This window comes from Pelodiscus sinensis, chromosome 9 (assembly GCF_049634645.1).
Source record: "Pelodiscus sinensis isolate JC-2024 chromosome 9, ASM4963464v1, whole genome shotgun sequence".
NCBI classification, from domain to species: Eukaryota; Metazoa; Chordata; order Testudines; family Trionychidae; genus Pelodiscus; species Pelodiscus sinensis.
Genome location: NC_134719.1, coordinates 38,429,539 through 38,573,717, shown reverse-complemented (window position 1 = coordinate 38,573,717; position 144,179 = coordinate 38,429,539). Strand labels below are relative to the sequence as shown.

Below are 144,179 nucleotides of genomic sequence, written 5' to 3'. Positions count from 1 at the left end.
TTGATGTTTGCTTATTAAGTAAACAAATGAGAATATAATTTAAAAGTAGTTGATATGAATACTAAAATATGCCCTCATTATTTTGCTGTTTTTGTATTGTAATAAATCTTCAGTATATTTATTGCAGATTTATTACAGTATTCTATAGACCATAAAACTCCACCATTTCAGTTCTTTCACCTTCATGCAAACACTTTCTCAACAGAGTTTCAAAAATAATTGACAGTCCAGGAGAAAATAAAATATCAATGGATGAAAAAGATAATTGAATCAGTTCTGTATCTTAATTTATTATGAAATCTCTCCTATCACTTGGTACAAGATACAGAGTATGCCCACAACTGTGAATGCTGCATTTTGTATTGTTGTTGTTTTATTTATTAGTGTGAGATGGGGAGCAAGATCTGTTGGTTAAAACAATGGACTAGCAATTAGGACTGAGTTTAAGGTTTTATCTACACTACATTCTTTCTTGGGTATAACTACATTGCTTAGGGAGGCTATGTGTACACTACAGAGTTTCTGTGGAACAAACAGCCATTTTTCCACAAAAACGCGGAACGTCCACATCTCAGGCATGTTTTTGCACCAAAAAATCAAAAGACAAGAGGGGTTTTTCTGGTGTAGGAATTCCTCTTTCTACGAGGAATAACTCCTTTTTGCACAAGAGCTCTTGCACAAAAAGGTGTCTGTGGATGGAGAACACTTTTTTTGTGCAAAAAGAGGCAATAAAAAAAGCACAGGTTTCCTAGCGGCCATTTTGTAAATAGCAATCAAAGATTTCTTTCGAGAGAGAGTCCATGCAGTCTGGATGCTCTCTTTTACAAAAGCGCATTGCTTTTTCAATGAGCTTTTGCAGCGTGGATGCACTCTTACACAAGACGTTTTTGTGGAAGATCTCTTCCACAAAAAGCTTCTTGTGCAAGAAACCTGCAGTCTAGACGTAGCCTTGGAGTGTGAAAAATCCACACCCTTGCATGACAGTTATCCTGTCAGGGCATGCACAGAAAAAAAAGACACTTTTGGAAGACACTTTGTGTCCCCTGTGGCCTGTGGAGCTGGCTCTCTCTGCTTGGAGGAGTTCTGTGTCCTGGCCCCACTGCTTGTGGGGAATTTGTGCCTCTTCTTATCGCCTTTGTGCACATCTCTGCACTCTGTGTAGACAGAGCTATGTTGGTAGGAGAGGTCCTTCCACTGACATGACAACTCCTCCTCCTCCAGAGATGGTAGCTAAGTTGACAGGAGAACTGTCTTCCATTGTCTTAGAGCATCTTCACCAAATGTGGTACAACAGCATAACTGCATTGATGCAGCTGCACCAACTTACTTTGTAGTATAGACCTGCCTCTAGTCTCAGCTGTATCAGGGCTTTCTTTGGGACATTGGGAACTTTGTCCTCTCTGTACCTCAGTTGTCTTACCTGTAATAAATAAATTAATAATAATGTTACTTTATATAGTCTTCTTGGACTGAGCTGTCGATCGACAGATCTCATCTTCTATGACGCCTTTGGTGAGCAACTAAACCAATCCTTGATCGGCAGAGCCGATTACAGATGTCATATAAAAAGCCACCAATTACAAGTGCTGTATGTTCTTTTCAGATCCTCCACTTTTCCTGCAATACCTGGATACGTTGACTCTCAAAGCAATTAAGAGCCTGTACAATGGTTTGTCACCAGGACAATCTGTCCCAAACTAGAATTTCCAGATCATTGGGAGATATGCTGCATGACTTCATATTGGCCTTTAAAGCGCTTATATTGACCACCAATAGAGCGCTTTTCATGAGCAAGCTGGCCATAGAAGACCATCTTTGGTATCTGTGTATCATCCATCCTCATAACATGACCAATTCAACAAAAATGTTCATAGTTATTGCTTCCATGCCCATGACACCACATAGCTTAAGAACCTCTGTATTAGGAATTTTGTCCCACCAGTTCACATGGGCAATCTTCCTTAGACAACGCATATGGAACTGATCGAGCTTCAAAACATGGCAACGATATATTTTTACCTCATGCTGGGATATTACAGCATTGAGGCGCATCCTCAGAGGGGCAGATTGAGGAAGGTCTCCGTGGAGTGATCCCGAAGGGTTGTGCCAAATAATACGGAATAAGGTGCTGTGAACCAACAGTACCTAGGAGAAGGGAAACTCTGATTCCAAACTGGGGCAGTCTGAGCTCTCTAAGCCTTTTTAGGTGCATCAGTCTAGGAGAAGGTAACTTGGATCTCAAACCTACACTCTCTCCCTCCAGTGCACATGTTGCAGTTTCTGTGCCTGTGTATGATGGTTGGAGTGAGAAGAGAGAGTGGGGCTGGAACTCACAAGCCTGCCTCATTAATCTATCAATCAATCTATCTATCTATCTATCTATCTAAAGGGGAATTGTGAGAGAATTAATGTCCATAATGTGCTTGTGATCCTTGGATAAAGTGTTCTTTAGAATGAGGAGAAAAATATTGCAGTAATTTTAAAATAAATGGAGATGTTGGAGAATGCATGCTAGAGTAATCTGAAAACAAAGACTCTTTCATTATCATTGGGTGAAAAAATACAAGGACAGAATGAATAGCCTTCAAATATGCATAGTCCAATGAGTGAAAAGAGCAGGGTTTTTTTTAACAATAACGTGAGCAAGTCTGACATCTTTCATGTCATATAGGTGAAAAGACATTGTAAAAACTATTGACAGGGATGCTTTGAGTGCATGTGCAGCAGTAGACTAATAAACAAACAGTGATTATGTCCCTTGCTGGTATGCCTGTGAAAGGTTTGTATTTCCTACTTAGCTGATGTGATGCACTGTAAAACAAGGTGCCTTAAATGTGGATGGGGAAAGAAGGTTTTCAGCTATCACAATACAGTTGCTGACTTTTAAAAGTCATCCAAAAGACCCAACACTAGCAACACAGCTGGTAATCATGAGATTGGTGCCTCCAGAGTTGCTAGAAGAATGCTCTGGCACCAAGTCATTTTGTGTGTGTACATATTTAAATAATTGTGACAAAAACATTGTAGCCGTGTGGATATGCAGCTAAGACATGGTAAGACAACCATTCCATGCAATCAGTTGTTGTCATGCACATTTTTATGTTTAGAACTTCATTCAGTAAAACACATGCCTAAATTTAAGTCAATCATAAACAATGAAGAAAATATTTCATAGTTTTTACTGTAAGGTGTTCATATACATTTTATATATGAGCAAAAGGCTACTGATTAAAAAATCATTAATAGCTAATGTTTTTTATAACTGTTTCATTTATATGTTTCACTTTCAACAAGCCACTAGCCTAAAGAACCTAGCTTCTGTGAACCATTCTTGTTAGAATATGCAAGTAACAAAATCTACTGGCTAATAAATGTGATATAGAAGATAAAGATGAGGAGGGAAATAAGAATGATACGAACAAACAGTGATTGTCCATGGGCTAAGAAATGAAAGAAAGAAAGAATGAATGCAGTGAGGAGATACTGTTAGGAGATGACGTTAATGATGAAAATGATTTTCTGGATAACGAAGAGGAATTATTTGGATATAAAGTGACACATGGAAACAATATACTCATGGGAAAAAATGGAACAACAAAGTTATAGCAACAAACCCTTCAGAAGATTTGAAGCCACTAAGCTGCACAACAGCTAACCTTTGTAACTCTAGGATCTTCATTTCAATACTGTTGTCCTCTTTCCCTTTGCTTTCATTCATTTCTCTTGCTTTTTTGCCTCTTGTTCTAAATTCTCATTAATATTTTAACTCTATTTTAGGACCAGCGTAACTAACTTCAATGGCTAGCATCTTGAATTATAGCCATAGAATAGCCAAATTCATCAGTCAACTTAACCATGCGCCAGACTTTATGAGATTAGTCTGAGTCAAGTCAAGCATTTTGCTGAATCAAGGCAGGTTGGCAGCTGACATCAAGCAGTATGCTCCAATGTTCAGTCCAGAAGATGGTTTTACTTTGTTTACCTGAGCATCGACAGGCATAGCCACTTGCAGGTCCCAGTATCTGCAGTACACCATTGCCAGACAATGGGAGCAGTGGGAAGCTATTCAGTACTGGTGAGGACACGTCTGGAATATTGCATCTGGTGTTGGGGCCCCTACCACAGACAGGATGTGGACAAACTGGAGAGAGTCCAGTGGAGGGCAATGAATATGTGTTGGGAGCTAGGGCACACATGACTTAAGAGGAGAGGCTGAGGAAACTGGGTTTTAGTCTGAGGAGGAAAAACAAGTGGGGATTCGATAGCAGCCTTCAACTCAGTGAAAGGGTATTCCAAAAAAGATGGAGAGAGGCTATTCTCAGTGGTGAGAGATGACAGAATGAGAAGCAATGGTCTCAAGTTACGGGGGGAAGGTCTAGGCTGGATATTAAGAAAAGCTATTTCACCAGGAGGGTGGTGAAGCACTGGAATGGGTTACCCAGGGAGGTTTTTAAAGCCAGGCTTGACAAAGTTCTGTCTAGAATGATTTAATTGAGGTTGGTCCTGCTTTGAGCAAGGGGCTGGATTAGATGACGTCAGTTTAATCTTATGATTCTGTGTGTGAAAGAATTGTCAGGTCCTCATACTTTGCCCACTGAAGTTGGTGTAAAGGTTTTCATTAACATCAGTGGCTACTCTAAAAGCTTGTTTACCTAGGATGTGCCTACACAGCACCCTAAACTCAAAATAAGATATGCAATTTGCATATTTCAATTCTACTTCGAAATAGCTTACTTTGAAATTTGGTGCATCTACACAGCGCCAAGTTTCATAATAATGCCCTATTTCAAGACATCTCTTAACTCTTGTGGAACATTATTTTGAAATAATGGGTGGCTTGTTAAGACACAGGGTAGCTATTTTGGGATACCACTTGTATCCTGAAATAGCTGCAGTGTAGACTTACCCTTGCAGGCTCTGATCCACCTAATACACTAAAATTAGAAGTATAGCTCTGGAACATAAACAGGGGGATAAGCTAACTGCCTTGAGCATCTGCCTATGTTCTTGGACGGGATTATTCATGGGGCACCTAGCCTCTCCCAATTCCTGCACTGCTGCAGCTACACTTCTGTTTACTGCAGCTGCACTTCTGGCTGAAGATCATACCCCCAGCTCCTTAATGAACAAAAATAATATGTAAGATAAGATCTTACAAGAGACTGAATGCCCTCAGCACCTAGTGATCCTTGCGACATTACATAACCATGGTTCATCTTTAGGCTAAGATGATGGGTATTTGTGTAGTTCGACTAATGTATGGGACATTAATCATCTGTATATTGCAAAGGAAATAATAAACTTCAGCTGTTAATCCTGCCCATTTTCAATTTATTGAGATGGTGCTAAGGCACAGCATTTCCATGAAATTGGCAACCCTTAAGTGCATAATACAACATGCACATCAACACCTTCTAGCCCATCCTATGGACCAGAAAATGCCCTGTGCTTTATTATTCCTTTCAATATGTTGCTTACAACTACACATTGCTACGTCTAGACTGGCATGATTTTCCGCAAATGCTTTTAACGGAAAAGTTTTCCATTAAAAGCATTTGCGGAAAAGAGCGGCTAGATTGGCACGGACACTTTTCCGCAAAAGCACTTTTTGCGGAAAAGCGTCCGTGCCAATCTAGACGCGCTTTTGCACAAAAAAGCCCCGATCGCCATTTTCGTGATTGGGGCTTTTTTTGCACAAAACAAATCTGAGCTGTCTACACTGGCCCTTTTGCGCAAAAGGACTTTTGCCTGAACGGGAGCAGCATAGCATTTCCGCAAGAAGCACTGATTTCAGACAGTAGGAAGTCAGTGTTCTTGCGGAAATTCAAGCGGCCAGTGTAGACAGCTTAGGCCAGTCTAGATGCAGCCATTTAGTTTAGCACTGTTCATGGATGCAAAACCAATAATCCCCCTAGGTGTCTTCAAACCAGCTACAGCATTGTCTTCCTTTTGCATTAGTTTATTGGTTTTACTTGCATTATGAATTAATTTTTCTATTTTACTTGGTTTGCTTGTTTTCTTTTTAGAGAACACTGCTACTTCTCAGTAACTCAGATTATAGCATGACTGATCAGACTGGCCTAGATCCAGTCTTTATTTTCCTCACCAAGAGTGGGTCACCAAAGTAGAGCACATTAGGCAGCAGTCTCAAGGGGGGGCAATGTTTTTGGGTTGCTCACAGTGCTACGTCACTTTGAGTTAATTTATCAGAAGGAATTGGGGACAGCAGCAAGAGACCTGTCTCAAAGCCGGATATTCAGCCTTAATTTACAAGAACAGTCAAGGGGCTGCCTTTTAAACTAATGATCTGAGTTTCCTGACACCACTACAACAATCTGTATTGTGTAACAAAGCTCAGAGGAAACCTGATTTTAGAATTCAGTTTTCACCTTTGCTTTAAGGAGATATCAGAATTATCACAAATTGTCATTTCAAGCTCTTGTATGAGGGATCAGTGTCACTTTGACAAATATATTTCCTTCCAAACTGAAGAATGAAAGAATGCAATGTTAAAACTTTTTTTCATCTAGTTCAGAAAGTCTTTGCTCTAGAGATGAATAGACAGTTTTGGCTTCAGCAAGTGTTGAAAGTGCTCAGTATTTTGCAGAGCAGAGTCCATATGGGTCACGGTGAAAAGATCAGTCAGAATATTCACCTGATGAATTTTGCTCATATACTGCTCTTAGAATCTCAGACAGTGTATTACCTAGATGTATTTAGCCCTCAATAATTGGCAACTATTATTTTTTTGTTACTTGTTCTAACATTGTAGATCGATGGCACACATTTCAATTAGTATTTGCCATTTCAGAGGTCTGTTGGTGATTGACCAAAAAAATCGTCTTGTTTCTCTTCCATGCTTGGATAAATGGGCAAACACTTCCAAAATGAATATTTGCATATGCAAATCAAAATGTGGGTATCTGTAAAAACTATTGCAGTTAAATCAATAAGAAATAGTGTGACAGTCAATAAAAATGTTTTAGAAGGCAAGGAAATAATGCTGGCTTGTATGAATTATGACAGGCATTACTGATTCATTTTGTATGAACTAGAATAATTAAACAGCAGATGCAGAAAGACTTTTTCTAGTCCATTATGGAAATCCATCCAAGAGTTAACACTACTAAAGGGGCATCCACTTGAGAAGATCTAAGCCACAATGACAGCATTCAAGATATGTTTAATAATAACAAATAATGTTGATTTTGAAGTGGAGAGAGAAATATGGGCCAGGTTTCTAAAAATCCATAAATACGCCTAGATTGTGAAACTTAGGAACAGGGCTAAGAAAATATAATACAATAGGGAAAACAATGCTCAGAAAGCTGCTTCCATCATTTTACTTTTATGATGTATGAAGTTAATATGTTCAAACTATTAGGGAGTCATTGGATGTATTCTAACAATTTTAGTATAATATCAGTGAAACTACTTTTGGTTACATTGATAAATGAAATTTAATTTGGCCGCTTGTCATATGATTTTCTACTGTGCACACAGAATTTATTTGCAAGATGACATCATGCCTAGGATAAAGCATTGGAGATACATATTTATAATTCCTGTTTATTATGGTAGTTCCTAAGTCCCATCCAAAAGTGGGGACCAATGGTGCTAGTCACTGTATAAACACAAAGTATTAGATGGTTCCTGCCCCAAGAAACTTCTAATATACACAGACTGGACCAACACAGAGTGTAGTCAAAGGGTAGAACACACAAACTGAAGTCTGATAGTAGCAAACATTACCTTACTTACATGATATTTTTTCAGATGGGGGAGATATTACTAAGAAGAAGGTGAACTAAATGGAAAAGGAAAGAAAGGAAGAAGTGTCAGCTTCTGAGGGAGGAGAAGAGAGAGACTTGGAATAAACAGCTAATGAGCATGTAGTGATACAAGTGTGTTATACACAAGATCACTTGAACCAGGATTTCTTATGTACATCTTCCTACTGACACCTGCTGTAAGCTTATTCTTGACTATCTAAAAGAGGTATCAAGTGCAGTAAACCATCAGAAATGAGAACTTTTTGGTGTAGTGTCTTGGATAGACAAACTGAAAAGTTCAAAAGATGTCTGTTAATGTTTTTTTTTACCAGTTGGAAACGTAGCCTGGTTAAAGTGATGGAACTAGAGGGGCAGAATTTTTCAATGCAAGCTCTGCATAAAACCAAGAAGAAATTCCATCAGAGGTAACAGAAAACAAGTGGCTTCCAGAGAGGAAATCTTGTGGAAAGATGAGAAGGTGACAAATTCTCTTCTTTGGCAGTTATAATTGAATAAAGTGTATATTTTCCTGTGCCACCCACAGGAAACTTGAAAGAAACTAATTTCAGTGCAAAATCATGAATTTCCAACAGCTGATGAAACAAACAAGCAGAGTATATGGAAAAGCCATTAAGAGCTGTACATAGTGGCTGTGTCTACACTGGGCCACTTATTCCGGAAAATCAGCCGCTTTTCCGGAATAAGCTGCGAGCTGTCTACACTGGCCCTTGAATTTCCGGAAAAGCAACGATGCTCTACTGTACAAAATCAGCCGCTATTCTGGAAAAACTATTCTGCTCCCGCTCGGGCATAAGTCCTTATTCCGGAACACTGTTCCGGAAAAGGGCCAGTGTAGACAGCCCAGTAGTCTTTTCCGGAAAAAAGCCCCGATCGCAAAAATGGCGATCGGGACTCTTTTCCGGAAAAGCGCGTCTACATTGGCCACGGACGCTTTTCTGGAAAAAGGGCTTTTCCGGAAAAGCAGCCTGCCAATGTAGATGCTCCTTTTCCAGAAAAACTGAAAACGGAATAGTATTCCGTTTTAAGCATTTCCGGAAATTCATGCCAGTGTAGACACAGCCAGTGTGTTTTGTTAACAATTGCAAGAAAACTGGGATTTGAAAATGTGCTTAAGTGACTCAGAAGTTCAGATCCTATGACTCTCAAGGAGTCTAAGTAACTTCTTTGCTTTTGAAAATCTCATCAAGTTTTCTTGGGGTCATATCATTTCCTCTGGTTTGAAGAGTGTGACATGAATGGCAATAGCAAGATATCTGCTACAGTGACTACAATTCTGGGCTCTGCCAGGGTGAGAATTTGAGATGCAATGGCATCATCCAGTTTTTCTTTCAGCCCCATAGTATTTATAAAGAAAGGATTCTAAGTGGTTAGGCATCTACAAATTTAGGATGGGGGAGCACTGGCATTTGGAGAGAGTTGTGGGGAAAATTCTGCATGACCACAAGTTGTGAAAGTATCTCAGGAGTTAATTATAGCATACTGATCATTAACTCCAGCATAGTCCATTCCACACTGGCATAGGCATACTGCATGGATATAGGTAGGATACAACAAAAGATCAGCAAATGCTAATCTGTGAATAAGGAATCTTAGCATTTTCTTTTAAAACAGAAAGTCTACACCTTCCCTTCTTCTTCTTTGCCCTTAGCGCCTATGGGAGCATAGGCCATCAACAATTTCTTTCCAAGCCTCTCTGTCTTGTGCCACCTTTTCTAATTCTCTCCAGCTTTTGCCTGTTTTCCTCACATTCACATCCAGGTCTCGTCTCCAACTATTTTTTGGCCTTCCTCTTCCCCTTTTTCCCAGAGGGTTCTAGGATAGGGATTGTCTGGTAATGCTAGATGGTGGCTTCCTCAGTGTATGACCAATCCATCGCCACCTTCTTCTCAATGTCTCTTGCTCTACTGGGCATTGCCCTGCTCTTTCCCATAAGCAAATGTTTGTAACCTTGTCAGACCACTTCAGGCCAATGATCTTATGCAAACATTTATTAATAAAAGTTTGCAATCTTTTGATGTTTGTCCTTGTTGTTTGCCATGATTCTGAGCCATATAGACGTACTGATTTTACATTTGAGCTGAAGATCTTTATTTTGGTGTGTAGCTTGATCTCTGTTGAATTCCATATGTTCCTCAAAATAATAAAAGAACCTCTTGCCTTCTGTATCCTGGTCTTAATATCATCATCAGTCCCTCCCACTTTATTTACAATACTACTTAAATAGGTGAAGGTATCAACTTCCTCCAGTGCCTTTCCTCTCAGGACAATTGGGCTGCTGTTATTTGCTGCATTCACTTTCATGATCTTGGTCTTCCTCTCGTGGATCTTCAATCTCTTACCTTGGTGTAATTAACACTTCAGATTTTAGCTTCTCATACACTGGTTATGGTAACTGATAAACCTAGGCCAAGTAAAGATGACAGGTTTAAGTAAAGAAAACGAGAACCTATCCATGAAAGATTAATCTAAGGAAGAGTTAGAGGAATCAAACCACCATGAATAGGATTGATGGTGCACTTTTATTTTAGCAGCATTTGTTTATTATTAACACAGTCTTTGGATTCTTAAATCTCAAATTTTAAGGTACTAAGATAATGGTTATAATTTTTCCTGTACAAGTCAGGATCAAGGGGAAGGAATTACGAATTGCTACTATTGAGACTGACCCATATTGGATATATGTATATTAAAATGCTACATATGTAATGGCCCCCCATTTTCCCTACTCTTCATATGCTGCATGTCTTCTCATGCCCCAATCCTGAAATTCTTTAGCTCACAACTCACATTTGTATACACTTCTATACATTTTGTGTATATAGAAACCTTTCCTGTGTTTTTTTTAAACTACTTAAGTAGGTACTCTCAGTTCCCTAGCTACCCTTCAAACTAGCTAGTCTATGCTGGCTGATTTCTTTCAGGCACTGCAGCAGAAGTGGAATTTGAAAAGGGATTTAAATGAGGTGGGGAAGCACTCTTGTGGAAGCTGATAAATACCTTGACTCAGTGTCCAATGCAAATAGTTTTATTTTTCCCTGCTCTTCAAACTTCGATGGGTTTTTTTCCTAGTGAAGCTAACTTTAAATCTTGCACTGATGACTAGAAAGGAAAGCAGACTGTGAGTTAGCATTCTCTGGAGGACAGATTTTATTGAATCCCTTCTGCTTTAAACTTTAGACACCTGCATGTCTATTTCTGTATCAGAAAGGCAAAGTGGGTGAGGTAACCTCTCTTATTGGACCAGCTCATGTTGGTGGGAGAGACAAGGTTTGAAGCTACACAGAGCTTTTCTACTCTTTCACGATGAAGCTGGTCCAATAAAAGATGTTCTTTCACACACATTGTCTAATATTCTGGGGCCAACAGAGGTAAAACCGCTGCACCCAACATATATGTGGATGGATAGTTAAAGCTGGTATCCATCTGCTGTAATTTGGAACTCTGTCAGACAAGCTCCTTAAAACTGCCACATTTTAGCTCTTGAGTATTTACACTGATATTTGTCTAGTACCCTTATTTTTCATCATTACGCGGAAGAATACTGACCCAGAAACACAAAGCAGAGCATCCAGTTAGTGTGTTGGTAGAAAATAGTACAATAAATACTACAACTCAGTGTGGGAGCCAATGGGTTCAATTCTGAACACATTTGTGTGCACATATTGCTCCCTATTACCCAAGAAATAGGATCTCTTTGTATTTCAGTTCTGTTTACACATCTCACATCTCTCCAACAATTCGCTTTGCCATTCATCATAGACTCAAAGACTCCAAGGTCAGAATGGACCATCATGATCATCTAGTCTGACCCCCTGCACAATGCAGGCCACAGAATCTCACCCACCCCCTCCTAGAATCAAAGCAGGAGTGATTCTGTTTCCTGCCTTGTACTCTGAACAGCAGCCATGCAGCTGGGGTTACCTGGAGGGGAAGAAGCAGAGAGGACAGAAAGATGCCACTTTTATTCAAAGCAGCCCAGCACCTGGGAGGGCTGCCTGAGAGGGAAGGGGATAGAGAGAACAGGGAACTTCCCCTGGTTTTATTTAAAGCAGCTGCCAAGGATGGGGAAGGAATGAGCAGGGAGTCACCACTGGCTTTTATTCAAAAGTGGCCCAGCCCACGGGGCTGCGGGTGGAAAGGGGAGTGGAAGAGAGGTGTTGCTATTTGCAGGCACACTCACTGATGGCAGCCCAGCTGCTGGGGCTGGCTGAGAAGGAGGAAGTGCCACATCTACTTGGACAGTAACAGCAGCTGGAGCTGCCTGAGAAAGTTGGACTGAGAGTCAACTCTCCCTCTGCCTCCCAACCCCTCTGCTGATTCTCCCTACTCCTATTCCCCTCACCATGCCCACCAGCTTACCTTTCCCCACCTTCTGCATCTACAGGGTCAGGACTGAGGAGGCGGCTGCATGGCTTCACAAATGAGATGGGGGTTTCTTAATTTCTTCTCGTATGGCCACTCAGCTGCACACTTTACAGGGAACCACTAGTCATATTATCCTTCAGAGCTTTCATCTTAGAATAAAATCTGAATAGGAATCTTCACAGAAAATATTCCTTGGAAAGAGCTTAAATTGTAGTTATGAAACACTCTCAAAATTGCTTCCTTGAAAAGAGGTCATTCAAATCATCTGCTAATCCCGAGAGAGTTTTTTCTCTCTAACAGTAACATAAAAAAGACCAAATTGTGCCCTATGAAAAATCCCTGAACTTTTGGGGGGGTGTATAAGTTAATTAAGAATGGATGGTTTAGTGGAAAGTCCTGAATTACTCAAATGGCTTTGCTTTCTAAAATGCAGTATAAAGCTAATTTAAGGAGCTTGTATTTTAGACAAGCTCACTAAAGAGCTGGCGTTCATTTTCTACTAGCATTTGCAATGTTGATATTGACTAGTTTTATGCATCTCTTCCTAGAGCGATTAGGGAACTATCTCTGTAGACATTTTGGTTTTTTATATCTGTATTAGTTTTCTCTAGTGAAATTGCAATTTAAGAACAAATTGGCTGTTCATCTAGGTTAATGTTTGCATTAAGTTTACAGAGAAGGAATGAAAGGCCATTATGTTTCCACAAGCTTTGACTTGATCTCTGTCATTGCAGATAATGGCTCAGTATGTCTGTTAAGAAGTTTTCTAAATGAAATTATCTTTTGTCAATGAGTAATTTTGCTTTTCAATAGAATACAAAAGCTAATATTAGCCTGAAACTGTAGAAGATGTCAAGTATGTGTATGCAGGAAAGTTTAGTGGGGATGTGAGCTTTAGCTTCATTTTTAAGTTTCAGTTCTCATACTGAATGCATATATGCTCAAGCAATAAGAAATAATAATCTTCTGCAAAATTTAAGAAATGCTCAGAGAAAGTTGCTGTTTGAATTTTTACTTATGATATTCTCTGTCCCAGCCCACATTACTTTTTACCTGTTTGGAGACATGGTCCCTTTAGCTAGTCATAAATTGTGTGGTTCAGTTTTTGTCCATGCCACATCTTATCTGCCTTTACAACTGCTTGTACATTAAAACCTATCCTGCCTTCTGGGAAAATGTTGGCAGGTAACCCATAGTGCCTCAGCAGGAATGGATTGCCTGGAGAACATGCACATATTTTCAACTACAACTGGGATAGTAATGCAGTACGGCATGTTCTACTCCAAAGAGAAGTGAGGGGAAGGAGTATTGGCCAAATACAATGCAAGTATGGTCAAGATTCCTGTCTGCACTGCAAAATATATAAAACCAAAGCCAATTATAGGAAGAAGACAGTGATATGCTGATTGATAGTTTCTACACGAACTAGGTAGTTCGGACTAGGCTTCGGAGTAACGGTAGTTCGGAATAGGAAGCCTACTCTGAACTACCTAGTCCGTGCCGCATGTAGCCACGCGGCTCGGAGTCCGCACTAGCGGACATTTAAAAATGGCGGCGCCTGGCGAGATGCAAATGAAGCCGGGGAAATTCAAATCCCGGGCTTCATTTGCAACTCTGGTTGCCTACATTACCACCCTAGTTCAAACTAGGGTGGTAGTGTAGACATACCCTATGTTAGTGTCCCGAGTAGGTGGTTATTCTAGATTGGAGGGCTCCCACATCCAAACCAATATGTTTCTACAAAACAGTTTGATTTTGGTGAATCAGTATTTTCTGACAAAGAATATTTGTTGTAAAATTTCTAACCGCCTCTACTGATCTGCTATTGGTATCGTCCATACAACATTAATGTAAACAGCTACAGCTGGAGAGTCAATATTGTTGTCACAACATTCATGCTGAAAGCTACAGTAAGGAATTACAAAATTGAACTTGAGTTACAAAGCATAACGTTCTACATCTTGGAAGCACTTTTGCTTTTAACAAGTCAGACATTATTTTAGTCCAGACCTAGTATCTAGAATATAAAACAGACTCTGGAATATCTTTCTTTGTTTACACCTAAATGTTCTCTAAGGTTTTGGGATCAGGCCTTATATCTGATTGCTAGTTTTTTGTCATTCAGTTTCTTAGTAACAATTATTTTTGGTAACATTCCTCTCTTCTGAGATCTGGCATTAAGGGCTTTGTGGATATTTTGATGGTCATTTTTTTAAAAAAAGTGTAATATTGGGGCACAAGAAAGAATAGCTATATTCTTGAAGTATTGGTGTCTGGAATAATTTAATTTGTGTCATGTTAAACACTTTTACTATTATTTTTAATATGTTTAATCCCTATAGCAGAAGATTTTTCCAGGTACAGATTGTGCACTCAAGTATGTTATATTAGAACTGAGGTGTATGTTCTTAAACCTTTTAACAAGTAATTACCCTTTCTCACACAATATGCATAAGATTCAGATTTTTCAGGGCCATGATGGTGTAGCAATAGATATCTATCGGACCCTAATTTGTCTGCAGCATAGTGATTCTAAAGATAAATTCTCAGAGAAAGAAAAATGTTTCTCTATTCATCTTCTCCACTTTACCTTCCCAAGCATCTTCCAGGGGTTTGAAGTAAAGCTGCTGTGAAAATGATCTGTTCCCATGTCTAGTCTCCTTTTAATGACATATATTTATATGGCCGTCTGAGTACCTTACTTGTGAATGTCTGCAGTTCCTACAAGGAGCCAGTCTAGTTGAAACTCAGACTTATGAGTCTCCAGCAGTCATCATGTAAAACGATTCTAATAAAAGGCTGCTGAAGCTCTTTATTCCCTTTTGCCTGGTTGTTATCAATTCATGGTCAAGCTCCTTTGAAGCCAACACAAAGGCCAACACAAACTCTAAAGAAACAGTTTAGTAACTGGTAAGGGGAGTTTAGTTTTTCATCTGTGGATTACAAAATTAATTGTGGTACCTTGGCCATTTTTCAGCTGTAAGGCCCTAGTTATTCTCATTGATAAAAAGCTATACTGGAGGAACTAGATTAAATTTAGTGGCAATGATGTGGGGGGAAGAACCAAGGGTAGTAGTTTGTTATTGGGAACACATTTCAGTAGAGGAATGCCACTGAGGATTAGAAAGATGTAACCCTCTACTCTGGCTACAACTTTCAGTATTTTGTAGGGTGGTTTGTATAGGGTAAACTGAGGCAGCCTGGATGTGCTACTAGGCCTCTAAAGAGCATGACTCCATCCTGGGATTAGGCCTGGGAACACCACAGTCAGGATAAGAGCTGCAGACAGTAAGATGACCCTGGACACCATAGCAACCACATTCTAAAACACTCGGACAGGACCCCAGTTGGTAACGTAACACATTTTGCTTAAGATAACATTCATAAAATGTGCTTAACTGTCTTGCTTCACTCCAAGATAATGATAATGACCCTGAGAACCAAGCACTGCACCAACTCAAGGCCATACCCGCCTGCTGTAGAAACATCATCATCTATGCAGACTAAAATGTTATTACTGTTTTGCTAACATGTTTTGCCATTTGAACAGTAACTACCTGTATATTAATTAATGAGTTGTTACTTTGCAATGGGCAGAGATATTATGTAATCTTTAGTAGTTCTATTGGCTTATGTGCTCATTTCGTCTTGCTGCTAGACCTATCAAATCCTCCGTCCACCTGCTGACTATATAGCCTATTGTATTGTGTTAATTAACCAGTGTTCACCAGGGTAACCCCTGCGTGTCACTCCATCAGCTGGTGTATAATAAATCCTCTGCTTGTTTTCACCTGCATCCAGAGTGCCCTGGATTATTTCCAACATTTGGATTTAGGTCAGCTTTTATCCTTTATTGATCAAGGGTGTGAGAATGTCTTTTCTCCAAATTGCATAAAAAAGTTGTTTTAGCAGATAAATCATCTTTATCCTTTTATGAAGGATTCTGTCATGCCACATGGTGAATGGTTTCCTGAATAGGGGTGTGTGTGTGTGTGTGTGTGTGTGTGTGTGTGTGTGTTATTCAAAGGTGACACGTATGGGGGGAAGGGAGCAGTAGTTCCCCCTTCTGAGTTTGAACCCCTGAATTTCATACTTGAGTATGAAGTTCCACCTTCTTGCTTCCTGTGGGCGGGGCTGGGTGCATCTGGTCCCGCCCACCAAGGGGTCTTAGAGAGCCCTTCCTTTTCCATGTCAGAGGGAGGTTATGCTGCTGAGGTTCTGAGAGGAAATTAGAAGTGATGGGTAGTCACAGCCACCTGAACCATTCATTAGAGTTGCCATATCTTCACAGCAGAGCAAATTAAAACAGGTCAAGCCGAGTGACTTCAGCCAGAGCATGCTTACTGTCTTAAGACAGACATGAGAGTGTTCTTCCATTGGAATAGGAGGGAATAAATAGCCTAGTTCCTTTTTAAAATGCCTGGCCACGTATTATCCTCTAGGATCAGTTGTAAACTCAGGCATCAAAGCCATGTAATCATTTATCTACTGAGCAATCACAAATGCCTTCCTTCTGCAAATCATAAACACTCAAGAAGGCTGGTTCCTGCCTTTATTATTTTATAATCTAAAGTAGATAAAAAAAATAAAAGGGAAAGGCTGAAAACACAAGCAGGGCCTATTAAGGGGTTTTTATGGGAAATAAGGGGAAAGGCAAAAGGAATTGGTTTGGGGTACTGCTATGGTTCATACAGTATGGCTGTGTCTACACTGGTGCGATCTTGCGCCAAAGCGGCCACTCTTACGCAAAAACTTGCTGCCTGTCTACACTGGCCGTATGTTTGTGGGCAAGTAAACTGATGTTCTACTGTATGAAATCAGGGCTTCTTGTGCAAGAACTATGATGATCCTGCTCAGGAATAAGCCCTGCTGTGCAACTGTTCTTGTGCAAGAGGCCAGTGTAGACAGGCAACATGAATTTCTTGCGCAAGAAAGCCCTATGGTTAAAATGTCCATCAGAGCTTTCTACACTGGCATGGATGCTCTTCCGCAAAAGCACATCTCTTGCGCAGAAGCATGTGCCAGTGTAGATGCTCTCTTGCACAACTACTTTAACGCAAGAACTCTTGCGCTAAAGAGTTTTTGCACAAGATCATGCCAGTTTAGACGTAGCCTATAAGCTTCTGAAAACAGCTACACTCGAGGGCTATCTCTACACTCACGGCTTCTTGCACAAGTACGGCCGTTCTTGCACAAGAAATCTGCAGAGCATCCACACTGCCCGCCCGCTCTTGCGCAAGTAAATTTACAGTATGGTGTGGTAAGAGAGGGCTCCTTGTGCAAGTGCTATGCTCTTTTTTAACAGGTGTAAGCCCTCTTGTGCAGGAGCTCTTGCGCAAGAGGGCAGTGTGGACGCTTGTCAGGGATTTCTTGTGCAAGAAAGCCCTATGGCTAAAATGTCCATCAGAGCTTTCTTGCACAAGAAAGCATCCACACTGCTATGGGTGCTCTTGCGCAAAAGCACACCTCACACATGGCAGTGTGGACGTTTTCCTGAGCAAGACTTCTTGCACAAGAACACTTGCGCAAGATGTTCTTGTGCAAGAAGCTGCCAGTGTAGACATAGCCTTGCTGTTGATCTACCAACACAACCATACTGGATTTCAGTTTTGCTAAATGGTTTTAGAGGAAAGCAAGCAGACTAGAGGGGAGTGTGTATTATGTTTAACTCAGGAAGCCGTGATGCAGACTTTATTGTGGTTTGCCTCATCACCTTGGTGTATAAGAACCAAACATCAGTTACAAAGAGAGCATAAAAACTCCCAGAAGGTAAGATTATTTTTCCTTCCCCCTGTTTCCAAGTCAAGTGATTGTTACTGGATTTATTTTAACAATTGGAGGTGATCTACATAAATAGATCAAATGCATCTGTCTATGTTCACATTTTCACAACCATAAAACAGGTAAATAATATTTACCTACATCCATGAGGTGTTCTGAGGCCTAATTCATTTTCATAAAGCACTTTCTGATTCTTAGATGAAGCTAGAAGTTTTACAGAGCCCACCTGCATGCACCCTACCCATACAGATGATCATTTCAAATAAGTCAAAATATAATCGTGACAACTTCTAATAAGGCAATTGGAGAGATGCTGCTTAAATATTTGGATTAAAATACATAAAAAATTAGCAAAGATAAAGTCATTCTGAGAAGAGAAAGTGAGAAAAAGGACAAACCAAAACTGAGGTAGAGGAGTAGAAAAAACAGGAAGTAGATTTACTGCAGCATCTGAAGTTTGTTAAAGAAAATTAGATTAGCCAAAACAGAGGATAGGTTCTAATCAGGGCACAATATGTCTATCTAGACTACATGCCTCTGTCGTCAGAGGCATGTAAATTAGACTCATAGGCAAAAGCAAATGAAGCTGCGATTTAAATGATCGCGGCTTCATTTAAATTTACATGGCTGCCACGCTGAGCCGACAAACAGATGATCATCTGTTTGTCCACTCAGCGCGCTAGTCTGGACACTCCCCTGCCGACATCAAAGCCCTTTGTCGGCAGCCCCGTTATTCCTCGTAGGATGAGGTTTACCGGGGCTGCCGACAAAGGGCTTTGATGTCGGCAGGGGAGTGTCCAGAGGAGCGCGCTGAGCGGACAAACAGCTGATCAGCTGTTTGTCGGCTCAGCACGGCAGCCATGTAAATTTAAATGAAGCCGCGATCATTTAAATCGCGGCTTCATTTGCCTTTGCCAAAACAACAAATCTACATGGCTCCGTCGACGGAGCCACGTAGTTTAGATGTACCCTATGAGACGCAGCAGGTCATATGATGCAGTGATATATATAAGAGAGACCAAATGTCATGCCTTAGCCATCAAGCAGGTAAGAGTGAGAAGAATGTTCCAGAATATGGGAAAGATCATCATCACACTCAAACCGATACTTTGCTGTAAACTCCAAAGTTTAGGAAGTTAATCTGCCATTTGAGCACTCAGCTGTGAAATGGGTACAGCTCTTTACAGCAAAGATTGTCACACATATTCTGTCTATGTAGGTGATTGAGGGGTATTACAGTAAAACTCCGATGGTCCGGCATCTGACGGTCCGGCACTCCTGATGGTCCGGCACCATCAGGAACCCGGAAGTGCTCCGGGCAGCCAGACCATTGGAGCTGCTCTGCCCCCAGCTTCCCTGATTCAGCCGCTGCTAAAACTGACCAGCGCTGAATCTGGGAAGCAGGGGGCGGAACAGCTGGAGTGCTGCCGGGTAGGTCCAGTAGCGCTGCCCCTCGGGGCTGCGGGACCAACCTAGCAGCACCCCAGCTGTCCCGGATTCAGCCGCTGCAGAAATTGACCAGCGGCTGACTCCAGGAAGCCGACCAGCGGCTGACTCCAGGAAGCCCGAGATAGAGCTGCTCTGCCCCAGCTTCCTGGAATCAGCCGCTGGTCAGTTTCAGCAGCAGCTGACTTGGGTACACCTGGGACAGAGCAGCTGGGGTGCTGCTGGGTTGGTCCCCGCAGCACCGAGGTTTGGCGCTACCAGACCAACCCAGCAGCACCCCAGCTGCTCTGTCCCAGGCGTCCCGATTCAGCCGCTGCTGAAACTGACCAGGGTTGACTCCAGGAAGCCCGGGGCAGAGCAGCTCTGCCTCTGGATTTATGGAGTCAGCCGCTGATAAGTTTCAGCAGCAGCTGACTTGGGGACTCCTGGGGCAGAGCAGCTGAGGTGCTGCTGGGTTGGTCCAGTAGCGCCGAGGAGCGGCGCTGCGGGACCAACTCGTCAGCACCACAGCTGCTCTGCCCCAGGCGTCCCCAAGAGCAGCTGGGGTGCTGACGGGTTGGTCTCGCTGTGCCAAGGGTCGGCGCTACCGGACCAACCCAGCAGCACCCCAGCTGCTCTGCTTCAGGCGCCCCTGATTCAGCCGCTGCTGAAACTGACCAGCAGCAGCTGAATGGGGGACTCCTGGGGCAGAGCCGGACTATCAGAAGGGAGGGCTATGAGGGGGTCTGGGGTAGCATCCCCCCACCCCATCCCAGATCCCTCATAGCCCCCCCTTCTGATAGTCCAGCATACCTGATAATCCGGCACCCCCTGGGTCCTAAAGGTGCTGGATTATCGGCAGTTTACTGTAGTTGCTATCACAATTTCCTACATGAGCTAATCACATTGTTGATCCATATAAAGATAAGTGTCAGAGCAGCATCTGTCAATCCTCCACTAAGAGTGGGGGAATGGGGAGGCAAGGACAAGGAAAGAGTGGAGCCTTGACTTCACCAATTTACCAGGGGAGTTGGTGTGGAGCGGGAAATTATCTATATTAGGTATAGGGCTGGCAAGTTACTTTCCCTCTGAGTGAGTGGAAACCAAGAACCAAATTGTGACTCCCTGAGTCCAAATATGCCAAAATGATTGTGTGTCTGCTGTTTATTACTGAGTAGAAAACCGACACAGACAATCTGAAAGACAACAATGGCAATTCAATATCTATTAAGTGCTGGCTTGGGCATTTCAAAGAAAAAAACAACTTTGGCCAGGGGAAAGGGTTTGTATAACTATATTGTTCCCCTGCTCCTGTGTACTAAGTCATGAAAAAATAATAGTGTGGGTAGAATAGAAAATAATAGTGTGGGTTGAAACGTTGAAGGAGGGCACTGATAACCCTGGGATACAGAAAACTAGGTTTGTTTGGATAAACTCTGTGCAAGGAACGTACCTCTTAGGGAGGTTTCAGGTAGAGAACTTGAAGCACAGCAGATCAGAAAACCGGTAGGAATTGCAAACATTTCCATTCAATTTTAATCCACTTTTAGGCCTGTGCAACTATTGTCATTGTGACTGACTGCTGGCTAAGCCAGAGCTCTGCCACTACAGCCTGGCTGAAAAGGCCAATTACAGCCAGCTGAGCAAGCCCAGACCTGAAGGGCTAATGGAAGCAGCGGTGGGCCTAATTAGCCAGAGGGCTGTATAAGGCAGCCAGAGGGGAAGTGAAAGGGAGGAATAAGGAATCAGGGTGTGCCTAAGCCAGAAGGAGAGGTTAGCTGCTAGAAAACCAAAACTCTGTAAATAGAAGGTGGTGGGAAATTGGCACTGACAATAAAAGGCACTGGTGACTGCCCCAGAAAGGGTCTCCGGTTGGTTTGTGACCCAAGAAGGGCTCCCAAATTGAGAGGCCTGGGTGAGGAACTTGCCGTATCATTTATTTGCATTGCATAGTGCCTACAGACCCCAATCAAATCAGAGATCCATTATGCTCGGCTCTTTACAAACATAGTTTAAAAGGAAGTCTGTCCCCAAAACTTGTAATCAAAGTTTTAGAAAGTTCTTTGCTGACGTAAGTGTTTGCAGAATCAGTGCCTAAATTAAAACAAGGTGCACAAAACAGATGCAACCAACAAACAGTAGGAATGAGGCAGGCAGGGAGAGGGGAACAGTGATAGATTTAGATGGTTACTTAGCATTGCAGTACACACTTAGCAGATTTTTTTCTTTGAATATAAATAAAAAACCAATTGATGATATCAAGTAACTCCTGCTGAACATAGACTACTTAAATTGGGGCTTTCTTAGCATGAAACAAAGATGTTTTGATTCCTGCAGCAGTTTAGCATAGATTTAATTAGGTCAGTTCCAGCAGGATGACTGTTCTGTACCCACTGGCCCACCATAGAACTCTTTGATCCAGTTCAGTGATTTATGCTCACAACGGAGGAGAAAATAGAAAAACAGTAGGAGAGTCATCTTCTTCACTCCTGATCACTGAACATCATACAGCCTCTTCCACTGGAACTGTCAAAATTGTTTGGAAGGGTTTTGGAAAAAAAACATTTAGAAATATATTTATGCAATATATGTATGTGTATGTTGTGCTATTTTGATATTACCGTGTTTTGATTGCTTTCATGGACATACATTGTTGGCAGAAGCACCATCTAAAGATGACTCAGTTAGCGAGAGTCAAACAGGGAATAGGCATACATATGCTTATTTTCTCCAAAGAATTCAACAGTAAGCATTTTTTCCAAGACAGTCAGTGAAGCAGAACTTATATTATCTGTAATAGCACCACCTGGTAACTTGTGACAATTTTACACAGTCACCAAAAAATGTACCAAACTAACACTGGACAACTGATGCTTAGTTAAGTTAGGTTACTTTAGCTCAGAACAGGACTTTAGAGCTTTAAACTAACAGTGAAACTAATGGTTAAGAAATTAGAGAGCAAGGAACACCTGGATACCTTATCAAAGTCCAGTACTGCCAATAAAGAATTCTGCTCATTACAACTGAGTCTTGCATCTTTATGCCACAAGAGGCCATATATGCTCTTTTCCAATGGATACAGATGATGATGTTGAAAGAAGTTCTGTATGTTGCAGTATTTTTATCTTAGAATTTTATATACGCCTCTATGACTTTAGTTTGTCCAGACACTTCCCAAGACTCCAAAAACAACTGTAGTGAACTGTCTCTTATTTACCATTTTCTACCCCAACCCCTCCAAATCTGACTGGGAGATTGGATCAATTCCACAAAGGTGTTTAAAAATCGGGACAGTAACTTTAAACTGCACTACATATTCAACAGAGTCATCACAGAAAACAGCAGTTTGGGTTGATGTGCTCCCAGTGACCTGCGTTGATAAGCATGCAAGCTGTCATGTTCTAAAAAAGCTGGAGGTTTTATAGGGCATCTAACTTCACACTAGTTACTGAGGATTGCAGTAGTCCAGCTGTGACCCTAGGCACCCCTGTGTTCATACCCTACATACTATTGCAAAGATATGTTCACTAATACCATTGGGAAATGTATATGGCAATACTGGGCATAGAACTATGGATACTCATTGTTATGCTTTGTAGTCTGTGTCTAGAAGATGTTTAAACCAGGTATGTCTGGGGGAGTTGATAAATAGGTTCTCTGTGGAAAAAGGAAGAGTTCAGCACCTCAAACCAGGTGCGGCCAAATTCAATAGGTTGTTGATTTGTATCAAATGTTGCAGGAAGAAAACATTTACATTCTAAAGTCTAAGTAGGAAGCATCACATTGGAGCACGTTCCAGGACACTTTAATCAAAATGGAGTCAACCACCAGGAAGAGACTGTAAACTGAGCCCCAGGGGACCAATTTGGCCTTGGAAACAGAGACATACTTTGAGAGATAAAGACATACAGAAAGACGAAGCCATCCTTTACCAGAGGGGAGACAGAAAAAGGCCTTAAGTTCTGTGGAGGGAATGGAGATCATGGGCTGCAAGAAGGAGAGGCTGGGCCTTCCCAAATGGTGAGGCATGGCCCTCCACACTCCCGCACCCCATAGCCATATGTTGGCATTGCTGCTGAGTTTCTGAGACTAGGAGGCTGCAGCACCCCTGCATGTACTCTCTCTCCCGGCCCTCAGGGGATGGAAGCTGCAGGCATTAGCTAGCCTGGGTTGAAGGTTGTGGGGGAGGGGGCAGGGCTTTAGGCAGAAGGGGCAGGGATGGGGGTAAGCCTCCCTCTGCCATAGAGTCAAGAGCTGCCCATGGTGAGGATCCTGGCTAAGAGGTGTTACTAGAAAAGGAAGATTGGTGAGGAAACTAACTTGAAAAATGACATAGCTTGTTAAGTTAGGTCTTAGCCTTCAAACACATATTTTCACTTTTGTTTATAAACCTTTCTTTCTTTATTCCTTCTACTTGGTATCACTTAACCTATGTCCTTTTGTTAATAAATGGGTTTTTATTTTTATTCTAAACCAAGTTAGTGCTGTGTTGTTAGACGGGTGCATTTACCCCAGTTATTAATAAGCTGTAACTTGGTGATTCTTTACAAGAGCAGTAAACTTAATATCTGCTGTAGGTGATGGGGCAGTGCATTGCAGACACATCTCAGAGGAGTGTGGGGACTGGAATTCTCTCACTGTTACCTGCTAGGCAAGGTTGAGACTGGTAGACTCCCAATGAATTTGTTCAGGAGCTTCAGGGGGCAGCCGAGTTAGTCTGTTACAGAAAAAAAACAGCAAGCAAATGGTCTGGTAGCACTTTATAGACTAACAAAACATGTACCCGATGGTATCATGAGCTTTCATGGGCACAACCCACTTCTTCAGATGACTGGAGTTATGATTAGAGGATAAGGAAACTCGAAATAAATAAGAGAAGGGAAGTGGGGGGGGGGGGAAGAAAAAGGTTCTGTTGCCCACCCCCCTACCTCTATGCATAAAGTATCAGGAGAAAGGGTGCTAAATCTGAGTAGATAAAGATCAAAGTCAGTGGATGGATAAGGAAAACAAGACTGGTGTGGCAGGGACCTGACCCACTCTCTAATCTCCAGCATTTCTCACTATTGCTGAAGCAAAGGAGTAGCACTGTGACTCTCTGCTCTGAATGTCCCCAAAAGTGCATTACACATGCCAACATGTTAAAAAAATGCACTACTGTGGTTAGATCTGAGCATAGCAGAAGGGTTAAATCACTCTGGCAAATTAATTTCATACAAAGCAAAGACCAGCACTGCTAACTGGATGCTGCTGATTGAATGCTCAAGGAGAAATGTGTGTAAAAAATGTATGGCAGTGATTTTTAAAATGAGTTTCCTATTTGAAAACCATATCTTTACATTTCAGTTTGTTTTACCTCTTGATTTATTCGAAATATGACTGGTCTGAGATAGTGATATCCAAAGACATCTCATTGCACAAACTGTACTATCTCTTTGGCACCAAAGAGATATAAACACTGTAAATACCTGAACTTCTTAATGCTGTTGTACCTCCTAACATGGAAAGATGGAAGTTTTTTTTCATTAACACAGTAGGCAATTACTGCAGTTTATAAAACAGTGATAAGATTAGCTTATGCTTCTATATATAAAACACCATTAATGTGTAACCTGATGGCATTCTATACCATTAGGCAACATACAGTGAAATCCAGTCAGAGTGAATTTAAATTAGACTCTCATTTTGATTTCATTGAAGAGAATAAACTGAATAATTTTCTAACACACTGTCCCCTTGGCATTTAAAATTAATCCGGGAATCAGTAAAACTCAATGCAGCATAATCCTTCTTTCGATAGCTGGTAACATTTTTACGTTTTCTATTTGGGTATTACAGTAACTGTCATGCACATACCTAAATATTTCCATTAGAAATGATTCACATAACAGACACTGTATTCCTTTTTAAAAATGATTATATTACTAATTATGCCTGAAGTCATTTATTCTTTTCAGGAAGCAAGAATCTGGTAACCTCACAATTCAAGGTGTCCACTCCAAACATTCTTTATAATTTCTGCCTAAAGGGATAATTTCAACTTGAAAATAACATTTCTATCTGAAAAATGTGATGTTTGTGTGTCTAGTAACCTTTAAGGCACTGACTCTACAATAAGTTATGCATGTGCCTTTAACTTTTTGAGAGTACAGTAGAGTACAGTAGACTTCCAATAATCCAGAACTTTGGGACCTAAATGGTGTCAAATTGTGGAAGAAAATTGGCATGACCATATATACCAAAGGGATACAATTTTCTTCCACAATTTGATCTGAGGAAGTGGGTCTGGCCCACGAAAGCTCATCACCTAATAAACCATCTTGTTAGTCTTTAAAGTGCTACATAGTCCTGTTTTTTTTCCAGCTAGACCAGACTAACACGGCTACATTTCTATTACTGAAAAGGTGAATAGGCCTAAACATTTTAGTAATAGTCTTCGACTGGCCCTCCTGAACGTTAGCGTGGTAGGAGATAATCATTATAAAATATTTTAAAAATGAAGACATGCTATATAAAGGATATGCTCAAGCAGGCATTTTTGTCACTTAATTTTAACAAGAATGAAGTTGCCCATAACTCTTTAAAAACTGATGATTGTCTTTATTTTGTTTTTGATGTCGTAATTCTTAATTTCTCTGTTTCCTTATGTGAAAATGAACCTTGACCATGTTCAGGGTCTGTTATTGTCTTTGCAAGAAGGGAAAGGAGGATCCCAACTTATAAAGACTCGATTAAGTAAACATGCATATCTTTGCATTACTATAATATTCAGGTGCTTCAAAAAATGTTAGACAGCACTCAATGTCTGTCTAAAATGTTAGAGTAAGAAGAATGATTAAAGGCCTAGAGAACATGACCTATGAAGGAAGGCTGAAAGAATTGGGTTTGTTTAGTTTAGAAAAGAGAAGATTGAGGGGGGACATGATAGCAGTTTTCAGGTATCTAAAATGAGTGTCATAAGGAGGAGGGAGAAAACTTGTTCATCTTTGCCTCTGAGGATAGAACAAGAAGCAATGGGCTTAAACTGCAGCAAGGGAGGTTTAGGTTGGACATTAGGAAAAAGTTCCTAACTGTCAGAGTAGTGAAATGCTGGAATAAATTGCCCAGGGAGGTAGCGAAATCTCCATCTCTGGAGATATTTAAGAGTAGGTTAGATGAATGTCTATCAGGGATGGTCTAGACCAGTGGTCCCCAACCTTTTGTGGATGCCGGGCACCCAGGTGCAGGGCCACCCATGTGCCATGTGCCCGGGGCTAGCACCACGCATGTGCCACGCGCCCAGGGAAGGGGCCACCCATGTGCCATGTGCCAGGGGCCGGCACCAGCCCAGATGTTTCGGCGGGCACACATAAATGCCCCGGCGGGTGCCATGGTGCCCGTAGGCACCGCCTTGGGGACCACTGGTCTAGACAGTATTTGGTCTTGCCATGAGAGCAGGGGACTGGACTTGATGATCTCTCGAGGTCCCTGCCAGTCCTAGTATTCTATGATTCTTTGATTCACTCCCCACCCCCCAAAGCAATAAATAATACTTCTCTAGCAACGGTAAGTGTAATATTGCTACAATTCTGAATATTTATCCTATTCACTCAATAAAAGTAGCATAGACTTATTGTACCTAGAATCACAATATTTTAATATTTGTAAAATAATATAGTCCAAAAATTACAGTATATTGAAATATTTTCCCCAAGTCCCACATTTATGTTTACTTTGATGTTGTGAACACTGGGCAGTACATACAATGGGCCATAGAGTTATTTCAGGAATATATCTAGTCCAATATGATTTAATTTTCATTTAAAATATGACTGATACACCTTCCACTGAATTGGTGAATATTTCCATTGATTGTTTTAAATGGGAGGCAGATTTGATTTGTAAAGTGTCCTAGCTAAATCACAAGAGATGAGTGATTATGTGAGGCAAAGATGAGATTTATGAGTCAAATTATCAGTGTGTGTGAGCGTGACAGAAAAAGATAATGGGAACAACTCTTTTCCACTTCCCTCTTTTTCCAGAGTACTGTAAAGTAATACTTATAAATTCTTTATCACATAAGTCCCCATGTATATTTTACTGGTGATCAAAAATATAAGTGCTTTCTCATATTCATTGCAGCATGCAAGTTTACTCTTGCTTTACATCAGGTTCATGCCACTAAGAGTTTCAAAAATTATCATTTTATCTTTCTATATATATCTACAGCTGCACCAAGATTTGCAAATAAAATACCTATCTCCTTGAATTAATATGTGACTTTCAGGCATTCCCTCCCTGTTACTGCAGCAGAGTGATTAAAAATGGAAAAGATTCTTTATAAATGGCTAAGGAGACAACTGGCATAGTTACCATAGAAACAGAAAATACAGTGGTGGGAGTCAATTGGCAACCATATAACTTTGGCTCAGGAGACAAAAGCATAAAATATTAAAACAAGAAACTTGGTGAGACCCTAGAAATACAAGCCATTCCACTCAGCACCCTTCCATATATACTTGAAGGAAGAGGCCAGCATTTGCTAATGTAGGCTGAGAGAACAAGGTAGATGTATAAAGGACATATTGTCTTTGCTGAAATTTTCCCCTCTTTCCCCCCTGCTATTCTCTTTCTCCTTCTCCTCCTCTTGACTTGAGCTGCTCCTTTGCAATATGAATATTTAGTGTGGGGAACTCCAGACTCTTCTGTTGAGGATAAAACATGCCCCAATTAATTTTTGAGAGAAAAATCCAAAGCAATACTGTAAGCACACTCTTCCAGATCTCACTGCTTTTGTGTGGGGGCATTTCCTGGAGAAGGAAGCATCCAGCCATGGAATAAGATGGCGGCACCAGGTATTTCTCAAGCCATTTGTAATGCTGCAAAGGAAGGAGAGTTCTCAGTACCCTATGTATCGCGATATCTCTTTGGCTATGTTTTGGTATATTTATATTTTGTAAAATCCAATAAAGCTTTTTGAACAGAGAAAAGAAGAACAATGTAGAATGAGATGTTAATGAGAATAGAACGAGCTCACCACTGACTTAAGACTGTTACAGTTTTGTTACAGTTTGATATTATTAAACCAATGACTAAAATTTGTTCAGCTGTCTTGAATCAAGGCAAACTCCCTAACTCAAGATGAAAAAATGGAGTCTACAGTGTTTGGGCCCCATATTGTTTGCCACTCTCTAGTCTGAGACACAGGTCAAACCAGGGTCTAAGAGCTCTGAGGTTGAGGAAGCATGTTGTTTTCTGGGGCCCTGCACAGGGCTCAGCATTGGGGCAAAGATGGATCACAGCTAAAGGCGATTCAGCTGCTTTCTCATTAAAAAAGCAAAAATACTGTAGACCTCAATGGAAGATTTTCTTGCATTAGGAATATGGATTAGGACCTTACTCTTTGTTTCACACAGTCCCTACATAAACAAAACTCCCATTACCTCCATCATGAGTTTTGTCTGTGTGAGAACTATAGGACTAAGACCTGTAGTCATATTTTTATTTGTTTGGAACATATTTACACAAAAGATTTAATTGTATTCAATGTTTATTTAAAGCATGTCTATTTTATTTCATGTTAAATTTTCAATAAATTTAAGTTTTGTTATTCCCAATGTGAAGTTTATAGAACTACCTAAATTATAAGTAACTTTTGCATGTCAGTTTAAGATTTTCAATTCAAAATTCTCATTGAACAAAGGGCAAGTTAGATGCTAGGTACAGTAGGCTGTTGAGCTGTGTTTGTCTAAAATGAAGCTATGTTGCTGTACATCTATCAGGTTTTTCCACTATGCTCCATTTGTTTCCATGACAACAGATTTCTTCCCCATCACTCTAGTAACAGGTTACTGTTTGTACCAGCAGACCACTGAGATATTCATAACTTGCTTAGTGATCTTCTGCTATTACTGCCTAATATCGGCCACTCACCAACAAATTCACTTTTTTAAAACCTGATGATGCAAAGGGATTATCAAAGGGATTCTGAAAGGTTCTTTTGTAATTGAACTCATTGCAAGGTCAGGACATCAATCATTGCCTGACTGTTACAAAGAAAACCTTTGTGTAGTTAAACTGAGACAAAGCAAGCCATACAGTAATTAAGGGTAAAGCACACCTTAGGGTATGGGACAGATGCAAATAGAACACACATTTTCCAAGAAACAGAAATGTATTTATTAGCACCACCACATGGTCTGAAGTGTTATACTATAGTTGCAGACTGATACTTTTTATAAAATATGCATTTTAAAATAAATCAGTTATTTCCAGAAGCTGGGAATGGGTGACAGGGGATAGATTACTTGATTATAATCTGTGTGGCACCTGGCACTAGCCATTGTCAGAAAATAGGATACCTCGGCTGGATGGATGTTTGTGAGAGATCTAGATTGGATATTAGTGGGGCACTGAAATGGGTTATCTAGGGAGGTGGTAGAATCTTCATCCCTGGGGGTTTTTAAGTCCCGACTTGACAAAGCCCTGGCTGGGATGATTTAGTTGGGGTTGGTCCTGCATTGGGCATGGGGCTGGACTCGATGACCTCCTGAGGTCTCTTCCGACCATATGATTCTATGATTGGACTGACCCAGTATGCCCGTTCTTACGTTGTTAAAGAAATAACATATACAATAGCCCTTTAGTATAGTTTTTAAAATATTATTTTACTTGTACAACCCTTCTGTATCCTCAGCCAGTACAGATTGCTCTGCTGCATTTTCTTATATAATGATTTTTTACATTTTCTATTAATATCAATGCAATACAATTTATATGGTTCAGGGCTTTTTTGACAAATCAGCTTGATTGGTATGGATTTTAAAACAAAACATTAGATTCTAATATGTACATGTACACGTTTAACACACAACTGTTTAGGAGAGAAACCATTATTGGGCCTAACCATGGAAAGAACTCTCTCCAGGTGGGTCCTTATCACTATGTTTATCTCCTTGTATAATTGGGGCATTACATTTTAAGGTCTTCAGGGCAGGGACTTTGTCTTTGTCTGGACTTGATCCTCACTGAGATATTTAATGCTATTAACAGAAAACTAAATTAGATTCCAAGGGGAATTTATGAAGTCAGGATATAATTACTCCAAAATAATTTGGCCATGTCCCCAAAATCAATGCCCTTATGAACAGGCCCAGCCTTAGGAATAGGTGAGCAAGGTGGATGCCTTGGGCCCCGTGCCCTCAGGGCCCCACACTACCCAGCACCTGCCTGCTCGCCCAGCTTCTCGCTCACTGCCTTGGCTGGGAGCTGCCTGGCCACAAGGTGCAGACAACCACAACATGCCACCTTGGTCCCTGCAAACTCTTTGGTTGGGCCTGCTTATGAAAATGATCATGAATTTTCTACTTACCACCAGTTACCAGCACCATCTTTTTCAGGACCTCATCTGAAAGGCAGTTCCACCATATTTTGCATGTTTGGGGGGAGCACTAATTTGGTACTATGGCCCAGTGCTACCACTGTTGAAGCCAATGGCAAACCTCCCTTGAGTAGGACTAAAATAAGGCCTTATGGGAAAAAACCATGTATTGAATCATTCGCATAATTTCCCACACCACTTAGTGATGTCCCCATCCAAATTGTAAATTGCTTGATTCTGCTTATCATGAGAGCTCACAGTCCCTGCTGGGATGCCTGTATTAATTAAATACAACATTTGTTTCATTGTTGTTTAAAGGAACCATTATCCTGAGTCATAGGGAAGTACAATGCAAATGTACATAAAAAAACCACGAGTAGCTTTTTCATGGTAAGCATCCATCTCATTTTCTTAATCTCCTGCTCAAAGTAAATTAATTAGTTCTCTTCCATAATTGGCACTTACATGTTTTAAATCTTCTATTGACTTATGTGTTCTTGTTTTTATTTCACTTATTAGATTAAAAGCAATTTCTCTTTAGCTGTGTCTTTCTAAGCCTCCCACAGTCAAAGCTCTGGAGGTTATGTAAAAAAGGCATATTGTTTATCTTAGTTTGGATGCATGTGATTCCTTCTCTTCACCCTACCCTCTGCTCATTCTTCAATCAATGTTATGCTCATTGTCATAGGAATTAAGTAAAATCTGAACATATTAATTATCTGCCCACTAGGCTTTTTAAAATCTCAGGTATAGATTTAGTGAAAATTATTTAATGTTTTGGTATAGGTGCTCAGTCTTCTCTAGGAAAGCACCTAACTTTTCTCTTAGATTCCTTCGAAAATCCTGACTTTACATGTTTTTCCCTATTTATGTCATGAACTGTCTCTTAAATCTTTTACTAGCTGGCTGTGTCTACATTGGCACCCTTTTCCGTAAAAGGGATGCTAATGAGACACTTCGGAATTGCAAATGCCGCGGGGGATTTAAATATCTCCCGTGGCATTTGCATGAACATGGCTGCCGCTTTTTTCCAGCTCGGGGTTTTGCTGGAGAAAAGCGCCAGTCTAGATGGGATCTTGAAAGTAGGAATAAGGGATCTTCCGGAAAAGGGTTTATTTTCCGCAAGATCCCGTCTAGACTGGCGCTTTTCTCCGGCAAAACCCCGAGCCGGAAAAAAGCGGCAGCCATGTTCATGCAAATGCCGCGGGGGATATTTAAATCCCCCACGGCATTTGCAATTCTGAAGTGTCTTATTAGCATCCCTTTTACGGAAACGGGTGCCAATGTAGACACAGCCCCCGTGTATCATACAGAACAATAGAAAAAAGAGAATGTTAATTTCTCATGCATGGTAATAAAGTTACAGGAGAAATGTAGGACATTTTGAAAGTACCTATCCTCTTACTATCTGCAGATATTATCCCTTTCGGCCAAGTGCTGTATCTTTCTCAGTTTGTTAGTTGCTATACAGTAGCCTTCCAATAATCCAGAACCTATGGGACCTAGGTGGTGCCGGATTATCAGATATGCTGGACTATTAGAGCTACTATAAACTGGTTTTATATCTATACTGTATACATTATATACTGTATATAAAGTGTTCTTAACCCTTTTTATTGTACATACTATATACAGTATACTGTAATGTTTTAGTTTTTTAAAGCCTTTTTTACCCTTTTTGCTCAGTTTAGCTGCTGCCGCTGTTACCTTGTGACTCATTTTTTTGCCAAAGCTCACTCACTAGGCACTTGCCATTTTGATGCTGAGCTATCAGGAGTGCCGGACTATTGGATGCCGGACTATTGGAGTTTTACTGTATGAGGTTCTCCATTTTATAGAGTTGCCAGATACTTTCAAAAAAAATACTGAACGTGGCGGGGAAAAAAATTGGTTGAGCCAAATAAATAAATAAATGAAATAAAAATAAAACCTACACTGGGGGACAAAGTTGTTGAGCAAAAAAACAAAAACAGCCACAGAAAGTGTCACGGCACCTTGAAATCTGCCTGCTCCCACCAGACACGGCAGCAGAAGAATGTCCAGAGCACCTTCCTGTCCAAGCCAAACAGAAAATACCAGACATTTTTTGTTTTTTTTTTCCTGCACAGAAGCCAAAAAATCCAGACCATCTGGGCCAATACTGGACACTTGGCAATCCTATTCACCAAACAGACTGTGATGTTTTTATTGCTTAATCCCTGTAACAGGGTGGCTTGTCCAGAGACTGGAAAGCGTGAAGCTAAGTCAACCCTGATTTTGAAACGAGCCTCACCTTAGGCAGGGGTGGGAAACCTCAGGCCTGGGGACTGGATGCAGCCCCCGGCTTACCTGGATTGGCCCCTGAGGCTTAGCCCCTTTCCCTGCATCAGAGAGCCTGTGCTGGCACTCCAACCCCTTCACCACTCCTCTATGGGGCTGGAGCACACAAACTCTACTAGCCTGGGCCCCCCAGACTCTGGTTTGTGAGGGGAATGTGGGGAATGTTTTTCTCCCTCTCAGTTGGGGGCCACATCAGTGAAAGGTTGGGGTTTTTTTCTTCTCACTTGTGTGAACCCCCCCGAATGATTTTTCTCTGCGTCAGCAGTCCCTGACCTAAAAACGATTTAACACCCTGCTTTAGGGAAATCATGAGATCTCTCTCTCTCTCTCTCTCTCTCTCTCTCTCTCTCTCTCTCTGTGTGTGTGTGTGTGTGTGTGTGTGTGTGTGTGTGTGTGTGTGTGTGTGTGACAGAGCCGGTTGCCCCTCAGGCCTACAGCCTTGTCATCATCGGGGCTACCCGCCCGTGCATCCCAATTTGGTCCTTTCTCCCACCGCCAAAGTCCCTACGGTGCTCCCCCGGCTTCGTCCTATCTGAAGCGCCGAGGTCTGAAGCTAGGTGCAGAGCCTCCTAAGTCTGGGTTTTTTTTATGAGGTCTATGTGTCGCCGGCGAGGGAGGAGGGGGACTTGGGCCCACCCTCGCTCCAAGTCCCAACCCAGGACCCTAAAGGCAGCAGTGCCAGCTCGCTGCCTGGTTGGTGGGGATCCTCCTCGTAACCCACCAACCCTCGGGTCTCGGTTAAGGCGCCGCCGCTGCTGGCCGACCCCGTCCTGGGTCGCTTCCTCCTCCTTGCCGAGCTCCCCTCCCTGGTGATCCACAGCTCAGTCCGCTGGACCTCGATCGAGGCTCCCTCCGAGCCGGGCTCCTCTCCCCTAGCCGGAGTGTCCCCCTGTTCGGCTCTCCCAGGCATCTTTTGAAGGGCCCACCTTCCACGGCCCCCACCCCTTTCTGCGCCCCGGCACCCGCTGATGACGTTGCCCGGGGAGGAGAATCCCCTCCGGGTGACGTCTACGCCCCCAGTTAGCCCTGTACATGCGGGGCATGGGAACCTCTCCGGCTCCGTCCGCTTCCCTTTTTTCCCCCGCAGGCTCAGGAGTGCGGGGCGTCCTTGGTTCCCGGGCAGTGGGAACCGGTGCCCTGTCACAGTGTGTGTATCTCTCTTTTTCAGCTGACAGCCACCACATGGGTCCTGGGGCAAGTTGTAGGGGCTTCCATCCCCGGAAGAGGCAGGGTCGGGGCAGTCAGCCTTCAACACAACCCAGACTGTCATGCGCTCCTTTCCCTCCAGCCTTCAGAAATGACGCTACTGCAGCATCAGCGGCAGCCAAAATCCCAGGCTCCTTTGAATCATCAGGCCCCAGGACAACTGCCCCTTGGCCCCCCACTGTATGAAGGCCTGCATATATAATAAAAAAGGCAGGAAGCTGTAGAGGAGGGAGGAAGCCCAGGAGAATGAGCTAGACTTGGAGATGCTACAAGGAGTAAGAGGGTGGCTTCAGGTCCTTGAATCAAGAGGGGTAGAACTGAAGCAAAGAGTGGGAGAAAGCTCTCCAGGCAGGGAGACTTGGGAGAGATCTCTGCCAAGCAAAGAAAATACTATAAAGGCCAACTGGGCTGAAAAATGTATTTGAGTTGTATGTTCTTTTGAGTTAATCAGAAGAGAAACACTGAACTGGGTGAGACTAAATTGCCAAGGCAGGTTGTGGAATCCCCATTTCTGGAGATATTTAAGAGTAAGTTAGATAAATGTCTATCAGGGATGGTCTAGACAGTATTTGGTCCTGCCATGAGGGCAGCAGACTGGACTTGATGACCTCTTGAGGTCCCTTTCAGTCCTAGTATTCTATGATTCTATGAGACTATAAAGACCAAGAGAGCTGAAGTGTAAGAGAGGACTGAATAAAGTGGCCCTTAAGATGAGGTTTTTTTGAACTACCAGTGGCAAATAAATTCTTAAAGAGCCCTGGAGAAGGGAAAACAGAGGCAGCATGTTGTAGTGTAGGACAGCCACCAATCATGAGAGGCAGCTAGTTGTGTAACAGTCCTATTTATCATTGGAACATCTTATTGCCAAATGTGGGACTATCCCCATCTTTTTTATTTAGTTTCTGAATTTTACAAATCTGATCCTTGGAGTACCACAGGCTATACATCTAATTATCACTGCTGACAAAGCAGAGCAGTTAAACTTGGCATATGAACCATGGCAGCTCACAGCAACTGAGCCTCGTAAATGGTCAGTACATGTAACAGCCCCATTTATGGTTTTCAATAACCTGAGCATTCAGATACTACTTATTACCAGAAACACAACCTGCAGCTGTGCAAATAGGAAGAAAGCCTAAGGATGTTTGTAGTAGTAGATGGAGACCTCCATGTTGGAAAAATCCAATTGGAAAATGTTCTTCTCTGTTGTAACAAAAAAGATGTTGTATTAGATAATATTGGTGGGTAAAAATAGAAGCAAGAATAGCCACTGATTCCTTCTATAAGCCCCAGCTACTTTTATTGATGTGCTAGGGAATAGAACGATCAGCCACTGATAACGTCTTATTTAAAGCATAGTTAGCATCTTGCAACGTAAAGCACAGCTGGGAGTGATAGTATAGTCCAACCTGGATTCCATGTAGTCTTGAAATACAGACACTTTGGAGTTCTAGTCCTGGTCTTCAACTGTGTCTTGGTATGTGAATGAGAGCAAGTTGTATAAATCAGGCTGATGAGATAATGGAAAAATATATATGGTGAATAATTTATTTGACAAGCATAGCTGGCATTCATTGAAAAAGAATCATAATATGCACCAGCAATAGAGTAGGATGGATATCCCCAAAATGTTCTCTCACTACATTTTTAGATGGAAAATGGCTCTACTTATTTGTCTACAAAAATATTTGTCTACTATGATGCAATGATCTCTACAGATAACTTTTCTTTGTGTGTCAGCACACCGAAGTTCACAATGCAAATAAGATGTTTTTCCTACCTCACAGGGCCTAGTGACTTTTAAAGATTAATTAGTGTTGTCACAGTGCTTTGCAAATACATAAGTGCAAGAGGGTGAAACACCTTTGAAGAAAATCATCTGTCTCAGCTGCACTAGAGCATATTGTGCCAGGTTTTCAAATAACTTATAAAACCCTGCCATTTTAAGTAGCAGAGTTTTCCATTTTGTACATGCCACTGCATTCTTGACAACTTTAGTATATGTAAGCTCATATTTACCTGGACTTAGTGCCACTCTAGGATATTTCACATCTTCATGAAAACATCATCTAACCAAACTGATAGCTTGTCCTCAATTTTACATTTGAAACCACAAACCAACCATTATCAGGCATGTTAAAAGTGGATGTTGTCAAGAAGTCTTTCCAGCTGTGCCCTGTATATACTTGTGATGCTTGAGAGACAAATGTTTAGCATACATGTATGGTATGAGCTATTGGCAAGCTGTTATTTATTGGAGTAAATTTATCATTTTTAAGGTCCAAAAGACTGTTGCTGTCTTTCTGGTAAGCAGAAAGCCAGGGCAGGGGGCAGAGGAAATTAAAAACAAAAATCAAACTGTGCAAACTGTTTGTTTTCAGTACTCATTGTGTTGTCATGTTTTCTTCCTGGAGACATAGTAAATTGAGCTATTGTCCTCAAATATATAACATTGTCTTAGCAATGTTCATTGATCTAGAATTTTAAAAACCTGATGAGTGGTAAAATAAAACCGATATTATAATGACCAAGTTAAATGTTCTTCGGCAGTTACAACAAAAGGGAAAAAATCAACAGCTAATGAATACAATACAAATACTAATTATAGCTCTAAATTATTTGGTGTAATGAGAATGGTGCTTTCAAATATGCTGTATTTAGAAAGGGCAGATACTTGACAGGTTTCAGATTCTTCTTGTTTTCTCTCTTAAGTACATGTCCACCATATGCAGCCGTAATGTGATTTGGAAACAGATGGATGACAATAACTCTAGTTGACCTTAGGTTATCCTTGGTTTTTCTTAGAAATCTAAAGTACAGAAAACTATTACCTGAGAGCTGGTCCTAACCCACCATATATGCCCACCCCTCTGCCACATAGAGAAATGTTAAACTTTTTTCCTTTCAGAATATCACAAGCCTTGCTAGATGCATTATTCCAAGTTAGGATGCTCAAAGATTAAATGGCTGCATGATTATTTTAATTGTATTCTTTCTTGTCAGTTACAAAGTAATTGCATTTATGTGCACAGTCCTGGCCCAAAGGTTATTTAGTGTTAGGTTACATTTCCAGGGATTAGGGGGAACGCTCTTGGTATTTTGTCCCTCTGCTATGTCTATCAGTGTTTCATACAATATAAACTATAAAACATCTAGTGTGAATCATATGTGACAAGCTTAAGTCATTTGTTGTTGTGTATGCCCTCAGAAAATGAACACAAAAAGGGTTTGAATGTGGGTGGCATGAGTTAATCAATTCAAAAAAATAATTGTAACCTCCCCACCATCCCTGTTTTGCTTCATTTGTTCAGCTCTAGCAAGTAGGGACAAACAAATCAACTGGGGCAACCATATTTAAGAAGGCTGAGAAAGCTACTGGGGGGAAGCTGTTCTTGATTTGATTTTAACAAATAGGGAAGAACTTAAAATTTGAAGGTGGAAGGCAACTGGGATGAAAGTGATCATGAAATCATAGTGCTCATGATTCTAAGGAATGGTAGAAGGGAGAAGAGCTAAATAGAGACAATGGATTTCAGGAAGGCAGATTTTTAGTAAACTCAGAGGCTAGGTGGAAAAAAACTGAAGAGAGTTGGCAGTTTTTTAAAGGGACATTTTAAGGGCCTAAAAGCCAACTATTCCACTGCATAGGAAAGATAGAAGTATGGCAGGAGACCACCGTGGATCAACCAAGAGATCTTTATATGATCTAAAAATCAAAATGGAGTCACATAAAAAGTGGAAACTAGATCAAATTACAAAGGATGAATATAAGCAAACAACATAGGTATGCAGGGGCAAGATTAGAAAGGCAAAGGCACAAAATGAGCTCAAACTAGCTACATTAAGAAGAAGACATTGTACAAGTAAATTAGAAGCAAGAGGAAGATCAAGGACAGGGTAGGCCCATTGTTCAGTGAAGAGGGACAAACAATAACAGAAAGCTTGGAAATGGCGGGGTACTTAATGACTTCTTTGTTTTGGTTTTTATCAAGAAGATGTATGGTGATGGGATGCCTAATATAATGAATGCTAGTGGAAATGGGACAGGTTTAGAAGTTAAAATTTAAAAAAGGAACAATTTAAAATTACTTAGAAAAGTTAGATGTCTGCAAGTCACCAGGGCCTGATGGAATGAATCCGAGAATACTCAAAGGGCTGATAGAGGAGGTATCTGAGTCTTTAGCTATCATGGAAGTCGTGAGAGATTCCAGAAGACTGAAAAAGGGAAAATATAGTGCCAATCTACAAAAAGGGAAATAAGAACAACCCAGGAAACTACAGACCAGTCAATTAAACCTCTGTGCCAGGGAAGATAATTGAGCAAGTAATTAAAGACTCCATCTGCAAACATCTGGAAGATAATAAGGTGATAGGCAACAGCCAACACAGATCTGTAAAGAACAAATCATGTCAAACCAATCTGATAGCTTTCTTTGATAGGATAACAAGTCTTGTGAATAAGGGAGAAGCGATGGACATGGTATACCTAGACTTTAGTAAGGCATTTGACATCGTCCCTCATGACCGTAATCAATAAACTAGGGAAATACAACCTAAATGGGGCTACTATAAGGTAGGTGCATAACTAGCTAAATAACCACTCTCAGAGTAGTTTTTAACAGTTCACAATCATGCTGGAAAGGCATAACAAGTGGGGCTCTGCAGGGGTCTGTTTTGGAACCAGTTCTGTTCAAGATCTTCACCAACAATTTAGATATTGGCATAGAGAGTATGGTTATTAAGTTTGCATACATTACCGAGCTGGGAGGGGTTGTGAGTGCTTTGGAGGATAAGGTCAAAATTCAAAATGATCTAGACAAACTAGAAAAATGGTCTGAGGTTAACAAGGTGACATTTAATAAGGATAAATGCAAAGTGCTCCACTTAGGAAGGAACAATCAATTTCAACATACAGAATGGGAAATGATTGTTTAGGAAGGCGTACTATAGAAAAGGATCTAGGGGCTATAGTGGACCACAAGTTAAACATGAGTCAACATTGCTGCAAGAAAAGCAAGTGTGATTTTGGGATACATTAACAGGAGTATTGTGAGAAAGACATGAGAAGTCATTCTTCTGCTCTATTCTGAACTGATTAGGCCCCAATTGGGGTATTGTGTCCCATTCTGGGCACCACATTTCAAGAAAGATTTGGAAAAATTGGAGAAGATCCAGAGAAGAGCAACAAAAATAATTAAAGATCTAGAAAACATGACCTATAAGGGAAGACTGAAAGAACTGGGCTTGTTTAGTTTAGAAAAGAGAAGACTGAGAGGGAACATGATAGCAGTTTTCAAGAATCTAAAAGGGTGTTACAAGGAGGATGGAGAAAAATTGGCCTCTGATGACAGGACAAGAAGCATTGGGCTTAAATTGCAACAAGGGAAGTTTAGTTTAGACATTAGGAAAAACTTCCTGACTGTCAGGGTGGTTAAGCACTGGAATAAGTTACCTAGGGGGGTTGTAGAATCTTCATAACTGGAGACATTTAAGAGCAGGTTGGGTAGACATCTATCTAGACAGTGCTCGGTCCTGCCGTGAAGGCAGGGGACTGGACCTGATGACTTCTTGAGGTCCCTTCTAGTTCTATGATTCTATAAGAATGGCTTTCAATAATTCTCAGGGTTTGGATCAATGTGTATAAGTATTCCTTCCTCCAATGCTTCCACTTGCCCTTTCTGCCCCATTTCCTCTTGGAAATCACCTACCCTGTGCATCATTCGTGCTGTAGGCTCCACAAATTCAGGCTCGCAGAAGTCTGTGGTAGCTTTTCCATTCACTTTGGGTGTGTCTAGACTACATGCCTCCTTCGACGGAGGCATGTAGATTAGCCAGATCGGAAGAGGGAAATGAAGCCGCGATTAAAATAATCGCGGCTTCATTTAAATTTAAATGGCTGCCCCGATCTGCCGATCAGCTGTTTGTCGGCAGATCGGGGGAGTCTGGACGCGATGCCCCGACAAAGAAGCCTTTCTTCATCGACACAGGTAAGCCTCGTGAAACCAGGTTTACCTGTGTCGATGAGGAAAGGCTTCTTTGTCGGGGCATCGCGTCCAGACTCCCCCGATCTGCCGACAAACAGCTGATCGGCAGATCGGGGCAGCCATTTAAATTTAAATGAAGCCGCGATTATTTTAATCGCGGCTTCATTTCCCTCTTCCGATCTGGCTAATCTACATGCCTCCGTCGAAGGAGGCATGTAGTCTAGACACACCCTTTGATGGGCTTTAAATCAGGTTCTCAATCTTTCACCCCCATTAACACCATATATTTGGTGCTACAACCTCCTGATGCTCCTACCCCATATCAGCAGAAGGAGAGGGGCCTTGAGTGGAAGGGATGGGCTGAGGGCAGTCAGCCCTTAGTGCTACCCTAGAACACACCCCTAGCCTCCCCCTCTAGTCCTCAAAGCTGAATGGAGCACCCAACACAGTTCTCTGGTAGCAATTCAAAGGGGCCTGGGGCAATTGTTTCCTTTGCTCTCCCCATTGGTGGGCCTGCTCCCAACCAGTGTTCCCTGTAAATTAAATGCTTGTGCAGCCACTCAGGAGAGACTCAATTGCCACTCAGGTGATTAGCAGACCACCTGCAGCTAGCTTTTTTTGTTTTCTTTTTCTAGTGGTGCACATTAACATATGCCTTTTGCACATAACATTTACTCCACACATGGATGGAAAAGATTAGAGGGAGCATTGCCCCTGATCCAGTCTGATTTTTTTCCAATGCTGCTCCTTTTATCTTACTCTTGTAGATTCATAAGGCCCAGAAGATCTGGTTGACTTCTAGACCACTTCTCTCTTCTGAATTCCTGGTACCTGCAGCTTCTTTTACCTACAGCATACCAGAGATCAATGTACTATTAAAGCTACAAAGTATGCAAGATTCCTATTCACTTATGCTTTGACAACATGGCTTATGAATGGAGGAATGGATATCTTTTTGAGAAGTATAACTGATTCTGTTACCGAGCATCCGAAATGCTTAAAGAATTTGCCACAGATAGATGAAGGTCTGCTGGACTAAGACTACTTATATAAAGAATGTCTGAAGATTAGGCACAATACTTCCCTAAATATAAAGGAATTATTTTGATTCCACTCATTAAAGCATGACCTGAAGGCAATAGTGGATAATGCACCCATGTGTATGTGCATATGGGTTGTGGGAAAAGCTGTTGTTTTTTCCTTTTCTATGTATGGTTTTAATCCACTTGTTAATCCTTCATCTTTGACGTCTGATTCATGCTGAGGATAGGGTTTGTTAGATATTTTATCTATTTTTTCGTCATACTTGAATTTATTCAGAACCTCAAGTGATTTATGAATCCTTGGTTGTAAGGCCTTTAAAATATTCCTGCCAAATCAGATATGGAGTTATGTCACATAAAAGATCTTTATTGTTCAGTGATTATAGTACAATCTGGTGCCATCTGACTTCTCACTTTCAGGACCTCTGGAGGTTGCTATAAATCCATAACAAAATACATTTAATAGATTCACTTTATTCACACTCATGCCTGCAAATGCCTTGAACAGATCTCTTTGCATAGCTAATCTGAAGCAGTCAATGGTTTCTGTATTAAAAAACAGGAATGGTTTATGAAAGATTGACTTCTGAGCCACAAATGTGGTCTCAGTAAAACTGGAAATATAGAGAAAGACATACTGGACCCTATTCTCTTTGGCCCTGCACCTCATATAGCTAATTACACCAGTGCAAAATGGATATAAAACACTGATGAATCAGAATAGTTATGAATTACGCTCACTTTGTGCTGGTGTTGATGACTGAAAAAGATGTAGGGCAATGGAGAATCTGGTCTGCTGTACTTAGCTACATATTCACAGGACCTTAGTATTCAGCACTCTGGGCACCTTAAGATGCAGTTCCTGCAAATACCACCTGCTCAGCCTTTTGCTTTGTTCAAATTCCTAGCCTTTGTCATCCACACATTCACACTTGCATGGAGCTGTAATGTCCTAGCTAGGAGTGGTGGTAATAGACACAGTGCATGGTACTGCGAGCTAAGGCTGTTAAGAGGTGGGTAATTGGCTAATCGTGGAGTTAATAGAATTTTTATCGACTATGTGATTAATCAACAAGGGAAGGTGCTCAGTCCTGGCTCATGCCAGGTCCAGGAGCTACCCCTGCTGTAGCTCTGCAGTTTAAATGTACTAAGAGCCTCCCCTGCTAGAGGCAGCAGTGGGGGTGGAGATGGGGGAGGTGAAGGGTATGATTGCTAGTAGTTGACTCGACTACTCGATAAGCTTAGGCTTATTGGGTAGTTGACTACTTGCTTACATCCATACTGTGAACTCAACTGAATTCACTTAGGGTACGTCTACACTACAGCGCTAGTTCGAACTAACTTAGTTCGAATTAGTTAATTCGAACTAAGCTAGTTCGAACTAACGCATCTAGAACTAAAAACTAGTTCGAACTAGCGTTTTGCTAGTTCGAACTAGCAAGTCCACATTGAGTGGACTCTGAACAGGGCTTAAGGATGGCCGGAAGCAGTGCCGGCAGGGCATAAAAGGAGGACTTAGAGCATGGAGATGCTGTCTCAGGCTAGCCGAGGGCTGCGCTTAAAGGGTCCCGACCCCCACCCCGGACACACAGTTCTAAGGGGTGCCCCGCTTGCAAAGAAGTTCTGGCTTGGAGTGCCCTGAGTGCCCACACTGGGCACATCACACCACTCGGCCATCAGCCCGGCTGCACATGCCGCAGGCTGCCATCTGGGGAGAGGGAGTAATTGGGGGGCTGCAGGAGAGCTTCCACCCCCAGAAGCCCGCAGAGCCCATCGGGGGCTCGTACCCCATTCCTCCCTCACCTCCTTCCACTTACCCTTCCCTAGCCCCCCTTCTTATTGATGTACAAAATAAAGATAACGTTTCTTCCAACATTGACTCTGTCTTTATTGAACAAAACTGGGGGAGACTGGGAAAAGGAGGTGGGAGAGGGGAAGAGAAAGGCTGGGAGAGGGGAGGGCAACTAACATGATCAGGGGTTGGGAACAGGTCCCAGATGAAGAGAGGCTACAGAGACTGGGACTGTTCAGCTTAGAAAAGAGGAGACGGAGGGGGGACAGGATAGAGGTCTCTAAAAGCAGGGGTTGGGTGGAGAGGGTGCATTCATAAAAGTTCTTCCTGAGTTCCCCTAAAGAAGGACTAGAGGACACCAAAGGAAAGGAATGGGTAGCAGGCTTGAAACTAGTAAGAGAAAGTTGTTGTTCTTGACAAAGCAAATAGTTAACCTGTGGAACTCCTTGCTGCAGGAGGCTGTGAAGGCTACAACTAGAACAGAGTTTAAAGGGAAGTGAGATCAAGTCATGGAGGTTGGGTCCATGGAGTCCTATTAGCCAGAGGGTAGGAGTGGTGTCCCTGCCCAAAGTTTGTGGAAGGCTGGAGAGGGATGGCACGAGACAAATGGCTTGGTCATTGTCTTCGGTCCATCCCCTCCAGGGTCCCTAGGGTTGGCCGCTGTTGGCAGACAGGCTACTGGGCTAGATGGACCTTTGGTCTGACCCAGTACGGCCATTGTAAGCTCAGGGCTCAGTGTCGGGGGTCTCAGTGGACCCCCTTGATTTTCATGCACACCTGGTCCTGGGTGGCCAGGCTGGCAGCTCTCCTGCCCTAGACGGCCACTTTCCTGTGCCTAGTGCGGAGATCGTGGACGAGGTCCACGATGTCCGCACTAGCCCAGGAAGGTGCCCGCCTCTTGCGGTCCAGGGCAAGCTCCCGGGAGCCGCCAGCCTGGTCCCGGCAAGAGGGGGAGGGCTGGGGGGCATCGGGTGGGTGGCTCTGTGCTGTGCCAGGTGCAGGGTCTGCTAGCTGGGTGCTGGCAGGCTTGCACCTGGCACGGGCACCGTAGCCAGCCCGTGCCCCTTTAAGGGGTCCGGGGCCGGGAGGGGGGCATAGAGTTTCCCTGGTGTTGGCCAGAGTGGCCACCAGGGAAACCTGGGGAGGGCTAGCCTCCCACTAGTTCGAACTAAAGGGCTACACAGCCCTTAGTTCGAACTAGCTAGTTCGAACTAGGCGTTAGTCCTCGTAAAATGAGGTTTACCTAGTTCGAACTAAGCGCTCCGCTAGTTCGATTCAAATTCGAACTAGCGGAGCGCTAGTGTAGCACCTATTAAAGTTAGTTCGAACTAACGTCCGTTAGTTCGAACTAACTTTGTAGTGTAGACATACCCCCAGAGACAAGGTATAAAAATGTTATCTGATATCCAATAATCAGAGCATGAGTGAGTCAGGCCACCGTTCCTTTTAACCCCACAAACTTAATGGCATGTTTGTATGGTCTATGTTATGCATTTTGGCTATAATTTCGTCCCTTTTCTCTCTAGTTAGTGTATATATCTTCTGAATTAATTTTTCTTTCTTTCCCTTCCCACTTTCACTACACTTTTTGTTATCTAGAATAAGACATGGTTATCTTCTCCTGAATTTTCTTCAGCCAATTATGGTTTTCTTTGTCTCTCTTACTGTGTTTCTCATGGCTTTCTGTATATCTTCTAAATCTTATACATGACTTTCTGTATATCTTATACGACTTTCTGTATATTTTAGAGCAGGGGTGGGGAACCATTTTTGGGTCGGGTCCACTATCCATAGGGGGCCCCACACAAGCGAGAAGAAAAAACCCACAAGCCCTCATTGACATGGACCCTGACAGAAAAGCAGAAAGACATTCCTCTCATGCACCAGAGCCTAAGGGGGCCCAGGCTAGTAGATTTTGTGCACTCCTGCCCTTCAGTGAGGTGGTGTGTCAGCACAGGCTCTTCACTGCTGGGGGGAAACCCCGGAGCCTCGGGGGCTGCATCCAGGCAAGCCACACCCCTGTCTTAGAAAGCAAGTATAATGGCTGGGATTTCAGTGCTGTCAGTTTCTGAATGATAAAAAAAGAGAAGGGGACCAGGAGATGGGAAATGGGATCTTGACTTCTACTGTGCTATAGATGAAATGACTGAACTTCAAATGCGGAATTTAGTCTTTATTTTTATGATAGCACAATAAATCCACACAGTAGCATTGATCTGTACTTAACAAAATACATTCTAGCAATTTACAAATTTTTTCCATTTGAAAACATTGCATAACATTTTATTAAACACAAATACTTTATATATAGAATTCTCATTGAAAAAACATATTTAATTTTATTTTTTCTCAATAAAGCACAGCCTAACAAAGAAATTGGTTCCCTCATTAGCAAGTCAGAAAAATTAGAACACTAAGAAGATGCCACCTGTCAATTTATTTGATTAATTTTAAATTAAGGTATTAGTGGAATGTAAACACGGGTTCATTTTACAAAAGGCTTCTTATCAGATATACATGCAGAGGTCTGAGTTCCAATGTATATCTTATTACATTTGTTTTCTAATGTAATATAATTTGATAAGCCATTATTAAAAAGAGTAGACTTTGGCACTTTGAGTAAAAAAAGAATATATCAATATATTATGTAAAGAACACAATTTCAATGATTACACAAGTGCTTTAAAATCTTTTGTTAAGAAATAGGAAAGCTTCATAGGAAAAATATCACACTGCACTTGAAATAATGCAGCAAATTTCAGAGTAGTAAAAGCAACATATGCTAGATGGCCCAGATAAATGGCCCAGCTAAAACCAAGGAACAACCACTCCCACCAGAAAGCCTGTCATCTCCAAAACAGTTATATTACTGGAGAGAGTACTGTAAAATTCTTGGTTTATTGCCAATATTTCCAGTTGCAGTTTTCCATTTCTTTTTTCAGCTTCATCTACTTACATACCCTTCTGCATATATAGGCCAACAATGACTGTGTCATACCCATTCCATTAAAGCTAATCCTACCTGCTCTATTGTGTACCCAAACTAAATTAATGCCAACAAGTTTTTTTTATCCAAGACAATTCATATGTTTGTAATCCCTAGGAAATATGTAAAAAAAGGTTTGATATTAAATACCTAGGACTATATCCTACATGTACACAAAAACAACTAAACAAACCTTGTAAATATAATCTGAAAATGCATTTTCTAAAAATTGCTTTTCTCACAGTTCCCTAGTTTCTGTGGTTAAGTTCACTAGCTATAGTGCCCAATAATAACACTCACCATTATTAGCAGGCTGCAACACCATGAGTTATTTCCTTAAACATAATCTGCAGAATTCACCGTTTGGAATTTCTGAGGCAGAGTGTGTAATGAGGTTAGGGGCTGTCTTTGTTCAGACTGGAGGGAAAAACAGATACTGGTCCATTAAGAGTCTCCTTGCCCCCTTATTTTCAGAACTGGGGAGGGAAAAAGCCTCACCTGAAGTGGTGGGCTAGTGAGGAGGACCCAGGTAAAACATTGGCCCCTGTACTCTGGACGGGGGAGAAGTGTGGGAAAAGAATCTATGAGCCCCTGTCTTCTGGCTGGAATCCCCTTCCATGCCTCCAGCCCCTGGGATTAAAAGTAGATCCTTGGAGTGTTTGATCAGCTGTGAGTATTGCGCTAGGCATCTTATTTAAGAATAGAGGAAGGATTTTTCCTTTACTGCCAGATTGGGGTTCTCGCCTTCTCCACTGCAGCTTAGTGACCCAGTGGAGTAGATTAGGAGACGAAGTTCAAGCTATTGCAATTTAGCAGATGGAAGCTGTCCAGTGCAGTACTCATTCCATAAGAGCCTGGTTCCCTCATGAACCAGAATTGGAAGTGGATTTAGAGGGTGCCTTCCCCTTAAGAAGCTGGAGAGAAATGTTAGGCTCCTAACATCTGGTTCAGCAGGAAGAAAGCCCCTTATCACCAGCTCCTTAGCCTTCCTCTGTGGGGAGAACACTGGGGTCCCAGCAACTGGCTAGGGACCATCTGGTGAATGTTGAGGGACTGATCCACTAGGTGGAAACAAGTTCCCAGATAAGTTAATAAAATCGCAGCCTCACCAAATCCTTTATATCTTGTTTGTCTTCCTGCATGCGCAGGACAAAGCCATGTTAGTTTTCTTTAGAGTCCAGTTTAGTAATTCTTGGGCACACAGATTCCAAGAAGGCAAATTATTTTCTCATATTACAAAAGCATTTCAGAAAGGATTATGTCATTAGAAGTTCTATAGACTCTCCAACCCCAGGACACAGTCCTTGTGATTTCTAGCTGAAAAAAATCATGTTTAAGGAGACTCTTACTGAGTCTGTTTCAGGGACCCTAACGGCACCCAAAAACCAACGTAATACTCATGTATTGATTCTGCATACAAAGACATTCCAAATTTAAAGCAAAGCTTATAAATAAAGGTGCACTATGATGAGGGTGAAGCTTATGGACATTTTGTGCTAAGCTAAGCAGGTGAGGTGAGTACATCCAAGAGTGAGCTAGAATGCTTGTTAATCAATAGCTAGTGACTGATCAGTAACAATTTCAGTTTTCATGGCAAACCTTCTTTCAGAGCAAATTCATTTGCAGTTATCAGTGTCAAACATTATCTAGTTGGAAATTAACAGAAAAATATAAAGTCTACAGAGAGACAAAATGAGAGGAGGTAAAAATGCAAAATCTGTATTTTTATGTACTTTAAAAGATCCCCTTAAAAACAATATTTAAAACAGCCTACTATGAAAAAGCCTCTTCATTAGTAGCACCTGTACTTAAATAAAATTTGAGCAGCAGCGGTAGCAAAACTATTCAAATTAAATAGTTATTCCACTCTAATGGAACGTCACCCACATATTTTTGTTGCAGTAAACATTATTTCAAAGAACTACACAAAATCTTTGCAATCTTTTAATGTGACAAATCCACTATAACAAAGCTGTAAGTATTTCCTACTCTACATGAATGCAGCCAGCATCGTCATAGTATTAATAGTATTACTTTTAAAGTAATTTCACGTCAATATGTCATGTGTTGGTAGAGTTTAATAAGTATGTAAATTTTCAAAATATGTAAAGTTATAATCAGCACCATTCTGTAATAAAGTTTTGGTGCAAAATCTGCAAAGGTGAATATAGAACAACACTGATACAGCCTTTGCTGTGAAAAATTCATTTGTCCTCAGACATAAATATAAATGAAATCAAAAAGTTGGCACATTCAGGAAATAAAGTGTCTGTGTTCAAGAGCATCATTTGACTGATATCATGACCCTCAGAGAATGATTGTGGTCTGATGAAACAAACTGTAAGAAAACTCTTCACGTTAGGTTCTTGCATTGTGCTTTTCCCCCCAACCACATGAAATCCACAAGTTCATGCACACCAAACATCAGTAATGTCCAATGATAGTCAGGTCGAGGGTCAGTAATTTGGCACACCAAGAATATTTCTAAATTAGCTCAAAAAGGAATCGAGCACAAGCTTTATCAAAATGTGTTAATTCTTGGATCAGCTTGACACGCCTCCTTTCATTCTTTGTAAGCTCTTGTGGGGGATGTTCCTTTATAGAAGATGTTTCTGGTGTTCTCGGGGCTGCTTCCTCTTTCAGGGATTAAAATAATGTTACCTTTTCTTCGAAGTGTAGAGTCACGGCTTGAAGAAATGGACAGAGTTTCTGAGCCAATCTCACTTCCCTCCACCGGTGTGACTCTTATAGTAGTAATCCCATGATGGTGATGCTCACTGTTGTCTATGTTACTTCTTTTCCTGTCACCAGACCCATAACTGTCTTTCAAGGATTCACAGCTCTCAGAGTCTCTGTTGAGATCATTTAGTTCATAAGTCTGACGAAGGCTACCTTTCTCAGGAGCTTTCCATTTCCAAGAGCCACTCCCTTCACCTTCTGATGGCATCTGAATTATGGGCCTGTTATTTTCTGGATGGGCCTCAACTCGTACAATACCACTGGGTTCATGATCTGTCAAAGTTTTATATCGGATGGCTCCAGTACAGGTGACCGTGCTGCCCTCTGAATTCTTAGGACTGCTCTGAAGCACTCCTTGCTGCTTTGACATGGCTATTACTTGCATGATTCTTGGCTGGCTGTTGCTTCTACATGCAACGCTTTTCTCAGCAGCTTTCAGCCATTTGGCCCTGGCTGAGCTACTTTTGGGAGATGTGTTTATATTTTCCTGGGTCTCTTCAGGAATATGGACTAGCTGTGAAGAACCAGGACGTGACTGAATAGAGACTCTTAGCCCACCAGAAAGACCAGCACTATTACAACCCGGAACGCTGCCAGGCTGAATTTTTAGGTACTGACTGCTGGGGCCATGATGATCACCATTAACACCTACTCTGGATGGCTCAGAACTTGATCTCATTTCAATAGACCTTGGTGGTGAATGGCCAGATTCAGTTTCTATTACTTGCAAAGACAATTTTCGACTTTCATTTTTGTTCTTCCATTGAGAAAGAAGTTGCTTGGAACGGGCAGAATCCATTGATGCATGGATTGTTGCATTTCGTCTGGCTGGATCTTCCATTGATGGCGTGTTGACTCTCGGCAAAGTGTTGCTGAAAGTAACCATATTTTCCTTTCCCATGGGGCTTCGTGGGGTTATAATCTCTACATCAGCATTTGCTCTCTTGATGTTAGTCAGGGATCCAGAATCTCTGTGGTTTCTATTCAGAATACTCTCAGAATGGTGAGAGGAAAGTCCATCATTGCTGCCACCATTTTTGCCCGGTAAAATTCTGTTGGCATCTTGACTAAGGTCTGTAAAAGATCGTAGTGGTTCTCTTTGCAGATTCTGGTGTAACACACTCTCCTCACTTGGTAAGAAGTTACCCACAGCATACAGACCCTGATATTTGGATAGAAGCATTAGACAATTATGGAAAAACAAATATTTTAGCCACTTCCATGTCTTTAAATGCACAGAACATGGATCATATTAATATAGTTACATTGACAAGATTTGTCCAGTATGTTTTCTTTCCATTGCTATTTATCCTCACCAATGCAAACCTCATTCATTGTTCCAAATTTTGCCCACAGTTCTGTACTTGTAGGTAAGTATAAAGTCATGCCATTGTGATTCTTTGTTACAACATGTAGTCTAAGCAAATAACTTAGTGGAGGGTTATTCCGCTCCCCCCTCCCCGCCTGTGTTCCCCCTCTTACAAAGCAGCAACCACAGTGCAAGAGAGAATATTTTGTTTTGAAAATAATGTTTTCACAATTCCTGGTCCTTGCATAAGAAATATTTACACATAACTGACTGCTCTGAATCTTGTTACATTACTGAATCTTGTTACAGCCTGATTAGTTCTCTGCTCAGTAGTTCTGCCCTTTCTTCTGCGCAGTGACTGTAATACAGTATCTACATGATAGAACAATTTCTAAGCTTTGTATCGATTGGCTCCCAAGTTATGCATGACTTCAACAAGGTTTAGCTTCATGATATTTACACTTTCAGTGGGCCAGCTGTAAAAGAATCATTTGAAGACATTCTAGTGAGAGGGACTGTTTCATAAACAGTCTAAATGCTTGAGCTAATCACTCAGGTTAATTCTTTGCACTATTCCCAGATCTATTTGTAATTACATAGTATTAACTGCCCTTATTCTGCTTCCCCATTAATTTTCAGTTTTCAGGGCAGATTTCCTTGCTACTGGGTATTTAGAGTACCTGAAGTCAGTCATCATGCAACAGCCTAGGGACAAGTTGAGTCAAGAAATGTTTGACTGTCCTTCAATTCAATTTTTAGTGTGAATTTTGTAAGTCTTCACATAAGCTTGTAATTTTATAGGGCATTCACCTATCAATTCCTGATCAGGCTGCAATATGCAGGAACTGACCATTTTCATATATACAGTTGTATGGTTTCAATAGTCTACTCATGTTGCTGTTCCTTCTGCCACTCTAAAATCTATTTCCTCTAAAACCGTCCTCTGGTGAGAGCATTGCATACAGCCCTTACTGTCCTTGTATGATTTTTATTTTCTAAAACTTAGAACACATTCATATTGTATTTACCAAATAGAGAGCAATTCCTCCTCCTATTAAGAATCCACAATAGACATCTACTGGATGGTTCTTATACTGTGTGATACGAGTCAGGCCACATATAATGCCACAGATGATAAATGCAAAGACGAGAAGAGGTTTCAGAAGTTTGGAGGAGTCAGTTAAAGTGGAATTGAAGTACATCTGGAAAAGGAAAAAAAGTGATTTATGTAATTTCAGATTGAGGTAAGGGAACATTACTTTATTTTATGTACTTTTTCTTCAAGTGAATACACAGGAATGCCTGGTAGATTATTTTAGCATCAATTTTGTTGATTTTGTTTTTCAATCTTGGTAAAATCTATTCAACTGCTATAGAAAAATCTTCAGTCACAGTGAGACAACTTCCAAAGTCTTTATCCAAACCAAACTCTCACTGAAGCAGTACAAGCTGGACCTGAATACAGATGTGATGTGTTGCAAATATAACTAGTTAAGGAGCTAGTGCTTGAGGAGCATAGGAATTGTTCTACCAAATGAGACCCATGGCCCATCTAATACAATGTTTTTGAGACTGGCTAGTACCAGATAATTGAGAACAATGTTTTGCAGCCAGTAGGTCATGACTGCTGGGTTAATATCAATGAAAGCAATCATGAGGTGCTGAAAAAATAATTATAATCTAAAGCAAAGAAAATCTTGCTCCTCCATTTCTCTTAGCTTTCATGGTCAAGTACTATCTATTGAATATGTAACCATGCACACAATTAACTTATGTAGACATCATGTTTATCCTTAATACATTTTTTATCCTTATTTTTATAGTAAGTGTAAGGGGATGGTGAATGTTTTGACTGAATAAGGAATCACTAACCTGAAAAGGATGAGAAACTATGTGTTAGAGGAAGGTGCAAAAGACCCCCACCATAGGCAGATGTAGGGTAAACATTCCTCTGCTTCCCATAAAGGTTTCAATGTAATCAGTAATGGTGAATGTTATTTATTATTTATTTGCACTACAGTAGTGCCTAGAAGTCCCAGTCATGGATCAAGACCCCAATATGCTAAACACTGTACACACACAGAACAGTCTGCAGAAACGGGCTTAAGCCCTGACACATGAAGTTTTACTTTGCTCCCATTCCTCTGTTAGCATTAATTCTGGATACAGTATTCTTGTTGCCCACATAAACATCCACTTGCACTTTGAATCTTGCTAAGTTCCTAGCCTCTGACCTGTGATCTTCCAGATATTAAAAATTAAACATTCAGCAAAGGTACAATTAGCTACTAATTAGCCAGCCAATCCTATTGGTAAATATCAGTGGAGCTGTTCACATCAGACAAATGCATTTCTGATGTATCTCCACTGATGTCAATCCAGATATAACAAGAAAAAAATTGTCCTAGGCTGCATCTAGATTGGCAAGTTTTTCCACAAAAGCAGCTGCTTTTGTGGAAAATCTTACCAGCTGTCTACACTGGCTGCTTGAATTTTCACAAGAACACTGACGATCTCATGTAAGATTATCAGTGTTCTTGTGGAAATACTATGTTGCTCCCATGCGGACAAAAGCCCTCTTGCGCAAATGCTTTTGTGCAAGAGGGCCAGTGTAGACAATGCGGTATTGTTTTGCGCAAAAAGCCCCGATGGCAAAAATGGCGATCGGGGCATTCTTGTGCAAAACCGCATCTAGATTGGCACGGATGCTTTTCTGCAAAAAGTGCTTTTGTGGAAAAGCGTCCATGCCAATCTAGATGCTCTTTTCCGCAAATGCTTTTAATAGAAAAACTTTTCCGTTAAAAGCATTTGTGGAAAATCATGCCAGTCTAGACGTAGCCCCCGTGTCTAGAGTTTGCATGCAGTGTTTGAAGTATGATACAAAGAAGGAAAGAGTTAGCACATGATAAGTGTTATTTGAACAGCAAACTAAAATATCACTTTCTAAGACAAAAATAATATTTTTATGTGAATAATACACAACATTAAATATGTTTAAATGTTATACTCCACTACAGAGGATAATGTTGCTAGATAAATTGTGTGGAACTATTGTGTCCCTCCTGTATATTTTATAGCAATGTTGAGTTTATTTTAGCTATTTGTAATTTCATTTTGCTGTCAAGCTCAGAGGATTGGAGCTTATTTATTTCCTTACCACGTTAGGTGACAATCTAAATCAAGTCACTTTAAACTACGCAGTAAATGACACTTTGACTTTTCGCTAGTACAAATGAATAATGAACAGAGTTGATTACTTACCGAAATGTATACAGCTGCAAAGGCTGCCAGAGTAGCATGTTGAGAAGGGAATGACTTTCTGCCAAGGAAGGACACTCAAGTTATGTTTTTCCAAATACACTGTACTTCTACTTATTTAAAAACACATTGGGTAGTACGATTTAACTTACACATCACAGAAAAAATATAACAAATGATTTATTTTTTAAGTTCCCTTTTTGTACTTTGGGGAATGGATCAGCTAAGACCTGAGTTACAAAACTAATCAGTTTGTTTTGAATATTCAACATCAAGTCATTTCTGATGTTAAAAAACTACTTGGTGAACTGTGAGCTAATTGATTTTTAAAGGAGCAAATATATATAATTACATTTCTGGATATTTTTTCATGATAGGTCTTATCCTGAAAAAGTCTGTTCATATAAGTCATGTAATTATTCCATTGACTTCAGAAGGATTTCTTATTTGGGCATCAACTAATTCTAGGTCTTCAGATGAGTGGGTTCAAAGTGCTTAGTCCTGAGAAGTGTGGATGACCATCAATGACCACATTGCGGGTATGTGGTACGTCTCAAGATCAGGTCCCACCGAGTTAAGCTCAGATATCTCATTTCAAAAAAGTCCTACACAGTAAACAGATTAGGATTTCATTAATTCTTTCTTTCAGTGGTTGGTGACTGGAATGAGTATTAAAGACAACTTCTACACATTATCTACCTTAGTCTTTTCTATGAATATGTGTCCTACTGATTAAGGGGGGAAATGAATAATTTATTTGAGGAATATTGTTTAGCCATCTATTGAGCTACTCAAATAATGGCATTTTATTCTTTGTGAATAATTTATTAATCAACCATATTATTGTACAGTCGGTCACATAATTATAGATCTATCTCCCCATCAATAACCTTATTCGGTGAAGTCTGTGGCTCGGATATTTAGCTGTGGCCTAAGAGTACTCAGCACAGTTCAGGAAACCATCATGCTTCTCCCAATGTTAGGCCATCTGAATGCCACTGCTGGGGGCTGCTCTATACGGGAATGTTGCCCATGAGCTGTTGTAGTAGCTGGGGTTGTAGGTCCATCAGGGAGTTGGAGCACACACTGTTTTCCCGAACTATGCTCCCTGTACAGGCAATCAGGATGATGATTAGAATACGAGTTGCTACATGGTGGTACACCAACCAAGGATCACTCTAAATCAGTGGTTCTCAACTTGTTTATCATTATGGACTGCAACCAATACTATCTGTGTGGCCCTGAGGCTGGTACATGGGCCACATCTGTGCTGAGGGGCTGTAGGCAGTGCTACCGATTGTAGGTTGAAAACCACTGCCCTAAGCAGAAGAGCTCCTCTAATTCTAAGGTCTGCTATCTGAAGGTCAGCTTTACACCACCAGAATAGCACTAAGCTGCCTCATGGAGTATAAGAAATGGGGCCCCATAAAGGAGGCTGGTAATATGGAAACCAGAAAGCTCCCTGAAATTTCATAGGTGGCCTGGAGGAGTACTGTGAAGGCTCGATTTCTGCAGCAGTCTGACATCCTCCTAAATGTTTTCCTCTGATGGCACAGAAACCCTGCATCTTCTCTGTGCTTTCTTTCTTCTCCTTCCTCCCCATATTACTGTTGTGAAAAGAGGGAAATAACAGGTCTTAGGGAGGCAGGCATATTGAACCTTCATTTGCTCTGTCTTCTGGTTCAGCTCCCAGTAGTTCCTGATGTGACAGGCTCACGTATGGCAAAGGTACTTGGAGAAAGCATTTCACAATAAAGTAATCCGGGCTCTTCATGCAATAGCTGAAGGAGCAGACCAGCAGGACAAAAACATTAGAAGACTCCTTGACAATGCCAAGATTATGGATGACTCTTAATTTTTGGCCTGATTTTGCAACATGCTGGAGGTCCTCAGCTTCGAGAGATGATAGAGTCTCTCAGTACATTGCAGGACAGGATCCCAAATAAAGAGCTACAATGAGAGTGAAAGCTACAACATATAGCTTAACATCTATTATTTTAGAATATTCACAGCCAGGACCATAATAGCAGTAGCTAAATAAAATTGTCACAACAGATATTCTGTCTCTTTTGACATTTGCTCTTGTATGGTACATTTCAATACCTTCTTTCTCTGGAAAGAATAAAAAAGTCACAGGGCATGAGAAGAAAAAAATGAAATCTGTTGTACAGCAGGGTTCTCCACCAGAATACTACTTAAAGGTCTCTGGAAGATTAATAGAATTTGTATGACTTTGACTTTTAGAATGGGGCACTATAAATAGAAAATATATCAATTTATTGTCATAAATATGCCTCCCTTAGAATGTTATAGCAATGGTATGTAATCTTTTTGCTCTAGACTAAGTCCTGGGGAATTAAAGGATTAGTTTTCCTTTAAGAGGCTGCATCATAATTTTCTATGTTCTTCATTTTGCTTTGTCTTCTCTCGATAATTCTATGTAAATGAACTTGTGGTCCAAACTCAGAACTACTGTGAATGCAGTTCTACTGGTCTGAACTTGGGCCTGTATGTCTAGCAATTTCTCAGTTATTACTCTGGCCAAATGGAAATAAATGTGAATTTCTCATTAGTTAGGTCATTGATCTAGAACTTCGACTCCTTTATAAATTTTGAGAGCCTTTCACAAGGAATATCTATGTGCATTAAGAGGAGCATGGGGAATAAAGGCAAAAATCATCCACACCAGTACATAGAGCCTCCATAAGTTCTGGTAAAAGCGCTCAGCTTTTCCCCCAATTTGGGTGGAAGAAACTATGTATGTATGGTTTCCACATATCTGTCAAAAGGACAGCTGTGCCAATGAACTGAGAAAAAGGCTTCATTAGAGAGACTCCTGAACACTGTGCTGGATTCAGCTGTCTGAACTTTGTTAATGTTCAGATCTGGATCTTAATTTCATGACTTGGATATGTAGCTGTATAGAGAGGCAGGTTAAAATATATTAAAATATTTTTAAATAAATCAAATAACAATAAATTGTTTTCTGTTGACTGAGCTTTTTAGCTTTTTTGCATTCAAAGCAAATGCAGGGTGTTAAAAAGGAGATGCACATATAGGGCTCTCTCATAGAGATTTTACTTCTGTTCTTCCTTGATTTATTATCTTTTAATTTTAAAATAAAATGAATGTGACTGAAAAGTATGGCTGTTTGTGTATGGAAAGTATGACAGCTAGTATTAATGTGGTAGATACATTCAGAGTTCTAAAAAGAAAATGTCTCTGAGCATAGGAAATGAGCTACCACTCAGAGGTATTAAAAATAAACCTGGGGGATAACTATTTTCCTCTGATAGCTTAATTTTAATATAAACTCAGAAGTGTAAGAATACACAATGCAAAACTGTCAGGGTATAAAACGGATTAAGAAAACTAGCACTAAAACAAAGGAGACAGCAAGCCTGCCAATGGGTGAGGGGGTAGCAAAGAGGCAATTGCTCCAGGGCCCATTGATTCAAAGGGACCCAGAGCTCCTGGCCTCTACTGCTGATCCCTGGGCCCTTTAAATCTCTGTTGGAGCACAGCACAGCATGCTTCAGGCAACACTCAGGGCTGGTGGGCATGCCATGGGCTGGACGGTGCTGAGGGCTGGCAGCACCCCAGCCCAATCCTTCCAAAGAGGCCTTTCCCTTCCAGGAACACGGATCCATTCTCCAACCCCTGCCTAAGGCCTTGGCAAGGCTGTTGGCTCCCCTGGGAGCCAGAGCTCACTTAAGAATAAAATTAGGGAAAGGCACTTGGACTATAAACCAGGGAAGAGTTTGATGAGGAAAACCACTTAAGGATAGCAGAGAAGATTAATTTGCACTATGAGCAGAATAATGACATAAATGCTGCTCTTTACTCTTCACAGGTTAGTCAGAGGCTAGTTACTAGAAATGGAAACAGTTGTGCTAGAAATTAAAAATGAAGACCATCAGCAATCACACAAAAACAAGGCTTGTACAAGTTAAAATCATGGAAGTCAGATTAATCTCCTTACATAAACTTGGCCATCTCAACAGGAGTGATATCCCTGAGGGTATGTCTACACTACAACACTATTTCAAAATAACTAGCGCTATTCCAAAATAACTCAGTCCGCATCTACACAGAAGGCAGTTATTTTGAAATAGTGTCAAAATACTGTCAATTGATATGCAATTGACGTAGCTAAATTTACATAGATTATTTCAAGTTAAGCCCTGCAGTGTAGATGCACCCTAAGTAACCAAGGAGAACAAACTATCCTCTTGACCCTAAACAGGTTAGGATTGAGGTTTATATTGGTTGGGGAGTGTGGAGAAGTTTGCAGTGCTGCAATCTTTTCTTAAATAAGGGGCTTTCAGTCTCAAAGTCTGTCTGTATATCAGCTTAACCAAGCAAAAAATGCACAAAAAGTAATAAAGGACAAAACTATAGTGTACTTCATGAACTAAGGTATAAGACCACCACTGGTAATATGGGTATTTAGGCATGATCTTTCCCTGCACAGCAGGTAGAACTTATAAAGAGTAACAGTAGAAGCAACCCATGCTGAAAAATGATTTAGATACTGTGCCTATTTGAAAGGTGGGGAGGTGGATTTAATTAATAGTGGATAGCACCATCCTATTAGGCATCTGAGTCTGTCAGAATAGTCTTCCAAATTTTCTCTTAGGCCTCAGTGATGTCTACAGTAAACTGAACTGAAGAGCAACATATTCACTGAGTTTTGTTATGACTGTCAAAACTCATTCAGAGTTGATGATAATTACTGAGTAAGTCCTATAGGTGGACTGACAATTAAAAATAAGAGTGATTACCTACGTAATGTAAAAGCAAGTATGCAAGATTATTACACAGAATAAGATGGAACTAACCTTCCACCATTGATTATTATGGGATCAGATCCTGAACAAATGTCTTCCACAATGTAAGAATTTTCTGAGCAGGATACATTTAGGGATGTGTAATTTGGTTTGCATACAGTCAGGAAATATGGTGTCTGATATCCTGTTGACAATTGTATGATGTCAGTAATGAGAGCAGTAGAACAAAGGCCAAAGACATGAACTCCTAGAAAGTAAAACAAAACAGCTGGTTAAAGATAGTTATGATTATTGAACCAAATTCAAACCACATTTACCTATATTTAAGAAAGTGAAAAATTTGATCTAGGTAACTACAGCACCATTAATAGTATGCAAAGTTTTAAAATACATGCTGAAGTGAAGAATAATTAAAGACATTGACGTAAACTGAAAATGGGATAAAATGTAACACAGGTTTACCAAAAATAGGCTGTGTCACACAGATCTAATCTTTCTTTAAGCTAACTGATTTTAGATTAGATCTACCATATTTTCCTCGTCTATCAAAACTTCAGTAAAACATTTTATAGAGTTATTTTTGGGAAATTATTAGCTTATTGGGATAAAATGGGGATTATTACAAGAATTATAAGGTTTGTAAGGAACTGGCTAAAGGAGACATGGTTGTACTAAAAGAAGAACTGTTGGGCGAGAGGAAGGATATTAGTGGAATTCATCAAGGATCTGTCTTGACTTACTGAAAACATTAAATAAATCTATAATTCATTCATCTGTTTATATACCGAACTGGCGTTACAGGAAATGGAAGTAATGACTGTGCATGCTGAACCACATTGCCCCAAGGTGGGTCTATTCTCTAAGCATGAGAATATGCATGTTCATTCAGGACTTATTTCTCATGACACTGCCCTCTGTGGTGCCAAATAATGCCAATTGGGATGTGTGGTATTCTTGTGTATTCAGCATGCGCATCTGTCTATTGGTAAGGAAACTGAGGGCATTGGCTCATTTCCTACAGACCACCAAACACCTGTCAGAGGATAATGACTTTTGGACATTGCAGACCTTGTCTTTATTTATGGAGTGGATTAACCCTTGAATCAAAGTGCCACTCTTTCTGATTATATTGCAACAAACAAACAAACCTAACTTGCTCAGTTAAACTTTACTTCCTGTTAAAAGTTCATCTATTGAAAAATCCTTTCCTCCTCCTAATGTTCTCTCTTTATTGCTATCTAATAACACTAGTGTCTTGAATGCCAAATTCCTGAAACAACAGATACTGGGTAAATGTGGGTTGCTTTGCAGTGCACTTTTTCCTGCTTTGGGTGGTATTTAGATTTGTTTCCCTGACCTACTATTACTGTTTAAAGTAGTGTTTTTTTGCATTGGAGAAATGGAGACAGGCTGAAGTTATTGCTTTACCATGAGATGAATAAGCAAGATATATAATGAAAGATCAGATGCAAAGAATAAATTAAGGGTGAAAGATTGGTTTGTATGGAGTTAAAGATGGATACTCTTAGGTCAGATAGAGCAGGATATGGGAAATTTGCAGCCCTCCTTGGTGGCTATTCTAGCCTTTCCAGAGCCCCCACTCCTGCTGCTGTTATTTTGGGTTTCTGGTCACTGAATCTGTGCTGTGTGTGGATATGGTAACTTCTTCCTTTGCCCACTCTAGTACTTTTCTCCATTCCAGCATATCTGGAGCAGTGGTGAAGCTGTCCTCTGCTCACAAAACATCACTTTCCTGTGCATGGGCTCTGCCCATGCAAGGTTTCTGCAGCATAGAGGACTGTATCTGAGCCCCATACCAACAAGTGAACTTCATTTGACAGGGGTGGGCAAAATCAGGACGAAGGACTGGATGCGCTCCACCAAGCATTTCTCTCCAGCCCACCCAGCTGATTAGCAGAGGTGCATCCTTACAGTGGGCAGCCTGTCTTCAGCTGCCCCTCCCTTGTCTGTCTTGAAGACAAGATGCTCCCAGGATTCTCCTGCAAGCTGTGCAGAGGGAAGAGGAAAGTGAAGTGCTAAAGTCAGGGTGTCCACGTGCCTCTCTGCTAGGGATGCTAAATATTGGTTAATCAAATAGTTGAGTAACCTCATGAATTTTCATTGGTTAGTGGACTATTCTATAAATCAAGGGCGAGGCCAGCAGCCACTGTATCAGAAGCAGCAGTGAGGGGTGCCAGGCGGGAGCTGGTCCACGAGGGGAGCTAGTTTAAAAACCAGCTCCTCTCGCAGACTGGCTGCCTGTCGTCCTGTGCTGCTGCCTCTGATAAAGAGGCAGCAGTGAAGGGTGGCAACAGCCCCTGTCTGGGGTGGGTCTGACCTCCTGGACCTGCAGTGAGCCAGAACTGAGCTGGGCTGCCTGCCCGTCCTGCTCCTAATAAACTTTAAATGCAGAGCCACAGCAAGGGTAGGTCCCGGTCCCGGTGTGAACCAGGACTGAGCTGGGCTGCTGTCCAGACTGCTAAAAAATTTACTGGTGAGGGAAGGGGGAAGAGGGAAATGCATGTAGTCTATAGCATTAATCTATAAGCTTTTGCTTATCAGTTAATTGACTATACTATTACATCCCTACTCTGTACCTCATCTCTGCAGAGCAGGGATCAAGGAGATGGAGACACACAACGGAACTCTTCCAAAAAGAAGCACAGATGGTAAGTGGCTAAGGAGTGTCTGCCTTAAGAGGTAGTGCACTGTTTCTAAGATTCCAATTCTCTCTCTCTCTCTCACTCTCTTAGGCCCTATCTCTGCAGAGCAGGGAGATGGAGAAGACAACAGAACAGGACAGCTTTCCTTGTCTTAGAGACAGAGTGTGGCTTCTCTCAGAAACTTTCCCTGCAGCAACCAGCACACACACTCTGTCACTGTTACACACCCCCAGTCTGTACTACCCACATAGTCACTGTCATACACACACTGCCACATACACTTTCTCAATCTGTGTCACAAAATCTGTCTCTCACATAGTGTCTCTCTTCCACGTCCTCTCACATTCTTTCGTCCCCCAGTCCTACACCTTCCATCTAAGGCCTTGACCCTTCTGGAGGGGGCTGGAGCTCGCCCATGATCATGTACCGAAATTGATGAAGTGCCCCCCCCCCAAAAAAATTATTGCACATCTCTTTTCTACATGAAGAGCAAAGAATAGCTTGACAATTCAAACTTGGATGGTCACCAATAATTAAAAACAAAACACTCAATTGCCTTCTTATCTATGGCTTATGTGAAATGAATTTGGCAGCCTTCATCCATTTCCCCATAGATACAAGCAAGCAAGTTTCATTTTTAAGTGCCATTGCAATTCACAAAACTCCTGCTCTGCTGCCACCTAGCCCTGCAGGTGCCCAATCCCAGAGTTCTGTAGGTGTGTCTATTTCTGAGGATGTGCAATGTTGTCTCAGTGTGTGTGCAGATGCCTATCTCCAATCTACTGCTCAGAGTGATTCACAAAACAGTGGAAGATAGGTGCTTTTCCACTTAATTTGTTTGGAGACCCAATCTGGCCAGCATCAATGAGGCCATCTACCTTCCCACACAACAGCCAGGAAGGAGGCTCTCCCTTATAACCTTTAGGTCAGTGGTTAGAGCACTCACCAGAGGTATGGAAGACCACTGGCTCAAGTCTTCTCTCATCCAGATGAGGAGATGGGATTTGAACAGGCACCTACTTCCTCTCAGGAGAGTCTTTCAACCATTGGGCTAGATATTCTGCTGAGAGGCTTGGGGAGGTAGCTCATTTTTCCTGTTGACATTGTCCCACTTTAATAAATAACTGAGTAATTAAAGATTAACTGGGCCAGAGAGCATTAGAATAGTGCTATGACATTGGTTGGCAAATACTGGACCAAGGGCCAGATCTGGTGTGCCAGGGTTAGCCCCTGGAGGGCTGCTGCCACTATATTTACCTGTGCCTCCGCAGGTACAGATGATTGGAGTTCCTGTTGGCCATGGATCATCACGGCCAGCCAAAGGAAACTGCGGGAAATAGTGTCCCAGTCCGCACTGCTTCCTACAGTTCCCATTGGCTGGGAACGGCGGTCCTCAGCCAACTGGAGCTGCAATCATGCATATCTGTGGAGGTGCTGGTAAATATAGTACAGCAGCCTGATAGGGGCCAACCTTTGCAAACAACCTCCGTTTTATTGTACTCACCTGTGCTGTGGCCTAGTAGTTAAGACCCACACCTGGAAGGCAGCAGATTCCTGTTTCTCAACAGGCAGAGGGGGGATTGGAGCTGCTGGTTCCCCACATTCTCTATGAGCACTAAGTGTGCATGTCTACAGTAGGAAATTATTTCAAAATAACTTATTTTGAACTAATAACTCCTGAAATAACTATCTCAAAATAGCGTGTTCATACTATAGGGAAGTCCTGAGACAGGCTCCCTTTATGTGGATGCGCTACCTCGATTTAGAGTCCCAGGAAGCACTGGAGAGTAATTACTTTGAATGTTTCTGGGGAGTATCTACACTACCGCTATTTCAAAATAACTATTTTGAAATAAGCGTTATTCCTTGTGGAAAGCAGGAGTTGTTATTTCAAAATAACTTCCATAATACCTGTCTTTTTGTGAATCCAGCCTGAAACACCCATTGGCCACACATGGAATATCAGATCTACTGATATTATTTGATAGAGGTATCAGCTCAAACAGTTTCTTTTGTGTTGCTCATGAACTGGGATTCTTTTTAGAGGGGGGAAAATGCATTTAAAACCAAACCCAAACATCTTAAATATTAAATGGGGGAGGGATAATGGTAAGTCAAATTACTGACTTAGCAACACTGATGATAATGCAATAGATGAAAGAGAAAAATGGACAGCGGAAGCATTATAAATATGTGATTTTTATTTTGCAACACCATTCAATAATTTCTCTTGCACTTTTTTTGGCACAATGATAGTTGTGCCAATAACTGCCTTTCACTGTCCTAAAAGACTATCTTAAAGAAAAAAACCTGTGTAACTGAAACCAAAAATGTGTTACAAAAGGCATTTTTGGTAACTAGCATGCAAAACCCACCAACAAATCTGACAGCTCTTCTAAGGAAAGAGTTGAAGTTGCAGCCTCCTGCATTAATATTGGCCTCGGCTCCAATCCCATTTCTTCTTTTAGACAGGCAACAGTAGAGAATTCCTTCTCCTACCATTATCTGCAATGAAAAAGGAGGGATTCATGGCATGGGTAGCAGTTATGAAGCACTTCATGACTGGACAGTAAGGACTGAAAAATAATTAAAACTGAACAAATATAATTCATGGAAGTGACTTGCCTCAAAAGGATTTACATCAATATGCAAGCATTCACAAATGCAAATTCCCCAGAGTGCAGGCAGGCAAGAGGATGGCACTGACATTAAATATAAATGACATAAGCTTTTTGGGGCTGGGACCATCCTTTCATTGTGTTGTACATTGCCTAGTATATCGAATACTGGCCTTGGTTGGGGCCTCTAAGCGATACAATAATAACAAAACAAACAATTAGAAAATGCTGCATCATAAATGGGAAGACCCATAGCACTCCCTTGGCATTTCTGGGATAGACATAACTCCCAGCGTCTGGCCGTCTGCCTGGCCTTTGGCCATTCTGGCAGTCAAAAATTCCATGAGAGCTTGTTATTCTCTAAAGGTACGTCTAGACAGTGGGGTTATTTCGGGATGTTGGAGGTATCCCAAAATAGCTAACCCAGGTCTTTTAAACACACCCATTGTTTCAAAATATTTTTCAAGATAACGGGCGCATTATTCTGGCATTCCTGTAACCCTCATTCCACAAGGATTAAGGGATGTCTTGAAATAGCATGTTGTTTCAAAATTTGGCGCTGTGTAGATGAACCAAATTTTGAAATACCTTATATTGAAATACAATCGAAATAAGATATGCAATTTGTGTAGTGCAAATTGCGTAACTTATTTTGAGTTTAGGGTGCTGTGCAAAAGCACCCTAACTGTGTAGCGGGAACCAGATCCATTCAGAGATGGGGGTTTTTATGGCATTGCACATTAAGAGTCAGAGAGAGATGGCAAACCTACTGAGGAGTTAGAGGAGATCTAGAAAGGAGAAAACAGGAGTGCAGATCAGTGTTCCCTCTTCACTGGTGATTAATCAGCCCCACCCAGTCTGTCAGCTCCATGCACAGAGTCCTGAACCTATGACTGGGTGGGGCTGGCTAATCACCAGTGAAGCTGTGTTGTTGTGCAGCTTAGTGGGAAAACTGGTGCATATGAGTAGCTGCTTCTTAGTGCCCTCTAGGCAACCCATCAGTGCACACACCCCATCGCTTCAGTTTCCCTTCTTGGATCACCAAATAAAAATCCACACGAGGTTTTCCAGTCCAGTCACAACAGTCCTCCTTAGGGGCTGATCTATTAATTAAAGTTGCAAACTAACTACAAAAATCACCCCTCCAGCCAAATACAGCTCAACTCCCCTGATCTGGGCAGAGTCCTTCCTATATTAGCAGGCTGCTTTCAGCCCTTCCTGTCTGAACCAGTTCCCCTAATCTCAGGACTTTCCCTGCAAGAGCCTCTCTCTGGGCACATCTATACTTAACGAAAGACCTAGCATAGATCTGTAAAGCTAATGCTGAGAGCAGCCCCCATCAGCATGTGGTACTCCTCCTTTTGCAAGGAGTAAGGGAAACTGATAGGAGCATTTGCTCCCAGCAGCCTCCTGCTGTGTGGACGCCTCCAAGGCTCAGTTTCAGGTAAGTTGACTCCAGCTACACATTTTATGTAGCTGGAGTTGTATACCATAAGCCAATCTTCTTGGTCTAATAGGGTATGTCTACACTACCCTCCTAGTTCGAACTAGGAGGGTAATGTAGGCATACCGCACTTGCAAATGAAGCCCGGGATTTGAATTTCCCGGGCTTCATTTGCATAAGCGGGGTGCCGCCATTTTTAAAACCCCGCTCGTTCGAACCCCGTGCAGCGCGGCTACACGGGGCATGAACTAGGTAGTTCGAACTAGGCTTCCTAGTTCGAACTACCGTTACTCCTCATTCCACGGGGTTCGAACGAGCGGGGTTTTAAAAATGGCGGCGCCCCGCTTATGCAAATGAAGCCCGGGAAATTCAAATCCCGGGCTTCATTTGCAAGTGCGGTATGCCTACATTACCCGCTAGTTTGAACTAGCGGGGTAGTGTAGACATACCCATATAGACCAAGCCTCACTCGCTGCAATCTCACTTGGGCATGGTTAGGCAACTAAAGGCCTGTGCCTAGATAGAGTTCACCAGGGCTAGGCCCTGGCAGGCCACCGGCACTTAATTTACCTGGCACCCACAGGTACGGATGCTTGCAGCTCCAGTTGGCTGAAGGTCGCTGTTCCCAGCTAAATAAAGCGCTGGCAGCCCATCAGGGGCTAACCCTGGCAAACTGCATTTGGCCCACAGGCAGTTTATTGTGCACCCCTGAAAAATGTTTTAGTGGGAATCTACATTTTTCACCAAAACATTTGTGCTGAAACTTTCTGTCCAGCTCTAATGTTGATGGGTATATTGCTGTTAGACTTCAGAGTTATCTTTGCACTGATGTGAATGGGCAGTTTAAGCCTCAGAACTGATTCTGATTGTTTGTTTTAAGATTCAATAAAATAGCACTGCATGAAGTGTGATTGGAAAGATTTGCAATGTAGATGAATGCTAGAAACTTTAAAAAAAAAACATGACGAGATCAGACCAGCCGACAAGTCCTAATGCACCATGCTATCTCAGTGAAACCTCTGTGCACAGGGCAGAGGAAATTAAATGAGCAGCAGTTTCTGGACAATCAACTCCCTGCTGACCGCACTTTTGGTCTTAATTGAGTTTCCTTTCTTTCCCTTGAGCAAAATAAATGCAGTGAAGGTTGCATCAATATATGGAAAAGTCAATGTTAGAGTTTTATTAGCCAATTTCACCAAGAGTCTATAGTATTACTATCCATCTCAGTACTGCCTTTATAATGATAAAACTTTGTTCAGAAGCAAGAAGTGGGATTTTAAATTAAAATTTTAGAGAATTTTAATTAGTTTTTGGCAATCATCAGGAGATGTATGACATGGGGAGAAAACCTGAAAGACAGACCATCTTGTGGTATAGAGGGAAAATCAGGGAAATAAAGCAAACTAGAGAAGGTGATAGCTTCAGTGGTCCATGTTGATGTCTTTCTAGAGAAATGGATTAATCAGTTAGAAAAAGCTAAAGGGCTGGCGGATTGTAAATTGAATGTCCTTCTTAGGTGACTCACAGGACAAAAGCTTGCCGTATAGGAAAACCAAAAATTGTGCTATTTTACTAAAACATTTCTGGGCCTTTTTATTTTATGTTACCCAAGTAGGTAGTCGTGTTGACTGAGAATGGGATATCAGTTTGCTGCAGTAGCGCAAGGCCTCTGTTCTTTGTGCTTTGTTACTGTCAATCAAATTTGCAAACTATTTGATAAACTATATGATCTAACATTCCATTATGACAAAACAGATTGCTTGGTTTGTGGAACCTAACAAGCATTGGCTATCTAACATACAATGACATGGCTAAATCTTCACACATCATATGAGTTTTGTAAGTTCTATAATTCTTTTATTTTTCTATTAGAGGCCCAATTCAGAGACCATTGAAGTGAATGGGGGTCAGACTGTAACTTAGGCAAATGCTGGAGAGATTAAAACATGTGTTTCGGAGTAATTTTGTGTTGGGAGTTACAGAAAAAAATCCTTTGTATGTAAATGTGTGTGTGTACATAACAATACATACACAATGTATGTCTACACCAAGTATAGTAATTTTGGGAGGAACCTCAGGGTTGCAAATAAGCCAGTTAAAAACTGCTACTGTTTAATGGAACTAATAGTGAATAAGAACTAATGTGATTTAAATGGAAGAATACAGCTTGGGAAAGTAAAAGATTGGATAATAGAACTGTGGTAAAGACTATGTATTGAAAAGGAAATAGCCCTAATGCATGCTCCAAACAAGTAAACATGGGATAAAGTAAGTGAATTTCTCACCACATAACATAAACAAACTAATTCCTGTTCTATTTCTATATTTCTGATAGAGATGTTAGCAAGTAGTTGACTAGTCGATGCTTATCGGGTAGTCAACTGGAGTATCGACTACTTGCTCTCCCCACCTCCCATTGCCTCTATCGGAGGTAGTGGGGGAGGTGAAGGAGGGAGAAACAGGAGATGGTTCTGAGGGGAGCTGGCTTAAAAGCCCTATCAGGAAATAGTGGGTGATAGAAGAGGTTGCTGTGAAGCAGCCTCTGCTCGTGGTGGGCCGAGGCTCACTATCGGCAGAGGCTATTCTGGCAGCAGCCTGTCTGGGCCCCCGGTGAAAAGGGCCACTGCTCTCCAGCAAACCCTGTTCATGGCAGACAGATATGGCCACTGCGAACAGGGGCTGCTGGACTCAGAGCGAGCTGGGACTGGTCCAAGATGCTGCACCTTTGCATTTTAAATGTAATAAGAACCCAGCAGCTCTTACTACATTTAAAATGCAGAGCCACAGTGTGGGTGGCTCCCAGAACTGCACCAGCTCCTGGAGCTACCCGCGCTGTGGCTCTGTAGCACGGTCCTTATCGACTAATCACATAGTTGATACAAAGTGTATCGATTGCATGATTAACTAGATAACCACAATTTAACATCCATGGTTTCCAGGCTTTTGGATAGGGATTGAGATTGGGGTTTCAAAAGGGATTTCTTTTCTTCTGCCTTTTCCCTTTTTCTTAGCAACAATCTTTAAAAATATTAAATTTTGCATCATTGTGATTTTGTATATGAGGGATTTTACACGATATTGAGTTCCTGTTTCTCCTGTAATATAGTAAGTCATGTATAGATCTCTTAGGCTTCTGAAAATTGTTTCTTACATTACTGAAGTCCTTCTCATGGTACTTTTTACTTCATTTTATATTAGGGTTGCCAACTCTGATTGAAGCTATTCCAGATTTTTTTTCCCCAGCATAACAAAATGACATTTTCTTAAAATGTCCTATTAAAATCCCCAGGATTTCTTTCAGTAGTCACTGGAAGACTCTGGGAGAATCTTGGCCAATCCTAGAAGGTTGGCAACTCTATCTTACATATTGAATCTTTTGTATGATATGATTCCTTGGAAAATTAATGAAAATGTACACACAAAATTCGTAACTGTGCAACTTGAATTTTGCATGAGTAGATTTTGTTGTGCATCTAACTTCTTTATTTAAAGGAAAGAAAATAAATGCAAAAAAGTTAAGTCTCTAGTTCCATAATTCACAGGCACCAGTGAGCAAGAACCGATTTCTGTGCACCATTGACATTAGTTTCTATTATTAATACAAGCTCAGTATGCATTTTGGTACCAGGAAATGTACTGTTGCATGTCCTTATTAGTATATGTAAATTAAGGCATTTTTAAAGCTTGCTGATAATTAATGGTTATAACTTTGAAGCTTCTGCACTTATTTTCTTCAAATTTGGCTTAGTATTTAAGTATCAAAAAAGACTAAAAATATTCAGAAAATTATAGACAAGCCAAGTACGGAGAAAATGGCGTCAGTAGTTTCACTATTAAAGTCAGCAAGATCGTTTTGAAAAATGAACGATTACCTAGCTGCGATGCATGTACAATGCATATGTCTTTTAGAGTTCATCTATACAGCAGCGTTTTCGAAATAATTGATGTTATTCCGAAATAACACTACAATCCTTTATTTCAAAATAATGTCGAGTTGGAGGACGGCACCATATTCTACAAGCCTCTCTCCTGTGATCCCACTAAAGAATATTAAAAAAAACCCTGAAACAACTGCTCATGAAGCTCCCTGATGCTGCTTAGCACCAAATTTAAACTAACCCATCCTTACCTCCGACCAGGAGTTTTCTATCTGCTACCCAAGATACACAAACTGGAAATCCCAGACAACCCATCATCTCAAGCATAGGCACACTTACAACAGGATTATCTGGCTATATTGACTCTCTCCTCAGACCCTATGCTACCAGCACTCCTAGCTATCTTCGAGACACCACTAACTTCCTGAGGAAACTATAAAACATCAGTAATCTTCCTGAAAATACTACCTTGGCCACCATGGACATAGATGCTCTTTACACCAACATTCCACATGAAGACGGATTACAGGCTATCAGGAACACCATCCCCAATGACAACACTGCACACCTGGTTACAGAGCTCTACGACTTTGTACACCCACAACTACTTCCGATTTGGAGACAATTTGTATCTTCAAGTCAGATACAGTCATGGGCACCCATGTGGCACCACAATATGCCAACGTTCTTATGGCTGACTTTGAACAACATTTTCTCAGCTCTCACCCGCTAGCACCCTTACTCTGCTTATGCTACATTGATGACATTTTCATCATATGGACCCACGGGAAAGAGACTCTTAAAGAATTTCACAGGGATTTCAACTGCTTCCATCCCACCATCAACCTTAGCCTGGATCAATCCACACAAGAGATCCACTTCCCTGACACTACACTATAATTACATGATGGACACATTTCCACCATTCTATACTGGAAACCTACCAACTGCTACACTTACCTTCATGCCTCTAGCTTCCATCCTGGACATATTTCTCAATCTATTGTGGGTAGCCAAACTCTAAGATACAATTGGATTTGCTCCAATTCCACAGACAGAGACAAACACCTACAGGATCTATATAGAGCATTCTTAAAACTTAAATACCCACTCAGGGAAGTGAAAAAACAAATTGACAGAGCCAAAAAAGTACCCAGACATAAACTACTTCAAGACAGGCCCAAAAGAGAAAACAACAGAATTCCACTTGTCATCACCTACAGTCCACAACTTAAACCCCTCCAATGCATTATCAATAATCTACAACCTATCCTGGAAAATTACCCCTCACTCTCAGAAGCTTTGGGATAAAGGCCATTCCTCACATACAGACAATCCCCTAACCTCAAATAAATTATTTCCAGTAACCACGCAACACATCTCCATCAAAATCATCGAGGAACCCACCCCTGATATCACCCCCGGTGCCAACTCTGCCCACACATCTACACTAGGGATCTAGTGTCAAAAAAGACATAATAATTCCTAATATACCATGGGTCTTCCATTCAGGCTAGAAGTGCTCTCAGGACAGGTATTACCTCCATTGAAAGTGTCTGTTAATAGTCAGTACTGGTATAAATCCACTGAAATCAATGAAGTTCACTTATGCCAAGACTGCATCTGACCACAGTCCTTGAGCCTCTCTTATTTCAGTATGACTCCTGTAGTTGTTCCCTGTCGATGCCTGTATAAAAATCCATTCTGACAGAATTAGAAAAAAACCCAGCCAATCTGTTTGCCAAAGGAAAACCTTTTGGATTTTGTTTAGACAATAGAGAATATGTCCAAAATGATCACATAAACTGCAGCATTGCCAATATCTTGTTTTTATCACAAGTGTTGCATATTTGAAATTTCATATTTCCTATGACATTTAATATTTTTCTTAAAGCCCTTGCTTCTGAAATCATATAGGTTAAACTTCTAAAATCTGGGACTCTCTGGTCTGGCAACATACTGGACCATAGATATTGCTGGATCAAAGTGCTCCAGCTGGTCAGGTTCAGCAACTGGGCTGGTGGTGGGGAGTGCAGCCCTGCTTGGGCTTCAGGCAGCGGGGCCAGTGCCCAGAAGCATAGTCGTGGCCAAACTGGCAGAGTAGGGAGCGCAGCCCCATCCACACTGGAGGCAGCAGGGAGTGCGGCCCTGACCAGGCTAGAGACAGCTGGTCCTGGTGCCCCCAGTGCGGCAGGGATAGCCTCATTCCCAGGTGGGAGCGCAGCCCTGGCAGAGCTACAGGCCAAGGTGAATGGTGTGGAAAGTCCGGTGCCTTGTCCCCCCCGGTCCAGCAAACTCAATGGTTCAGAACTGCTCAGGTCCAAAGGGCTCAGACTAGGGAGGTCCTACCTGTATTACGAGAATCTTAGCTTCCAGTCTTTTAAATACCTGTCGTAAGTTTCTAGCTTTATTGTTGTGAAGAGAACCTTGCAAATGTAACTGCTAAATGGTCCAGTACTAAAAGGACTTTAATTTAAAAAAAAAAACTCGTGATTTTTAAGTCAGTCACATGACTTTTAGGGGGTTTGGAAATGCTTAGACTGGCATTAATGAAATTAAGTGCACAGCAAGATGAATGATGCTGTGGACGAATTTCTTGGTGAGGTAGAAGGAACTATAAGCAAGGGAGGAGCAGCTGCTCAAGAATGATAAAGAATGTAGATGATCTTCCCCCCAGTTTATGAAAATGGCTGTATATAGCAAAGTTCTCCCAGTGCATACACAGGGTCCACAGAGGTCACTTTCAAGAAACGTTGTCATTCATTGAGCTGCACATTGAGTTAAAAAAGGCAGGATACCTGAAGAGTAAGTAGTGACAGAAATATTAACCAGAGTGCCATACCCCTCTCTCAATTTTTGATGGGGGGGGGACTCCAAGATTTTGGAAAGTGGTCAAGGACCACACTCTTTCATGATATTAATAGAGAAATTGTGGGGTCTGGGATGGAGGTTGGGTGTAGAAAGGCACTTAGGGTAAGGCACTGGGTTGCAGGAGGGTATGTGAGGTCTGGGAGAGAGTTTGGGTGAAAGAGGCAGGTGTGACCTGGACTGGAGTACAGGAGAGTGTGCAAGAGTTTGTGTTATGTCCTAGAGCATGGGATTGGGGTACAGGGTCTTGGAGGGGACATGGGTTCAGGAGGAGAGCAGAGGGTTTGGCTTATGTGGGATGGGGGACAGAAAAGGGGGGGCAGAGGGATGTGGGAAGGGAGAGGCTGGGGTGACAGAGGCAGGGTCTGCCTGGAAGACTTACTGGGTGACTCCCAGCCATCTGCCCAGCACTTTCACAGGCAGCATCCCTGCCTGCCTGCCTGCCCACTCCACCCCCCCCCATGCTTCAAGAGCTACGTGCATCTGTGAATAAGAGCCTGGGGGGGGGGGGGAGGGTGTCACATGCCGCCTGTTTTTCAAACAGGCAGCTCCCATTGGTTAGAAACCAGACAATGGGATTGTGCTTCGGGGCAGGGGCAGCAGAAGCCTCTCCCACTTCCCCTTCCCGGCTCACAGCTGTGAAACACAAATGGCCTCAAAGCTGTTTTTCTGAGCAGCATGCAGGGGTGGGTAGGGCAAGCAGAGTGCCTGCCTGAGTGTCTCAACTATGGCCCCGTACTGGATCTGGTGTCTTGGTGGGCCGGATCCAGCCCACATGCTGTATTTTGCCCAGCCCTGATCTAAAACCTAATAAGGTGAAATTTTGACTCCACTGATCTCCATGGGAGTTTGGGCATCGACTTCAATAGGCAGGATTTCTCTATATGCGATGCTGCATTTTAGAGGTTTCACAATTTCAGACTGTCTGATATAGCACAAAGGAATGAATTAATCATTGGTTAAACTCAATGGAGCTATGAACAGGGATGGATGTGCCAGGAGTCCTGCCTGCCTCCCTGTACTAGAGGAAGCCATAGCATTGTAATATCTAAATATTACATCTAAATGCACAGTTAAATGAGCAAATGAGTGCTCCAGTAAAGTGGTGTGGACAGCACTCCAAGTGTACATCAAAATAATGTCTTCACATTCTATTTTAACTTCACATTGTAATTCCAGGAGAGTTATTATACTAGTAAAGATAAAACATTTGATTTCATTTACTATATTTCTCATACACTGACATTTAAGTGCTCTATGGCAGTGCTCCCCAACATGGCGCCCGCAGGAGCATTCGTGTGCGCCTGCCAAGTGCTCGGGGCTGGCCTGGCCCTGGGCACATGGCGTATGTATGGCCTGGCCCTGGGCGCATGGCGAACGGTGAGCGCTGGCCCCGGGAGCGCCGCAAATTGGCCGCCCGCGCTCTGGGTGTGTGGTGCTTGAAGGAGGCGCCGGCCCCGGGCGTGCGGCACCTGGAGGGGGGGAGCTACGGCCCCAGGCGCGCAGCACTTGGAGAGGGGGGGACACCGGCCCCGGGCACGCTGTTATGGGGGGCCCTGCCCCTTGGCGCCCGGCGGGCGAACTGCCACGCCCCCTGGCACCCGGCAACCTCCAGAGGTTGGGGACCACTGCTCTACGGGAAGGTTCTGTTCTGTTAACATTTGTTCTCCCTTTAGGTGAATCACTGAACTAGTTTTTCTTGCCTGTCCAATAGCTGATAAATTAGAGACTCCAAGACAGTTTTGGAAAGAATAATAAATAACCACAGTGTCATGATCAATATTTGCTTATTGAAGAAACCGGTCTCTTATATCCAAAACTGCAGGTGAGCCATTGCTGAATGTAATTTGACATCTCCATTTGCCAAAAAAAATAAAAAAATAAAAAAATAAAAATCCTGCATTCCTGATATTTCTCATTATCAGGACTATGAAAGGTCCTGTACAAACACAGCACAGTGAGTTACATAGTGTAATGTTCACATGGGGCAGAAGATCCATGCAGCAGCCTCTAACATTCATGCCCATAGCAAGAAGGGCATGGCTGGAACTCCACAATCTCTCCTGTGTATTATTGTGTATTATTGCTGTGTGTTACAGATGAAACTATATGCTCATTTTAATTAAGCCAGTATTATGGAGTTGTTTGTTAGTCAATGGATAGTCAGTGGGATTTCAGTTTATACAAATGAATGGTCAAAAACACTGTGGAGAAGGCCTGGAGATGCACTGAATGAACAGCCATACACAGCCTGCTTTTCATCCCATACCTGCAGCAAGGTATTCTCTGCACAAAGCCCAGCTTCTCAGGAAGGGGTGAATCTCAATCATAAGTTACTTGTGTGCTCCTAGGAGATATTTTAAGATAATTTTTTTCACTCTGTAGAAACTTTCTGCTGTTACCAAACTATATACAAATGTAGTAGGCTACAATTTGTTGTCTTTATACTCAGAGAAATATGTACAGTGAGTGTTCATTGGAATTTCAGATTGCTTGACAGTAACTGAAAGCAATATTTGGCTCTGGCTCTGTAACCACAGAAACATTTACTTGACAAAAATGTTAGCACATGTGAAAAGGTATTTAAAGTTTGAGTGAAAAGGACAGAACAAAATGAATTTAGATTTAAGAATGTCTTCCATAATAACTTTGGTCTGACTCTACATATCCCATTGGTATCTCAATATAAACAATTAAGAAGGAAATTTGCTTATGTACTATCAGCTTTTTAAGATAATTGAACATTTAATTTGTGTTGTGCTGATACTGGGGGAATTCTGCAGTTGTTGCATTTGAGCCATAATAAAATTGCAGAATTCCCACAGGACTTGTGTGTGTGAGAGAGAGAAATTCCACTGTTAATTTCAATACAACGAATATTTTATTTTTATTTCTTAACTATACTATGTAGGGAAATGGGGTGAAAATTTGCAAAATTGTCCAAGAGACTTAGAAACCTAACCGCTATTAAAAATCAATGATATAAAAAAACCCACATTTTTTCAGTTGTAAATTTGGTGCACCATTAACATTTGTTATGGAAACATTAAAAACCATGTGTTAAAACTGGAGCCATGTTGATTTACACCAACTGAAGATGTTCTCCAAAATCGTTTTTTAGGGGAGGCAAGGGAATAATCCTGTAACTTACCGTGATTGCAGGTCCAGCAAAAGTCAAACTAAGCAACATCAGAAAAGGAACAGCCTCTTGTGTAGGTTCAATGTATGGCATACTGAGACTCCTGTCATAGCAGCTGAATCCAGAGTGAACTGGCTTGAAGACATCAGTAAGTTCAAGAAAATAGAGACTAACAACAGAAGATGCCAGTATGGGCAACTGGGAAGGAAAGAAAAACAATTCATTGTTATTCTTTGTAATATTAAACCTAAAAACCCTAACAACCCTATCATATTTTTTTTTGCAAAAGCAACAAAATCTATTAGTAACACAATAGAAAGTTTAAAAGGCTTCATTTCCATAAAATGTGATGTTTCTGATGTTGCAGAAGTTCCAGCTAGCAGAGTCAACTATTTTAATTAGCCTAGAATTGCATAATTTACTCAAATACAGTTAGTTGTATACAAGTAAATTCATTACTGGCATTGAAATGCTTCTCAAATGAATGAATCACTACTTCATAAGAAGTGATGGATGGATTTCTAGAGTTTCAGAGCTACAATTCATAGAATTATAGACATTAGAGATAGTAAGTTCTGTTTAGTCATTAAGGCCCACATTTTTAAAAGTACTTAGACACCTAACTCCACTGAAATCAATAAGAGTTAAACACCTAAATATCTTTAAAAAATTGGACCTAGCCCATTCCTCCATTAATACTGGACTGTGTTCTGTAGTATGTGTCCATAGTCCGTATAGTATAATTGTCCCATATAATTGTAAATACCACAAGGAATGGGGTTCTACAGCTGTCTTTCCTGACATACCATCTAACTAATGCTATTCTTTTTAACACTTCATTGCTCCTTATTATATCTGTTTTATTACTTTTAAATACAGGCAGTCCCCAGGTTACATACAAGATAGGGACTGTAGGTTTGTTCTTAAGTTGAATTTGTATGTAAGTCGGAACTGGTACATATTGTAGGGGAAACTCTAGCCAAACATTTCTCCAGAGCTCAGTTTTTTTCTCCCACACCTCACTTCCCTCAGTCCTTTATTCTCAAGCTGAGGTGTCTGCTGAGAAAAGCCACTCTGCGTCTCCCTGGTCTGCTGGGGGGAAGCAGCTAGTGCGGGGTTGCCTCACCCCGTTTGTAAGTAGAGATCCGATGTAAGTCGGATCCATGTAACCCGGGGACTGCCTGTAATTCAGTTTCCCATACTTCTGTGATAATAGCTGAATATTCCCATATAAGCCTTTAGTCAGTTGAGCTGGTAAAACTATTTGTGGCAATCTTATTTCCCAAACAATTTAGCTTTTTTCATCTGTGAGACATTCATGAACATGTTGATATTTTCAAATGTAGGCTCCAAACCTAAATCACAGGCAAGTCTACATTACACGAGGCTTCTGAAAGAAGATATGCAAATGTGGCTCAAATTTGCATATCTTCTGGGTTTTTTTCCCGGGAAGAGGCTTTTCCAATATTTGGCCCATTTATATGGGCTCAAATATCGGAAACCCCCCCTCTTTCAAAAGCCCCTTGTAAACCTCCTTTTAGGAGGAATAAAAGGGCTTTTGAAAGAGGATTTTTTTTTCTGATATTTGTCCCTGTGTAGACAGGCCAAATATTGGAAAAGCCTCTTCTGGGAAAAAAAATGGAAGAAGATATGCAAATTCAAGCCGAATTTGCATATGTTCTTTGAAGCCGCGTGTAGTCTAGACGTGCCCTATATAGTGAATTCAGGATTACCTTTACACATGCGTGGAGCCCCAAGGATTACAATATACAGGTGCACTGTTGCAGGATTAGGGCTTCATTTCTGATTCATAATTGTTTGACAAAAAGATTACACATTTGTATACCACTATATGGGTTGTTAATAAAGTAATATTTTCTATTTATAGTGAATGATTGTTCAGCTAAATCGCATGGCATTGTTTCTGTTTATTGCTTGCCTGACTTATTCATCAAAAATGTCAAATGCCTTTGCTCTTCTTGCATATATTTTATCAGCTCTTCAACCAGACTAGATTTCACACTTGACCCGGAAGTACAACAGCTTCCTGTTTACTCTTGCCTTTTGTTTAGGGTCCTTCAGCCAGTTTTCAATTCACATGATAGTGTATATACACTAGCCAATTTGAATTCAATTTCTAAGGAAGGTTTAATGAAAAACTGTATGCAATGCTTTACTTTAAGCTATCTATTTAATTGCCTTCTCCTATTCATTTTGGGTAAAGGATTTTTTTTTCTATTAAAAAAACAATTAATTTTGTCTGGCAGGATTTATTCCTATAGAAAGCATTGATTATTATAGGTCATAGCTTCTTTATCATCTAGATGTTTAGTGATTTTTATCCCTTACAAATTAGTTTTATTAATTTATTAAGGAGAAAAGTTAGACTTATGAGGGAAACTTCACCCAGGCTCTCCATGAGCTTCTGAAAGCACCGATTCTACGAGAGGGTCTTCTTTTGCAGATAGAGTATGTGGGAAGTTGTGGCAATGGCAAGCAGGCAAAAGCACACTTCTAGGAGTGTGCATGTGTAACCTACATGCCTATTGGGTGAAGTTCACTGTCCCATGTAGTGGCACTTACAGAGATAGAGAATGAGTTTGCTCTAATGCCTTAGCTGAGAGCATTTGGCCGTTAGCTCAAATGGTAGACACTCATACACTAAACTGTTACATTTGCTTTTTCTTTAGTCCTTAATATAGCTAAAAATGCAAACTTGCAAGGTCTACATAGACTATAGCTACTGCACCATTCAATGAAGATATTTCATAGCACCAAACATGAATTATTCTATTTCCCTGGCAGAAAATATTCTTCCATGGCAACACATCATCCTGTGGAAAAAATGGAATTTTCCTTCAGAACTTAATGCATCACTGGATTATGCTGCTTTTGAAATCTTCAATGTACATTTGATAAAAATGGATAAAGACAAAATTATACATATCCATTGTAGAGTAAAACAAAGTAAAGATTTAGTGTGTGATGTGTATCACGTGACAAGATAATGAATGATAATGTTTGTAAAGGGCCGTGGAAAACCGTCTGGGTCCACTAACTGGCCATTTCCAAACTTTAATTTCTTTTCTTTTCTTTTTTTTTTTTTTAGGTGAAGGCTTTTTTAAAAGAAAATATAATTTTAGGTGTGGAATGAAAGAGGCTGTTAGATGGACTCTGCTGAAATATTCTTTATAATGGAGCTTGGTTTCTGAAAATATCAGAATAGCCTTGAGTGCTATAGTACAAAGAGCCAGAGTTGGTGGGCCCCAAGATAAGATAGAAAGGGTCCAACTCAGGGGGCCCTGGAGGGAGCTGGGCCTTTAGTGAAAGGGGGAGGGCTGGGGGTCTTCAGTGCTGCCCACACTGCACAGGGCTTCAGCAGTGAGGTAAAGGGCCTATGGCTCCATCCACTGATGCTCCTCTGGTTGTCATGACACTGGCCAGGAATCCTAGGCCCTTTTAAATTATTGGGTCTAGGGACTGCCACCCATTTTTTCCCCATCTTCAGTCAGCAGCCCTGTAAAGAGCTGCAGAGTTTAGCTTATCTTCAAAATTATTGCTATGAAAAGTGTGCTGAAGGTAGTCTAAGGAATAACTTTGCATGACTTGCTCTCTGGTGTCAGGTCATTATGTTGTAATTTCAGTTTTAGGCTCATTCTGATTGCATAGGAAAGGAATGTGAATTGACATCCCGAAGAAAAAGCAAAGAGTTGGCATTTCCAAGAGTGTCTTGAATATAACACAATAAATCTATTAGATTTACTTAAATAAATAGTAAATGCATCCAATTTTTGAATTTTATTATTTTTGCTATCATTGGAAACACCAAAGTTCTTTAGCTAGATGAATTATTTAAGTTCCATCTCAGACTACGCACTCCAGATAACTCCATTTGACTTCAGTGACAGCCAGGCATATGCAGTGACTCAGGTCAAGTCTGCACTAGACCTGGGGGTCAGCTTAAAGTATACAACTCCAACTATGGGTGATACAGAGAATATGTAGATGGAGTCAGCTGAGCTTGGAGATGTTCCCAAGGTGGGAGGACGATGGGAGAAAACGCTCCTGTCAGCTTTGTTACTCCTCATGACTGCAAGGAGTACAGGCACTGGCTGGAGCTGCCATCAGTATTCGATTTACAGATCTAAACTAGACCCACTAAATTGAATGCTAGAACGTTGATCTCCGGCACAGTGAGTGAAGATGTGCCCTCAGTATGATTGCATGGTAATGCAAAGAACAAAGAGCTTAAGGGACAGTCACAGTCCCTGTGCTCAGGGGATCACTGAGATTGCTTCTGGGTGCACAAATAACTGCAGATGGGATGGGAGGAAGAAGGGTCATAGTGAGGTAATATCCCCTTATTCCACTCAACCCAGAGTTGTTCAGGTTTGCAGAAGGAGCAGCTTGAGAGAGAACCATTTGGTGGAATGGTGCAGCATACATGTTAGCCCCTCCCACTGGAAAACTCAGAAACCTGGAAAACCCATGGCCAGTGCAGCCCCTCTGTTGTGGCTAAATAGTAACCTGGGTCTATACACAGTCTGATTTCACTGATACCATATAACACTGTTTATGCAACTGTAAAATCTGACATAAAAATCATTATTATTATTTGCATTACAGTGGGACCTAAGAGTGTCAACTGAAATCAGAGCCCACATTGTGGTAGGTACTGCATAAACCACATAATTAGAGACAGTCCTTGCTTCCAAGAGCTAAATTGGCATGGGAGGCAAAGGAATAATCATTCTACTGCTTACAGAAGAGGAGTTGAGGCACAAAGAGATTATTTGGTTTGCTCCAGACCATGCTAGAGTGGAACCCAGATTTCTTGAGTTTTAGGGCAGTACCTTACCCACAATCCATATTTCCTTTCTGACTGATTCCCAGCTATAGAAATTGCATTTATATGGTGAGATTGAGCTATTTTTAAATGCAAAATATTTTAAATAGTCATATAATGAATTAATTTGAATACCTTTTATTTTCAAATGTTATCTGCAGTTTCATTATTACTAATTACAGTACAAAATCCAGGAAACACCAACATTTAACAGTGATGCTTAGGAACCTCAGCAAAGGACAGGACCCTCCCCCCCCCTCCCCCCCCACTGTGCTTTTCACTTCTATGTTTACCATATTCTTTCTGAATATAACCATGTCCTCCCCAAAAACAAAAAGAACTCTAAAGGCATAATAACCCCTACAATAATTTCTCAGAAATGCTAATGAATACTTTTATAGACAATTTGCAATATACTCTGTCATGTCCCATACAACATCTTGTTCTCAAGGACAAGACCATTTTCATATCTTTTTTTCACAAGGTAAACATAAAATGTGTCTTTAAAAAGGCAAAAGAAAGACAAGTGTTTATTCAATATTCTAAAAATTATAAATGGCTGTTTTAAAATATGAATATTTATTGAGAATTCTGCTTAGGGCTGGATTAGGGTTGTAATTTCAGGCATTAGTTTCTGACACCCTAACATGTCAGACATAATAAGATGGTAATAATGTGCATTGTTTTAATTACTAAATAGAAATTACTTTTCTTGTTTCTAATTGGAATAAAAAAAGAAAACCAAAATACCCGGGCTAATGAGTCTTCATATTCTCACATGTTCAGGCAATTTAAGAAATATCTGACTTCTAACTTCTGTTTTGGATTATAATTTACCTTTGGAAACAGAAAAGCTGATCCAAGCCTAGTGAAATCAGTGGAAAGATTCCCATTGGTTTCAAAGGACCTTGTATTAGGACCACAGACAGCACAGTTAGGAGAAGACCTAATTACGAAACTTCAAATATTGCCCATTTTTGGCCACATTTTCATGAACCCGCCCTCTCTCCCCCCACACACCTTTTTCTCCCTACTCTAATGAGGAGGCTTTCTTAAATCGAAGATTTGTATTATTCATTATTATGATAATTATTATTTATATTGTAGGAGACCTAGCCCTATCATGTAATCCCCTAAAAAAGCTTAACAAGGGGTAAACATATATGCAAATATTTTCAGGAGATGAATAAAGGTCAAATGCTCCTTTGTGTTGCATAATGTAGTTCAAAACATAGGACCCTAATTAGTCAGCAAGACCTAATCCTTGTGGAAGTGGCCCCAGATCTGGTGGAAGCTCCTTCGAGAGGTTGTTGTAAACTTATCTATTCATAGTTTTGAATGCATGGGAAGGGAAAATGTCAGGCACCAGTCACTCTGCACTGAATGTCTAGTAGAAATCTCAGAGGGTGTCAGTCCTGAGTCTGTTACCAATCAATATTTTCATTAATGACCTGACAAGTAAGCATTTAACATTTACAGGGAAGAGGTTGCAAACACTTTGGAAGAGAGGATAAGAATTCAAAATGACTTTGCCAAATTGGAGAATTGGTGAAATCAATAAAAATGAAATTAAATAAAGAGGTGCAAATTACTTAATTTAGGAAGGAAAAATCAAATGCACTGTTACAAAATGGGAATAACTAGCTAGTGTAATATTGCTGAAAAGAATTTGGAGGTGACAGTGGAGCACAGATTGAGTATGAGTTAACACTGGAATGCAGGTGCCAAAAAGTCTAATACATTCTGGGGTGTTGTGACATTATGGAATTGTGTTATGAATATACAAATCATTGTTGCAACCACTATTATGTGTTTGTACAAATCTTATAAAAGTGGGCCAATTAAGATGTCCATGAAAAGCTTATGATTCTCTTATTCTGTTTAAACTGCTCATATGGATGTATCATTGTTGTATTTGAAAATATGAGTATTGTCGATATATTTGTATTGCATATGTTTGCTTCCGGGAGATATCAACAGGAGGCTGTTGTGAAAGGGCTGTTAATCTAGTGAATAGAAGTACTTGGCTAACAATGTACCCTGGGTGGTGACAATACACATCTAATGAGCCTCTCTGTTAATGTTCACATTGTTGGAAAGCAGGCTTTTTCTGTCCATGGCCTTCGCGTATAGCCCATCCTGCCACACAAGGCCCCTCACAGAAAACTCAGACTGTGAGATACTCAGAGAAGCATGGGGAGCACAATGCAGCTTTCTGTAAAACGGGATTTGGCCTTGTAGGCATCATAGAACAGGGAGGTGAGCATGAAAAAATAGAACACAAGCTGCAAGAGAGAAATAAGACTCTCTTGACCAGTCCTTGAAAGCAGGGAGGTAGGCATAGGGAGATAAGATGCAACTGCCATGCTCACTGACCATGCCCACACCCAGCACTGTCCACGAGGCCATCAGGCGGGCATCATGAAAAATCCTATAGGGCAGTATTTCACGTTACCTCATTACCAGCCTATCAGGCCCGGCCAAGGAACTAACCCTAATAAGGTACCGGATATCAGGTTATGTTATAAAAGACCCTCAACCCCTTTGTTCGATGGAGGTTCCGTGTATTGATGGCATGTGTCTTTTTTTTTTTTTTTTTTTGCCCGGCTAAAGGATTGATCACCCTGAGGCTGCCTCCCCACCCTTCGAGTCAAATATAGGGGTGCATGAGTCCTGAGCATGCTCCGAGTTCTAACGTATCTTTGTGTTGTTATCGTTGCTGGATTTGTAAGTATTGCTTCTTAAATGTATTAGTTATTGGTTTAATTAATAGTTATATTGTGTTAATTTCACTGTGTATTTCTGTAAAGTGTATCTAAGTTCTGTTAACCACACTGTGTTAATCGTATAATTTTGTGTAGTGTAGTAGTGTTGTATTTAGGTTAAGTATAAGTGTTGGAAATAGAAGCCCAGGAGTTGTTAAGTTGTAAAAGTAGATTTATGACTAACTCCACCAGCTGCCCTAAAATAACCACAGAGAGGCTGGCTTTAGACAGAGTTTTTATTATCATTATATTGTCTTTGTTTTTGTATTTTTGTTAAGCAAATTAGAGACAGTGATTTAATATAAGTAAATTGTAATCTAGGAATTGTAATCAGTTAGGTATAGTTGTGTTCAAGTTTTCTACCCTGTAAAAGCATTAGGCAATTGTTAGTTAAAAAGACCATTTTCTAATTGTTGGTTTTGATAAAAGAATCATTCCACATAATAAAGATCATTTGTTTTACACCATCATCCAGTAGTTTTCACTAGGTAATCGGCTTTAACCCTTGAGGCTTCCACCACATCACCGAACCAAGGTGTAACACACATCAGCATGGGAATGATGGTTGCTCCCTAAAAAAAGGACTGAGTCATGCAGGAACAGGTGACTCTCATGTGCCAAACTCCATCTTGGGACATACTTTTATACAGTGAAGACAATGGGATTCCCTACACACGGCCTAGGATATAAAAAGGGCCCAGGTTTCTCCATTTGTCTTCAGTCCAGCTCCTCACCTCTGGAGGATCTTTACTATGAACTAAAGCTTTCAAGGACTTGTAACCCATCCTAACAGAGGATGCACTTTGGAGAGCTGATTTAAAACAGAAGATGATTCCACCTCTGCTACCAGCTTGCACCAATAATTTTGCAATTGGTATGTGTATTGGATTCCTTTAACAGTTTTAACTCTGATCCTTTCTTTCTTTTTTTAAATCAATAAACCTTTAGCTCAGTGGTCACCAACCAGTCGCAATTGACAGGTCAGCCCTGGAGACTCTCCAGGTGGATCACAATCTCTGGCAGGAAGCAGGCTTGCTGATAAGCAGAGCTTCACAGCCGGCCGTGTGTGTTCAGGTGTCCTCCCCCCATGTTGCTCCCTCTTGCCGTGGCTGCTGGCTGGCTGGCTGTGCACAGCCTGGAAGGAGAAGGGACACTCATGTCAGAGTGTCCCCCTACCTCTGTAACCCATCTCCACACAACAGGAAAGAGGGAGGCCAGCTTGTTATTCATCATTTGTACCCAGTGATTGGTTGAATTTCGGGTCCAGTGGTCCGTGCTGCAAGTCTGAGGGAAGGGCCTTTAGAAGCCCGTCCACCTCCTCTAATTCAAACAGTGATTGTCTCAGACTCAGAGCACTCCTGAGTGTATGAGATTGTCTGTCTGCATTTCTTAGAGACAGTACCCTCTTTCTGAGATTTCCTCAGCATCCAGCTTTCATAGTCTCTTTCTGTTACACACACACACACACACACACACACACACACACACACACACACACACACACACACACACTTTTCCTCCTCTCTTCCTCTTCCTGTCCTTCTACCCCATCTCCGCAAAGTAGGGAACAAGAGACATAGTTAGGGTTGCCAGATGGTTTCAACAAAAATACCAGACACATTTGACATTACATCACAATCTACATGACATCTTATTTAGAGAATATCAGACATTTCTATTTTCTCATTTCTATTTTCTCAATTTGTTTCCTGAACAGAAAGCTCAAATACTGGACTGTCTGGTTCAAAACTGGATACCTGGCGACCCTAGACATAACTTGGGTCAGGACAGGAGGACTGGAAGCTGCTGTGGTCTGAGGTCTACTCTGAATGGTGAGTGCCAGTGCACTGTTTTTGAGATTTTCCTAGTAGCCAGCTTATAGTCTCTTTCTCTCTCTCACACACACACACATACACAACATCTGGGTTACATACAGTCTCTTTCACACTGACCTCCCAACACACACTCGTATTGTACTTATTACAATATATTGTATAAATAGTCTCTGTAATTTTTGTCTTTCAAAGTATTTAAGGGTGTTCACTGATCTATGAATTTCATTTTAATTTCTATTTTTCTTACACTTGAATTTAATTCTTTGAGTAGTGAGTTCTAAAATGCCTAACCTGTTCATCCATATTGTAATTTTTTAAAAAATACATCTTGGTTTTTTGTTTCTACTGGGGGTGCCCATTGGCCAGAAACAGCCCCCTTCCAAAGCCAGCATCTCATGTTCCTTCCTGAACCCTATACCTCCTTCCCCAGACCAGAGCAAGTACCCCACAACCCTTCTTATACCCCTGCCCCATCTGAGCCAGTACCCTGTACCCCCTTGTGCATCCCAATACTCTGTCCAACCCAGAGCCACTCCTGCACCCAAACGCCTTCCCTGAGCTTGCACTCCTCACCCAAATGCTCAGCTCCAGCCCAGAGTCCACAGATGAGCAGTGGGGAGAGCAAGTGGGGGGTGGGGATAGATTGGTAACGCAGGGCTTTGAGGAAGGGGTAGGGCTTCAGCAAAGAGGCAGTGTAGCTCTTCAGTTGCCCTTACATTAAAAAAAAGTAATCCTGGGCACAAAGAAATTGGAGACTACTGCTTTAGACTGTGGAATCTAGAGGACTGGCTAGAAGCGTGCTCTTTTGCAGTAAGGTCTGAGTTATAAATTGACCTGCAAGTGTGGCTGGTCCTTTGGGATCAGAAGAACTTTTTTCGATTTGGTGAGATTGATTTTTCATAACCTCTCACCTGTACAGGGAATAGTACTGCCGGTGGCACAGGAGAACTGGAGTGTCTAAGGAAATTGCTTGTATGACTTCTTGCTAGTATTTTGTTACAGGTGTACTTTATAGTGGAGGACCTCTGTCTTAGGCCGTAAGTAGCCCTCCCTCTAAGTAATTCACCCTGAATTGACACACACAGCAGTGCCCTCAGAAAACCTCCTATATCACAGGTGTATTAACAGTAGTGTTATATGTAAGATATCAAAGTTAATTGTCCTGATCTACTTGTCACTGGCAATGCTTCAGCTGGAGTAATATGTCCATTTCTGTGTGCCACACTTTAGGAGAGAGATGAGCAAATTGGAACTATACCAGCAGAAAGCAAACAAAAAATGATAAAATATTTAGAAAACCTGATCTATGCGGGCAGGTTAAAAAAATGTGGTGTATGTAGTCAATCTTCAAGTCACCAGGGCCTGATGAAATGCACCCTAGAATACTCAAGAAGCTGAGTAAGGAGATGAGAGTGATTAGTTATTATCTTTAAAAAGTCATAGAAGACAGGAGAGATTCCAGAAGATTGGAAAAGGGCAGATATAGTGCCCATCTATTGAAAAGGGAAATAAATTCAACACACGGAATTATAGACCAGTCACCTTAAATTCTGTACCAAAAAAGATAATGGAGCAAATAATCCTTTGACAAACAGGATAAGGTCATAAATAATAGTCAACATGGATTTGTCAAGAACAAATTTTATCAAACCAAACTAATATCCAGTCCAAAAAAAAAAAAAAAAAGGGCTAACAAGCCTTTTGGATAAGGGAAGTGGCAGATGTGGTATATCTAGACCTTAGTAGGGCATTTGATATAGTCTTGGTTGACCTTCTCATTAACAAACTAGGGAAATACAACATATATGGAGCTACTAGAAAATGGGTGCAAACTTGTTGGCTAATGATTCCCAGAGAGTAGTTATAAATGGTTCACAGTCATGCAGGAAGGGCATAACAAGTGGGTTCCACAGGAATTAGTTCTGTTCAATATCTAGATATTGGCATAGACAGTACGCTTATAAAGTTTGCAGATGATACCAAGCTGGGAGGGGTTGCAAGTGCTTTGGAGGACAGGCTTATAATTCAAAATGATCTGGACAAACTAGAGAAATTGTCTGAAGTAAACCGGATGAATTCCAATAAGGACAAATGCAAAGTATCCCACTTAGGAAGGAACAATCAGTTGCTCATGTACAAAATGGGAAATGACTGGGAAGGAGTACTGCAAAAAGGGATCTACAGGTCATAGTGAACTGTAGCTAAATATGAATCAACAGTGTAATACTATTGAAAAAAAAAAGCAAACATAATTTTGGAATGTGTTATCAGGAGTCTATAAGTAAGTAATTCTGCTCTACTCCACACTAATTAGGCCTCAAGTGGAGTACTGTGTTCAAATCTGAGCTCCACATTTCAGGAAAGATGTGGACAATTTGGAAAAAGTCCAGAGAAGAGCAACGCATATGATGAAAGGCCAAATAAACACATCATATGAGGAAAGATAGAAAGAATTGGGTTTGTTTAGTCTGGAAAAGGGAAGACTGAGAGGGGACATAACAGCTTTCAGGAACCTAACAGGCTGTTACAAGGAGGAATGAAAAATTATTCTCCTTAACCTCCAATGACAGGACAAGAAGCAATGGGCTTAAATTGCACCAGGGATGTTTAGGTTGGACATTAGGAAAAACTTCCTAACTGTCCGGGTCATTAAGAACTGGAATAAATTACCTAGGGAGGTTGTAGAATCTCTATAATTGGAAATCTTTAAGAGCAGGTTAGATAAACACCTATCATGGATGATCTAGATCAGCGTTTGCCAAACAATGGGCCGCGGCCCGGTCCAGGCCTTAGCGGGGCTGCCAGGGTGTTCCGGGCTCCAAACATGCCCGTGCGAAATCGCGTCCCCGAACCCTATCCCGGGCTGGACGGAGGATGCAGCCGGGAGATCCAGCCTCCCAACGTGCCCGTGAGCGCCGCATCCCCAAGCCCTGGCCTGGGCTGCACGGAGGATGCAGCTGGGAGTTCTGGGTTCCCAGACTGCCCATGCGGCGCCACGTCCCCAAGCCCTGGGCCAGGCTGGACGGAGGATGCAGCCAGGGTTGCTGGACGGTGGTGGTCTCCATGGGTGAGTGGTGGACTACTTCTTATGGGAATTCAGTGGCTCCTCCAAAGGGCAGGCTCTCTATAGGGGCAGCACAATGCCAGGGAGCGCAGACCACCTGGCAAGGGCAGCGGGAAAGGGCTTCATCTCCTCAGAAGCATGTGTATTTTCATGCAGACAAGCGTGTGTCATTGGTTTTCCTGTCATGTGATACAGCAGCCTCAGCTTGTTTCTGCACAGTGGGACAACGTGCACGCCCTCTTAAATTAACTGCTTAAGTTTTCTTCATTTATTTTCAACAACATCCCCTCTCATTTTCATCTTCAATATGGATAAATGGCTGAAGAATGCGACTGGAAATACAACTAAAAATGTTTGAATGATGTGCAGTCTAGTAAAAGTGAGAATAAGAAGATAAAAATTCCTTGGACCACAATTATTCTGATGAGTATTTGAAATTTGGTTTTATAAGTGTTGGTAGTGATAATCACTTTCCATTATGCATAATCTGTCACACAGAACTATCCAACGAGTGCATGAAACCATCAAAACTGAAACGCCATTTGGAATGCAAACATCCAGAATACGCAAGTAAGCCCATAGATTTTTTCATAAATAAGAGAAATGAATTAGCTTTTGCTAAAAAAAAGCATGAAAAGTACACTTTCTATGGCCTCTTCAAATGAAAACCTTGTGTTGGCTTTATATGAAGTTTCAAAACTAATAGCCAAGACAGGTTACCCACATACTGTTGGTGAAAGGTTAATACTTCCTGCATTGCATATTATTACATCCTGTATTTATGGAGGAAAAAAGGGAAATCAGTTGGGTTCTCTGTCTTTTTCCAACAATACAGTGAAACGTAGAATTGAAGAAATGGCGAAAAATATTGAAGAAATGCTCATTCATCGAATACAGAATAGTCAGTTTTTTGCATTACAATTGGATAAAAGCACTGATGCCAATTTGATGTGTTTTTTTAGATATAATTATGAAAGCTCCATTCAAGAAGATCTCTTATTTTGTAAACCACTTCCAACAAGAACAACGGCTGCCGAAATTTTTAAGCTAATTAATTATTTTATTATTCAAAGCGATATTGACTGGAAAAAGTGTGTTGGACTGAGCAGTGATGGGGCTCGAGCAATGGCAGAGTCTCGCACTGGGCTTGTCCCGCGGATTCGAGCTGTAGTGCCTGATTGTGTATGGGTGCACTGTAATATTCACAGAGAGGTACTAGCTGTGAAAACTATGCCATCACTTTTGAGTTCCACTCTTCAAGAATGTGTGAAGTTTATAAATTATATAAAATCTCGTCCTTTGAATTCCAGAATCTTTACTGCTTTGTGCAACAAATTAGGAAGTGAACATGAGCATCTCTTGCTACACTATAAGGTTCGATGGCTGTCGAAAGGAAACATTTTTAAAAGACTCTTTGAAATGAAGGATGAAGTTTTATTGTTCTTGGAGTGACTCCCTCCATGGGCAAAAGATGTTATATTTACATTTAAAGACAGGTTTCATGAATTTGATTGGTTAACAATGGTGCCTTACTTAAGTGACATATTTTGTCTTTTAAATGATTTAAGTTTGAATTTACAAGGCACTAAAATTAATATTTTCAAAGTTCAGGAAAAAGTTGAGGCAACAATTTAAAAACTTTGTTTATTGGCACAGCAAGTTAACAAGAGAAACTTTAAGTCTTTTTGTATTTTAACTGAATTATAAGAAAAATATGATTAAACTAATATCTCAGATGCGATTTCTGCGGCAATCCAAGAACACTTCTTGGGGCTAATATCAAGTTTAAATGAATATTTACCTCCAATTGATGCCAGTAAAATGTGGATTAAGAACCCGTTTACTGTTGGCACAGAAAATGAAATACTACAACTGAGTGCATCAGAAGTGGATTCATTAATTGAACTTTCCAGTGACTCTGCCTTAAAAGAGAACTTTGATAAACTCTCCTTGATTGATTTTTGGTTGAGCTGTAGAAATGAATATTCACATTTATCTGAGAAAGAAGTCAAATTCTTAATGCCTTTCATCCTGACGTATAAGTGTGAAACTAGTTTCTCATCTTTGGTTTTTTTCAAAAATAAATATAGAAATAGATTGAATGTTGAATCAGATTTGAGGATAAAACTTTCTTCTTTTGCTCCTGACATAAAGTTGCTATGTGATGCAAAACAACATCACCCATCCCATTAATTTTCTTTTTAGTTATTTAAAAGCTATAAAGTGCACACAAATGACTTATATTCAACTCACTCAATTATAAATAAACAAACTTTACAACTGTTAAAATTCTACTGGTTAAATTGTAATTGAGATTTATGTGATGTACTGATGTTATGAATAAATAATACATAATGAAAATGTATTCATTTTTCTTTTTTTTTAATATGCATTTATATTTTTGGGCTGCAAAAAACAATACTAAAATAGGTTCCAACTAAAGTAAAAAGTTTGGGAAACCCTGGTCTAGCCAGCTTTCTATCCATCTTACAGTCCACTTATCCAATCCATATTCCCTTAACTTTCTGGCAAGAATATTGTGGGTGAGCGTATCAAAAGTTTTGCTAAAGCAGGCACTGGTGGCTTTGGGAGGACTAGAAACTTATCTGCATATTCATCATTTGCTTAATGAATATGTAAATATGCAAATGAATGTTACCGGTTCTCCAAAAGCTCCTTAATGGATTTACTGGTCCCCATGTCAAAAAGTTTGGGAACCCTTGGGCTAGATGATTTTTGGTCCCGCCCTGAGTGCAGAGGACAGGACTTGATGACTTCTTGAGGTTCCTTACAGTTCTAACAAAATGCAGGACAATGTAGCACTTTAAAGACTAACAAGATGGTTTATTAGATGATGAGCTTTCGTGGGCCAGACCCACTTCCTCAGATCTGAGGAAGTGGGTCTGGCCCACGAAAGCTCATCATCTAATAAACCATCTTGTTAGTCTTTAAAGTGCTACATTGTCCTGCATTTTGCTTCAACTACCCCAGACTAACACGGCTACATTTCTATCACTATCTTACAGTTCTAAGATTCTATGAATTGTTCTCCATGTTTACTGAAAGTAGGACAAATAGCAATGGACTTAATCTGTAGTGAGGGCAATTTAGATCTTAGATATTAAGAAAAAGCTTTTAAACTAGGTATGGTTAAATTCTATAATAGGTTTCCAAGGGAAGTTGTAAAATCCCCATTGCTGGAGGTTTTCAAGGACAAGATGAACAAACACTTGTCATCAGTGGTCTAAGTTTACTTGATCCTGCCTCAGTGCAGAGAACTGGACTTCATGACCTCTAGAGGTCCCTTCAAGGTCTACATATCTATGATTCTTAAACAAAAATATTTCCAAGTGAGAAGGCAAGCAAGACTGAATGCTCCCATAAGAAATCACCAGTTACATTCTGCCTCCCCAAATATTTTCACTAGCACTACCACTAGTAGTGTCATAGTGTCACTGGTATTGAGTGATAGTGACAAACTCCTGTTTCTAAAGAGGAGGAAGCTTGCAGAATGGCAAGATCAGTGCTAGAATAGCAAAGAATCTATGCCTTGATTCTGCCAGCCATAATCCTCTTCTCGTAGAGTGGAATATTGAACACCGTTATAAATCTGGTCCTAACGCTTTACCCTTTCATGGGTTGTCTGCGAGGATCCTTACATTTGCATTAATACTCATGCTGCCCAGTGAAAATTGCTCTGACTCATTAGCAAGCAACTACTGACCATTTCTTAAAATGACACAGTCAAGAAGTTTAAGTCCAAAATACGTTTTTTAAACAAAAGACAAGGCAAGAATTAAAAAAAAACCAACCAGGTTCCTGGTAGGAAAAGCCTATTATTTTGCCAAAGAAAATGCAGTCTGATACCTCCTAGTATGACAGTATTTTGCTGATGTTCATGGAAACCAACAATCATAAATTTCCTGACTAAAAAACTAAACACCTAGATGGTCAACTCTGGTTCACGTCTTCCCCACAACTCACCTACAAAAGACTTCACAGTGATTTTCAGCTGCATGAAACAATAAATCCTGTGGGCTCAGCTGATGTAAAAGGGTGCAGCTCCATTCACTTAAGTGGAATAGCTACCCTGACATCAGTAAGGCAGCCGATCCTCTACATTATCAATAATATTTTGTATTATACATCAATGCAATCTTTGTGCTTCTTCATAACATGCTCTACTCTACACCTCTTATTTGTAAACTATGACTCTCTTCATAATCATGAAGTATTTGGTATGATCTTGATTGATTGATGGATTGATTGGATGCTGGAATGTCTATATATGTGGCTGTCAGCGGCTGTATCTTTGATTGGGAAGATGATGGGCATGTTGGCCGCTTTGTATCCAGGCTAAATAAGGGAGCAGTTAAGCTATGTGTACACTACAGAGTTTTTTTTTGAAAAAAGGCCATTTTTCTGAAAAAACTTGCAGAGTGTTCACACCTCAAGCACATTTTTGTGCACAAAAATCGAAAGAACAGAGGGTTTTTTCCGGTGTAGGTATTCCTCATTCTATGAGGAAGAACACCTTTTCGTGAAAGTGATCTTTTGCGAAAAGGTATATGCGGATGGGGAAGACGAGTTTTTTGTGTAAAAAGAGTAAAAAGGAAAAAGCACAGGTGCCCTGGTGACCATTCTGTGCATACCAATCAGTGCTTACTTTCAAGAGAGTGTCTAGGCAGTCTAGATGCTCTTTTTTGCAAAAACGCATCGCCTTTTCAATGAGCTTTCGTAATATGGACGCACTCTTGCGCAAGACATTTTTGTGGAAGATCTCTTCCAATAATAGCTTCTTGCGCAAGAAGCCTGCAGTCTAGACAGAGCCTTAGAGACCAGGACTACACTAGAAACTTAGATCAGTATAACTAAATTGCTTAGTGGTGTGAAAAATCCACACCTGGAGTTATACCGACCAGGGCTGCCAACAGAATTGCCAGGCTCCTGGGAAAGGTAGGACGGCTTGCCCCCAGAAAGGGCAGAGCCTCAGGTAGAAGGTTAAGGGCTAGGACTAGCCTCCCACAGCTATCCCTTCAGTATTTCTGGACCTGCGCCATGCAGGGCTCCAGCAGTGATTTGAAGGCCCAGGGTTTCAGTTGCTGGTACAGTAGCCGCAGCCAGATGCCACAAGCCCTTCTAAATTGCAAGGCCCTGCTGCAACTGCCCCTTTTGCTCCCCCATCCACCAATAGCCCTGATATTGACTTAACCTTCATGTAAACAGCAGCATGATGATGGGAGGGCTTCCGCCATTGACATGGCTGCTATCACTTGTGGAGGTGGATTAATGACGCCAGCGGTTCTGCATTGTTGTGCCCGGCTGTGCACTAAAGGCTGCTGGGCCCTGTGGGTTTCAGGGTCTGCAGCCATACAGCTGGGGTTGAGGACTTGGGATCCTCGGCTGGTTGCAAAGGTGGCGGGTCCACAGCTCTGCCCCACCCTACACACTCCAGTCTGCTACCTGGCCCCACATGGTGAGGAGTCTGGGGCGGTTGGCCTCAAGCTTGACAGAGTGTAGGGTCCAGTAAATATAAATACTAGAATCCACACACCCTCAGTCTACTGTGTTTTAATTTACATCAGCCTGTGAATACAGTGTAACAACTTTCTTTACTATGTGTATGTATGTTTGCAAATGTTTGTTTGCAAATACAGGCAATCCCCGGGTTATGTACAAGATAGGGACTGTAGGTTTGTTCTTAAGTTGAATCTGTATGTAAATCAGAACTAGCGCCCAGATTCAGCCGCTACTGAAACTGACCAGCGGCTGACTACAGGAAGCCCGAGGCAGAGTTGCTCTGCCCCAGGCTTCCTGGAATCAGCCGCTGATCAGTTTCAACAGGCTGAATCTGGACGCCAATTCCGACTTACATACAGATTCAACTTAAGAACCCCAGGCGTCCCCAAGTCAGCTGCTGCTGAAACTGATCAGCGGCTGATTCCAGGAAGCCCGGGGCAGAGCAACTCTGCCTCGGGCTTCCTGTAGTCAGCACTGGTCAGTTTCAGCAGCAGCTGACTTGGGGACGCCTGGGGTTCTTAAGCAGCTGGGGTGCTGCTGTGTTGCTCCAGTAGCGCCGCTCCTTGGCGCTACTGGACCAACCCAGCAGCACCCAAGCTGCTCTGCCCCAGGCGTCCTGATTCAGCCGCTGCTGAAACTGACCAATCAGGACGCCTGGGGCAGAGCAGCTGGGGTGCTGGCGGGTTGGTCCAGTAGTGCCGAGAACGGTGCTGCGGGACCAACCAGCAGTGCCCCAGCTGCTCTACCACAGGCATCCTGAGAAAAACCTGGTCTGGTGGGGTGGGGTGGGGTGGGGGAGGGCACACTAGCTGCGCCCCGCCCCCCCCCCGCCCCAGCAGACCTAGGAGACGCAGGCGGCGGGACCGAGATGCACCGCGGTCCCGCCGCCCGGGTCCTCCGCATCTCCCTGGACTGCTGCCACTCTCCCCCCCAGCAGACCAGGGAGACGTGGAGCAAAGACGCGGAGGACCTGGGCGGGGGGACCGCCCAGACGCGCCATGGTCCCGCCGCCTGGGTCCTCCGCGGCTTTGCTCCGCGTCTCCCTGGTCTGCTGGGGGGGGGGGGCCTCAGCAGACCAGGGAGACGCGGAGCAGCTTTTCTCGCCGCGGAGGACGCGGACGGCGGGACCGCGGCGCGTCTGGGCGGTCCTGCCACCCGCGTCCTCCGGGGCGAGAAAGCCCCGTTCGTAAGTGCGGATCCAACATAAGTTGGATCCGCGTAACCTGGGGACTGCCTGTACAGGGCCTGATTCTGAACTTAGAGTGAGCAGCATCAGCTCCTTGGAACACAATTGAATGACGGCTTGGATTATAGTAATCATAACAGGGAGTTCTCCCAAACTGAGAACCTTCTGGGGAAAAAGCTTCTGACTGATTTAAGAGATGCAGCTGCCACAGATTTAATCTGGATCATACTCCCATTTAAAAACCATTGAAGTTTTAAGATTAAGTCCTGATCCTTCAATATTATTTCACGTGGGATCAGGTGTCCACCAACATGGATGTCATTGTAAGACTGGAACCTTTATAGGACCAGGATCATACCTTTAAATATATATAGTCAATTCAAGATGAAAACAGTTGTTACCATTCTAATTTCCCCATTATTGCCAGCTACCCTGAATGCATGTCACGTAGCAGAAAGGAAAAGGTATTACTAGCTTTTGGTCTCCTCACCTGATTGTACCTTCTGCAGCAGCAAGCTGAGACAGCTTGAGTGCTGCATACTGACCATTGTTTGCAGCTCTCTGTGCAGGTATTTCAGAATCAATTTGGTTCTGATTTACCCAAACACTGAACTTTTGTGCTGCAATTGGGGTCTTTAGACACTGACGCATATTGGCTCAGATGTAGTAACCACAGAAGGGTTTGAAAGGGACCTCAGGAGGTCATCTAGTCCAGTCCAGTCCCCTGCACTCATGGCAGGCCCAAGCACCATCTCGACCATCCCTGATAGGTGATGGTATCCAATCTGCTTTTAAAAATCTCCAACGATAGAGATTCCACAACCTCCCTAGGCAATTTATTCCAGTACTTCACCACCCTGACAGTTTAGAAGTTTTTCCTAATGTCTAACCTAAACTTTCCAATTTGTGTGCTTAAGTCTCATTTATTTCTGTAAGAATGCGCTGCTGAAGAGGCATAGGATCTCCAGAGACATGGGGATTGGTGCTGAGCACAGGAAGGCAGTAGGTCATGGGCTCTGCCATGCTGCTGCTCAGCCTTTGTATTTCAATGTGGATATTTGGGCTAAAGCAAAGGAACTCAAACTGCGGTCTGTGGAAGCTCCATTCAGAAGGCCTACTGATAGTTCCCTTTAAGATGCATGCCGAGGCAGCTGTACACGAGAGAATAAAGAGCTTTCCCACCTTATTAATGATTCGTCGGTCCACTAATTAGGTGCCTGGACCCTAAACCCACATGTAAGGTGAGGTGGTGGCCTTGGGGGAATATGGGGTAAGTGGGAGGGGGCAGTGGGGTGAAGTGGGGGAAATGGGGGCGGAGGCAGTCCAGAGGCGCCAGCCACTAGGGGTTGGGGGCTAACAGCTGCAGCCAGGAGTGGAGCCAGACAAGGGGGTTCCAGACCATGGAGGGTTTGCTGAGAAGTGAAAGCAGCAAGAACTCTCCTTAGAATTCTTTGGCCAGGCAGGTCTTGAACATAACTCCTCAACAAAACTGACTCCAGTGTACCATGACCATGCTTTGGGGCCATCCAAAAGGTTTCAGTGGGATTTAGAGCTTCTTTCAGATACACATCAGATTTAACTGACCTTTTTCTGTGAAAGCAGTATGTGTCTGAGAAGAGTGGGACATCAGAATGCCCCTACCCAGCCTCCTGCTACTGTATTGCCCAGGTGTTTGTTCACCCCACACAGCTGCTCATGGGTTGCCTCTACACAGCACCCTTACCTACGCAAATTGAATAGCTTATTTTGAGGTAATTTTTAAATAAAGCACTATTCTGACAAATCCCTTAACCCTCGTGCAATGAGGGTTACCAGGACACTGGAATAGTGCGTCTGTTATTTTGAAATATATTTCAAAATAACAGGCATGTTTAAAGATGCGGAGTTGCTATTTTGGGATAGCTCTGGTATCCCAAAATTGCACCGCTCTCTAGACGTAGCCCAGGTTACCAGCATCAAATTACTATTCCTCAGCTATCTTCACATGGTAAAGGGTTAGAACAATGAACTATATTGTAATGAAAGTAGAAATTCCCTTTTATTGGACCAAATCATCATAATGATTGTGTGAGCTCATCAGTGTTTCAGGTTCCTATTTTAATTTAATTTTTAAAATTAAACAAGCTTGTTCCCTTGGATTTAAATTTAGGAAGGAAAGTCCTCCACTTTATACAACAGACTCCTATAATAATAAATCTCTTTTATGTTTTCTACAGATACTGCCTAACCTGGGCACTCTAGCATATCTGGTAGCCAATAAAAGTGGATGGATTTCAGTTCTCAAAGAAGCAATCCACATTATAACAGTGATTGTTTAGGTCACATACTGTCTGCTTGAGGAGACACTGCCAAAAGAAAGCCCATTACTGCCAAACATATCAGACGAAAAGGTAAGGAACAAAACGTAACTCTCCTGTGGATAGTCTCTCTGAGCTGCATTCACTTCTCAGCAAACCCACAGGTAAGTAACTGGTGTAAGGGATATTCTGCCAATAAATCCACAGTAACACAAAGTTTATAGGCCAATTTTTCAGCTGGCATTGAAGTCTATGGAGCTTTGCTGACGTAAAGTGTATCAGGATCTAGCCTTCTGTATTTCTGCATTCCTGACAGGGGTGAAATCTTGATTCCCATTAAATTCAGCAGGCTCAGAATCAGGGTGAATACAAATCAATGGTTTTTAAAATAAAAATAAAAATGGGATTTTTTAAAAATTTAAATTGGATTTTTTTATTTTTTAAATTATCAATAAAATACTAAATTTATCATTTAAAATAATAGCTACAATGAAATCCTATCACAAACATGCTAAGCATACACTTACAGTCTCGTAAAAGTGAATTAATGGCTCTAGTCAGTCAAGCCTAACAATCAGCTCTTGCTCCTTGACAGTTCTGGGCTCTCCATTTCTGTTAATCTGCTGAGAAACATGTGGAAAGACAGACACTGGCTGGATAGGATTCTTTTGTTCTGTCCTTATGTGATGGTGGATCTGGGCCAAGCATGGCAAAGTTAGTTAAAACATTGTCTGAAGACAGGGAGAAAGATAATATACAGGAAAGAACGGAGACAGCATAGAAAGGAACAGTAGAGTGGAGTGGAAAGGAAAAGGGAATACGTTATTCAGCACATACACAGCTTCCTACATTGCCCTACACTTTTACCACAGCAAAACAGTAATGGCTTCTGGGAGTAAAAGAGGCCCTATCTGGGAATATTTTAAAGAAATGCTTTTCCTAAATAAAAAAAGAAAATGTGTCAAGTGTAAGCAGCACAAGAAAAATATGCAGGGTCTAGCTGCAGGCATGAAACATCCTAAGGAAAACGGCTTATTGGGAGAAAATGATGTGGATGAAGATGTAGATTTAACTGAAGAACAATATGGATCAACTTTGCAATGCATCATTCTTCAAGACTCTCTATGACTTTTAAGAATAAGTTGGATTTAGCAAGTAAATTTCCAAAACTGTTTGCTGTGTTGGATGTTGCTAGAAAAAATAAAAAAGTTTAGCTTAGCTAATCCATATGGCTTGTTTAAGTAGTTAACTAGGTTTAGAATTTATCACCCAAGTAAACAGTACATAAAGCTGCAGTAAGAGAAATCTGGAGTTGCCAGTAAGTGTCATTTTCCTATTTTATATTACATAATACATGCCTCTTATTTTGGAATATCATGGTCACAGTTCATTATGGCAATGCCATAAGTCTGTTCCTATTTTACTTCATCATAACTCAGCTTTCCCAAAGGAACATCATCTTGTACTTGTTTTAAATGGGGCTTTACTCCAAAATTAAAAGCTTCAGAGGGGTAGCCGAGTTAGTCTGTAACTGGAAAAACTTGCAAGTGTGTTGAACCCACAAAAAGCTCATGAAACCATCTACATGTGCATCTACTAGACTATTCATTGTTTTTTAAGTTTTTCCAAAATTAAATGCACTCTAAGCACAGTCTTAGCTTTTTGGTAATTTGGAATCAGATCTGCATTAAATTGACAGTGGAAGTGGGGAACATGAGAGCTAGTTGTAGAAGTTTTAAGGACACTGTACATTTAGAGTTCTGAAGACTTGCCTGTTAGAGTTGATAAAATTTGAAAATTAAAAAAAGAGCATATGGAGAGCCATCAGCTGTCAGTTGACTGAAATTGCAAATGTGAAACATTTATGTAACATTTAAGATTTAGTTTAATAAAGTGTAAGTGCTATTGCATTTGGGCATATGAATTACTTCTTACCATTCCTAATGAGCTGCTGCCGCATCTGCAGTTTGACACAGGTAAAAAGTATTATATACTATTACCTAAATTAATAAATCAAGTTATCTAAAAATTTACACTAAGTATACCCTCTTAGATGTTGTAAAAATTGTACTGAGCTGTAAATTAACATATTTTAGTGATCAGATTTGCACCATTGTTTGAAGAAATATCCGTGGGAAGCTTGATTTAAATCAATGATTTTTTGCTGATTCTGATTATTTAAATCAATTCACCCTGCTCAGATTATCCACATATTTTATAAAACTATGAAACACCTCACATGTAATTAAAAAATAAGACAGACCAGATTGTTTGGCAGTACAATTAATACACACTTCAGTGTGAATAGTCAGACACAGATAAAACTAAATCCAGACAGATCACATGATTTGTGCTCCTGCAAAGTGTAAGACTCTGATTGTCATTATGATATGGACACTTACACAGCTTCTAACCTCTGCACCTGCTTCTTCACTTTCTAAGTCTCTGTAAATCAGGAACTCCACTGAAACCACTATTGTAAAAATGATGTTAAGTGAGAGGAGAATGTGGCTCTGTAGTTCTAATAAATTAATATTGATAGGACCTGATCTCTCATTGTTTTTATATTAAATGTAACTTCATTGAGTTTTGTTGACTTACTATTGAGTTACACTGCTGTTTATAGATCAGAGTAGTCTTCTTGACATCATGGTACTGAACATGATGCCTAGTAGTAAGCATCTGCAGGAATGGATTAATTGTTTCCTTTGCGCCTCTACCGTTTCTTTGCTCTGTAAAGTGCCATGATATTTACATTACATCAGTGACCATAAGGAATTCTTTATCCTTCCTGCTTATGTACTATGGACCCTTCTACATTGTGTGATTTTGGTTTTCCAATTTCTCCTGTCACCTGGATACTTTTCTGAAACCCTCCCTTACCTCTAGTCTTTGGGGGTATAATGCCTATCTATAGCTTCCCATTATTTTGCAGATATTATTAGTGATAGGTCTGGTTTCTCTCAATGATCTGCCAACATTTTCTGACTGACCTTGCAATATTTAATTGCACAGGTGAAAAAGCAGCTTCTCAAGTCTTCTTCTCAAAATACAAATTGAAACTAATTGTTGCTTAGGTGCAAAAAGCAGTGGAAAGGGACTTGCAACTAAGAATGGGCTGGGGGAGGGAAGCCTGAACTGAGGTAAGGCAGAAGGGAAAGGGAAAGAAATAAACAAAAAGGCCAGGTGTTTAGAGGGGAGAGATTAAAAAAAGACAATTTTTCATCACTCACCTACTGAATTAAAACCTTTAAACTATTTGTGCTAAGTAAATTTGGAAACTCCCAAATTGTGTAGATTTTAGAAGTGGCTGGTTTACTTAAATCTAGTCTCCTATACTCAAGTTTATGCTTATTTGGATGATGATGTTGCCTATGATATGCCAACCCCCCCACACACCAAAATCCACACTGTAATAATAGTACCAGTTAACCTCACAGAGCCTGCCTCTCTTGTCCCTTGCACAGATGACTCATTTTATAGGGTTGCCAGATGTCCGATATTGACCTGGACAGTCTGGTATTTTTTCTCCTGTCCGGTAAAAATAAGTTCAGAAAATACCGGACACCTGAAATGTCCGGTATTTTATGGTTTTTTTCCCTGACGGGACACCTGGCAACCCTACGACACACTCGGCAACTGGGCCAAGCCCCCAGCCTCCTTCCCCCCCCCCCGGGCCCTTGCCCACCTGCTTACCTCAGGGGGAGGGGGCTCGATCAAGAAAACAAGATGGCCACTGGCAAAAAGCCTAAAGACCTGAAGCAAGGGAAGCAATGCCTTCCCTGGGTCTTAGTGCTCAACCTCTCTCCTCACACACTTTAAGGGGCCATGCTGTTTTAATGCTGTTTTATTTTTTATTATTATTATTATTATTATTATTTTTTGCTTAGTAACTCTCAGGGTCCTTTTTTTTCTCAACAGCTTTGGTCTTCCCCCTTTTTTTCCTCCCTCAACAGAATTTTTTCCCCTGTGTTTTTTTTTTTGGGGGGGGGGAGTTCGGTATTTTTGGTTAAACCATCTGGCAACCCTACTCATTGACTTAAATAGAACTAGTTATGATTTAAAGATATGTATAGGAGAGAGGAGCCAGTCTCACATTCTTCTTAAACCAATCACAATTTTAAAAATTTTAAACCATTTTCCCCCTTCTGCTAATGCCACCGCTGGTTATTTCATTTAATCAATCTCAGCATAACACTGTACTATAAAGTTTCAGGAGCACATTCTCAGTGGTCAGATTAGAGTTGGGTGTATGTGGGGAAACCATAACTCTGTGTGTTCCCACTAGACTGAACAGCAGTAGAGCTGGAATGGGGGGGAAGGCAACAATAACACTCTTCTAATTTGAATACTGGATATTCTGGACTCAATTCCTGTGAAAAAGTGGACTAAATCTACTGGACTTAGTCTTGATTTACATAAGTGTAACTGAAAGCAGAATCTGACCTTCTGACATCAAATATACGAGCGCAGGAGAAAAGGAGACAAATAAGAAAAAGACAACAGCCTCACCCCTAATCCCAGGCCTGCCGAAAAGGGGTGGCAAAGGGGACAATGCTACAGGACCCAGAGGTACAAAAGGTCCCAGAGCTCCCAGCTGCTGTCACTAGTTAGCACTGGTGGTAGCTGGAGTCTTAGGCCCTTTAAATTGCAGCATGCTCTGGGCAGCACTGAGGTTTGGCTAGGGGAGGTGTAGTGGACTCTCTGTGTTGCTGAGGGCTACCTAGCCCCACCCCCAACCCCATACCCTTTCACCCATGGCCCTGCCTCTTCTGGGGGGTGCAGAGCAGCCCCCACACCCACCCACTGGTCTTACCCAGGGGCCCAGACAGGCTGTTGGCCTTGCTGCCTAAACTATTAAGGAAACTGATGTTGGGCCCAATTGCAAGGTTTGACTCTCTGAATTTGGATCCAAAGTTCCCTAAATATTGTATCTGTCTGGACCTAAAGCTTTGCTTTTAAACAACATATGGATTGAGACAAACCTAAAATTCAAATATAGATGGCAATGTCCTCAATGCTAGACATGGGCAAAGTAGAAAGTTCCTCAAAGCTTGTCCTGCAATCCCAAAGCTTATGTTTTTAGCTTTCCTGGCTACTTGTAAAGGTCTGTATCCTGTCAACTTTTTACAATAAATGAGGATTGAAACCCAGATAGGTGCTGTACATAGAAAGCCCATTTCTGCATAACAGAACCTCTCCACTATGCCTCTCCAATAGCAATAATGTAATATGCAAGATTCCCTGGCTTATTTACCATAACTACTAAACTCATTGTCCAAGCTGGGCATACTGCTGAGGCCATCAGTGATGCGGCTGGTGCACAAAAATACATAAAATTCTATTTGTCTTGCCCTTTTCTACAAACAAGCAAAACAGTGTGAGGTCTTCTCCCTTCTCTATAAACATCTGTAACTACCCATTATATCAACGTGAGGTGCATAACAAAGGGCAGAAGCAGAGCCTTACATTTGCCCAGTGGAGGTCAATCTGTAGAAAATGGAATTTCAAAATGGAGACTTTAAAAACAACTACAAAAAAGAAACCCTAACTATAAAAGCCCTGTGATGTTTTTCTGTTATGCAGTTTGTCACCTGACAACATTTCCTAAAGTGTCTGTGCCCAGTGAATTTATTTAGAATGTCATACTTAAAGCTTTGTCTGTTGTTTTGGATAACCAAATAATTAACAGCAGCAGCAGTTTTCTTAAGTCAAGGGATATATTATTATTTTTATTATAGTAGTGCCTAGACTAAAGGTCCCAACTGAGATCAGAGCCCCCATAGTGCTAGGTGCTGTACACATGTAGGGTTGCCAGATACTTTCATAAAAAATCCCGAACATGGCAGGGGAATAAATTGGTTGAGCAAAACAAAACAAAAAAGTCCCCACTCCCACTCCCCCGCCCCCACCAGACACAGCAGGGGGTAGGATGTCCCCGCCGGCCTTCTGTCGGAAAATTATATGTTCGGTATTTTCTGGGGTTTTTTACCGGACAGGGGCCACAAATAGCAGACTGTTCTGGCAAAAAAAACAAGACACCTGGCAACCCTATACACATGCTTACTGCAAAACACTCTCTGCCCCAGAGAATTGCAGCCTAAAGAGACAAGACAGACACAGACAGGAAGAAGGGGTATGCTCACTTCACAGCTGAGGAACTGTGATTCAGGGAGATTGTGACTTACCCAAGATTTTACATAGAGTGTGCAGTAGGGCTGGGAACTGAACCCTTATCTCTTGAGTTCTAGTTTAGTGACTTAGTTATAAGAGCTACAGCCTCTCTAGTATGGTTTGCAGTATTGCCCTATATAAAGTAAAGTATAAGGAGTGTCTAAGGCATACTGAAAATAGATTCCAGAGCCAGAAGAGACCATTCTGACTATCTAGTGAGGTCAAACCACTTGTATAAAACAGGCCAAAGAACTTCCACAAAATAATTCCTAGAGAAGATCTTTTAGTAAAACATCCAATCCTGATTTTAAAATAGCCAGTGATGAATAATTGGTAAATTGTTCTAATGGTTACTTACTCTCACAATTGAAAATGTAATCCTCACTTCCACTCTGAATTTGTGTCTAGGGTCACCTTTCAATCATTATATTGTGTTATATCTTCAGCTGCTAATTTGAAGAAACCATTGTCAAATGTGAATTCCCCATGTTCATACTAATAGACTAGGATCAAGTCACCTCTTATTCTTCTCTTAGTTAAGCTAAATAGACTGAGCTCCTTAAGTCTATACTAAATACTGAGGTAAGGTTATCCCAGGCAAAACTGATTTTAAGTGTGACCACTGTTCTTGGGCTGTGTGCTACCAAATTCATCCCACCACAATGTGGCGGCAGACCATAGAGTTTCGGTCTCCAAATCTCTGAGTGGCTGCTATTCTGTTTGTGTGAAGGGAGCCCTGGTTACTAGATCTGCATCTGTAGAGATTTAGTGGCCTCTTCCCCTGTCTGCCCCAGTGAAGGGAAGACCTTGGCTGGCATAGAACCCATTGGTTCAGTGTGAACAGTACAGAGAGTCCCTCCCCCACCTGTGTGGCTTCTCTAGCCATGACCTCTTTCCCCTGCACAAGGATACCACAGGAATTGTGTGGCCGAGAAGGAGCCTTCTCTCAATGTGTTAATTTCACCGTGGCCCTTATCTACAATAATAAAACATCTGTGACTCCAATATCTAACATTTTCTGAAAAGTGGCCCATCCAAAATTTTAATATGCTTCAGCTCCCTTTTCTAGGAGACAATTTAGAGGGAAAAGAGACAGCCTGGCACCACTAGCCCCTCTTCCAAAATTAAATATGATCTTTGCTTCAGTATTTTTAAACAAGAATTTTAATATTGCCACTCAGGCTAAGCTCTTAAGACTTCCTGGTTTTAGCCTTCGAAGTTCTTTTCACTTCAGCACAGCTCTCTGAGGCAAATACCACCATCCTTGTGTTACACGTGGGGAAATGAAGGCACTGAGGCCAAGAGACTTAATCACTGCCCTGCTGTAAGTGGTGTCATCAGAAACAAGCTGTGTTCACTTAGTGCTAAGTTAATAAACATAGGAAACACACACACACATGTCCTGAAGCTGAAACCATGTCTATTCTACTTTACAAGTGAATGGAGTGCTGTCAAAAGAGGCTAAAGCCCTCCAAGCAATACACCAGTTCTGAAGCAGTGTTTTGCCTGTGGAAGTAACTTCACTTGGCACCAACAGAGCAGCCATGACATGTTTCAATCTTTCTGTACAAAATCTGATAAACACTTTCACTTTTTCCAGATAGGAAGTGTGCGTAATTAGCTAGATACCTGTGACAATCCAGGCATGCTACTGAGAACTGAGAAAACACACAATACTTATTATTTAATAACTTTAAACACCTCTTTGTGATTTAAACATTTATTTTCCAACATGTCTTTTCTTCCATGGAGATGATAATACACAATGTGTTTACATATAAACCCCTCTCTGAAACATGTCTTCCTGTTGAGATGATCCTATGTCTGTGACATGGTTTCATTTAGCTGCCACTCCATTTGCAAAATGATTCTCTCGGAAATAATTCCCATAAAAGCAGTCTGGATATTGCAAAGAAGAGTTTAATAGGGATGGATTTCTGATGCTGATGTGATTATGCAAAGCATCACCCACATATTTTACATAAAATGGTTCTGAAACATTATCAAAATGAACTCTCTCTTTTTCGAACTGCAAAGAGCACCCCCTCCCCCCCACGACGGATTTCAGCTCAGATGATGCAGACCCAGTTTCAGAACCAGACGTGAACTCCATGCAAATATCTTACAAGCAAAGCTTCATTTTACCCCGTCTGAAATCCAGACACAAGGGGATCAGACACAGCCACACGCTGGCATAAGGACTCAGGCTGGCAGAGGAATTAGAGACACTGACATACTCCCTCACACATGCATAATACACAGAATATTGTCTCCCAGCTGGGCTGAGCTAGTGTCTGCCTATGCACCTAGGCAGGAAGGCAGGCACTGGCCAGAGCAGACCCCAGTGAAGGAAGCATGCTAGTGCGAGGGACCAAAGTTGCTCCTGCAGTGCCTCTGACGCTCTGCATTATGCCAAAGCTGAAGGGTGCGCGCTCAGGTGCTTCACTCACCTCCACAAAATAAAAGCAGGGCAAGAGGGTGACGCTGTCCTTGGTCACTTTGCCTTTCTGCCGCTCCTTTGCAGACATGCTGGCGGAGGGGGTGAGCTGGGCTCTCCTTCGAGGGCTGCGCTTCGAAGCGGGCTTGCTCGCCTCCCGCTCCGGTGCCTTGAGCTGCTGTCACATGCCCTAGAGGCACCTCTGGAGAGCCCCGCGTGAATCCTCCCCCCTTTGCAGCAGCAGCAGCCCAAAGCCTCTTCTCGGCGAGAGATTCCCTTCCTTCCCCAACGCTGCTGCAATGGCTTCCACCCCCGGCACGGAGCCCCGGCTGCCTATGCCCGAGGAGGATTCGCTGCACTTACAATCCTGAAGCTTCGTGCAATATTCATGGGCTTGACGTCAGGAAACCTACTCCCGGGGAAAGGCAGGGGCCCCGTTATCCTCCAGGAGGGGGGGAGAGTGCTCCAGCCACCTTAACCCCTTCCCTGCTGGCTGGGTTGCCCTGGGGGTGAGCAGCAGAGCTGGGAGGTGGGATCCTGAGGCAGGTGGGACAGGAAGGACAAGAAGAGCCGCAGCTGAGGGGCAAATGGGCCTCGGGATTCCCCGGGAGCGCAAGACGGAGGCGTGTAGGAAGCTCTGTAAAGGGACTGGCTAGGGGCAGGGGGTGACTGTGGCTTCGCCCCTCCTCCACGGTAGGGACACCAGCAGGTAGCTGCCGCATCCTCACATGCAGGCAGTGATGCCAGGGGAGCGGGCTGAGGAGGACAAGGGTGTCTCTTCTGAGGCGAGGAGGAGTCCAGTGGTTCCTCTCCTCCCTGACCCCTCAGCCCAGGGGACATAGGAGGCTGCCGAGATGAGTAACCAGCAGGGGGCAGATTCAGCTGGCGGGGGTCTGTGTGCTGGCTGGACGGGGGCTGCCCCAGGAGGGAGCTGAGGAGAAGGACTTGCAGAGCTAATTGGCTTTTCACGAATAAGACCCAAAGTTGCAGTGCTCCAGACGCATTACAACAGGCAATCTGCACGTGGCGGGGCCATTTTCACAAGGTAACTGCTTTGGTGGAAGGGGGATGTGGTGAACATAATACACCAGGACTTTAGCAGGGCTTTTGACACAGTCTCACATCAGGGTCATCTCTAGGGGGATATGGGGTCTGGGGCAATCCTCCCTTCCCCTGCCTCTTCCCATCCCTCTTCCGGCCCCTCCTATCCTCATTGTACCCCTGCCCTGAGAGACGTGACCTGGGGGCCTGCTCACTCACCATGGTGGCAGGAGCCATGGGAAGTGGAGTGACCCCAGCAGTATCCTCCACTCTGCCACTATTTCCCTGGGGAAGCAGTGCAGGCTGGGCCCGAGCCCAGAGCTTGGGTGGAAGGAGGCTGGGGCGCTTTGCTTCCTGCCACTGCAATGAAGTGGAGTGACCCAGCTGGAAGAGGTTGGCAGAGCAGCACAGGCTTCTTGGTCACTCCATTTTCCATGGCTCCCACTGCCACGGTGAATGCAGGGATGCCTGACCCCTGCTGTGGTCCCATGCCTGGCCTCCCAGGTAATCCCCCAGTGTGCCCAGCGTCCCACAGGTTCTACCATTGGGTGGTTGCCCTGAACTATCCTATGGATGGGACTGCCCTGTCCATGGCTGACCTGGAACAATGCTTTCTCGGCTCTCGTCCACTAACGCCCCTTCTCTACCTATGCTACATTGATGACATCTTCATCATCTAGACTCATGGGAAAGAGACTCTGGAAGAATTCCACCACGATTTCAACAGCTTCCACCCACCATCAACCTCAGCCTGGACCAGTCTGCACAAGAGATCCGCTTCCGGGACACCATGGTGCAAATAAGTAACGATCACATAAACACCACCCTATACTGAAAACATACTGACTGCTATATCTACCTTCATGCCTCCAGCTTCCATCCCAGACACAACACACGATCCATTGTCTACAGCCAAGCACGAAGGTACAACCGCATCTGCTCCAACCCCTCAGACAGAGACCAACACCTACAACAAGATCTTCACCAAGCATTCTTGAAACTATGATACCCGCACGGGGAAGTGAGGAAACAGATTAACAGAGCCAGACATGTACCCAGAAGGCTTCTACTACAAGAAAAGCCCAAGAAAGAAACCAACAGAACACTACTGGCCATCACCTACAGTCTTCAGCTAAAACCTCTCCAATGCATCATCAGTGATCTACAACCCATCCTGGACAATAATCCCTCATTTTCACAGGCCTTGGAAGGCAGGCCAATCCTTGCCCACAGACAACCCACCAACCTAAAGCAAATTCTCACCAGCTACTATACACCACACCACAGTAACTCTAACTCAGGAACCAATCCCTGCAACAAACTTCGGTGTCAACTCTGCCCTCATGTCTATACCAGCGACACCATCACAGGACCTAACCAGATCAGCCACACCATCACTGGTTCATTCACCTGTACATCTACCAATATAATATACGCCATCATGTGCTAGCAATGTCCCTTTGCTATATACATCGGCCAAACTGGACAGTCCCTATGTAAAAGAATAAATGGACACAAATCAGATATTAGGAATATAATATACAATAACCCATAGAAGAACACTTAAATCTCCCTGGACACACAGTAGCAGATTTAAAGGTAGCCATCCTGCAGCAAAAAAAATTCAAGACCAGACTTCAAAGAGAAACTGCTGAGCAACAGTTCATCTGCAAATTTGACACCATCCTGTTTAGGATTAAATAACGACTGTGAATGGTTAGTCAAGTACAAAAACACTTTCTCCTCTCTTGGGCTGTGTCTACATTGGCACCCCTTTCCGGAAAAGGGATGCTAATGAGACCAGTCGGAATTGCAAATGCCGCGGGGGATTTAAATATCCCCCGCGGCATTTGCATGAACATGGCTGCCGCTTTTTTCCGGCTCGGAGTTTTGCCGGAGAAAAGCGCCAGTCTAGACGGGATCTTGCGGAAAATAAGCCCTTGAAAGTAGGAATAAGGGATCTTCCGGAAAAGGGCTTATTTTCCTCAAGATCCCGTCTAGACTGGCGCTTTTCTCCGGCAAAACCCCGAGCTGGAAAAAAGCGGCAGCCACGTTCATGCAAATGCCGCGGGGGATATTTAAATCCCCCGTGGCATTTGCAATTCCGACTGGTCTCATTAGCATCCCTTTTCCGGAAAGGGGTGCCAATGTAGACACAGCCTTGGTGTTCACACCTCCACATCAGCTGCTAGAAGTGGGCCTCACCTTCCTTGACTGAATTAACCTTGTTATCTCTAGCCTGTATATTTATACCTGCCTCTGGAAATTTCCAGTACATGCATCTGATGAAGTGGGTCTTTGCCCATGAAAGCTTATGCTCCAATACATCTGTTAGTCTATAAGGTGCCACAGGACTCCTTGTCGCTGTCCCATGTGAGTTTCTCAGAAGTAAGCTGGAGAAATCTATTTTCAGTAGAACTACCATTAAGTGGATACATACTTGGTTACATAATTGCAAACAAAGAGTAACTATTAGTGAATGAAGTCAGCTTGGAATGATGTCTCGAATGGAGTCCATAGGGGTTCTGGGCCTGGTGTTATTTAACCTCTTTATTAATGACCTGGATGTAGGAATAGAAAGCATACTGATCTCATTTGCAGATGACACAAATCTGGGAGTGGATGGAGGGTTGCAAACATTTTCAAAGAGAGAACTAAAATTCAAAGGGATCTTGATAAATTGGAGAATGGAGCTATAGACATCAAATTGAAATTCAACAAAGACAAATTTAAGGTGCTGCACTTAGGAAAGGAAAAACAGATGCACAAATAAAGAATGGGGATAAAGTGGCTTAGCAGCAATACTGCTGAGAAAGTTCTGTGTCAACAGTGTGATGCTGGTGCAAAAAGAAGGAAATTCAATTGAGGCTGCATTAACACAGTGGTCCCTGACCTTTTGCCCGGGGGCGAGGTCGCCCACACGCCGCGTGCCCAGGGACGGGGCCTCCTACGCACCATGCGCCCAGGGCCAGCACCGCTCATGCGCTGCACGCCTGGGGCAGGGCCAGCCCAGATCACTCATTCCTACTTGAAAGTCAAATAAGTAGGAATAAGAGATCCTCCAGAAAAGGGCTTTATTCCGGAGGATCGTTCTAGTCTAGACGCTTTTTTTCCGGCTTTTCCCCAAGCTGGAAAAAAAGCGGCAGACATGTTTATTTAAATCCGCGGGGGATATTTAAATCCCCCATGGATTTCCCTATGCTGACTTACCTGATTTGCATCTCTTTTCCGGAATTTGTGGCCAGTCTAGACGTAGCCCAGGGAACTAGGACCATTGATCTTATTAGAGTTATTCCTGATTTGTTCCAGTGAGAGGGAGAATGATCAGGATTAGAATATTTCAAAGTTAAAACCACTGGGTCCATGATTAAAGGTATCAAGAGAGTTGTGAGAGGCCGGGCCTGGTATCAGTTTGATGGTTTCCAGTGGTTTGCCTATTCAGTCACCAAATCCCCCTTTTTAAAAACTGCTTTTAAAATAGTTTTGCAACTGCAGCAGCTTTAATATACACTGGATCATGTGAATCCTTATGGCTGGTGGCATCAGACTTGCTGTCCAATACATCTTTATTAACGCATTGAAGATGAGCTTGTTCCTTGCACAGTGAGTGGGTAATTTGCATGCCTGTTACCTTTCTTGTCCATTTCTTAGGCTTCCTCTTAGAGCTCTTTCTCTAGAGCAGAACAGCAATTTCCTTTTATTTCAGTAAAATTTGATAGGTAAATATTTGAATTACCCATCAACATTGGTCCTGTGATAAGTACATGCCTCCCCAAAGCTAGTGCTTATTGGAATATTTTACTTCTAGGATAACCATATTTACCCAAGTCATATCTGGTTGGCTGAGGAAGCTGGCTGCTCAATGGACTTGGTTGTATATTCTCTGTCTTCCTGTGCTAGCCTCTCTCCAAGCCCTGCTTCTGCTCTCTTCCAGCTTTGATCCTGCCCTGCACCTCGCCTTGTTCCAGTTTTCTCCTAGACTTGCTCCTGCCTTTAAAACTTGCTCTGTTTCTGCCTTCTTTGACTCCAGGTAATCTAGTTGTAACTCTCAGCCCTGACTGCTGGATCTCACTTTGTCTCCGCCATTGGCTCTGGAGTTTGGATTCTGGCTGCAGTTATAATCCTGATTTCTGGTGATGACTCTGTCTTAACCCTTGGCTTTGACATTTAGACTTTGACTGTGGGTCTATAGTCTTGGTCTGTCCACTAGGTCTGACTGCCTCCAGCCCAGTCTCTTAGCAGATTGATGTGACAAAATGAATAACTAATTTATTTAATAAACCACTCTCTGTACCCCTGTGTGTTTAATAATGTTTCATTTTTAATAGGCTAGAATATTCCACTTCTATAGTGAATGGGGGTGGGCTGGTATATGAGTAATGAGATGGATACTAATATGAAAACATATATGGTTGGCTGTCAGAGTGATTTAACCTTTTTGGATGGAAAATGGGCATTATTGAATCTGCCCAGACCCCTGCTGTCTGGAAGAAAGGGTATTGCACACCACAGCCTGTGTCTGTTTGCCATCTTGAAAATGTGAAGAGAGCCTCAAGTGATGTAGTGCATCAGGACAAAGAGACTAAGGCTATTCTTAGAAGTGGAAATAGTAGCAATAGTGGGACAAATATCTTAAGAGCATTCCACATGTCAGTGAGTCTTTTAGCAGGAACAACTAGTTCTTGGTAGTTACACTCTGCAGGGCTTGGCGAGGACCAGAAGTACTCAAGGATTCTTTCCAGACAATGGCTACAAGGTGGATGTGACAGGAGGAATCACTTATACTCATCAAAAGATGCTAGTTCACAAAGAATCTTCACTGAGACCAGGATCCCTCATCACATCGAAGAGAAGATGAGCTCTAGCATGGCCATGTTTATTTTGATGAATTTGGGATGGTCACACCCAGTAAAATATTTCAAGAGTGGCAATGTGCTGTACATGAGGCCACCCTAGCTAGTGAGAGCAGCAATGTTTAATATACAGAGCTAGAATGAATGATTTTTCTCCCCTTGCCCCTTCTCCCAGACTATCTCAATTTTTAGCACTAAAACTTTGGACCCTAAATAGCAAATGCGAACATACATGCACAGAGAAATCGGAAAGCTATGCCTGAAGGCTTGGTGAGATACAACAGAGAGAAGAGATATAAATTCCTCTGGTTCAGGTGAGCCTTTCTATAAAGCATAACAGTAACCTGGCACTGGGTATTATTCACATAATGTTTTCCGGAGAACCTGCTCTTTTTTCAGCTCAACTTGCCATTAAGGACTCAATACTACTTTCAGTTACAACCAAGGGAAGTTACATCAGTGTAACTGAGAGCATAATTGAGCCCTTAAACTCTGTATGAAACAGTGACGCACATGAGTTGCACACTCACTGAAGGATCCTGTGCAATTTCTGCCAATATCTTGAAAGAAGCTGAGTTACCATGAGCAATTGTTTCCATGGTGAAATGTGTTATTTTGGGATAATGTTTATTGGTCAGACCTTACAGTCTCTCTCAGATAACTCCCATTGATATTACTGAATATCTTACCTGAGTAAGGACAGGAAATACATAATATAGATCAAGTTCTTATCTTGTAATGTGATTAAAGTGCCTGTGCCCACTATATTGAGCCTGTGCACCTAGCTCTGTGTAAGGGGTATGTGGTGAATTGGACACCCCACATAAGATCTGAAAGGGTTAAGGTGGCTACTTAGGCCAATTAACTCTCCAGGAAAAGGAGCCAGGGAGCAAGGATTGATTAGATGAGGCTCGATTGGACAGGAGCAGGAGGGGCCTGTATAGAGCTGGAGAGAAGAGGACGAGGGCTGCAGGGAAGTAATCTTCTGTCAGTCCCTAGGTGTAGGTATAGCACTATAACTGGTAGTCACAGTTATTTCAGGAAGGGAGGAGTTTGGTCTAGCAAACATGGAGTGTGCATGTGTGGGAGCCAGTGAGGTAGGAAAGGCTCAGGGGAAAAGCAGTGCGGCTTACAAAGCATGAGTACTGTGTTTGTGGAGAGACACTGACTCACAAGCAGTCAGGTATTTTAATTAAATGAACAAATGTTAGAGAAGCATTCGCTAAAGGTTGAGCTCACTAACCCGTTAGTAGTTAATGGAGGAGATCCCCAATGAGGTACCTACATTCCCAGTAAGTGCTGTTCAATTAGTACTGCCATCCCCAGGTGTGGAAAAATCATCAGTAAGGCTCCAAAACCATGAAAGGGACTTTAAAATCACAAGAGTTCTTAAAAATTAATAAATGCGGACTTCATTCTGGTTTCTGGGCGGTTAGAGCTCATGCAGGTCAACTTTCCAAGCTTTTCTTTGCAAATGTGAGAGTTGGGATTTGTATACACACACACACACACACACACACACACACACACACACACACACACACACAGAGGCAGATATAAAGAGGGGGGGAGTCTGAAATTAGAAAGAAAATGTATATGCTTTATTTAAATGATGGGGCTCAGGGCAGGCAATTGGGTGTGTGTATGGGGGGATTTAAGGCAAGTGGTGCTGGAGTGAGGGCAGGGCCTGGGAGTAGGGTAGTGGTGGTTGGAGACTCTCTTCTGAGGGGAACGGAGGCACCCATCTGTCGCCCTGACAGCTCATCTCGAGAGGTATGCTGTCTGCCAGGGGCCCGTATCCGAGATGTTACGGAGGCATTGTCGAGGATTATCCGGCCCTCTGACTACTACCCCATGCTACTCATCCACGTGGGCACAAATGATACTGCCAGGTGTGACACTGAGCGGATCAAGTGTGACTACAGGGCTTTGGGAGTACGGGTGAAGGAGTTTGGAGCGCAGGTGGTATTCTCTTCTATCCTTCCTGTCAAAGGTAGGGGCCCGGGCAGAGAGAGGTGCATCCTGGAGGTGAATGCCTGGCTGCAACGATGGTGTCGCCAGGAGGGATTCGGCTTCCTTGATCACGGGGTGCTCTTCCAGGAAGGACTGCTTGGCGGAGATGGAGTTCACCTTTCCAGGAGCGGGAAGGCCTTGTTTGGACACAGACTGGCTAACTTTGTGAGGAGGGCTTTAAACTAGGTTTGTTGGGGGCAGGTGAACAAAGCCCACAGGTAAGTGCTGCATGTGCGGGACTGGGAGATGGGTTGGAAATGGGGGGGACTACGGCCTATAATGGGAAGGAGAAAGGAGGGTCAGGGCACAACAGGGAGGCAAGATCAAATCAGTATCTTAGATGCCTATATACAAATGCGAGAAGTATGGGTAATAAGCAGGAAGAACTGGAATTGCTAACCAATAAATACAACTATGATATCATTGGTATTACAGAAACCTGGTGGGATGGGACGCATGATTGGAATGTTGGTATGGAAGGGTACGGCTTGCTCAGGAAGGACAGACAGGGAAAAAAGGGAGGAGGGGTTGCCTTGTATATTAAAAATGTACACACTTGGACTGAAGTGGAGATGAATGTAGGAGATAGCTGTGTAGAGAGTCTCTGGGTTAAGCTAAAAGGGGTAAAAAACGAGGGTGATATCATGCTAGGAGTCTACTACAGGCCACCTAGCCAGGTGGAAGAGGTGGATGAGGCCTTTTTTAAACAATTAACAAAACTATCCAAAGCCCAAGATTTGGTGGTGATGGGGGACTTCAACTATCCAGACATATGTTGGGAAACTAACACAGCGAGGCACAGGCTATCCAATAAGTTTCTGGACTGCATTGGAGACAACTTTCTGTTTCAGAAGGTTGAAAAAGCTACCAGAGGAGAAGCTGTTCTGGATTTGGTTTTAACAAATAGGGAGGAACTAGTTGAGAACTTGAAAGTGGAAGACAGTATAGGGGACAGTGATCACGAAATAATAGAGTTCATGATCTTAAGGAAAGGTAGAAGGGAGACCAGCACAATTGAGGTAATGGATTTCAGGAAGGCAGATTTTGATAAGCTCAGAGAACTTGTAGGTAAGGTCCCATGGGAAGCAAGACTGAAGGGAAAAACAACTGAGGAGAGTTGGAAGTATTTCAAAGGGACGTTGTTAAGGGCCCAAAAGCAAACAATTCCGCTGTGTAGGAAAGATAGAAAATATGGCAAAAGACCAGCTTGGCTTAACAAGGAGATCTTGCACGATCTCAAAATAAAAAAGGAGTCATATAAAAAATGGAAACTAGGACAACTAACAAAGGAGGAATATAGGCAAGCAACACGGGAATGCAGGGGCAAGATTAGAAAGGCAAAGGCACAAAATGAGATCAAACTAGCTACAGGCATAAAGGGAAACAAGAAGACCTTTTATAAATACATTAAAAGCAAGAGGAAGACCAAGGACAGGGTAGGCCCACTGCTTAGTGAGGAGGGAGAAGCAGTAACAGGGAACTTGGAAATGGCGGAGATGCTCAATGACTTCTTTGTTTCGGTCTTCACCGAGAAGTCTGGAGGTGTGCCTAACGTAGTGAATACAAGCAGAGAGAGGGTAAGTTTAGAAGATAGGATACACAAAGAACAAGTTAAAAATCACGTAGGAAAGTTAGATGTCAGCAAGTCACCAGGTCCTGATGAAATGCATCCCAGGATACTCAAGGAGCTGATAGAGGAGGTATCTGAGCCTTTAGCTATGATCTTTGAAAAATCATGGCAGACAGGGGAAATTCCAGAAGACTGGAAAAGGGCAAATATTGTGCCCATCTATAAAAAGGGGAATAAGAACAACCCAGGAAACTACAGACCGGTCAGTTTAACGTCTGTCCCAGGGAAGATAATGGAGCAAGTAATTAAGGAAATCATATGCAAACACTTGGAAGGTAATAAAGTGATAGGGAATAGCCAGCATGGGTTTGTGAAGAACAAGTCATGCCAAACTAATCTGATAGCTTTCTTTGATAAGATAACGAGCCTTGTGGATAAGGGAGAAGCGGTGGATGTCATATACCTAGACTTTAGTAAGGCATTTGATACGGTCTCGCATGATATTCTTATTGATAAACTAGGCAAATATAACTTAGATAGGGCCACGATAAGGTGGGTGCATAATTGGCTGGATAACCGTAGTCAGAGAGTTGTTGTTAATGGTTCTAAATCCTGCTGGAAAGGGATAACAAGTGGAGTTCCTCAAGGGTCTGTTTTGGGACCCGTACTGTTCAATATCTTCATCAATGATGTAGATATTGGGATAGAGAATACGCTTATTAAGTTTGCAGATGATACCAAACTGGGTGGGGTTGCAACTTCTTTGGAGGATAGGGACATAATTCAAAATGACCTTAGCAAGTTAGAGAAATGGTCAGAGGTAAACAGGATGAGGTTTAATAAAGAGAAATGCAAAGTGCTCCACTTAGGAAGGAACAATCAGTTCCATACATACAAGATGGGAAGCGACTGTCTAGGAAGGAGCATGGTGGAAAGGGATCTAGGGGTCATAGTGGACCACAAGTTGAATATGAGCCAACAGTGTGATGCTGTTGCAAAAAAAGCAAATATGATTCTAGGTTGTATCAACAGGTGTGTTGTAAGCAAAACTCGTGAAGTCATTCTGCCGCTCTACTCTGCACTAGTTAGGCCTCAGCTGGAGTACTGTGTCCAGTTCTGGGCGCCACATTTCAAGAAAGATGTGGAGAAATTGGAAAGGGTACAGAGAAGAGCGACAAGAATGATTAAAGGTTTAGAGAACATGACCTATGAAGCCAGGCTTCATGAACTGGGCTTGTTTAGTTTGGAAAAAAGAAGATTAAGGGGGGACATGATAGCGGTTTTCAAATATCTAAAAGGGTGTCACAAGGAGGAAGGAGAAAATTTGTTCCTCTTGGTTTCTGAGGACAGGACAAGGAGTAATGGGCTTAAAGTGCAGCAGGGGAGGTTTAGATTGGACATTAGGAAAAAATTCCTAACTGTCAGGGTGGTCAAATATTGGAATAAATTGCCAAGGGAGGTGGTGGAATCTCCCTCTCTGGAGATATTTAAGAACAGGTTAGATAGACATCTGTCAGGGATGGTGTAGACGGAGCTTGATCCTGCCTTGAGGGCAGGGGGCTGGACTCGATGACCTCTCAAGGTCCCTTCCAGTCCTATGATTCTATGATTCTATGATTCTAGGTGTGTGTGGGGGGAGATTGAGGGAAGGAAGTAGGTGCCAGAGTCAAGGTAGGAGGGAGGGGAACTCAGGGCAGGGAATTGGTTTGTGGAGGGGTTTAAGGTAGGGCGAGGAGGGCTGCCAGAGTCATGGTAGAAGGTGGGGATGCAGGAGTCAGGGCAAGAAGTGGGAGCTGAAGGACTTAGGGCAAAAGGCTGGGAGGTTGGAGGGCTTACCAGGGCCACCCATGGGGATGAGAGTAGTGCTGCTCCGGCAGCAGTTCCTCCGGGGTAATCAGGGCAGTGCTCGACTGGTGACTCTTCCCAAGAGGCTGGGGCTATACAAGCTGGCCCCAGCTTGTAGCTTGTTGGGTGGGGGAGGTCTGAGGCTCCACTTGCTGGCTCTGGCCTCCAGCTGCCCTTGCCCCTGCCTCTAGCTTGTGCAGGAAGGATGGGGCCCATGGAGAAAACTGGATTTACAGTGTGTTTACCAGTTAATACAGGGGTGGGTAACAATTTTTGCCTGGGGGCCACTTCAAAAATTTTTGACGTAGCCCTGGGCCACACTTGAAGGGGTGGGGCCTAAACAGGAAGGGGCGGGGCTATCTCGCCCCCAGATCATAATTGGTCTGGGGTTGGAGGAGCCCCTTTGCCCCCTCTACTCTCTCTCCCACCCTGTGAGCAATGTGCGGTGCTTCAAAGCGCCACACGCTCCTGGCAGGATGGGAGGAGGTTTCGTGTGCTCCCTGGCCCCCAGGCCAATTGAGGCCCGGGGGCGGGGGAGTGTGCAAAGCCTTCTCCGCTCTGCCCCCATCCTGCAAGCAGTGTGCAGCGCTTTGAAGCACCACGCGCTGCTCTCAGGGCAAGGGGAGAGCAGAGAAGGCTTTGGGCACTCTCTTGCCCCAGACCCTAATTGGTCTGTGGGTGGGGGAGCAGCCAGGCCTCCACAGGCTTCCCTCCCCCTCCAAATTAATACCTTTATTCAAGCCCAAGTAGTTCATGTCAAATTTGTAGATGAACTCCAGTACAGTTGTCTCCCTCTGTAATTGGGTGATACAATTCCTTTGTACAAGAATGGCTACTTTTAAATCTATTATCAAGTGTCCAGGTAAATCAAAATGTTCCTCTATACAGGTTTGTGTGTGTTACCATTTCTGCTGTCTGATTTGTGTCCATTTATCCTTTGATGCAGAGACTGTCTGGTTTGGCCAATATACATGGCACTGCTGGCACTTGATGGCATAGATCACATTAGAGGATGTGCAGTTGCATGAGCCCCTGATGTTGTGGTTTATGTAGTTAGATCCTATGATGGTGATTAGAAGAGCACTCACATAGGTGGGAAAGAAATAGAGGGAATACTGGCAGCCACCATTCACTAGTCTGTACTAAACCCTCAGGGGATAGTGACATATGGGAGTTGAGTTTCCTCTGTAATATTGACAGCCGTATTTTGCTGTTTGCCTATCATATCAGAACTATGTATATTTTTTCTTAGTCTTCAATAAAGTTATTTGTCAGTGGAATTTGCTGTGTGTAGAATTCATATATTACTTCTGCAGAGGTGACTGTCCATAGTATAGTGATTTTTTATTTCCTAGTCCCACTCAGTAATGAGACATTTGAGTTAATAAGACATGAACCTAGGAAATATTTAAAATACTCCTTCAAAATGTAGTCCTCTCTGTGGTGCAATTGTTTTGATACAATATTATCTTCTAAAGAGAAGCAAAAAAGGTGACTCTCAGAGCAGTCTTCTCTGCAGACATCTTGCCAAAATAATTTTGCTGAATATTAGCAGATAAAAAAATCTAATTAATGTCAGCAGGAGAAATACTTGCAGGATACAAGAAAACTATTTTTGAATTATATGAAGGCTAGACAATCATGTATTTATTAACATTTACAATGGCTTTCAATGATTGTAAGTCTCCTTTCCCTTTAATTTCTCATATCAGGACAAAATTCTTCTCTTTGAACCACACTGTGGATCCCTTGTTAGCAGTGTAAAACTCTTTTGAATAGATGGCAATGGAACAAGTTCAACATATCCACTACAGACAAGAGAGGTAAATTCCACCTCAAAGTTGCAATTACATAAAGCAATTGTTTCTTTTCTACAGTATTTAATAATCTCCTCTCACAAAGCGATGTCATTTCTTCATAGTTTCTATATATAGTTCACTGTTTTTAAAGTGACAGAAGCAGAATGTGATCCTAAGAGTACCTCAGTGCTGGCTGGCAGAGGGTCCACTATACTGTAACTCATACAAAGCCTTATGGTATTCCTTCCTCCCAGCACACAATTGTTGTGATAACCTTCCAAAAGCTTCAGCGGGGTAGCTGAGTTAGTCTGTAACTGTAAAGACTTAAAAAACAACAAATAGTCTAGTAGCACCTTAGAGACAAACAAAACATGTAGATGATACCATGAGCTACCGTGGGCACAACCCACTTCTTCAGATGAATGGAGTTATTAAAGGTCCAGTTTCTAAATTAATAGGGACTGGGGTCTGGGAAGAGAAAGAAAAAAAAAAGAAAACAAAGAAAAAAAGGGGAAAGAATTAGTCAATTAGAGTGTCCATGCTACATGAAGCTGATAGAGAAGGTACTAATTGTTCTTCCAAAAGGGTCCAATAAGTTATCAATGTGTAATCTGGTGACATGCTGGTCAGGCACCTAATGGAGCGATGTTGTAAGAGATTTCTATGCCTTGAATGAATAATAGCTAATGATTTCTTCTGGCTCTCTGAAATGATAGCCCACCTCTCTATACCCTAAAATCGGATCCACCCTCAAAGATAATAAGAAAATGGTTCATCATGTGATACACTTTTGTATAAGAACCCACAGCTCAGACAAGATTGGGCATTTCTCCTCCTCATCTTTAGAAACTAAAATAGCAAAATGAGGGTGGTGATAATCACCTAGACAAAAATCTAGAAATATGTGCATTTTGGAGTCAATGACTAGAGTAAGCCTGCATTCTCCAAAGGAATGTGGATTTACCTGTCTAACTTGATTACTGGAAGAAGATAATGAAAGTACATTTACATCTAAGGGAATCAAGGCAATCAAGCTAATAAGCAGCAGCTTAGTGAGCTCATCTGAGTACTGTATGCATCTCCAGGAAGTCTTCCTGGCTCTTGAAGTAGAAATAATGGACTGTAGGCAATATAAGGAGAGCAAAACCATACTTATAAGCCACCACTTAAAGTCTGAAGGGGGCAGCACCCTCTCAATCTATTAACAAGAACAGCTGGAGACGCTGTGAGAGAGACTGTTTAGGCATAGCTTTCTAGAATGAAGTTTTGGTTGCTAAAAAAGCATTTTTGTTTGTTTGTAACCATAGTTGCCTCTCTTTCTCTTGCTTTGTAGCACATTATTAGTAAAGAACAGAGTTTTATCTTATTCTTAGTTTTATTATAAAACCATCTAAGGGCTGTTTATATTGAAGCAAAGTGGGAAACTCAGCTAATCTAAGAGGCTGGTGTGTATGGTGTCTGGAAGCAGTGCGTTTATGATTTTTCTGTGTCCAATAAGAAGGACTAGATACTGCAATGGGCTGTCTCTGGGAAACTAGGCTACACTGATTGTTACCTGCAAGGCAAAAGTAAGACTGGCAGCACCTCAGGAAAGGTGCAGGTGAGGCAGACAGACTGAGATAGCAAGGAACAGACAGTTTAAGCTCCAACAAAGCTCTGCTTTGCAGAGGGAGTAACAGTGGCTTATGGTTCTGGAAGCCTGAGTAAAGCAAAATACATAGGTACCCCCTATTTTCATGTTGCCTCTTGGATTAGATTCAAGTTCTATACCTTTTAAATCTTTATTTACATGATCAGTTACTCATTCCAGTAACTTTTTTTCTTAAAATGTAGTTTCTGAATACCATCTCAGATGCGGTTCAAAATAAGTGCATACACTATAGCATAAGACAGTATAGTTGTGAAATAAGATTTAAAGGGAAGCCATCCAATTCTTACACACTACACATGGGTAAATCCCTAAACTGCCATCTTAAACTATACTCTATTGTCTATTCTGAAGAATTTATACTTTCCCTACGTAAAAGAATCAATGGACACAAATCTGATATTAGGAATGTCAACATACAAAAACCTGTAGGGGAACACTTCAATCTTCCTGGACACACAATTGCAGATCTAAAAGTAGCCATCCTGCAGCAAAAAAACTTCAGGACCAGACTTCAAAGAGAAACTACTGAGCTACAGTTCATCTTTAAGTTTGACACAATCAACTCTGGATTAAACAAAGACTGTGAATGGCTCGCTAACTACAAAAGCAGCTTCTGCTCTCTTGGAATTCACACCTCCAGATCAGCTGATAGAAGTGGGCCTCATCCTCCTTGATTGGATCCACCTCGTCATCTCCAGCCTGATCCTGGCCTTCATATTTATACCTGCCTCTGGAAATTTCCACTACATGCATCTGATGAAGTGGGTCTTTGCCCACGAAAGCTTATGCTCCAACACTTCAGTTAGTCTATAAGGTGCCACAGGACTCCTCGTCGCTTTTGCAGATTCAGACTAACACTGCTACCCCTCTGATACTTCACTTCTGTGTGTCAAATTTACTGTCTTAGGCTATGGAAATTAATGCACTGCAGGTTGATTTAGCAGGTGTAGTGAAAACTTGCCAAATTGACCACTGACTACTTGATAGTCAGTCCCAGTACTCTACCCAGAATAAAGAGAGTAAGGTAAGTTGACAAGATAGTGTCTCCCATCAACCTAGTATGCTGTAGACAGCTCAGTAAAATCAACTTAAGGTACATCCACTCCAGCAACATTAGTAACTTACATGGATTTGCGTACCTTAGATTTACTGTGATATGTAGCCATAAGGTATAAGATCCTATAGCCAAATAGGATACATAGTTTGTGACTTATATTTGTCTGGAGCAAATATTGCTGAAGTTCAGAACCCAAATTCAGGTCAGACATATTACAGTGTTACAACAGTTGTCCCTATTTTCAGTCACTTGTAACTTTTCAATGTGCATATCTGACACCCATAATATGATAAATGTCAATGAGGAACTGAACAATGGATAACAAATATTTTGGTCTGAGCAACAAGAAAATTAAACTCTTCTTATTGATTTGCTATTGAGTTGCAAAAGTTATTGTTTGTTTGAACTGTGGGAAGGAATCTGTTTTCATAAAATAAATAAAGGCTGATATAAGGAGAGATGTGTATGTATTTAAGCAAAGGGGAATCAAACAGTGTACAATTAGAAATACAACCATATTTCCTTTAACTTTTGAAAAAAATGACATTTTGCATGCTGTGACGGGGCAAAAAGCCCCCACCACTGGGTCGGAGCTGCTGCCGAGCAGTGCAACCAGTCGGCCCCGCCCCTGTGCCAATGAGGTGCATGCTCAAACCAGGTGTGGGGCATTTTAAACACCAGCAGTGGGGAAAGCAAGGGGGAAGAAGGAGGACCCGGGCCACTGTTGGGAGAAATGCTGACTTGCCCGATAGAAGCAGAGAATGTCCCACCTTCACATACCATGTGATCAGGTCGTGAGCGGCCTGGAAGGGGCCGAGCCCAGGAGAGCAAAGGGAAGTCGAGCATTGGCCCCTGGAGACAGCCTAACCACCCAGACGCAGGAAGGACTTCAGAGCAGTACCAGGGTGACGGGCCGGAGAAGAGACAGCTCTGGGAAGGTGCCATGAATGGTGAATCCAGGTGTGGGTAGGAAAAAATGAGGAAGAATGGCTCTTGCGCAAAAGGGTTTTTTTTGCGCAAAAACCTCTTGTGCAAAAGGGATCGGAAGAGGAAATGCAAATGTGAGCACAACATATGCAAATGAGCACTTCATTTGCATTTCCTCTTGTGGAAAAGTCTTGCAGTATAGATGTAGCCATCAATGCAGAATAATGCAAGTAAAAATAAATATCTTAATATCAAAAGGAAAAATGTTGATAATGATCATAATAATGAGAAGATATCCATCAAGCAAGAAGGGGTGATTCATCTTGGTGCACATCTTCATTCCCCAGTAGTAAGAATATTCTCAACACATTACTGCTTTTATTGCTATTTGAGTTTTATATAGTCTAAGTACAAAGGATTAGCTACTTTAAGAAGTGGAAGTGTGCATTTGTAATTTAAACAACAGGGATCATCTCTGTCAAAGCTGTATGACTGATGTGTCCCACAGCTGAATTCGCTCCATCATCTGTAAACATTTGTCAATTGTTTTTTTTAAACTGTCATATAAACAGACAAATAAAAGCTCTATTATACAAATAAGATTTTTTCATTACATATATTTCTACAAGACAAATTGGGACTAATGTTGGACATTAAGAGCATATGTAATTTTCAATATCTTGACTCTAAATCTCAATATTTAAGCCTAGTTTTGTCATTTTATTCTTAGGCAAAGCTCATACTGGTGTTTGATTCTTTAGATTCATTGTTCGGGCTTATGTTGTCTTGGTGCTAGAGATTCCAGGTTCAGTCCCCAATGCTGACTATGCTGCTACAGTTTGTTCCAGGTGCATAGAACATTCAAAGAAGTACAAGGCGATGGATGGCTGCAAAAAACAGAGAGAAGGATATGTATTAAGAGCAAGTTGTGGTTTTCTGCACTAGTGGCAGTAAGCCCAAGAATGCTGCAAGCATGTTAGGGTGCATCTAGACTACATTCCTCTTTCGAAAGAGAAATGCAAATAAGGGAAATAAAAAATGCAAATGAAGCTCTAATTTACAAATCTCACGCTTCATTTGCATAATCTCTTCCGATTGCTTTTTCAGAAGAGATTTTTCCAAAAAAGAAAGCAGTCTAGATGGGGTTCTTTTGAAAAAAAAAACAACACACTTTTTTTGAAAGAACCCTTAGTCCTGAAAAAATTAGGTTTACAGGGTGGCAAGGAGGCATAGTCCCTGCTGCCACATGGTACCAGGCCCCCGCAATGATCCCCAAGTCATGTGCTCAGGGGACAGGATGCATAGGTCAGTGTTGGACAAGTGCAGGGTCTGGTGCTGGTAACGGACAGCCCACTCCCCTGGCCGACCACAAGTCCTGGGCTGCATTGTGGGACTGACCTGTGAGCTGGGAGTTTGAGACCCGGGTTCTAGATAATATTTAATTCTACCTTGAGTGCAGGAGACAGGACTAAAGACTCCTCAAAGTCCTTTCTACCTGTGCAATTCTGTGATTTTATGTTCTCCTCTGTCCTGTACTTGCTGTAATCCAGTTAGGGAAGAGTCCAAGGTTGTCACTTCTATGCCTCCTGGATTCAGGGTGGGGGGAGGCTGTGTTTCCCAGCACACACTAGAGTATTCCCAAATGTAGCTCAAATTATGTTGTCAGCATCAATTATCTGTGGAACTCCAGCTCCCCCTATTTGTCTACATCAGGGATGGGGAACCTATGGCTGGCCCACAGCTTTCCTTGACCCAGCTTGCGAGGCTCTGGGCCGGGGTTCCCCCTCCCCCCCCGCCCCACCACACACAGTGGGAAGCAGTGTTCTCTCTAAACTGCACGGCAGCACAGTTTCACAGGTGAGTAATCAGCCCTGCCCAGGGCATTGGTGCTGCTACGCAGCTTAAAGGGAACACTGGTGAGGAGCACCAGCTCCCTGCTGCTGTGGGCGGGTGGAGAGATTGACAGCCAGATCAAGACAAGCTGCTGACTGCATCCAGCCTGCATGCTCTATTTGATGGGGGAAGAAGTGGCTCTGTGAATGCCAACACAGTGAAACTCTCTCCCCTGCACAGGCATGCAGGTTCTACACCATCTCTTCCATTGGTCCAGTGTGGGGTGGTGTCCAGACCTGCTGATGCGGGTATGTGCAAAGGATACAGCTGCTCCGAGTCTCCCTTTAGAGGTGACCAGAGCCCCAGGCCTTTAAATTTCCACTAGCGTACCACACAGTACCTCCAGCCTGTGCAAAGGGCTGGGGGGCCCAGCCTGGTGCGCTCCAGGCAGTATCAAGGGCTGGCTGTTCCGGGGCCCAGCATTGCTGTCAGCAAACTTGGTGATGCCTGCCCAAGCAATGCAGCATGAAGCCACATGTGAGCCCCTGCCCCAGGAGCTGTGCCAGGTAGGCACTACCACCCTTACCTCCTCTCACTCTCGTCTCCTGCCTAGACCACACACTTCCAGCCCTGACCCTGTACCCCAACACTGCTCCTGCACCCCCTACTGGCCAGACCTACACCCCCCGCTCCATCCTGCCCTGACTCCACACTCCCACTCCACTCTGGCACATACCTCCCACCTAGACCCCACTCCCTCACCCTCAGCCCACTCTGCACCCTCCCACCTGCCCAGACCTTGCACCCCATCCCACTTCCACACTCTACCACCTGCCCAGATCCTGCACTCTCAGCCCACTCCCCAGCAGCCCCTCCCACACATTGAACCCCTCATTTTTGTCCGGAGCCTAAGTCCCCCCTCAAATCTACTAGTCTTGGGCCCCTAGAAGAGTTAATCTAGCCTGAATGTCCACATATAGTGGATGTGATCAAGTTTCTCGTGGTCCCATAAGTTTGTTTACAACTGCCAGTCCTGGCTCTCGGTGTTCTGTACTGTTATTTAGCTCTAATTTACCTCTAAATATCTTCTAACAACCCAGTAAGCAGTGGGAGTGTTGGTAATGCTGCTAGACAATATTGACCTCCTGTGGTTCAGTAAATTTTCTGATATGCCACTGGTCAGGTCCCGAGGGTGCTTGACTAGAGAGGTTCAACCTGTCTATAAAATAATTGTAACACAATGTATATATGCATGAACACTGATTTGCAGTTGATGAAGGCTATTTAGTTTGAAACATGGTATTTTTTCTGCCTGTAATACAACTAAATATCTAGAATTTAACTGTTTTGTGTTGAGGAAACACTGAAAGCACAAATAGGACAGAAGAGCTGCTCTACATATATAAAATTAAACAGTTCTTCCAAGCAATTTCAAGCCTCTCAATAGCACTCAAATAATTCAGCTTTAATAATTTTAATAATTCTGTAAATAAATTCATAAATGTTTTAATAATTTAGTAAGACAAACTGACTTGATGCAATCTCTTTTTTCAAGGTCAAAATAGCTTTCTGAATGGATTATAGTTCTTCTGATTAGTGTTTTATCCATAAATTCCTCAATGATTCGCTAGTTCATACTGGCTTGAAATCTATGCAGAATTTGTCCCATTGCTAAACTTTAGCAACTTAGGTATTTTAATGCCCCAGGAACTTCAAGTAAATCAATTTTCCCCAATGTCACTGTAGTCTAATGATTAAAAAACCGGAGAGCCACATTAATTTAAGATGACTCACCATTTATCAACCTACTAGTGAGGATCAACATTATTTTGACATCTCAGAGCAAAATTCATCTCTGTCTTATGCACAGGAAGGATGGGTCATACAGTCCTCTATCTCACCCCCTACATATGGTAGATCTAGGCAAGCCAGGATAAGAATCTAGGCCCTGATCCAGTTACCACTAGAGGGAGTAAAAACTTCCCTGTTGACTTCAGTGAGAATAAGATTGAAAGCAAAGATGCTTAATCATATGCTGGGCAGAGGGACTAGCTCATGGATTCAGTAGTGTTCTATGGCCCCTCTATGAAACTGACTGTACACAAAGTGCTGTCAAACTGGAAACAAAGAAGAAACATTGTTTTGCTAAATATTTTTTTTCTGTCACAGGAGTCTCATTAGTCATCTTTTTAGGTACGACTGTTACTAAAAGGAATATGATTTTTCAAATTGCTATGTACCTTTAAGTTAAAAGGGGTTTTCCGTTGTTGTCACTGGGACTAGGGTCAGGCTGGTATGCCACCTTATATCACCTGCTGATGACACTGAGAGTACGATTGAATACTATTTCAGAAGTCAGTTCACCATGGCAACCAGATGAGTGCCAATATCAGCCACAAAGAAGCTCTAGCCTGTGAGGTCTCAACACCTATAGGGATGTACTGAGCTTTTTTATTTCAATAGAATTTAAGGAAAATAATCAACTCAGGGTCATATAAAAGAGATCAGCTAAAATATATAAAAGGCTGTGGGAGGCCATCGGTTCTTTGTTGATAGAGAAGTCATATCTACTTTCCTCCCACTGCATATCTTTATCATACGCATACAGCAGCAGCAAAAGAGCAAGTCAGATATTCAGACAGAAACACTTGAGTTGATTTGGAAGCCAATCTGTGTAAACCAATAACATCTGGCAAATGCAGAGGGAATTCCTCAGGTCTCAGGTGAGGCTTTATGAATTTTGTGCCATGATCCACAAAGGAGGGAGGATTTATTGCTACAGCCTGGAAAAAGGTAAAAGCAGAAATGGCTTCCTCACGCAGGCAGTTCTTTTAACTGAATAAGTCAGCTGTTGACTTATTACAGAGCAAGGAGCCATGACCCTGTTCATTGCTTAAGGCTATGAATCATTACAGATTAATAGAACCCTTATTGACTTGCTTTGCATAAGATGGCACTTAGCTAAATATTAAACTGATTCCAGATAGGGTTATTTTTCTCCCCAAAACAGATAATTAAGTGCTATTAAAATCCACAACAGTCAACTGGTTCTTTATATGGAAGATCATTTTTAGCAAAACCCAGTGCTGTATGTATTTTAATCCCAAATCCAGAGATGCAGGCTATTTGATACTAGATAATGTTTAAAGTCTATTTTCTTTTCTGTGGGCAATGAGATTTCAGTCTTCCCTATTTTTCTGAAGTTTCTTTGCATTTCACTGAAAGGCTATGTCTAGACTGGCATGATTTTCCGCAAATGCTTTTAACAGAAAAGTTTTTTGTTAAAAGCATTTGCGGAAAAGAGCGTCTAGATTGGCACGGACGTTTTTCCACAAAAGCACTTTTTGCGGAAAAGCATCCATGCCAATCTAGACGCGGTTTTGCGCAAGAAAGCCCCGATCACCATTTTCACGATCGGGGCTTTTTTGCGCAAAACAATACCGCGTTGTCTACACTGGCCCTCTGGCGCAAAAGCATTTGCGCAAGAGGCCTTTTGCCCAAATGGGAGCAGCATAGCATTTCCGCAAGAAGCACTGATTTGCAGCCAGTGTAGACAGCTGGCAAGTTTTTCTGCAAAAGCGGCTGCTTTTGCGGAAAAGCTTGCCAGTCTAGATGCAGCCAAAAGGTATTTTCTTGTGATTTTTCTTACTTGGATAATTTCATTCAGGACTCAAATTTATAAGCAAATAATGTCAGATTTTGAAAGGTAAATATAAAACAAACTTAATTCCAAACCCATTCAGTCCATAATACACAGAAGTTTGGTTTTCCCTGGTGATTTGTCCCTCAGAAAGCCATTCTTGATCATTTGTGGATTTATTTGTGGAGATTTAGATGGCATTGATAAAAATAAAACATGAATATAAACATTTATTTAGCATAAGGTAATTCTCAAAAAAAAAATTTTTTTATTTGCCGATTGCTTTCACACTACACATCCTAATGATAAATGATCAGGAAATTGTGAATCATGACAAATTATCTTATCTAAAATGAAAAAATAAAACATCTTTCAATGACAGGATATTTTTGGCACTACTTTAGATAGAAGTCAAATAATTTGAAATATAATGTATTCATTTAACTCTCTGGATAGGGCTAGCTTTTATCTAATAATTTCTGTTTCCAGTGCATGTTTTTGGCGACAAAGAGACCCTTCCCCACATTTTCTTTTTAAAAAAAATAAGCTGTGTACTTATTAGTGAAACTCTAATAGGGCCTGATTCAAAGCCCTCTGAAATCTTATCCACTCATTTTCATTAGGATCAGGTTCAAACAAACTGGCTTTTGGAGATTCTAGTGCTGGGTACAGTCTTATGGTTAGGGAACAAGCAGGGCACATTTTGATAGCTAAAAAGTAAACACTTTATTTACTTCTAGGCCACTTGATGAATATGTGTGCAGATGAATATATTATCATCTCTTGGGGCCTGGATGTAAACTGACTCCTCTCCACGATCAACTCTTATATTCATGGCACAAAACCTGCTAGCATTTTTTTAAAAAGGTGTCTCAGCATAATGACCAAATTAGAGGAAATATTAACCAATTAAAACCTTAAGTGAGGCTACCGCATTAGGAGAATGTGAGGAAGCTTTACTTTCTCAAGATCATAATGTGAAAATGCTCTAAAACTGATGAAAGTCAAGGTTTCTAACTGACAGAAAGGCTCTTTATTCCAAAAACATCCCCAGAATGGGGTACACATCTTAATAATAATAATAAGTAATAATAATGAAACCATCTAGCTCTGATGTATTGTTTTTCATCAGTAGATCTCAGTGTCATACAAAGGGGGTTAGTATCATTTTCACTACTTAAAAGAAAGCATCTTGAGTGTCCCAGGAGTAGGGACAAAGTGTACAAATGTATCTGTATAATCAAACTAGAAATTATCCTCCTCTCATCATTTTGTTTCCATTCCTTCTTCTTTCCTTCCTTTTCTACTCTCCTCAAGCCTCTACATCATTCTTCTTCTTCCACTGCCATCAAATGGGAGTGATAGCTCTTGTCCTTCATCTCCAAGCATTCTTCTCAAGTGAATCTTCCACACTGATGCCAAATTTCTTCATGCCTCCCTTCAGGATCTCAAGCCTCCTTTTTCTATATCTTCCTTGTGGTCTTTGTCCCATGACTACTAGCTCTTACTCTGTAAAGCACATATCATCTCACTTGACCAACCATCTCACTCACCTCAGTTTTTCTGTGATGGGGGCTACTTTGCATGATGACTCATACTACGTCATTACATAGTCTATCAGTTCTCAGCTTAGCTAGCATGCACCTGAACATTTACATTTCAGCAGTGTGAAGTAATAGTGTTTTTCTCTCCCTCACTGGCCAGAATTCCAAGCAATACATCATGGCTGGCCTAATCATGATCTTACATGCTTTGCTCTTAAGTTTCTTTGGTATAATCTTAGCACAAAGAATCACAATTCCTCTCTCTTGTCTTCCCCCTGCACTTTCTTCACTCTTCCTATTTGTCCTCCCACTCTCTGTCCACTCCTTCTCACTTCCATTTCTCCTTCCCCATCAGTCATTTTGACTCTTCCTAACCTTCCTTCCTTCCTGATTTTCCCTACGCCTTTTGTTTTTTCTCCCTAATCTATTTCCAGTTTCTAACCCCTAATCCTCCACTTCTTTGCTATTCACTTATCCCACGCTTCCAAGCTCCTAGTCTCCCATGTCCTCTTTGCACCATAATGAAGCTGGACCTGGGTTCCAGACAGATAACTCCGCTTAGAGCAATTAGTTAATTGCAACAGAAACCAGAAACCAGGTGACCCTGTTTTGAAAGGCAAGGAGTAATGTAACAACTCTACCTCCACCTGAGACTAACTACTGTACTTGTCTTACTCCATTAAATATTAACCATGATTAGTTTTCACAGGCTAATGTAATATTGTTTTGCACTTTGCAAAGGGAACTGCAGCTGGAGGAGCTGTCCATGGTAGGGAAAATTTGTTGTACCACTGTCTTCTCATTTTGCTTGCCTTGTTCTCTCTCTTTTTTCTTCAAAATCTGCTGTCTGAGCTCTCTGGAAAACCAGCTACACATGTAGCCATGCCCATGCTAGCTCTTCTGGCCAAGTAACCCCATTACAGGGGCAGAAGCGGAGTTGTAACCAGCTGGTAGAATCAATGATAACAATCCAATGGCACTGGAGGCCTTGGGGCAGCACTAGATAGGTAGGTCAGTCACCTTTTTAGTGCAACAAGATCAGGAGCAGGGCACAGGCGTTCTCTATAGACTGCAGTATCTCTGTTCCCCATGTTAGAATTTGCCAGGAGGAATATGCAGTTTCTAAAAGGGGATAGAATTACCGGTGGATTGCCAAGTATCTTGCTCCATTCAATCTTTCCTTTCTAGAGAGTTAGTAGCTATGCAAACTTAAGTGGGTTTTGCATCTGCCTACAGTCTATTTAATCCAATTTTAATATTTCCACATGTTTGAAAAAAAAACAGATTAACATCAATTTCAGGACATTGTTTTTTTCAGAATTATAAGTGTTAAGGGCTGTCAATTGATGTGCGGTAATGCCTGCGATTAACACAGGGAAGGATTAATGTGTTAATTTTTTAATGTGTTAATTGCAGGTGTTAATGCTGCGCTGCTCCTTTGAAGCGCCACTCCAGCACTTCAAAGGTGCAGTGCATTAGAAGCCTGGGATCAGCTGGAGTTCCCGGCTGACCTCGGGCTCCATGCAATGCTGCCCCTTTGAAGTGCCAGACTGGAACTTCAAAGGGGCAGCATAATATGGAACTGGGAATCAGCTGGGGACTCCAGCTGATCCCGGGCTCCCGTGGTGCTGCCCATTGGAAACACCAGGGCAGCTTTTCCAAGGGGCAGTGCTGCACCAACCCAGGGTCAGCTAGGGACTCCAGCTGATCTCAGGCTCTCATGGTGCTGCCCCTTTGAAGTGCTGCCACAGTGTGATTAATTGTGCTTAATTTTTTTAATCGACAGCCCTAAAGTGTTACTTAAATGCTAATATGTAAATGTTTACCAATTTGCTGACTAAGCCATTCATTTAAAATGTGCAAGGGATTATGCTGTATATCAACAAGTACAAAATGAAAGAGACATTGTCAAGCATAAAAGATCAAAATTACTTGTTTCTTTTCCCCAATTTACTTTCCATATTAAGATACCTCATCAACTTTACAATCCTACTGTTATCTGAAATATTTAGATTTCTATTCTTATGAATATGTCTGAAAGAGATTAGGAGAAAAAATTCAGTTCATGCTTTCTGTGCTGTCAGTTTAATTGTTCTCCGGTGAGTCAGTTTTTCTGCTGTTTCTGTGAGTAACAGTATTGGTGGAGAGAACATTTCTAAAAATAGAAAAATGCGATGGTAAAAACACCAAAATATCAATGGTGCTCAGAGGCAGATGTTGTACCTTAAAGTAATTGTAAAGTATTTGGGAAATTGATTAGACTTCAGATTAATGGTGTCTCCAAAATAAGGACTGTACCAATATGAAATTCCCTGATCCAGCCAAATACAAATTATACATTTAGCACAGGATTTATAGTTGCACATTGCTACATCTGCTGGGAACATTCTTGAGGTCCAGAAAGTATAACACCTAACCTCAGGAGAATTCTTACTAACAACCACAGGACATACCACACTAATACCAACCCTGTAACTTTCCCTTGCAACAAACCCCGGTGCCACCTTTGTCCACATGTTTACTCTGCTGACACCATTATTGCACCTAACCATGCCAGTTACAAGATCAAGAACATATATTCCTGTTATATTCCAGAAATATAATTTATGCCATCATGTGCCTAAAGTGTCCGTCTGCTATGTACATTGGACAAACTTCTCAGACACTTCGCCAAAGAATCAATGCACAGAAAACAGACATAAGAGTCTCTCACAGACAGAAAACTGTTGCTTGCCATTTCAGCCATACTGACCATTCCCTCAATGACCTTAAAACATGCATATTGCTTCAACGAGACTTTAACTCCAGACTTCAATAAGAAACTTCATAATTGTCATTCATGCTTAAATTTGACACTTTATATATGGGTTTAAACAAAGACTCACCCATAACAAAGATAGCTTCCCCAATTATAAATATATTAAAAGCAAGAGGAAGACCAAGGACAGGGTAGGCCCACTGCTTAGTGAGGAGGGAGAAGCAGTAACAGGAAACTTGGAAATGGCAGAGATGCTCAATGACTTCTTTGTTTCGGTCTTCACCGAGAAGTCTGGAGGTGTGCCTAACGTAGTGAATACAAGCAGAGAGAGGGTAAGTTTAGAAGATAGGATACACAAAGAACAAGTTAAAAATCACTTAGGAAAGTTAGATGTCAGCAAGTCACCAGGTCCTGATGTAATGCATCCCAGGATACTCAAGGAGCTGATAGAGGAGGTATCTGAGCCTTTAGCTATGATTTTTGAAAAATCATGGCAGACAGGGGAGATTCCAGAAGACTGGAAAAGGGCAAATATTGTGCCCATCTATAAAAAGGGGAATAAGAACAACCCAGGAAACTACAGACCGGTCAGTTTAACGTCTGTCCCAGGGAAGATAATGGAGCAAGTAATTAAGGAAATCATATGCAAACACTTGGAAGGTAATAAAGTGATAGGGAATAGCCAGCATGGGTTTGTGAAGAACAAGTCATGCCAAACTAATCTGATAGCTTTCTTTGATAGGATAACGAGCCTTGTGGATAAGGGAGAAGCGGTGGATGTCATATACCTAGACTTTAGTAAGGCATTTGATACAGTCTCGCATGATATTCTTATTGATAAACTAGGCAAATATAACTTAGATAGGGCCACGATAAGGTGGGTGCATAATTGGCTGTATAACGGTAATCAGAGAGTTGTTGTTAACGGTTCTAAATCCTGCTGGAAAGGGATAACAAGTGGAGTTCCTCAAGGGTCTGTTTTGGGACCCGTACTGTTCAATATCTTCATCAATGATGTAGATATTGGGATAGAGAATACGCTTATTAAGTTTGCAGATGGTACCAAACTGGGTGGGGTTGCAACTTCTTTGGAGGATAGGGACATAATTCAAAATGACCTTAGCAAGTTAGAGAAATGGTCAGAGGTAAACAGGATGAGGTTTAATAAAGAGAAATGCAAAGTGCTCCACTTAGGAAGGAACAATCAGTTCCATACATACAAGATGGGAAGTGACTGTCTAGGAAGGAGCATGGCGGAAAGGGATCTAGGGGTCATTGTGGACCACAAGTTGAATATGAGTCAACAGTGTGATGCTGTTGCAAAAAAAGCAAATATGATTCTAGGTTGTATCAACAGGTGTGTTGTAAGCAAAACTCGTGAAGTCATTCTGCCGCTCTACTCTGCACTAGTTAGGCCTCAGCTGCAGTACTGTGTCCAGTTCTGGGTGCCACATTTCAAGAAAGATGTGGAGAAATTGGAAAGGGTACAGAGAAGAGCGACAAGAATGATTAAAGGTCTAGAGAACATGACCTATGAAGCCAGGCTTCATGAATTGGGCTTGTTTAGTTTGGAAAAAAGAAGATTAAGGGGGGACATGATAGCAGTTTTCAAATATCTAAGAGGGTGTCACAAGGAGGAAATTTGTTCCTCTTGGTTTCTGAGGACAGGACAAGGAGTAATGGGCTTAAAGTGCAGCAGGGGAGGTTTAGATTGGACATTAGGAAAAAATTCCTAACTGTCAGGGTGGTCAAATATTGGAATAAATTGCCAAGGGAGGTGGTGGAATCTCCCTCTCTGGAGATATTTAAGAACAGGTTAGATAGACATCTGTCAGGGATGGTGTAGGTGGAGCTTGGTCCTGCCTTGAGGGCGGGGGGCTGGACTCGATGACCTCTCGAGGTCCCTTCCAGTCCTATGATTCTATGATTCAATGATTATCACCCCTATGTCATTACCTCACAGACACTAACCTTCTCCCCTGCCCCATTCCCACTCTGTTCTAAAATTTGATTTGTCAATTTCATATGCGTTCATTTTTTTGATTGTATCACTTTGGTATATATGGTTGTGCCAATTTTCTTCCACATATTGATCTTAGGAAGTGGGTCTGGCCCACAAAAGCTCATCACCTAATAAACCATCTTGTTAGTCTTTAAAGTTCTACATAGTTCTGTCTTTTGTTTCAGCTAGACCAGACTAACATGGCTGCATCTCTATCACATTTCTATCGAAAATGAAAACACAGACATCTTGGCTGTCAAACAGGAGCAGGGGAGGAGGAAGAGAATGCGGCATGACATACATAAAGCCATTCAGAACAGTTTTATGTTTGATTATTTGGGCAACTATCTGAGAAACTTGGCTTGTAAGACTTATCAAACTGAAGAGCATGGGGCTGGCGAGTAGATTCTTGACTTTTTCTTTCTGCCACTGACTCGATGTGTGTTCTGAGGTGTTACTTAATCTCTCTCTACTGCAGATTATCCATTTGTAAAATAGGAATAAAAAAATCTTTTCTACATCAAAGATATTGAGAGGCATAGCTAATTATATTTAGTGAAACACTTTGAGACCTACAGTGTGTGCGTGTGTGCGTGTGTGTGGGGGGGGTACTTATGTATGTTTGTTATTAGTGGCCCAAATCTTAAAGGTGCTGAACACCTGCAATTCCTCTTGAAGTCAATGGGAGTAAAGGGTGCTCAGCAGTGCTTGCAGGGTGACCTCACCAAGTTTAGTCCTATAAACAGAATAGGCTAAATTTCTCCTTTCTTTGAAGAACTTGATTACAGACACAATCTTACACCCACTGAAGCCAATGGAAACTTTGCTGGCACAGAACTGATGGGGAAAATTCACTCCGGTGTGGCATTTGCAGTGTGATGATTATGCTGGTGCAAGATAGATACAAAATAGTCATAAGTGCATCCTGCCTTCTCCAGAAAAATAGCCTTAGCATAGAAGGGTTTCCCAGAAATCCATAACCAGCACAGTCCGCTCATGTGGGAGTCAACAGTGCAGTTTTGCCTTGGTATTGAAATACTGGGCGTTATAGTGGATATTTTTCTACAGCCAGTGGAATCTGTAATTAAACAAACTGGAATCATTTTAATTGCACAAGGGGAAGGCTTATATATATAGACATTTCATGAAAAGCTGCAAATACAGATTCTTAACTCTAACAATTCTATTAATTGTGTGTTACAGGCTGCCTTTTAATTGTAGAGCCTTTAATTTAATCTTTGTCCCTTACTCTTTTTCTGTTTTCTTAAAGATTTTTTTTCTAAATGTAAAACATGATGGAGGAGATGAGTGTCCATATGCATCACTGGTATTTTCAAATGTGGCAGCTCCTTTTTTCCTGTCTTCAATTTGTTCCTATCATGGGAATGTGGCAAAATGACTGACCTTAGCAAAGTAATGAGCAGATGTCATGAAAATGCCAGTTTTGAATAAGATCAGCTCTTTAAGGAAGAAGCAAATCCTCTTTCATGATGCTTGTACTTACTACTGGGCACTCTGACACAAATCTGTATATGTAACAAAATAGAAGTCATAGGGCTGGACTTGAAAGCACAGTACAAAGTGGTTTTTTTTTAATGTTTTTAGTTTGTGCTACTCAACTAGATCTCATTTTGTATCTTATCTGGAATGCAGGGACACTGCTTTGTGGAATATGACTGTACATCACATAGCTCCCCTGAACAAAGGAGGGATTTACATGTAGTGTCACATATTGGCCCTAATGAGTGACCTTTCTTGCAGTAAAGTTCAAATCCTGAGTCCAGCACCTGACTTGAATACCAAGGCTGTGACAATTGCTAAGTAAGTGATGCAGAAGAAGGATATAATCCTCTCTTTGGGTGCAATGGGGCGGTGGAGCTACTCTATGAAGGTTATCAGTCCTTTGGAGGAATAGCTTTTCCTGTGATAACAGGATTCATGCAACAACATGTTCCCAGATCCCACTCCTTCTGGCCCACCCCCACATAGCTTCTGCCCACTGTGGGCTGCTGCTCAGTGATGCTGTAGAAATGATGTTCAGCTGCTATAGAGTGGCTTTGTACCACACAGTGGATATGTAATACTCCTCCCCATATCTTGCGCTCGCTCTCTCTCCTCAAACAGCAGCACAAACTGGGAAGCCTGTCCATCTCCATAGGAAGCCCAAGTCTATCTGCTCTTAAAAGGCTGGCTGCATTGTCTAGCTGCTAAGTAACTTCTTTTCCAGATGCAGAGTTAACATTCTTGCTCCTATGCCCAGGGTCAAAATGAGAGGTGCTGGAACGGAATCTTTCCCTATGTCTCTGATTATCAGGAATTATTTTGCAAAGAGTTCTCTTTCCACTGCAGCATAAAGAATGATTAACTTGGTTGCTAGGATCATATGATATCAAACCCCTGCTGGTGCAGGATATTTGGGCATTTAGTGATACTTTGCTCATGATTTCCCCCTACTGGAAAATTATAAACTTATTAAATGCAACAAAATCTCTATTTTTTTTCTCTCCCTCATGCTGTACTTATTCATAAAAATTTAGGACTGGAAAATAATTCTTCACTGGTGTTACTCCAGTAAACATAGAAAATATGTAGGCCATAGTATACACAACTCAGGCATTTTATTCCCTTTATCTTTTCCTCAGAGCATAAATCAGGAATATGGGGATAAAAGCACCTATGCTCTATTTGGGGTTCCCCCTCCTTCTGCTCCTTCTCTCCTCTCTACCCCCAGTATACATCTGTCTCTAGTTTTAAGAGTGCCATTTGTATATATGCCGTACATCTATGATGGTCATTTTTTCAATAATAGTCCTATTAATACAGGTTTACTATGACTAACATTGGAAGAAATGCACAGTAGTGAATTAAGGATCCTATTTTTCCTAGTGCAGATCAGATCACAACAATAAACAGACTTCATAGGAATCAATGCCAGAAGAAAGGCTACCAGGCAATCAGAGAGCGCTCTTGTATAAAACAAAACACAAATTCAGCATCCTAGCTTTGCAGGTTTCTCAACTGGGCCTGTTCCTGTGGTATCTGGGTATATAGACCTTTTCCCTAAAAAAATTACTTCCTTTCATTTTATCTTGCTCCTAATACTCTGAATGCTGTTAGTGCTGGCATGAAATCTAAGCCATCTCTGCTCACGGGAACCTGACTGAACTGAACCTGAACTTCAAACAAATCCTCAGCAGCAGTTATTAAAAATACCGATAAAGAGCAAGTATTCTAATGAGACTTTTGCTGTATACTCTTGGCACACATTATGCAGTGACAGTGACAGGTGGTATTAACGTCTGTGCAGCAGAGACTTGAGTCATCGACTGCTAACGGTTCTGATTCATTTGTGCTGATGTCTCTACTTTTGATTGACTTGTGATTTCAGTGATGCTACTACTATAAATATTAGGCCAAATTCATCCATATGTCATGGTCAAAGGGAAAACTACATACCTCTAACAACTGATAGAGTAGACAATGACTCTTGCACTTGTACTTTTCTATATCAGAAACTGTCAACTAAGGGGCTGTAAAGTCTAAAACCTCAATCTAACCTTCTGCTTTGTTTTGCCTATCCTGGTATGTTATTTCATCTAGTTTATCTGTTGTAGGGCTTTATTCAGAGCCTGGTCTAGTCAACAGAATTTCAACGGGATGTGAATTAGGCCCTAGGTGGCTGAGATCATAGAATCATAGGGTTGGAAGAGACCTCTGGAGGTCATCGAATCCAATCCCGTGCCCCAAACAGGACCAACCTCACCTATAACATGAGCTATGAGGGAAGAGTGAAAGAAATGAGCTTGTTTAGTTTAGAAAAGAGAAGACTAAGAGAGGACATGATGTCAGTTTTCAAGTATCTACAAGGGTGTTACAAGGAGGAGTGAAAAAAATTGTTCTCCTTGGTCTCTCATGATAGGACAAGAAGCAATGGGCTTAAACTGCAGCAAGGGCAGTTTAGGTTGAACATCAGGAAAAACTTCTTAGCAGTCGGGGTGGTTAAACACTGGAATAAATTGCCTAGTGGGGTTGTGGAATCTCCATCACTGGAGATATTTAAGAGCAGGTTAGACAGACACCTGTCAGGGATGATCTAGACAATGCTTGGTGCTGTCATGAGAGCAGGGGATTGGACTCGATGACCTCTTGAGGTCCCTTCCAGTTCTAGTATTCTATGATTATGTAGACTAATTAAGCCCAAATCCCTCAGCTTTTCCTTGTAAGTTATGTGCTTCAGCACCCTAATCATTTATGTTGTTGTCTCCTGGACTTTCTCTAATGTGTCCACATCATTTCTGTAATGCAGGGGCCCAGAATTGGACGCAATACTCCATATGTAGCCTCACCAATGCTGAATAAAGGGGAATAATTACTTCTCTAAATCTGCTGTCAATGCTCCTCCCAATGCACCCTAATATGCCATTAGTCTTCTTGGCTACAAGGGCACACTGTTGACTCATATCCAGCTTCTCATCCACTGTCATCTTCAGGTCTTTTTCTGCCAAACCGCTGCTTAGCCAGTTTGTCCCCAGCCTGTAACAGTGCTTGGGAATCTTCCGTCCCAAGTGCAGGACTGTGCACTTGTCCTTGCTGAACCTCATCAGTTGGTATAAAAAGTGCCCCTTGGACAGACATCTCAACCTAATAAGGAATATTTATAGTAACAAAAGTTATAGAAAAATATATATAACAGACTTTAAGTGGCATCTGGCACAAAATGTATTGGGAGTAATTATCTACATTCCCACATTACCACAGTATCTGGGCACTTGAATGAATTTGTAAATTGAAAAGCAGTGAAATTTGTTGAGTAAATTATTTGTGGTTAATTATTCTTCTGTCTCTAGAGGGAAGAATGGCAAAGAGATACAAAAACAAGTTTTTCTATATTTGCTTGAACTAGAAATGCATTAAATTCAGTACTCTGCCTTTAGAAGTACCTGGTCCTGATCTTTCAAATAAGGGTATGATTAGACTACAAGTTTTTGTTGGAAAAAGGTACGCAAAATGCGCTCCACATTTTGTGTACCTTTTTCTAATTCTTTTGTCAGAAGAGACTTTTCCTATGATTGGCCTGTATAGACTGGTCCAAATATCAGAAAAAAACCCTCTTTCAGAAGCCCCCTTCTTCCTCATAGAAAAAGGAATACAGGGGCTTCTGAAAAAGCGTGTTTGCTCTTCCGCAAAAAAAAAAAAAAAAAAAAAAAAAAAAAGGCAGAAGGGCAAATATGTTCCTTGAAGTTCCGGTATCCTGAAAAAACACCGCAGTCTAGTCGTACCCTAAGAGAAAAACAAATAAGCAAACAAACAAAAGAAAACCCCATAATGCACGCAACTGCCTGTGTGAAACAATTCTTCAGATTAGATCAAATTATTCAGTGTTGATGTAGTCTGAAAATTGAATCTGTATAAGTAGTTTCAAGAGACACGATCTTTATATTGCTTCAGTGACTTTCTTGTAAAATATGTTCAGTTCACATGTAAAAATATTGTTTCCCTAAGTTCCAGCCCTGCAAAATCAGTCTGAGTTGGGAGAGTCAGAGTTCTTTCCTCTCATGAACCATCACCAGCAATTAAGCTTGTGCATGCTAAATTAGTCCCTCATGACACCTGTTCAAGATCAGTATCTTTATATTATGCTAACACCTGTAGAGCCCTATTTTCCTTCTGTCAGTTTGTACAAGAGAGATTGATTGGAATTTAGACCTCATGCTTGCTCTGGATAGAGTGACAGCGGGGGTGGCTGTAGAAAGGTTGCTTACAAATCAGTTTTCCTCTCCCCTGGTCTTGGTCTGTGCAGGGCTAATTGGCCTGTACTGTGTCATAGAATCCTGGAGGCTTCAATATTTATTCAAATATTGGAATAAATTGCCAAGGGAGGTGGTGGAATCTCCCTCTCTGGAGATATTTAAGAACAGGTTAGATAGACATCTGTCAGGGATGGTGTAGACGGAGCTTGATCCTGCCTTGAGGGCGGGGGGCTGGACTCGATGACCTCTCGAGGTCTCTTCCAGTCCTATTATTCTATGATTCTATGATAGAATCCTGGAAGCTACTCTAATTTACATAGGGGTGCCATGGCTCAAAGGAGCTGAATACAAAGCTGATGATCAATGTGGTCATGGTCATGTTTCCTTCTACTAGTTATGTTCACTTCCCTTTATTGAGCTGGTAGCAGAGGGGGGGAAATGGCATATGAGCTCCTACTTAGACTCTGCATCATCTAAGGATGACCTGTGGCCTATGGTGATTTTCCATGAGCTGATTATGCTGTCTTTAGGACGTAATTACTCCAGCAGTACAGTGCAAAGCAGCTATATCACCCTGGAAAATCTGATGCTTAGTGAACCATTTATGCAATGTAACTAAGAAGAGAACCAGCTCATGATCTTAGCTGTTTTGGCTCCTGCACATTTTCACAGGAATTAAAAAGAAGCTAAATATTTTTGTTACTGTCATCAGTAATCATTATTCAATACCTGCAAAGGCTGATCTATTGAGTAGAAAGCTGCCACTTGTACTGAGAGTAAGATGATCTATGTACGAAATCCTATCCCCAGCCTTCTATTGAAGCCAATAGTAATGCTAAATAGTAAAGATGTCAATAGGTCTGTGAGTCTGTTTTTTATGGTGCCAATTTTCTTCAAAAAATAAATGTTAAATAAAATGAAAACTTTTTTAAAACAAATTCTGAAAATGTGTCCTAAAAGAAAAAAGTGCGCAGGCAAATTGAAATTCCATAATGCCCTGTATTCTCCAGATACAAATACAACCCATTTTTGTCTAATTAACTAATGAATGTTTTTACATATATTTACATTAATCACCTAAAATCATTATTCATCTTTGAGAGCCTGAGATTTCGACATATGAATGATAGACTTTTTTAAAAAATGGGTTAATACTCTTTCATTATGCCTGCATAGTGTCCAATCTGTTATAATGTATCTTCATGAATGAAGAGAGGAAGGAAGAGCTCATGAGAAATGTAGCCATGAGTGAATAATTCTGTGTCTCCTGTCAAGTGTAGAAACTGTCATAAAGCATCAGACATCATACATGCATAATATATATATTTTTTTCCTCCCACTTTTTTTCTGAATCAACACTGATTATGATGGGGAAACTGAAAAAGAGAAAATTGATGGACGACTGAAAATTTCCAAAACATGTAGATAAAGTTCTGAATGTTATTAAGTATGAGAATTGGACTATAAATGAGAGAACAGCTGTGTGATATACTCATGTTAAGAGTGTATACAGCCTGGATATCTTATCTTAGTTTAAACCAGTGAAGGTGATAAAACAATCAAGTCAACTGAACTAGTAAATATTTCCAAATTTCCTCACAATTCAACATAATGAAAAGCAGAGACCACTTATGCTCAAGAACACAAGTGTCTAGAAACAGACTGTTTCCAGCTGTTTTCCCTTCTGAACCTGAGATTTAGTCACTTGCATTGGGCTAACCTTGGTTTTTTTTAACCTGACATTATTTCTAATGATGGTTCAGTTGGTGTAACCATGTTTAGCTTAGCCACCTGAACTATCTGAATCTGCAAAATTGAACTCAAACCTGAAAAAGACCAGACCACTTGCCCAACACACTGTGTTAAAATGAATTTAGTGCTCATGAAGTGCTCCAGAATGACAAACCCAGAGACTCATCTATTTTTATCCACAGATGAGGTACTTCAGAGGTATTAGTACAAGTTTCTCTAAAATGTTCCATCAATCTGCCCAAATCCTGACACTTGGAGAGCTCAACACCATGGATGAGAAAAAACAAAACCAAATACCAAATCGCATTCCCCTCAAGGAATTTTTGTTCTCTTTTTCCAGCAGGATTTTTCCCTAAGAATGATCATGCAGGTGTTGAGGCCTACAGAAGCCAAAGATCACTCAAGTTCTTAGCAGGCAAGCTGTTGGTCAAAGCTACCTCCATGGAAGCTCTATGCCTCCACATCGGCACTGGAACCCCTTGTACAGAAATTCAGGGAAAGGTTGTGGTAATGAAAGAGATGGAACAGCTTTTGAAAAGTACAGCACTGAACCGAGGGTGTGAAGACTAGCTGATGCCCTTTAGATCCATTGCTGTTCTACTATGGCCATGCATCAAAAAACATGGAAAATAATGATACTGTATTTATATATTATTATCAGTGATGGTCTAGATAATACTTAGTCCTGTCATGAGTGCAGGAAACTAGACTAGATGACGTCTTGAGGTCCCTTCCAGTCCTATGATCCTGATATTAGTGTATGGAAGATAAAGGCTTAATTTAGGGAGTGCTTTCAGTAAATCAATATGCATCTCAGTTTGTTTAGGGCCTTAATGTGTAAGTTATAATTGGGGCCTCTATTGGGAAGCAGTGCAAAGCCACCCCACCCAAGAGGGAGCAATAAGAGTCATTATGCTGTCTCCTCAACCTCCATGGGAGAGCACAAGTTGCACCAGTCATGACTGGCCAACTTCCATTTCCGATTCCCATTGGGGCAATTTGTTCCCTCAGGATACATGAAGAGAGAAATCCCCAGGGTCTTCCAAGTGTACTAACTCCCTTCCTCTTGCACAAAGCATTTGGTATAGAGCTGGGAAGGAGGGATTCTCCTTGCACTTTCTTCCCCATTCAAGGCCAGGCACAATCTAGCTCTCAATATCAAGGAAAAGCAAAATTTACTTTTGTAGCATAAAGCCAAGCCCCAAGCTGAGCTGCCATCTTTAGTATGTGAGTCCAGTTCATTGTGAGCAAAATCATAATTGCAGTTGACATGAAATACATCATGTGCTATATTATGGGTGCATCTTTATTCCAGTTCCTCATGCTTGCACCACAAGTAAGAATCTGTCTGGAAAATTTCAGCTGCAATGGATTCATGGCTTGGCTGTGAGAAGTTGCTCTACAGTGATAAATGGTGAACAAAGCTCAGCACTGGAGCTCCCCTTTTGTTTTTAATTTAATTAGAAGTAGTTGCTGTTTTCAGATGCCTTAGGGTTTTTCATTCCCATAAAGAAGCAGGTTGAACTGAAAAAGTAAAAAATGTTTTAAATGAAATTTACAAGAACAGCTAATAGTAGATAATATTTATAATGAGCCAGTGAGTAGATAATGTATGTACTGCAGGTTGAACCTCTCAAGTCCAGCACTCTCTGGTCCAGCAGTATCCATGGTCCGGCATGGTTTTGGTTAACCAGATGTCCACTTATCATGGCTTTGGCCAAATTTTCCACAGTCCCGTAAAGTTTGTTTACAGCCACAAGTCCTGGCTCTCAGTGGTCTATGCTGTTATTCAGATTTAATTTACCCCTAAATGTCTGCTAAGAGCCTCCTAAGCAGTGAAAGTGTTGTAATGCTGCTAGACAATATTGACCGCCTGTGGTTTGGCAAATTCTCAGCTTCAGCATCGGTCATGTCCTTAGGGTGCCAGATTACAGAGGTTCAACCTGTAGTCAGCAGGTATAATAACTGTTCACAAAGACTGTTTTCCATTATTCATTTGTGTGCAGTAAGGGGACAGAGGGATGCAAGGAGTTTTCTCTTTTATGTAGGAATTGGGCAAAATTACAATCCGCATGTTCCCCAGAGCACAAGTTACCCCAACAAGGAAAGGAAAAATCTGGTGGAATAGTTCCACATCTGTATTGGCCAGAAGAGGGGAGAACAGCAATTACTCATCCTTCAGGAGGCACAATGGCTCCCATACTTATCCCTCCCTATGTGGTGGTGTGTCTCTCTGCTTGTGAGACAGTGTTTTAGTGGCATAGTCAGGTGCTCTTGTATAAGAAAGTCGATGGGATGAATTTCATTCCCAGGCAGATTCTGAGTGTAAGGCCAGAAAGAAGTATCAGGTCACCTACTGTGACCTCCCATATATTACAAGCCAGCCACAGCACCCAACACTTGCACAGCAAACCAAAACACTTCTCAAATGCCTCATGGCCCCAAAACCACATGGGGCCAGGGGCTTGAGTATCTCCTTATAGAAAGGGAATCTCCCGAAAGATTTTTTTGAGAGCTATATGGCTACTTTGCACTCTAGAATGTCATAATGCAGGGGAGAATCTTGCTCGGAGTAGCTAGAATGAATTTTGATCAATACTGACTTCAGTGGAATTAACACCCCGTGTTAAAAGACTAAGGGTTAAATCCTCCAATTTTCATTCAGTCAAAATTACAGGGAACTCTTGCCCTTCATGGTGGATGCATTCCTGGCACCACCACGAATGGCAAAATCCTAAATACTGGGGACTGCAGCTCCAGCCTCCACAGGGAGCTTCCTGTGGCTCCTGAACTCACCGCATGGAACCATGGTGATCTTTCCTGCTTTCCCCCCAGCCTAAGACAGGAGACACCTGCAAATACCTGGAACCGTGAATAGCAATTCCACAAATCGCAAGGGTCTCCTGTAGTGATTTGTATTTGTTTCTGAGATTAGTAGTTGAGGGTATGTCTACACTAGAAAGTTAGTTCGAACTAACAGACGTTAGTTCGAACTAACTTTCCTATGCGCTACACTAGCGCTCCGCTAGTTCGAATTTGAATCGAACTAGCGGAGCGCTTAGTTCGAACTAGGTAAACCTCATTTTACGAGGACTAACGCCTAGTTCGAACTAGCTAGTTCGAACTAAGGGCTGTGTAGCCCTTTAGTTCGAACTAGTGGGAGGCTAGCCCTCCCCAGGTTTCCCTGGTGGCCACTCTGGCCAACACCAGGGAAACTCTATGCCCCCCTCCCGGCCCCGGACCCCTTAAAGGGGCACGGGCTGG

The 144,179-nt window shown here is 41.8% G+C and overlaps 1 protein-coding gene across 1 annotated transcript; it reads right to left on the bottom strand.

Moving 5' to 3' along the window:
• Nucleotides 1–45,327: 45,327 nt before the first annotated feature.
• PLPPR4 (phospholipid phosphatase related 4) lies at nt 45,328–105,320 on the bottom strand. The gene is made up of 7 exons (XM_006119840.4): nt 104,894–105,320; nt 74,769–74,954; nt 63,185–63,314; nt 58,198–58,393; nt 53,360–53,417; nt 51,127–51,300; nt 45,328–49,951 (listed from the first exon to the last, which is right to left on the bottom strand). The coding sequence occupies exons 1-7, from the start codon at nt 104,969–104,971 to the stop codon at nt 48,614–48,616; spliced, it is 2,160 nt and encodes a 719-aa protein (XP_006119902.1). The 5' UTR covers nt 104,972–105,320; the 3' UTR covers nt 45,328–48,613.
• Between the last annotated feature and the right edge of the window lie 38,859 nt (nt 105,321–144,179).

Bases quoted from the DNA above. Each gene is read 5' to 3' on its own strand.
- PLPPR4 (XM_006119840.4), bottom strand. From the start codon at position 104,971: ATGTCTGCAAAGGAGCGGCAGAAAGGCAAAGTGACCAAGGACAGCGTC. The intron at 63,315-74,768 runs GTAAGTTACAGG...TTTTCATTGCAG, and splicing joins TTGCTGGACCTGCAATCACG to ATAATGGTAGGAGAAGGAAT. The intron at 53,418-58,197 runs GTTAGTTCCATC...CTTCCTTGGCAG, and splicing joins ATAATAATCAATGGTGGAAG to AAAGTCATTCCCTTCTCAAC.